We start from the raw sequence: 144,179 nt of genomic DNA, 5'->3' as shown, positions 1-144,179 counted from the left end.
TATAATATATATCCTATGTTATTTTTTCTCAACTAATTGAATTATGTACTGCACTGTTAAGTTGAAGATTAAGCTTCCATTATTTATATTCTGTGGCAATGCATTTTTATGGTTGGCTGGTTAAAGAATTTTTTACAGAAAGTGTAGAGTGATTGGATTTTCAACTTCCTATTTCAGGGAGCTTTTTTTTTTACATAAATTTTCTGTTCATTTTTCCAGTTCCCATGCAAACTGTTCCTTTTTACATACCTTCTCTGTTGTATTAGTACTTTTTTTGTTTTGTTTTGTTTTGTTTGTTTTTTTGGGTTTTTTTACAGAGACAGAGAGTCAGAGAGAGGGATAGATAGGGACAGACAGACAGGAACGGAGAGAGATGAGAAGCATCAATCATCAGTTTTTCGTTGCAATACCTTAGTTGTTCATTGATTGCTTTCTCATATGTGCCTTCAGCAGACCGAGGACCCCTTGCTCAAGCCAGCGATCTTGGGTCCAAGCTGGTGAGCTTTTTTTTTTTTTTGCTCAAGCCAGATGAGCCCATGCTCAAGCTGGCCACCTCGGGGTCTTGATCCTGGGGCCTCCGTGTCCCAGTCCGACGCTCTATCCACTGCGCCACCGCCTGGTCAGGCTGTATTAGTACTTTGAGTCTAGTAAGATGACAGTTCACTTAAAACTTGAGAGGGCGATTCAGAATTGCCTATTGTTTTTTACTTCTCAAATCTGTGTGACACACAGATTAGTAACCTTTATGTCTTTGGTGAATCTGTCTTTGCTGTTTCTCTTCCTTCTCAAGGAAATATATTGTCTTTATATCTTAAGAAAAAAGAGCAAAGAAGAATATCTTCCTTATCTTCATATTCTTTAAGTTGGAAACAAACAAAAAAAAGGACTCCAATTAGAGGATAGACAGTTACATAGATTAATAATAGAGAAAGTTTAAGAGTTTCCAAATATTAGTTTTTGTTTTAGAACCAATTAAGAGACTGCTCCTTGTACTGGAGTTACTAGCATATGTTTGTAATGTTAACTTAAAATTACCTTCTTTTTAAAGCCCACAAAGAGATTAAATTCTTTTAAAAGTGGGGCTCCTATCATAGATGTTTCCATCAGCCATGTTGATGCATTATAAATGGCATCCTTATCTACTTATGTTAATGCTTAAATTTTTATTTAAAAAACTTTATTTAGAAAACCACCAAAATGCAGTGGTGTCAGCCTTGCCATGTACCAGTTTCGCTTGAAATTTGACACCATTTACAGTGGTTTGGGGTGTAGAAAGAGGTACTGGAAAGCAAACAGATAAGGATATCTTTTTCTATTTGCAACAGTATCTACGGGGGATGAGTTACTATTCAGAGGAAGGCAGCTTAAGTGGGTGATGTTTTATATATCATTGAAAATTTTCCTTACAACACTTGTTAAAGATTGTGTAATTGTTAAATACCCAGTTTTGCTCTGTATTTGCCTGAAGTTTTTGTATTCATTTTCTAGATGGACTTCTGAAAACCAAACTACTACTTGGGGGGTGGGAGGGTGGGGTAGATGTGTATGTTTCCAAGCTTGGTGTGTGAGTGGTTTTGCTTGCTTTTTGGTTGTATTTTCCTCCAGAGGTTTGGAAGTTTAATCAATAATTGTATGTGTTATTTAAAGAAGAAAAGTGGCTTTGGTTTTTTTCTCAAGTAAAATGGTGAACGTATTTGCTTTTCAAGGGCAGGGCATCAGTTCTAGAGACTGAGGAGTATTGTAGACTGTACTATGTGCCTTCTTGATGTGTTTCTGGACACATTTTTTTCAACAACTTGAAAACTAAAAAGGGACATTTGGTTAGGTTATATACTGTATATCAATCTATGCATAAATGGCAGCTTGTTTTCTTGAGCCACTGTCTAAATTTTTTTCTGTTTTTTATAGAAATTTTTATACTGATTAGTTCATAGCTGGTCAGTTTTATACACAGACTAAACAATACAGCACTTTGCCAAAAATAAGTGTAACATTGCTTAAAAATTGTGTATTAACACCAGTTCTTTGTAATTGGGTTCAATGGTGCATTTTGCACCACCTGGAGTTACGGTTTTTAATCTGTCAGTAAATAAAATGTCCTTTAACTTCATATTTGTCACATTCTCTTAGTTTTTCTTTATGGTCATTAGTTTTAAAACTAGGTACACCTCTATTTAAAATACTTGCTGTTCAGTTTTACTCATTCAAAAGATGCCTTTAATATACATTTAAAATATGTACTGTTTTTAAAAACGGGTAAAATTATTATATTGAAATCGTATAATTGAATATGAATTTGAAGGTAACTCCCAGCCAGTACTTTTTCCCTCCTGTGAATCTGTGTTAAAAAAAAATTAGCCTGACCAGGCGGTGGCGCAGTGGACAGAGCATCGGACTGGGATGCCGAGGACCCAGGTTCGAGACCCCAAGGTCGCCAGCTTGAGCGCAGGTTCATCTGGTTTGAGCAAGGCTCACCAGCTTGGACCTAAGGTCGCTGGCTCGAGCAAGGGGGTTACTCAGTCTGCTGAAGGCCCACGGTCAAGGCACATATGAGAAAGCAATCAATGAACAACTAAGGTGTCGCTACGAAGATTGATGATTGATGCTTCTCATCTCTCTCCGTTCCATCCCTCTCTTTCACTCTCTCTCCCTGTAAAAAAAAAAAAAGTATATGTATATGTATATGTATATGTATATGTATATGTATATGTATATGTATATGTACATGTATATGTGTGTGTGGGGAGGCCTGGATGGGGAGGCCTGGATGGTTGGTTCAGTGAGTGTCAGTCCAGTGTGTGGATGTCCTGGGTTCAATCCCAGTTAGGGCACACATGAGAAGCAACCATCTGCTTCTCGTCCCTTCCTTCTCCATCTTCTCTCTCTCTTCCCTTCTCACAGCCAGTAGCTCGAGCAGTGGCCCCAGGTGCTGAGGATAGCTTGGTTGGTCCAAGCGTCGGCCTTAGCTGCTGAGGATAGCTCAGTTGATTTGAGCATCAGCTTCAGATGGGAGTTGTCGGGTGGATCCCAGTTAGGGCACTGGAATCTGTCTGCTATTTCCCCTCCTTTCATTAAAAAAAAAAAAAATATATATATATATATAGATAGATAGATATAGATATATCTATATCATTATAGATATATCTATATACATATTAAATGACATGTATGTATGTCATTTAATACATGGGTTCTTAGACTTTTTAAAGCTAACTTATGAATTCTCATTAGCTGTTTTCCCACATAAATGCAAACACAATCTTTCATAACATTTTAGAATAGTGCAGGTATCCCCCATGTCCATTAATGCCCCTTTTTGTGGAGCTCTAGTTTAAGGAGGCCAGTAAACTTTCAGAATGCTTGAATAGGAAACTCAAAGAAGTTAAAGAATCCTTGGGGAAGATCAGCATTCTAGAACTAGGACCTATTTCAAGACAAATTTTTATCATCTCTCAGACTCTTAGCTGAGATGACAATGCATAGGGCAGAGGTGAGGAGGGGTCACCCTGAAGATGAAAAGGTCACGAAAGTTGACCTGGGAAGGAGCAGCTTGAAATAGAAGAACCTTCCCTGGAATGGCAGGTGAGTGGTTGCTCTGAGAGGCCTGCTTACACAGTGACCGGAGTGGCCAAGGAATCTAGCAACTCAGTCATGTTCCAAGGGCAATGACTGCATGCAGTCTAAAGGTGAGTCAGAACCGAAGGTGGTCTGTGGGGATGGTCATGTCACAGTCTCACAGTTTGACATGTGACCTAACATTAGCTCCTTGGTTATTCATTGCAGCATTATCTGTAAATGCAAAATATTAGAAACAACCTACATGATTATACACAGGAGAAAGGTTGAAAATATTATGGCACATCCACACAATGGAAGTCTATGCACATCAACCCAAAATCAAAAAATCATGAGGATATGCTCTATGCATTGATTTGGAGAGATTTCTGAGACTTTTTTTTTTTTTTTAACAGAAAGAGGGATAGATAGGGACAGACAGGAATGGAGAGAGATGAGAAGCATCAATCAGTTTTTCATTGCAACACCTTAGTTGTTCATTGGTTGCTTTCTCATATGTGCCTTGACCATGGGCCTTCAGCAGACCAAGTAACCCCTTGCTCAAACCTTGGGTCCAAGCTGGTAAGCTTTGCTCAAACCAGATCAGCCCGCGCTCAAACTGGCGACCTCAGGGTCTTGAACCGGGTCCTCCGCATCCCAGTCTGACGCTCTATCCACTGCGCCACCGACTGGTCAGGCTGAGACTCTAAATGAAAAAAAAATCAAAGTGTAAAGAATATCTGTAGTAAGCTACCATCATGTAAGCCAGAAGGGAACATAAGAAAACACATTTATTGCCTGACCAGGAGGTGGTACAATGGATAGAACGCTGGACTGGGACACGGAGGACAAGGTTCGGAACCCCAAGGTTGCCTGCTTGAGTGCGTGCTCACTGGCCTTGAGCATGGGATCCTAGACATGACCCCATGGTCACTGGCTTGAGCCCAGAGGTCACTGCATTGAAGCCTAAGGTTGCTGGCTTGAGCCCAAGGTCACTGGCTTGAGCAAGAGGTCACTCAGTCTGCTGTAGCCCCTGGTCAGGGCACATAATGAGAAAGCAATCAATGAACAACTAAGATGCTGCAACGAAGAATCGATGCTTCTCATCTCTCTTCCTGCCTGTCTGTCCCTCTCTCTGTCTCTCTGTCACAAAACAAACAAAAAACACATTTATGTGCTTATTTGTGTAAAATACAGTAAAAATAAACCAGAAACCATAAAAAGAAAGGTTACTTACAGAGGATGGGTAAGCGAGACTTGGGAAGGAGAGAATTGGAGCAGGTTCATGAGGATTAGGAGGAAGTAACATTTCTCCGAGCATCCTTTTTTGTGTGTAGCTTTGGCTTTTAGAACCATATTAGTGCTTCCAACACCCCCCAAAATAATAAAAATCAACCAGGTTGGGTGGTGAGGAGGGATCCAATACAGGAAGCAAACAATAACAACTGAATACAACTTACAAATGAATACATAAGTACACTGGAAGGAAAGGGGAAAAAATAACCCAAGTAACTGGAAATCAGTATTTGACTGGTTAAGACAAAAAAAAAAAAAAAAAAACACATTGCTCAAATACATGAATTAGTAAATCTGTTTCTCACAGAGGTATGAGTTAGCAATTCTGTCATTTTATGTGTACAGTAGGACTAAATAAATGACTGCATGGTAGAGATTGAGAGCCAGGTTTCATAGATAGTGGCAGACACATGCTAAGGTGGCCTCTAATGATTCACAGCTTCTCTCATCCCTTCCACTACAGTGAAGGCTACTGACCCTGTGACTGCTTCTAACTAATAGAATACGGCAAAGGTGATTAGGTAACATTGGAAGAGTAATGTGGGGATTTCGCATATGTAATTAAAGGTCCTATTCAGCTGACTTTAAGATCAAAAAAAGATTCTCCTGGATGGGACTGACCAATCAGGCAAACCCTTTGAAAGAGTCTAGAGCCATGGCCTTGAAGCAGTAGAGACTCTCTTTCCATTGCCAGAATTGAAAAAGAAAGCTGCTGTGAATTCACAGTCCCTTGAAAATGAATCTGCCCAAACCCAAGGGAGCATGGCAGCACATCCTCCTCAGTAAAACTCCAGATGAGACGACAGCAGAGAACCAACTGTGCTGTGCAGACTGACTACAGAACCGGGAGAAATTTCCGTGGGCGTCCTCCAAGCCACTCCCTGCGTGGTAACTTACATAGCCTGGAAAACGAATTAGACTGTCAAAGAAGTTACAATTAAGGAAATGGGGAAGACTAGAATGAGTTTTGTGATACTAAAATTGAATGTATTGGGATGAACATAACTTTAATATATGTACAGATAGATGTAGAAATAAATACAGATGTATGCATATGCATTAGTTTGCATACACTTCATTGAGAGGACCTATGAGAGCAGTGATGATAACCCTCGTGCTCAGATCTAATTCCTAAATACCATTTCCCCAGTAAGAGGACCAGAGCTCCATAGTCCATTCCAGGGTTATGCAAGAATATATAAAGAGATCTTTTTTCCCCCTTCTTTTCCAAGTGAGTGGAGCGGAGATAGAATCCTGCATGTACCCCCACTGGGATCCTCCCAGCAACCCCTGTCTTGGGCCAATGGTCTACCCATCTGGGGCCATGCTGGCAACCCAGACATTTTTAACACCTGAGGCGGAAGCTCCACGGAGCCATCTCAGCACCTGAGGCCAGTGCGCTGAAATCAATCCAGCCATGGCTGTGGGAAGGGAAGAGAGAGAGAGAAAGGGGAAGGGAGTTGTGGAGAAGCAGCCCCTTTGTGCCCTGACGGGGAATTGAACCCTGGATATCCACATGCCAGGCCAATGTTCTACCACTGAGCCAGCTGGCCTATATAAGGTGATCTTGAAACATCTTGTGGAGTCAGAAAATAAAGAAGTACTTGAAAAAGCATAGGGCATGTCAAAAAGACACAGGAGCCAACTGATGCAGTGCTAAAGGTGAAGAGCTGGAATAATTTGAAAAAAGGATAGTACTGAATTACTATTACTCATAGAATGAAATTAATATCCATGACTCTATATTGATATAAATAAATATACATGAGGGAGAAGCATGAACCCTTCTTTACAGAAGAATTCCAGTTAATAAGTAGAGCAATGGAAATACAAAATCACCTTTAGGCAAACACCACAGTACTAATTGTCAAAAACATATTGTGGGTAGAAAGTTGAAGAGACAAGCGGCATCATAGTCTCAAAACATCTCCTTTAACAAATTTATCAATTACAAAGGTAAAAATAGTAACTTGATAGTGGAGAAACCCAGCAGATAACCTCATTAACCCAGTGATCAAGGCTAATATTACCAGTACTAAGACACTGATACCATGTGCCATTTAATATGATACACTGAGGACATATCACTTCTGTGGCAGTCTTGTCAAAATACCTAAACTTGATCCGTGAGAAAACATCAGACAAACCCAAAATGAGGGACATTTTGCAAAATACCTGACCAGTACTTCTGAGTGTCAAGGTCATGGAAAATGATTGTGATAATTGTCCTGTGGTTATAAAAGTTGTTAATATTAGGGGAAGCTAGATGAAGGGAATTATTTTTGCAACTTTTCTGTAAGTCTGAAATTATTCCAAAATAAGAAAGTTTCCAATGAATGAAGAGTAAGCCACAGTGAGAGAAGATGTTCACAACATATAATCTAGTATACAAAATATATAAGGAAATCTTACAAAATAGTAAAAAAGTTCAAATCTATAATAGAAAAATGGGGAAAAGCCTTGAACGCGCACCTTAAAATAAAGGAAACTCAAATAGTCAATTAATATTTGAAAAAAAATGCTAAACCTCATTACTAATCACAAAAATGCAGATTAAAATAATAATGAAATACCATTCTATATTTACTTGATTGACAAAAATTAAAGATTGACAATACCAAGTGTAGATGTTCTACTGTTGATATGTACCTCCTATAACCTAGCAATTCCATTCCAGGTATACAGCATGTAGAAATGTGTGCTTCTATGCACATTCTCAAGTACAAAAACTATCATTACAGCATACATTTGTTTTCGATAGCCAGAGGATGGAAACAAACCAAATGTGCACCAATGGTAGACTGGACTAACTGTGATACATTCACAGAGTAGACTGCTTTTTCATAACAATGAAAGTGAACAACCTATAGCCCTACACATCAATATCTATACTTCTTAAAATGTGTAAAAGAAAATTCACAGAATATTTGCTACATGATTGCAACTATATCACATTTAAAATTTTTTAGATATAAAACTTTTTTATATAAAAGTAGGGTGAGCTACTTGGTAGAGCATACATAGCTGTGGAAATATGAAAAGCAAGGGTTATCACCCCAGTTAAGATGGTGGTTACCAGGTTGGGAAGAAGAGGCACAGTCCAAGGCAGGGCTCCTAATGTCATGGTCCCGTCTACTTTTTTTAGCCTAGGTGTTGGTCACCTGAGAGTCACATTATACTTACTTTTTAGGCTGTAAATATGTTTTATACATGCATATATATGAACAGATGGATATTTCACATTTCTTAAAAGATATACACATACACTTATGTATTTAACACCTCTCAAAAAACAGACATTAATCTTCCTCTAGAGAAAAATGGGGTCTAGGAGCTAGAAATGAAAAGAAACCCACTTTTTCACTGTACAAATGAACCCACTGTACAAAGACCCCTTTTGTATTTAGTACAACTTAAATAAAACTAAATAAATTTATTTCTCTTGGTCAAATAAGTTTGCAAATATGATGTGTATGTTTGCTCGCTTATAGTTTGCATTGGGTATGGGAGATAGGCTGTAAGCTCTCAAGGTCCTTTATAGCCTAAGGCTTAGTTTAAGACTAAGTTTTTCCTGCCCTTTTAATACTGAGATCTTTTCAACATCCTTCTAATACTAAGATCTTCTCAAAACTAAGCTTTTCCCCACAACCTTGACTGTTGTATGATGTGGGGTGGTGCACTCTTATGAGGAATCCCATTTATGCCTCAGATAAGTGGCTTTGTATCAGAGACTTCCTTATTTGTATATTGGCTTAAAGGCTTTAATTTCTACACTATAAAATGAGGCAGACTGGGTGCTCTCTCTCTCAGATCCTGTCATCAGCATTGCAGAGGAGAGGCAGCCAAGATAGCAGAGTGCTGAAGGAGAAGCCAGTTTGTGCAGAGGGAAGGAGATGGGAAACAGATGAATAAGGCTGGTGAGGTAGAAACCTTTGATTCTAGGAATACTCGGATAAGTCAGTGGCTTTGGGAGCCCTGAATGGAAAGGGAAGCGTTTTCCCACTGTGTGCATTTCTCGCCCACAGAGTGCAAGCTAGGATTAAAGGTAATGGCCCACCAGTTCTTGGCTCCATTGTTTCATTACCGTCTGCCCGAATCAAATGCGAACCAGGCGGCTGTGATCGTGGCCGCAGCTACTGGCCTTATGATTTCCAATTCCTCAGTTCTATTACATACCTACTGAATCAGAATGTCAGAGGATGGCATGGGAACCTGGCTTCTGCAACAAGCTCCAGGGTGCTTTCTAGACAGCTAATGTTAAGAATCCCTGGTGTCTGGGCAGGTGTCAGAGGGTGATGTCAGGAGGCAATACTGTTAGGAATTCTATTGAACAGAACCCGGTCTTCTTTCTCCTTCCCTGGAAGTGGAGAACCCTAAAATGCAGTTCCTCAATCATACTAGTCATACCTTTTTTTCCCCAAGAACAATTTTTACTAAGACCACTATTAGTGAAATACAGAGTCTTTTAAAAATATCCCAGAATCGACTATGAGAAGCAAGTGCTAGAGATTAAACACCAAGGTATAAAAGCATGTAATGCTCTCATGTGTATGTTAAACAACTCTTCATTTGTTTCATTAAAGCCAGCTTTTCTGTAGGGAATCACCCATGTAACCTTGAACCCTCTATGACTTGGATTGGGGAACTTTAGTTAAAAGCCCCGAGTGAATGTCTCTTGGATGCAAACACCAAGAAGCTGTGTGAGTGAGTGACCTTTGTGCAGACACAGAGAAATGCATGTGAACTGGCTTTATAAAATTAGCCTAGAGCAGGGGTCCCCAAACTGCGGCCCCCTGAGGCCATTTATCCGACCCCTGCTGCACTTCCGGAAGGGGCACCTCTTTCGTTGGTGGTCAGTGAGGGGCCACAAAGCGCAGTCTCGCTCACGCACGCGTCACGGCTCCGGAAGCATGTCATATCACTTGTTATGGCTAGCAGTGACAAATATGGAACCGGACATTGACCATCTCATTAGCCAGAAGCAGGCCCATAGTTCCCATTGAAATACTGGTCAGTTTGTTGATTTAAATTTACTTGTTCTTTATTTTAAATATTGTATTTGTTCCCGTTTTGTTTTTTTACTTTAAAATAAGATATGTGCAGTGTGCATAGGGATTTGTTCATAGTTTTTTTTTATAGTCCGGCCCTCCAACGGTCTGAGGGACAATGAACTAGCCCCCTGTGTAAAAAGTTTGGGGACCCCTGGCCTATAGGTTCTAGATTGCCCCTTGCTTCATGCTTGTTAATTAGCAAAAGAAAAAGAATGTACTGACCCAAATTAGCCCTTTCTCCATGTCAGCAAAATGGCCATTAGTCATTCTTTCCCCTTATCACCTGATCTCCCTCCCTTGTAATCCTGTTTCCTCTGTTCTGTTTCTGATCAATAACAGCTAAGAGAGAAGGAAATTCAGGAGATCTTCTTTGCCTCCCTTGGTAGACCTCCCCCTCTTCCTCTTTTTCTTTTTTTTCTTTTTTCTTTTTTTTTTTGTATTTTTCTGAAGTTGGAAACAGGAAGGCAGTCAGACAGACTCCCGTATGCGCCCGACCAGGATCCACCTGGCATGCTCACCACAGGGCAATGCTCTGCCCATCTGGGGCATTGTTCTGTTGCAACCAGAGCCATTCTAGCGCCTGAGGCAGAGTCCATAGAGCCATCCCCAGCGCCCGGGCCAACTTTGCTCCAATGAAGCCTTGGCTGCAGGAGGGGAAGAGAAAGACAGAGAGGAAGGAGAGGGGGAGGGGTGGAGAAGGAGATGGGCGCTTCTCCTGTGTGCCCTGGCCGGGAATCGAACCCGGGACTTCTGCATGCCAGGCCGACACTCTACCACTGAGCCAACCGGCCAGGGCCCCTCTTCCTCTTAATATAAGTTTGTGTCTTCAGTAGGTTTTTTCCACACAACACTGGTAGCTCTCAGCGGGCTGGCATACTACACTATTCTCCAATTTTGAAAACAGTTATAGCAAAAAACAACATTTGTCATATGAATGGCTCATAAAATGGGAGTGGCCATGCTTTCAAATTTTGTTCATGTAAACTTCTGGGCACATTATATTAATACCTAGATATCCTGGTTTTGCTCCCTAAGAGGTCACCAGTTGATGGTTCCAATTTTACAAAAGAAACAGACATGGAAACCTTGTCCTTGTAACTAGTTTTGTCATTAACAGAAGCATGACTTAGTCATAAGCTGAATGGGCTATAGAAAAACAGCATATCATGTATTAATTAAAAGAGAGGGAAAAAATGCCCTGACCAGGCAGTGGCGCAGTGAATAGAGCATCGGACCAGGACACAGAGGACTCAGGTTCAAAACCCTAAGTTCGCCAACTTGAGTGCGAGGTCGCTGGCTTGAGCATGGGATCATAAACATGACCCCATGGTTGCTGCCTTGAAGCCCAAGGTCACTGGCTTGAACCCAAGGTCGCTGGCTTGAGGAAGGGGTCACTCATTCTTCTGTAGCTCCCCAGTCAAAGCACATATGAGAAAGCCATCAATGAAGGTGCCACAATGAAGGTTTGATGCTTCTCATCTCTCTCCCTTCCTCTCTGTACCTACCTGTCCCTCTTTCTGTCTGTCACAAAAAATAAATAAAAAATAAAACAATAAGATAAACATACATTATAATGAATTTTAAATCTGACTTTTTTTTTTTTTTGTAAATACGATTGTGAAAATGAAGTTATAGACTCATTCTTTTAAAAAATTCTCCCAACAGCCCTGGCCGTTTGGCTCAGTGGTAGAGCATCAGCCTGGCATGCAGGAGTCCCGGGTTCGATTCCCGGCCAGGGCACACAGGAGAAGTGCCCATCTGTTTCTCCACCCCTCCCCCTCTCCTTCCTCTCTCTCTCTCTCTTCCCCTCCTGCAGCCGAGGCTCCATTGGAGCAAAGATGGCCCGGGTGCTGAGGATGGCTCTGTGGCCTCTGCCTCAGGCACTAGAATGGCTCTGGATGCAACAGAGCGATGCCCCAGAGGGGCAGAGCATTGCCCCCTGGTGGGCATGCCGGGTGGATCCAGGTCAGGCGCATGCAGGAGTCTGTCTGACTGCTTCCCCGTTTCCAGCTTCGGAAAAATAAAAATAAAAAAATTCTCCCAACATACACCTCTCTCTGATCTTGGTCACAACAATCTAGCACACAAAGCAGCAACATCCGGGAACATTATCTCCCCCATTTTCAGTTCAATTTGAAATTTTAATGTCAAAATAAGGTCTTACAATAATCCTTTCACAAAAATAAGGCAGCTTTATGTGCAAAACATTAGTTTTTTTTCAAAGGTTATGTTCTTCCATCCTCATTTGCTGTACCACCTGTCAGCACCTTCTTTAAAAATCTTTCTTTTTTTTTTTTTGTAGTGACACCTACACGTGGCTCCTTGGCAGTTCAGGTATGGTTTTCAGCCTAAACGTACATATAACCTGTCAAACAAGAGCTCTACTGTTGCTGCACAGCCTGAACGTGCTAATTCTCTTCTGCACCTCTTGGCAGAGCTTGGAGAGGCACTACAACTTCTCATCACCGTCATCCTCGTTTCAGCCACAGGTTTCATAGCACCTGTCGTGGTGGTTGGAGCACTCTGTCTGAGAAGGGATGCCAATATTACAATAACACCAAACAGTATAGACCCACTTCCATTGGGCGGGGAGGGTTTATATCCATAACGTAGAAAAGGCTTAGAGTGACGTCAGAGAAATGGCGCCATAAGGAGTGATACCGATAAATCTCCCCCAAAATTCAACAAGATCTTCAACCAGAGACAGAAAAATCTATCCTTGGAGCCTCCAGAAGTTCCACACTAAATGCGAAGGTATGATCGAGTGAAAAATTGACTAAATATATAATCAACCCTGAAGGAAATAAGGAGGAAGAAACACTCCACCTTCCTCACTAACCTAAATAAGGGCTGCTTTCACTGGGAACTGAGAGTATAGGACCTAAGGCGGGCATAGGGTATGAATAGAACCAGACTGCGGCACAAACGTCCAAGCTGGGGAAAAACTGTGCTTGTGGCAATCCAGTTAACACAAGCTAACACTTGTGCCAAATCCAGACAAAGAGAGGCACTTGGGACAGACATCCACCCCGATCTCCTGGTCGGCGTGCGCAGAAAGTGGGCGAGAGATTCCTCTTAGAGCCACGGGAGTGGGCACCCGTGTTCCCGGACAGAGGGGCAGAGTCAGAGGCCTTTCTGTGGGCTGAAACCATAGTCTTGAGTTTGCCCCTGCGCCCCGAAAAACAGCGTGCAGGGAGGGAGCAGGAGCGAAATTTCCTACGCTTGAAGTTTTCCGTGTGGGCGGGGTGCCTCACCGGGAGTTAGAGGCAGCTGGCCGGATATCCTGGTCGGCGAGCGCGGAGAGTAGGCGAGAGATTCCCCTGGGAGTGGGCGCCAGACAGAGGGGCAGAGTCAGAGGTCTTTGTGTGGGCCGAAGCCCCGCCTGATTATACTAGTGGCTCTGACTGATTGAGCCTTACCCAGAGCCCTGTGCTGAGTGGGAATAGAGTGGGGAATTGCCAGCTCTTTGAGCCTCTTATTCTCCAGGCAGAGGCAGCAGCAACCCCATAGCTGGATCATCAGGCTACTAATTCAGGAAGGAAAAACTAGGAGAGAGGCTCTGGGAACACGGACTCTCTCATTAGCAGAGCCTGCAAATGCTAATGAGCCTTGACTGCCAACGAGACTGAAGCCCAATATATGACATTGCCATAGAGACTTATCAACTGCAAATCTCTACCTAAGTGTGCCAAAGGAGCAGAACCCGGGGTACAGAGTCACCGACCAGGAAGAGGGACAAAAAAGAAAAAGCAAGAAGATAACCTCTCAAAATCAAGAATAATCCACAGACTTTATAACCTATCCCATTTTATTATATTTGTTCATTTCTCTTATCTTCTTGTCTTGATTATTTTCTTCCTCTCCCAATTTGGTCGTTTAATTCTCTGCTGGTCTTACTCTCTCCTCTCCTTGAACTACACTACCCATAAGTGTTACATCTCCCATTATCTTTTCTTTCTTCTTCCTTTCTCTCTATGAGGGTTGCACTCCAAAACCCTTAACTCTCTCTCTCTTTATCTCCTTTTATTCTTTTTTCTTCTTTTTGTGTTTTCCTCTTTCTTTTTTTTTTCTCTCCCTCTATATTAGTTTCTTCTTTTCTCCTTTACTTTTCCTCTCATTCAATCCTGAGTCATGAACAAATTATTTTATCTGGGCCTGACCTGTGGTGGCACAGTGGATAAAGCATCGACCTGGAAATGCTGAGGTCGCCGGTTCGAAACCCTGGGCTTGCCTGGTCAAGGCACATATGGGAGTTGATGCTTCCTGCTCCTCCCCCTTTCTCTCTCTCTGTCTCTCTCTCTCTCTCTCCCTCTCTCTCTCCTTTCTAAAAAAAAAAAAATTATTTTATCTAGGACTCAAATTTTTCTTTGTGGCGCTTTGGGGGTTTTTTACTTCGCTTTTTTAACTCACTAGCAGTGCTCCCAACCCTGGCTCTCCATTTTATCTAGTTCTTGCTCCACTAAATACAATAGTAATTTTTTTATTTTTTTTCCCCTTTTTTCTGTTTCCCTCTTATTCCTCTCATCATATCTCTTAGTCAACCATCACCTAAAAGCAAATCATTTTATTCTTGACCCAAATTTTTTCCTTTTTTGCATTTTGTGGGTCCATACCCCCTTTTTTGCCCCTTTATCACTTCTCCCCAACTCAGGCCCTCCATTATAGGTAGTTTTTGTTCTATTTAGCACAATATAATTCACAGTTCACCACAAGATTTTCTCAAGAAGGAGAGGAGAGGAAAGGAGAGGAAAAAAAGGGGGGGATAATAATTTTTTTATTCTTTTTTATTTTTATTTTTTTAACTTTTTATTCTTTATTAATTCTCATTAATACTATCAACAAAACCACCCTCAGATGCCATTAAGGAAAAGGAAATCGAATATCATGGATACAAAAGACAGAGAGGTAGCACAGCTAGATGAGGGAAAATCTATGGAGAAAAAATTTAATATATTGAAAACCTTGGAGCTAAATGACAGAGAATTTAAAATAGAAATCCTAAAAATACTCAGAGATATACAAGAAAACACAGAAAGGCAATTTAGGGAGCTCAGAAAACAACTCAATGAACACAAAGAATATATTACCAAGGAAATTGAAACTATAAAAACAAATCAAACAGAGATGAAAAACTCAATTCACGAGCTGAAAAACGAGGCAACAAGCTTAGCTAATAGAACAGGCCAGATAGAAGGTAGGATTAGTGAAATAGAAGACAAGCAACTTGAGGCACAACAGAGAGAAGAAGAAAGAGACTCAAAAATTTAAAAAAATCAGAAAGCCCTACAGGAATTGTCTGACTCCATCAAAAAGAATAACATAAGAATAATAGGTATATCAGAGTGAGAAGAGAGAGAAAATGGAATGGAGAACATATTCAAACAAATAATAGATGAGAACTTCCCAAGCCTTTAGAAAGAACTAAAGCCTCAAATTCAAGAAGCAAACAGAACTCCGAGTTTTCTTAACCCCAACAAACCTACTCCAAGGCACATCATAATGAAATTGACACAAACCACCGACAAAGAAAAAATTCTCAAGGCAGCCAGGGAAAAGAAGAATACAACATATAAAGGAAGGCCCATTAGATTATCATCAGTGAAGGCAAAGATAAATGAATGGGACTACATCAGACTAAGAAGTTTTTGCTCAGCAAGAGAAACTGACAACAAAATAAACAGAAAGCCAACTAAATGGGAAATGATATTTTCAAACAACAGCTCAGATAAGGGCCTAATATCCAAAATATACAAAGAACTCATAAAACTTAACAACAAACAAACAAACAATCCAATAAAAAAATAGGAAGAGGACATGAACAGACACTTCTCTCAGGAAGAAATACAAATGGCCAACAGATATATGAAAAGATGTTCATCTTCATCAGTTATTAGAGAAATGCAAATCAAAACTGCAATGAGATACCACCTCACACCTGTTAGATTAGCTATTATTAACAAGGCAGGTAATAGCAAATGTTGGAGAGGCTGTGGAGAAAAAGAAACCCTCATTCACTGTTGGTGAGAATGTAAAGTAGTACAACCATTATGGAAGAAAGTACGGTGGTTCCTCAAAAAACTGAAAATAGAACTACCTTATGACCCAGCAATCCCTCTACTGGGTATATACCCCCAAAACTCAGAAACATTGATACGTAAAGACACATGCAGCCCCATGTTCATTGCAGCATTGTTCACAGTGGCCAAGACATTGAAACAACTAAAAAGCCCTTCAATAGAAGACTGGATAAAGAATATGTGGCACATATATACTATGGAATACTACTCAGCCATATGATGGCATCGGATCATTTACAGCAAAATGGTGGGATCTTGATAACATTATACAAAGTGAAATAAGTAAATCAGAAAAAAACAAGAACTGCATTATTCCATATGTAGGTGGGACATAAAAACAAGACTAAGAGACATTGATAAGAGTGTGGTAGTTGGGGGGGGAGGGAGAGGAAAAGGGGGAGGGGGAGGGGCACAAAGAAAACTAGATAGAAGGTGACTGAGGACAATCTGACTTTGGGTGATGGGTATGCAACATAATGGATTGACAAGATAACCTGGACATGTTTTCTTTGAACATATGTACCCTGATTTATTGATGTCACCCTAGTAAAATTAATTAAAAAGAAAAAAGAAATAAATATTGTAAAGATCTATAAATAGAAACTAGCTAAAGAAATTATGGTATAGGTCCTGGCCAGTTGGCTCAGTGGTAGAGTGTTAGCCCAGTGTGTGGAAGTCCTGGGTTTGATTCCTGGTCAGGGACACGGAAGTGACCATCTGCTTCTTCCCCGTTCCCTCTTTCCTTTCTCCCTATATCTCTCTTCCCCTCCCGCAGCCAAGGCTCCATTGGAGCAAAGTTGGCCCGGGCGCTGAGGATGGCACCATGGCCTCCACCTCAGGCGCTAGAATGGCTCGGGTGCAACAAAGCAACACCCCAGATGGGCAGAGCATTGCGCCCTAGTGGGCTTCCCAGGTGGATCCCGGTTGGGCGCATGCAGAAGTCTGCCTTTGCCTTTCTGCCTCCCTGCTTCTCTCTTCAGAAAAATACGAAGAAAAAAAAAAAGAAAGAAAGATATTATGGTTTATTCATATAATGGAATACCGTGCAATCGTAAAAACCTAGAAATCTCTTTATGAACTGATAGAAAAAATAAAAATATGTAAAACAGTGAAAAACAAAAAAGAAAAGGCTTAGATCTGTCACTGAACTTATCCTGGCAGAACCCATCCCAGGATGTCTAAGGAGGCCTTCAGGTACGTGCTGATGTTCCACGTGGTCCTCAGGGTGGTCCTGCTGTCAGTGGGCTAGACTTGCTCCTGGCACTTGAGTGCGGCTTTCAGGAAAGGAGAAACACAGCAGGCATCAGTCCCGCGAGCATGCCTAGCTCGCACAATACCCAGTCGCGTGGGGACCCACGGGTCCTGGGGCCTCACGACAGGCTCACCCACAGAGCCCCCTCTGCGCTTGAGTGTGGAGATCGCTTCACACCCAACCCTCCTTACCTGTAGGAAGCAAGCCCTTGGCGTCCCTTGGCTTCTGGGAGACAGCCATACTAGTCATATTTCAAGTGCTCAATAGCCAAATGTGGCTAGGTGCAGATATAGAACATTTCCATAATGGCAAGTTCTTTTGGACAGTTTTCTGTAGACCTGTCAGCAGTTCCACAGTTCCTATGTTGTAGTCTCAGACCATTACTCTGCCATCTAGCTTTTTCTTCCACTTTATTTGCTTCAAGTTATTAGGGATATTCAGGCTGTCACCCTCTTTATCCATGGCCACCCTCCTTTCTATCCAGCCTAGACACCATTCGGCACCATTTTTTGGCCACTTTCATGATCTTTTATCTTTCTGACACGCCTGCTCTGCTAACCCCAACCACATGTCAGTGTGAATTCGGGGCTTTGTTTCTACTCTGGAGCTGCCTAAGAGCTACTGGACGAAATCACACAATTGTGGGATCAGGGCCATGAGATACTTAGGGAATACAAATTCTAGTGCCACCAGCCAACTCTGTACTCTCTTGCAGAGCCCTAATCTAGTGCTATCAAACTTTAATGTGCAAATGAGTCATTTGGGAGACCTTATTAAGAATGTAGATCCGGAGGAGAAGACAAGATGGTGCTGGAGTAGGCGGACGTACCAACATCTACCTCCCAGAACCAAAGTGGATTACAAACTAATTTTAAGAACTATCATCTGGAAAAACCAACTTTGGACTAAACTAAGAGGACTCTTCAACCAAAGAACACTGAAGAAGCCACACCGAGACTGGCAGAGGAGAACTGAAGCTCCATATCCACGCATGCTGCAGATGGCTTTTCCAGTCTACCTGAATCATTACTAGCTAGAAGCAGTGGTCATTGGGACTTGGACGTGAGCTCCAAAGTATAGAATTGTGACAACAATTCCAGTGCCATGCGGACTTATCCTGGATGTGGACTTTTCCTGGACTCCTGCTCCTTGTGACAGCTCCTAACAGACTGAACTGGGGTTGGGTTGCATTTTTCAGGGATTTGGCATGGTATTGGGGCCAACTTGGACTTGGTGAACATGTTAAGGACACTACTCTTTTATGGATTCTTGCTGTACTGGCCAAGAGTTTGCTTAAAGGCTTTAATCACTGTAAAAAAAAAAAATAGAAGACTAGATAAAGAAGATGTGGCACATATACACCATGGTATACTATTCAGCCATAAGAAATGATGACATCGGATCACTTACAACAAAATGGTGGGATCCTGATAACATTATACGGAGTAAAATAAGTAAATCAGAAAAAAACAAGAACTATAGGATTCCATACATTGGTGGGACATAAAAAGAAGACTAAGAGACATGGACAAGAGTGTGGTGGTTACGGGGGGCAGGAGGGAGGGAAGGAGGGAGAAGGGGAGGGGTCGGGGAGGGGGACAAAGAAAACTAGATAGAAGGTGACGGAGGACAATCTCTCTTTGGGTGATGGGTATGCAACAGAATTGAATGACAAGATAACCTGGACATGTTTTCTTTGAATATATGTACCCTGATTTATTGATGTCACCCCATTAAAATAAAAAATTTATTAAAAAAAAAAAAGAATGCAGATCCTGGCCCTGGCTGGTTGGCTCAGTTGATAGAGCATCGCCCCAGCATATGGATGTATGAGTCCCAGTCAGGGTACACAAGAGAAGTGACCATCTGCTTCTCTCCTCCTCCTTCTCCCCCTTCTCTCTCTCTCCCCCTCCCACAGCCAGTGGTTCATTGGCAAAGCATTGCCTGGGCGCTGAGGGCAATGAGGTTGGTCCCAGTGGGTCAGCCTCAGACACTGAAAATAGCTTGGTTGATTCCAGCACCAATATCAGGCAGGGATTGCCCACTGGATCCATGTTGGGGCGCCTGCAGGAGTCTGTCTCACTATCTCCCCTCTCAAAAAAGAACGCAGATCCTAGCATGAGGCCAGAGTTTTTGCATTTCTAACAAGCTGCCAAGTGTTGCCCATGCTGCTAGCTCTTTGGCCACAACTAGCCACTCTTCGAGCAGAGGTTTTCAAACTTTAGTATGCCTCAGAATTACCTACCTGGAGGGCTTGTTAAAACACAGGTTGTTGGGCTCCACCTCCAAAGTTTCTAATTCAGTTAACTCTGGAATGGGGCCTGAGAATGTGTATTTCTAATGTGTTCCCCGGTGTTGCTGCTGCTGTTGGTCCCCCAGCTGGGGGATTCCACCCATTTACCTAATATAGGTGCCTGATAGCACCTGGCAGTGTACTTACCACGACGACCCTGGGAGATGGGCAGCATTATTGTGCCTTTCTATAATGCGGGACTGCAGAGGGGTTGATACTTGCTCAGACCAGGTTCACACAACTAGACACAATGTTTGTGTCCTGACTTGAACCTCAGAGCTGGGTTTTGCTACATGGTGTTATGTCTTTACAGAGCCTTGGTAAGGCTCTTGCAATCTGTGACCAAACCATACTGAGTTCTAAACAGATGGTTCTTCTTATACAGTGTTATCACCACATACACAGTGTTATTCTGTGTGTGTGTGTGTCATTTATGAAGTGTTAAAGGCTGGGCACTGGCCTTTACCCCTCAGACTAGTGCACAACGGCTCTATTAAGGAAGTTTCTCGCTATTGGGTGGAACTGATCCCACAGAACAAGGGCCTGTCTTTGCCTCTGTGTTGTCACGTTTGGACCACCTCAGATTCAGTGTTGAATTGCTATTGAGAAACAACAGAGGGAAAAAGCATTGCATCAGGCTCTAAGAAACTGCACAGAGGCTTTATTTCCTCTCTGTTCTCTACCATCTTACTACTTCCCTCAGCTACTCAACAATCTTCAAACTTGCCACACTTATCCTCACTGCCTGAGCTATACACACCATTTCTGCTTACAGTCCACTGGCTAGAATTCAGTAGTGGCCTCTCCTAGCTGCAAAGAAGAATGGGAAATTGAGTCTTTATTTCAGCTAAATTAGGAGATCTGCTACAGATGAGGAGGGAAAGCACAGATAGCTAGGGATCTCTCGCAATCTCTTCCAACCACCCACTAAAAGTCCACTCATCTTACAAAGTCTGGTACAGGCATCCCTTACTGTTAGGTCATCCTGTTTCTTCCCTAATTCTTCCAGGACAGATGCTTAATCATCCATTCCTCTTAAGCTGCACTTTTACTTCTTGCTTTCTGCCTTTTGAGTACATGTTCTGTGCACCTATTCAGCCCTCATTCTAAATTGTAAGACTGGAACCATGGACATCTAAGGCTCGCCTTTGTATATGTAGAGCCATGTGTTATTCACTTATATACTGTTAAGGACTGTATTTACTTTTGTATGCAGAACTTGGGACATATGTGGCAGTTTGCCGCCTAAGATACTTGGACTTGTGGTAAAACTAACAAAAGGACTCTGTGCCATTTTCAAGATATATTTACAGTATACATTAAGCTAATGCTTTTATGCATAACCTTAATTGGTAAACAAGTCAAGATCTTTGTTGTTTCTATGAATGACATCATTTCAGGGTGGTTAAGTTAGATATCCATTCCAATCAGAACCTGTTTGGCAGTTGTATATACACACCTTCAAGGCTAAAGGGGTCTCTAGTTTAAAAAAGTAAAATAAAACAGAGGCAGTGGTCACTGTCCCAGATGTTCAGGAAACATTTCCTAATGAATGTTTCAGGGAACTGATACTTCTTTCATTATATAAAAACCTTCTTCTAAAAAATTGGGTCCACTTTTCTTATTTGCACTTCTGAAGTCTGGAAGCTCTTAAAGCCAAAAGTTATTCCATATGTTTTGCTATTTTGCAAAGAAAACATTGCTTGAATTGGCAAAAAACTCAGCTGTGTCACAGTAGTCCTCCCCAAATATCTGCTGTGTGCTTTCTTTGTTGTTCTTTTGTAACCATAAAAACATCAAATAGATTCAAAGATACCCTCTGGTAATAGTGGGAAGATAAAAAGAAAAGAAGCATCTCTCATTAACAATAGCACAGAGTAAAGTTATTACAGAAACTAGATTCTGCTGTTTGTGAGGCATTTTAAGGTTATAAAGTTATATAACCTTAGGTTATAAAGGTTATAAAGTCAAATCACTATTATATATGACTTAAATAGAGGTTGTATGAATTTTATTGTGATAAAAAAAATAGAACATTGCAGAGGGCAAAAAAATTCAGCTCTTGACTATGTTTTGGTTGCATGAATACAACAAAAAGTGAATGTATGCTTGACTGTTGGTGATACAGTGGGTACAGATGCTAAGGTCACCAGTTGGAAACCCTGAGGTCGCTGGCTCTGAGCACTAGCTTGTAAGTGTGGGGAATCATCCACTCAATCTCACAACTCACCAGCTTGAACCCAAAAGGTCACTGGCATGAAAAGCCCAAGGTCACTGGCTTGAGTCCAGGTCAAGGCACATATGAGAAGCAATCAATGCACAACTAAAGTGAAAGCAATTTCAAATCGATGCTTCTCACCCTCTCTCTCTTCCTGTCTGTCTCTCTCTCCTCTCTCTCTTTCTCTCTCTCTCAAAAAGTTAATGTATAACTATAATAGAGCTATAATATACCATGAAGAACAGAACCTTGAAGGTGTGAGTGAACATTCATTAGTTTGGCTATAGAAACTGGAGAAGTGTCATTGTGCAAAATAATCTGAAAGTCAAGTGGAAAAAGAAACTTCTAATGATCAGGATGCATCAGAAAATTATATTGATATATTTGAAAAAAACTTATTATTGAGAAAATTGACAATGCTGATGAAACAGTTCTTCCTGAAGCTACATTCCTGGAGAAGTGTCAACAGTGCCAATCGAGCATGCCTAAGTTTGGGTGTGTAGGGTGTGGCCACATTAAATAAAATCGGCAGTGATCAGAAAGAGCAACATCTAAGATGTTTGAAAAGTATTCATAATTTGCCTGGACTCTAGTATGCCTACAAAACATGGGTAGCCAAAGAAATACTCTGCTGGTTGAAGAGGGTTTCATCATAGCAGTGGGAGTAAACAACAGGCAGGCTGGTCAACTAGCACAATGAGAGTTCCCTGTTCCTCAAGAAATGCTCCACGCACACCTATCCTGAACTTCTAGTGAGGCCCATTTGTAATTTTACGCTTTAAGAAGAACAAGTAAAAGCACCTGAAAAATAGAACAAAACTTGTTCTAGGTGCTTGCTTGCTACACAGTTAGTTCATGAGGGCCTCAGAACCAAAGACTTCCTCGGAAAAGTTCAGTCTTCGGGATGCGACTAATACAGTTGCAAAGGTTTGAAATGATGTCCATAAATCAATATTAAAAATGCTTGGGCCTTGGTGGGCAGAGCGCCGCCCCATGGTGGGCGTGCCGGGTGGATCCCGGTCGGGCGCATGTGGGAGTCTGTCTGACTGTCTCTCCCTGTTTCCAGCTTCAGAAAAATGAAAAAAAAAAAAAAAAAAAAAAAAAATGCTTGGGCCTGGCCTGTGGTGGCACAGTGGATAGAGCACTGACTTGGAATGTTGAGATCACCAGTTTGAAACCCTGACCTTGCCACGTCAAGGCACATTCAACAAGCAATCAAGGAACAACTAAAAGTGAAGCAACTATGAGTTGATACTTCTTATCCCCCCCCACCCCATAAAATCAATAAATAAAATCTATAAAAAAGTGTTTGGCATTGATATGATGCAGAACCATACACTAATCATGAGAAAACCCAGATAAACTCAAATTGAGGGACAGGTATTTTGTAAAAATACCTGACCTCAAAAGTGTTTTTTTTTTAAGATTTTATTTATTCATTTTAGAGAGAGTAGAGAGAGAAAGAAGGAGGGAGGAACAGGAAGCATCAACTCCCATATGTGCCTTGACCAGGCAAGCCCAGGGTCTCGAACCGGTGACCTCAGCGTTCCATCCGGGTCAACGCTTTATCCACTGTGCCACCACAGGTCAGGCTCAAAAGTTTCAAGGTCAAGAAAAATAAGGAAAGACTGAGTAACTTCTGAAAACTAAGGACAAAGGATAATTAAATGCAATAGAGTGTCCTGGGTTGGATCCTAAAACTGAAAAAAAGGCCCTTAGTGGGAAAACTGGTGAAATCTAATAAAGTGTGAACTTTAGTTAATAGTATACATGTTTGTTAATGTCTTAGTTTTGACAAATGTACCACGGTTATTTAACATTAATGGAAGATGAGTGGAGGATATATGAGAACTCTGTACTATCTTTGCAACTTTTCTGTAAATCTAAGATTATTTCAAAATTAAAAGTTTACTTTTTTTTTTTTAATATTTTATTTATTGATTTTTAGAGAGAGAGGAGTGAGAGAGAAAGGAAGAGAGAGAGAGAGAAGGGGGAGGAGCAGGAAGCATCAACTCCCATATATGCCTTGACCATGGTTTCGAACCGGCGACCTCAGTGTTCCAGGTCAACGCTTTATCCCACTGCGCCACCACAGGTCAGGCTAAAAGTTTACTTTTAAAAATGCTTAGCTTCGGCCCTGGCCGGTTGGCTCAGTGGTAGAGCGTCGGCCTGGCGTGCAGGAGTCCCGGGTTTGATTCCTGGCCAGGGAACATAGGAGAAGCGCCCATCTGCTTCTCCACCCCTCCCCCCCTCCTTCCTCTCTCTCTCTCTTCCCCTCCCGCAGCCGAGGCTCCATTGGAGCAAAGATGGCCCGGGCACTGGGGATGGCTCTGTGGCCTCTGCCTCAGGTGCTAGGATGGCTCTGGATGCAACAGAGCGACGCCCCAGATGGGCAGAGCATCACCCCCTGGTGGGCATGCCAGGTGGATCCCGGTCAGGCGCATGCGGGAGTCTGTCTGCCTGCCTCCCCGTTTCCAGCTTCGGAAAAATGCAAAAATGCAAAAAATGCAAAAAAAAAAAAAAATGCTTGGCTTGGACTCTGGCTTATAGTGATGTTTGAAACTGAATCTACTAATAAAGATTGAAGGACTTCAGATCACTAATGAGAAGACCACCTTATGCCAAAAGTTTATTGGCCCTGGCCGGTTGGCTCAGCGGTAGAGCGTCGGCCTGGCGTGCGGGGGACCCGGGTTCGATTCCCAGCCAGGGCACATAGGAGAAGCGCCCATTTGCTTCTCCACCTCCCCCCTCCTTCCTCTCTGTCTCTCTCTTCCCCTCCCACAGCCAAGGTTCCATTGGAGCAAAGATGGCCCGGGCGCTGGGGATGGCTCCTTGGCCTCTGCCCCAGGCGCTAGAGTGGCTCTGGTCGCGGCAGAGCGACGCCCCGGAGGGGCAGAGCATCCTGGTCGGGCGCATGCAGGAGTCTGTCTGACTGTCTCTCCCCGTTTCCAGCTTCAGAAAAATACAAAAAAAAAAAAAAAGTTTATTGGATAAAAGTATAAAGCTGACATTAAAGGAATATTCTACCTAGACATTAATGCTCTTGTGTTATGTCTTGAGTGGGGAAATTTATGAAGTGGGGTTTTTTTAAAGATTTTGTGTGGATAAATTTTTTAAATTAGAGTAACATACACAACAAAAATTTACTATCAAAACCATTTTTAGGTATATACTTCAGTGGTATTAAAATACATTCATACTGCCCTGGCCAGATAGCTCGGTTGGTTAGAGCATCTTCCTGAAGTTCAGAGGTTTCTGGTTCAATCCTTGGTCAGGGCACATGCTGGAATTGTTATATTACATACACTATGTATACATACCACCTTTTAAGAAATCTGAAAAGGTCTGAATTCCAAAGCTCACCAGGACCCAAGGATTTTGGATTATTGGTTGTTGACTTTATTTTAGTCCAAAATCAAATAATGTACTTGTAGAAAATCATTCTACTTTGTTCCACGCTACAATCCTTTTGGAACAATTTCTAATGTCTATCATACTTGGCTATGCAGATTTCTAACTATAGGCAGCTACTCTATCTTTCCCTACTAGGATAAATATCTCTGTTATATTCTGGCACTAAATCAAAAATAAAACTCACTCTTTCAGCAGCAAAACTGAATAACTTAATTATCTCTGGTTAATTAAGTTCTATAAGCTAAAATGGTATCCTGCCACTTCTTTCTCCATATCATAATCATAGATGCACACATGTAAAGATTTTCTGAATTATATCACACTCTAACTAGGGACCTTGTAAAGATTATATGAAGCATGAATTAGTATCCCTGTAATAACTGTCATTATGAAGATCAGTTCATCATTGTGAAAACGGGCCCTCGCCCCAGCCATCTGACTTCCTGAATGCTGTGTCCAGGCTGTCCGTCGTGGCTGCTTTCAGGGGGCCTGCCATAGCATCCTCTCTAACGTGCCTGGGCTGGAAAAGCTCGTTTGGTTTGTCTAAATAACAATCAATAACCTGGCAAAAGTGGGAACTTCAGACCTCTATTGTGGCTATTCAGACATGCTCTTCCTTCCTTCCTACTTTTCATTTGGGTTACTTATGACTGAGGTACAAGGTAACCCCCAGAGGGCCAAGGCAACACTGTATATCAATTCTTACTTTGTCTCTATAAGGATTAAGCTGGAAACACAGATTACTCCTGGGTTTTCTTTGGGTTTTTTTCTGGAAAGACTCTAATCCACCTCTTTGATAGACCAGTGCCAAATTGAGAATATCAGGGTAATTTAACACACACCATCAGCAGAGCCAACACATTTTGAGTGTGTTTTAATATTCTACTCCAAATTGCTTGTGTGGAAGGAAATAATACTAAACATTTATAGAAGGATTACACAGTGCTACACACTTTGTATACTCCACTTCCTTTAATCAAACACCCTGAAGTAGATATTTCCCCTTTTACAGATGAAGACAGAGCTTAAGTAATTTACCAAACCTCTTACAACTATTAAAGGATAGAAACTAGATTATAACCCATTTGTCCATCTCTCAAACCCATTCTCTCAAAAATTTTTCACTTAAAAAAATCACACTATCGCCTGACCTGTGGTGGCGCAGTGGATAAAGCGTCGACCTGGAAATGCTGAGGTCGCCGGTTTGAAACCCTGGGCTTGCCTGGTCAAGACACATATGGGAGTTGATGCTTCCAGCTCCTCCCCCCTTCTCTCTCTCTGTCTCTCCCTCCTCTCTCTCTCCCTCTCTCTCTCCTCTCTAAAAATGAATAAATAAAATTAAAAAAAAAAAGTAACAAAAAAAAAATCACACTATCAATGCATGCTTATTGTGAGAGGTCACACAACATAGATGTGTTCATGTCTCCTTCTCCATCCCAATCCTACTCTCCAGGTGACAAGTTCTATAAGCTAAAATGGCATCCTGCCACTGCTTTCTCCACAGTCATAATCAGACATACACACATATAAAGATTTCCTTATTTTTCTCAAAAGTAAAATCATTCCATCAATATTACTCTGCAACTTTTGTCGCTATATTCACAGGATATATTCAGACAGCTTTCCAAGTCCATACATGTAATCTTAACTAATTTTTTATTGCACAACATATCCTGTATTACAAACCATAATTTATTCAACACTTCCTCATAGAAATTCAAATTGTTTTTAGGATTTTGCAATTATAATAAAGCTGTAGTAAACTTGCTTGAACATATAACCTATAGATTGGGATTTCTTCAGGATAAATGAACAAAGATGACATTACTGAATGTAATCTCCATATTTTTCATTTTAATAGCCAGGAGGCTGCATTCCCAGAATGTACAATGTAAATATGAATTTACAGCAGCAATGTACAAATGCTCATTTTCTCACCCTCTTGCCAGCACAAAACATTATAATTTTTTGCCTATTTGATGGTTGAAAAAATGGCTTTTCATTGCACTTCTTTTTTTTTTAATACTTTTTTAAAAATTTTTTATTTATTCATTTTTTTTTTTTTTAGAGAGGAGAGGGAGAGACAGACAGAGAGAGAGAGAGAGGAGAGACAGAGAGAGACGAGGGGAGGAGCTGGAAGCATCAACTCCCATATGTGCCTTGACCAGGCAAGCCCAGGGTTTCGAACCGGCAACCTCAGCATTTCCAGGTCGACACTTTATCCACTGCGCCACCACAGGTCAGGCTCATTGCACTTCTTGATTGCTGGTAGGATTGTGTTCTTCTGTTGTCAGGGCTAGTCCTGACAAAATAAACTTCATAGGGTTGTTGCAAGATTCAAGTGAGGAGGTATTTGTGAGAGCACTTTTACAAACACTAAAGGTGTTAAAGCAAATATAGCATAGCATTCTTACTAAATCTCATTTCCATTTGTTTGCTCAACTTAAACTTAACTAATCATTACTCAATAACTATTGGCAGTGTCTAGTGTTTTAAGAACTAGAGATAAAATCCCTAGCCCTCTGGAGCTTACACTCTATCAGACAGAGTGAATCAATCAGTCTTCTACTAATTACATACGGAAGCCACAGACAGCCGAAGAAGTGTGAGGCTGATGTGAGAGGTATAAAATATAGTTTGGGACCCAGAGCTTCTGGCCTTTTCTCTTGACAACACTCAAGTTCTCCCTTATCAGGACCAGAGATATTATAAACTCTGATTTGTCCTCCTCGTGCCTTATTTCTCCCATGCCTTATTTCTCATTCCAGTTATTCAGTTTGGATAAGTTAACAGCCTTTACCAAGTAATAAGATGTTTGGACACAGGAGATAATACAGCTATTTCTCAGCTGTGGTCAGTTGTTTTGGCTTAATTAGATTTTGAAAAAGCAGTCAGCCTGACCAGGTGGTGGTGCAGTGGATAGAGCGTCGGACTGGGATGCAGAGGACCCAGGTTCGAAACCCCAATGTTATCAGCCTGAGCAGGGGCTCATGCGGCTTGAGTGCGGGCTCACCAGCTTGAGCCCAAGGTCACTGGCTTGAGCACACAGTCACTGGCTTGAGCATGGGATCATAGACATGACCCCATGGTCACTGGCTTGAAACCCAAGGTTGCTGGCTTGAGCCCAAGGTCACTGTCTTGAGCAAGGGGTCACTCATTCTGCTATAGCCCGCTGATCAAGGCACATATGAGAAAGCAATCAATGAACAACTAAGGTGCCGCAACGAAGGCTTGATGATTCTCATCTTTCTCCCTTCCTGTCTGTCCCTATCTGTCCTTACCTCTGTCTCTGTCACAAAACAACAAAAACAAACATTCTGCAAAGGTGTGATTCAGCATTTTTCAGGGTCCTATCAATCCCATAACTCACTTAATATAAGGACTCCCAAAACCAATAATGAACTGCCCATCTCCATCTCATCTCTAAAGTATTAGTCACTGCATATCCAGCTGTTCGTTCAACAACTGCAGATTCTTTTGTATGAGGCACTGTGCTAGGTCCTTGCTTCACTTACAATCAAATTTGTAAACTAAAAAGAGAAATACAAATACTCTAAGATAAGACAATATGAGTAGATGCCATTTGATTAAATAAAAGTAACTAGGGCCAAGAAAAGGGCAGCTCTGATGACAGCCTGCTTTGTGCCAAACACAGTCCTAGACACTGTACACAGCTTCTCTCATGTGATGTGGAAGGCTTCATGAAGGTCTTGGGGCCTAAGACCATCAGTGATGGGAAGAGTTAGGAAAAGCAGAAATGTAGTTTCAACTGAGTATTTATTGACTAATACTGGCCAGGCACAATGCTAGGTACCCACTGGTGAAGCAGTGTGGGTCCTGCAGTAAAGGGCTTTCAGTGGGGGATACAGAAAAATACGTAGGAAATTACAATCACCATATAGTATGATACATGTTACAATACTCTGTTGTACATGACAAAATTGACTCAGTTTCTTGAGCTAAACTATGATGGACTGGCTTATGTTACTAGGAACCTAGGGTGAATCCAGGGCTTAAACGAGGAACCTCGCTCCCTCTCTTCTGTGTGTTGCCATATCCTTTTCCAGGTGGGGTGTTCCTCCAAATGAACATTCTTTGACATGGTGACCACAAAGGAAAGAGGCAGACTTCTGAGCTAGCTCTAGTGGAAGGAAGACTTGGGGAGGAACTCGGACCCTGCTTGAACCACTTAGCTTTCCCTGAAACTGGGGCCAGAGAAGAGGCACTGTGATTGACAAGCTAGGTTGTAAATACCTACTCCTGTTGGTGGGCGGTGGGTAGGTTCTGATACCAGAAGAGAGGGTGTGGAAGAGGAAGAAATATATGTTGGATGACTAGAAACAGGACTTCCATACAGAGGCCTCTGACGGGGGCGCTGCTGTTGTGGGAAACAGCAGGGACACAGAGAAGGAATGTGCATGATGAGTTCCGGGATGGTGGTAGATTAGTTTGGCTGGAGCAGTGGTCACACCTAAGAGAAGGAAGTAAAACCAGGTCCAGATTGTAGAAGGCTCTGAATGCCTTGCTAAGGACTTGTAGGGAAAACAGCAAGCTTGCTGGCTTGTTTTCCAGCTGCAAGCACTTTGCATAATTAATTAGTACATGAGCACATGGCACAAAGCCACACATGTGTCGCCTATATACAGCCATGGGTACTTTCCCTCTGCACGGATCTCTGGCCGCCATCACGAGGGGTGGTTTTCCTGACCACTGGCCTGCTGCCATGAGAAGAGGTTTTCCCCTGCCTGTTTGCTCCCGAGCTGGCCGTTGGCAGACTCTAATAAACGGGAATGACCCGTCGCTTTCTGGCTCCACAACTCCTCTACCGTTTGCCCAAATCCAATGTAAACGTGTTTGGCCTCAGCCACCAGCATTACAACATCCTATTTTAAATTTTTTAAAATATTATGAGGCAGTGACAGCTGTGCAGGAAGTTGACAAAGCAGAAATAAAGAACTCAAGTAAAAGATGATCAGGCAGCAAAAGGTGACAACAGGACACAGAACAACTGGGTGGATGTACAATAGAAAATAAGTATAAGAAAATACAGAAACATTTCAGAAAATAAATTACAAGAAACACAAGAGAGAGGAGACACCACTGTAAGGGATTCTGGAAGACATAAAGAATAGAAATAAAAGTGAGGAAGATAAAACAGCAATTAATAAAAATCATTAGAGAAGGAGTGATAAGCGATATAGAAGATAAGAAAAAGAAAACTGCACAACTGTAAAGTTAGTGTCCCTGAAGAAAAAACCCCAAAATGGAACAGAACACATTTTTAAATACAGCTCAATTTGAAGAGCGGTTTAGAACTGGTATTTAAGGGAGAACCTGATGCAGATCACAGACCGAAGTTTAGGAACTAGGTGGGGAAGAAGGCTGGAAAGCCATCTGCCAGGCTGCACTGACCCGAGCAGGTCCGAGGGGCTATCTCCCCGACTTCCTCCGTGGGGTGTCTAAGGAGCCTCTTCGGAACTGTGGCAGCCACCAGAGTGAGTCTGAGAAGAGGAGGTTCAGCACAGTCTCAATTACCTACAAAAGTGGGAGGCAGGTGCAAAGTGAGTAAATGAAATAACTACTTCAGAAGCTCCTTCAACCAGTTTGCAATCAGAGAACCAAAAACTTGAGCGATTAATATAATGAACATGTAACCACCACCCAACTTTATAGAACCTTAACATTTTACTCTATTTGTTTCAGATGCTTTTTTTTTTTTTCCTGAAGTTGGAAACGGGGAGGCAGTCAGACAGACTCCCACATGCGCCCGATCCCCAACCGGGATCTACCCGGCATGCCCACCAGGGGGGCGATGCTCCGCCCATCTGGGGCACCTCTCTGCTGCAACCAGAGCCATTCTAGTGCCTGAGGCAGAGGACATGGAGCCATCCTCAGCACCCAGGGCCAACTTTGCTCCAGTGGAGCCTTGGCTATGGGAGGGGAAGAGAGAGACAGAGAGGAAGGAGAGGGGGAGGGGTAGAGAAGCAGATGGGCGCTTCTCCTGTGTGCCCTGACCGGGAATCGAACCTGGGACTCCTGCACACCAGGCTGACGCTCTACCATTGAGCAAACCGGCCAGGGCTTGTTTCAATGCTTTTAAGGAAATACAACCTTATCCATAAAGTTGAAGCCAATTACGAATCCTCAAGTCCCATTCATCTCCTCTTCCCTCACCCTAAGATACCATGATCTTGAAATTGATTATTTTTGCAAAGCATACTTTTATGCTGTTACTACATAAGTATCCATAACTATGTGTAATATGTGCTTCACATGCTTTCAAACTTTATATAAATTATATCATACTGAATTTATTGATCTAAAATTTGTTTTCTCCCCTCTAAACATTGTCTCTGAAATTTATTCATGTTGATATACATGGCTCCACTTCATTTTACCTACAGCACAGTACTCCATAACACGACTATACCACAATGTATTTACCTATTCTTTTGTTGGTGGACCTATACCTAGTCTATGGCCCAGCAAGTCCACTCCTTGGTTTATACTCAAAAGAAATGAATATGTTTGTGGACGTACAAGAATGTTTAGAACCTTTACTTACAAAAGTTAAAAAGTAACAAACTATGTCATAATTATACAATAAAATACTACTCAAAAATGAAAAGGAACAAAGTACCACTACATGCAACAGCATCAGTGAAAATCAAAAACATTATATTAAGTGAAAGCTAGACTCAAAAGCGTATATATATATATGATTTCATATATCACATATACATATAGAATCTATGTATATTAATTCTCTAGTATAGAACTAGTAAAATCAATCTATAGTGAGAAAAAGTCAAAACAGTGGTTGCCTCCAGGAAGGTAGAAGTGGGGATTAACAGGGAAAGAAAACTTTCAGGGAGTGATATAATATTCTACAACTTGACAGGAGTTTGCGTTACACCGTATATCCATTAATAATGTGTATTTAACACATATTTTTCATTATAAATTTTACCCCCAAAGAAAAATATCTAAACAAATATTGAAGTCTGTTAATGCTAATGGATGATAAAGTATTTAGGGGTAAGTGTACTAATATCTCCAAATATATTTGGGAATGCATCAAAAAATAGGATGGAAGAGGAATGGATATATAGGGAGATCTGTGATAGAGTAAGCACAGCAAAATGTCGATGGAGTTAGGTAGTAGGTATATGTGTGTTTATTATAAGTTCCTTCCATTTGCTGAACATTTTAAGTTTTCACAATAAAACATAGGGAGGATACTTTAATATCTGACCTCTCCATAAACAACTTGATTTTATGCTGCTCTAAAGCCAATCCTCCCTCACCCATTTTAGTGACAACCCTTCATCGAGTTGCTCATCTTTGAGTTCTCTGTTCCATACATCTAATCCACCAGCACATACTTTCAGTTCTAACTTCAACATATATCTTTTTTTTCCTGCTCCAATGACTGTTTTATTTACTTATTTTTTATTAATTTTACTAGGGTGACATCAATAAATCAGGGTACATATGTTCAAAGAAAGCATGTCCAGGTTATCTTGTCGATCAATTATGTTGCATACCTATCACCCAAAGTCAGATTGTCCTCTGTCACCTTCTATCTAGTTTTCTTTGTGCCCCTTCCCCTCTCCCAGCCTACTCCCCCTCCCCTCGTAACCACCACACTCTTGTCAATGTCTCTTAGTCTCGTTTTTATGTCCCACCTACGTATGGAATAATGCAGTTCTTGGTTTTTTCTGATTTATTTCACTCCATATAATTCAACATATATCTTGAATGCAGCCACTTCTCATCAACCCTGGCACCCCACCCTGTTCCAGGCCACCATTATCTTTCACCTCGATCGCACTAGTCTAGTAACCGCTCTCCCTGCTGGACTATGTTCTCCATACTGCCAACACAATGCTCATTTAAGACACTCCCTCCTGCTCCTCTCCTCCTACTCTCTCCCTTGTTCACTACATTCCAGCTATACTGATGTTCTTGTTGTTCATTAAATATGCCAAGGTCCTCTGGACTTACTGTTCCCCTGCCTGGAATGTTCTTCCTCTCTATCTGCGTGGCTTGTTCTCCCACTGCACCGTTCTCTGCTTGCACATCACACCGGAGAACTCCGATCTAGGACAAGGAACCCCTAACTAGGACAGCACTGCCCATCACATCTCTATGCTGCTTTTATTTTTCCTCTTCCTTCTTATTACTGAAATACATTTATTTGTTTTTTATGCCCCTCCCACTAGAATTAAGCTCTGTGGGGACAGGAATTTTTTTTTTTTTTTAACTTTTATTTTTCTGAAGCTGGAAACGGGGAGAGACAGTCAGACAGACTCCCGCATGCGCCCGACCGGGATCCACCCGGCACGCCCACCAGGGGCGAAGTTCTCCCCACCAGGGGGCGATGCTCTGCCCCGAGGGCGTCGCTCTGCTGCGACCAGAGCCACTCTAGCGCCTGGGGCAGAGGCCAAGGAGCCATCCCCAGCGCCCGGGCCATCTTTGCTCCAATGGAGCCTTGGCTGCGGGAGGGAAAGAGAGAGACAGAGAGGAAGGAGGGGGGGGGGTGGAGAAGCAAATGGGCGCTTCCCCTATGTGCCCTGGCCGGGAATCGAACCCGGGTCCCCCGCACGCCAGGCCGACGCTCTACCGCTGAGCCAACCGGCCAGGGCCAGGGGACAGGAATTTTTATTTGCTTCAATACTGTGTCCTAGTGTGTGACAGATTACTAAATGAACTATACAGAAAAAATGTCAGCTCCTCTGAGTCCTTCCCAGATCCCTCCCTACCCTAGTGCTAAAGTAGTCCCCTCTATCAAATTATCTTATTTTACCTTTTCCATAGTGTTTAATGACAGTTATTTGTTACACGTTTATTCTCTGTCCTCTACCTCAATAGAATGTAAGGTCTTGTAAACAGGGCCCATTTCTTGTTCACTGCCATATCCCCCAGTTAAAAAGCACAGTGCCTGGCCCAGAGCAGGCTGATCCACATGTACCTTCCTACCTTTTCAACCTCTACCCAGAGCTTCTGGCTTTCCGTTAACTGCCCGGTTTATCCCTGTTCTTTCTCCGCACTGTGTTGTATCACAAACCCTCAGGGAACTGGACCAACCATGTCTAGTGTATGCTCTAGTTCTCACATCTAAGATGCCTTCCTTCTGAAGCCACCACCCCTACCTTTCCTGCAATGGTGGCCATGAGCAGCTCTAGCAGAGCCAGGCCCTCTCTGCCTAGACTCCTTGAGTTCCAGAGGCCAGGAACTGCTCTGATCCTAGACGGAGGCACTCAGCTGTGGCCCTGCTGGGTTTTCCAATGGGCCAGCTACAAAGCTCTTTCAAGGAAGTGTTCCCCAAAGTCTGGTTATAAGGGCCACTCCCAGTTAGCACACCTCTGCTCATGCTCCATTCATCCCACAGAGCTCTGGCCAGCCAGGTTCCAGCCAGCAATGAAAGAGAGAGCCCAGCCCTTGAAGCTCCCCGTAGCCTGGTAAAGGCACCCATGGTGGGGAGAGGGGAGCAGCAGGGGAAGTAGGAGCATAAAGAAGAGACCTATCTCAGGGCAGGGCAGCTTTCTAGAGACAGTGGTGTTTATTTGAGTATTAATGGCTATATGGGAGTTAGCTAGGGGCAGAATGAGAGATGCAGGTACAAGGTATAAGTGAGTAGGACAGGTGTGTAGAAAACTACATCCAGTTGGACTTCCTGGGTACATGAGCCTTTGTGTGTTACGGGTTTTGGCCTTTAACCCAAGGTGATCCATAGCAAGGCAGTGGCAGTGTGGGAGATCTGTGCTTTAGAATTTCTACAGAGCTTTGACAAAACACTAGAAGGCAGATTAGAGAGGGCAACACATGTCAGGAAAACCAGTTAGGAGATTACTGCACTCATGGAAAAAAGATTGGAGTCCTAAACTAAGGCAGAGGAAAAACCAGAGGATTCATCTGGAAATGATGTGGTAATGGGAGACAGCACAGCACAGGGGTGCCGCAGTCAGACTCCACTATGAATCTTGGGCATATTATATTTGTGCCTCAGCTTCCTTAACTGTAAAGGAGGAATGACAGTAATAGCACCTACCTCATAGTATTGGTGGAGGATTATAGGAATTCATACAATGTAAAGGCTTAGAGTAGAGCTTAGCACATCATCTTACTCAGCAAGTAAGATGGAGCTCAGAAAATAGAAGAAAGGAATGACTAAATGACTTCCAGCATTCTAGTTTGGAAACTAGCTCTGCAGTTCTCAATATGTGGACCTCCGGGGATCCCAAAGACTCTTTCAGGAGTACCAAAAGGTCAAAACTATTTTCACAATAAAACTAAGACAGTTGGCTTTCTACAATGGACAAATATGACAAACACTACCAGGTGATCAAGGTCAACACCAACAGTTATAAACCATGTTGATAGTATATATAACCTTGACATTAAGTGATAAAAATGGCAATTTACCTCTGTGATCTTCTTCCTCCCAACCCATAACCTCAGTATAACCATGAAAAAAACATCAGACAAATTCCAATAGAAAGGCATCCTACAAAATATTTGACCAGCACCTCACAAAACTGTCACGGACATCAAAAATAAAGTCTGAGAAACTGACACAGCCAAGAGGAGCCTAACGGAGACATGACTTCTAAGTGTGATGTTTGGATCCTGTAGCAATAAAAAGACATTGAGGTAAAACTAAGAAAATGTGAATAAAGTATGGACTTTAGTTAATAATGCATTAACATTGGCTCACATGATAAAAAAGGCAGCACAGTAATGTAACGTGTCACTAGTAGGGGAAAGTGTGTGAGGTGGCATGTTGGGTAGAGTAGATGAAAGCTCTGTTCTACCTGCTCAATTTTTCTGTAAATCTAACATTTTTCTAAAAAACAGTTTATTAATTTTAAAAACCCTAATATTAATTCTACCATTCATCATTCTAACCATAGAGAATGAAAAGTTTCATAATGGGATATCCTATGCATCCTTTAATTTAGTATTTGCCGAGGTCCTACTATGTGTGCCTCTGAACTGCTCGGTCCTGGCTATGAAAAGATGAAAACAAGGTCCAAGGCCTAGTGGAAAATAAAAGATATTTTAATAGATAATTATTGTCCTGTGAGGTGAGCATAACTACAGAGGAAGGGGCCTGGGAAGGCTTCACAGAAGAGGTAAAAATGCAGAGAGCAAGAAATAAGTTGGCTGGGCCTAATCTTTTAAAAACCTGGGCCCCTAAGTATATTCTAGGTTTTTCTCCCCTTCTCTTCTGAAAATAAAAGCACTGTAAAGGCCAATAGTTTATTTAAGATGGTGTTTTGATTTTGCATGTACATGGGGGATAATGTAATTTAAAAAATGCCCAAATTCATGAAATTATTACAAGTATACAGCAATTTCATACATTTCAAAATAAGTGAATTTTAAAGCTGGGATGAGTGGTAAAAAAAAGGGAACTAAAAATAAACATATAAAAATATGAAACAAAAATAACATTGAATAATGATGCCTAAAATAGATACACTACATGATGACTACATGAACAAAATTATTCTGGGAACAGCAATTTTATAACTCAACTTTCTGTTTTATTCAGGATCCTTAAAATTAATTTCTATGGGTATAAACTAGTTATAGGGGGGTGGACAGTAGAGCCAAGAGCTAGTAGCACTGAACATCTGCTCTGTTACAGGTGCAAGATGGTCTCAATATACATGATCAAATGTAATCTTTAAAACACCCTTGAAATAAATGTGTTGTTTTATCTTTTCTAGAGGACACCCATGCTCAGAAAAATCCCATAGCTGGCAGCAAGGCAGAATTGTAACCTCAGTCCAACTGACAGGCAAGCCCATGTTCTGTTTAGTCTCACTTGACCAATGACCAGGTATATGTAATATGGCAGAGTCATTTGTTAGGAGTGTTTTTAATTCCTCCTTTACTATGATTGCACTCTCTTCACTTCATAGTCAAGGGCATTGACCAAAGTACATTTTAAATTCCAGAGTCTTGTTTTCAAGTAATTTACTAGTTAGCCTAGCTGTGGGCATACAGTACTCCAAGGTTGATCCTAAAATGTTAATCGACATCCCTGGTATTTTGATTATCAAATTCACTCATTCTGGTATCCAGTTCTACTTCGTTAGATTTCTAAGTTTCACAATAAACAGCGTTTTGAGGGGGCTGTAAAAGGGAGGCAACTCCTCCCTTAAGGACAGAGCCCTCGTAAGCATTACAACTGGTATGAAGTTTCTAAGGACTGACAAAATCCTGGTCTCTTCTGAGTCTGTCATCTTGGGCAAGACTCTATTTCCTCATGCGTAAATTTGGGAGAGAAACAATTACTTAGCGTCACGAGACAGTTTTAAGAAGCGAAAGAGAAAGTGGAAAAAAGGACTCTGCTGGTCCCAAAGCCCAAAAAGCACTCGTTATTTCTAGGCTCCAAGGTCCATATGGAACACGCAGCACAAAAGAGGGGAGTGGACCCTGGGTGGGTCCCAGCCGCCGCCTCCTGGTGCAACTCGGAAGGGCTCTGGCCTCCGCCGCGAAGCCAGGCGCCCCCAGGGACCAATCTGCCCGGCCCTCTCCCGCGGCTCACTCGCGGGCAGGTCAGAGAGACGAAGCCGGCCGGCCGGCCAGGGTCTGGCCGGAGCTGCCTGGGTTCACGGTAACCCAGGCACAGCTCTTGCACCCCGGGAGTCTTTGTTCCTGTAGGCAGCTCCTGCCACCTATTCCGCCACAAAACCTGTTCGCGAAGTATCACCGGCATGTCCTCCTTGGAGATGTCCAGTCTTGGGGCGTGCTGGGGCGAGGGCGTTAATGGAGTGAGGGAACCCAAGTTTAGATACGGGGGCCAAGGGAAGGAAATGCGTCGAGCCCGCCTCCTCCCGCTGTAGCTCGGAGGCGGGCGGCCGCCTCCCGCGCGGGCTCCGCTGGGCGCGCCGGTGGCGGCGGGCGGGGCCCGGGGCCTGCACTTCGTGGGACGGCGCTCCCGCCCGGCCCGGCCCGGGCCCGCCCTGGGAGAGGAACCGCGCTCACGGGGAAAGTGTATCACCCCCGCCCCTCCGGAGCAGTATACCCTTGGGGGCCCGGAACTGGAGGCTGGAAGCAGAGGAAGGAACGGCGGGACACGGCCTGAACGTTTCCTGCGCAGGGACTACAGTATAGGAAGCCGCCGAGCAGGAGCAGGGTGCAGAGGAACCCACCCACGGGGAGGGTTAGTCGGTCGGCAGAGCGGAGAGCGGGAAAACAGGGTTGATCCGAACCTCGGTCGGGAGCAAAGTGCAAGACAGGCATCCGCGAGCGTGGCGCCCTCCTGGGTGGCCCCTGACAGCCCCTGGCGGGTCCTGGGGCCAAATGCGGGACGCGCGAAGATACACGTGGGCCGTCGCGCGCCCGGCTGTGTTTACATTCTGCAGCCGCTCCACGTTGTGCAGCCGTCCCCGCCTCCCATTGGCCAGCTCGCCAGCCCAAGTGGCGCTCCTCCCGCAGGGGCGGGCCGCTTGGTCTCGCGCCTCGAAGGAAGACCCAGTTTCCATTTGGCCTTGGCGGGACGGCGGGGTGCACCACAGATGGCCACTTCCTAGCCACTCGATGTTTGCCTGAGCGTCCTCCGCTTGGTTGTACTCCGGGGCTGAGCCGCGGCCTGACACGCTCAGGATCCGGGAGTTGAAAGCGGGAGGGAAGAACACATTGGCGGGAGGTGCGGGAGCCGACCGGCAGGGAGCCGGGTCGCGGAGGAGGAGCTTTTGAAAGACTCCCTCCCGCCGGCGGGCCGCGCAGGCAGGTGAAGTAGAGCGCGGGCGGCAGCCGCCTGAGGGGCTGAGAGGGGCCCTCATCCCCTAGAGGAGAGCCGATGCCACTGAGGCAGGGCGCGCGCCTGCGGGGTGGCCGCGCGGGCGCACTGGGGAAGGGAGCGCGCTGACTGGAGGTGTCAGTCCGAGGCGCATGCGTGCGGGGCGTGCCCGGCCCGGCCTATATATTGGGTTGGCGCCGGCGCCAGCTGAGAGCAGAGCGGTAGCGGGTTTGGCGGTGAGGAGGCGCGGTGTGTAAGGCGGGATGCGGGAGGAAAGAAAGCCCCCCTCTCCCGGCGAAGCCCCTAGGCTGTTCCATTCCGCGGGCGGGAGCCTGAGGGAGGAAACGTGGAAGAGCTCAATTCTAGGCGGCTGGTGGGCTGGGTCCTGTCAAGACCCTTGGCAGGGGGTCGGGGCCGCGACGGGGAAGGTAGGGGTGCCCCTCAGTGCCGGACCCACCGGAAAGCCCTTCATCCTGCGGTCTTCTCTCGCCCACCCGAACTTGGGGAGGTATCCCGCGGGAGAGGGTGGGTGTCTGGGTCCTCTTCACGGGGAGAAAAGCTCCCCGACCAGCAGTTTCCCCGTCTTTCAATGAACCCGCGTTCTTTCGCTGACACCCCCATCAGGAGCCGGGGTCCCGGCGCCCCGTCTAGACGACGAGCAGGGCCCGGTGGGGCTGGGAAGGAGGAAAAGGAGACTGAAGGACGTGACACAAGTCTCAGCTCCCTCCGCCCCCTGCTTCCCCGCCACTGCGGCTCCAAATTGGCGCGGAACCGGCTTCTCCACAGCGTTTGGCCGCCACAGCCCCCTCCGAGGCTCGTGCAGGACGGAGTGGGGTCGCTGTCGCTGCCCCGCTCGTGGTGCACCGGGGAGAGGGTGGAGGATGGGGAGAAGACCCATCTGGGGGAGACCTCCCTCCCTGCGCATTCGGGTGCTGGGGCGTGCTTTGTAATTATTTGGAGTTTTGCGTTCTAGCTGTACAACAAGTTGAGGAAATGCAGACATGTGCCCAAAATTAATACCATGAGCTAACTGGTACGGTGCCGGCCAGCATGGTAGAATGGCTCAGGCCGTCTCCTGCGGGGCTCCGGCCGTAACCTCTGAGTCAGCGTCTGATTCGGCACTTGGAGAATATAGAGGGCGGTGTGTTTGACTCCGGTTTCCTTTCTCCCCTCTAGAGGTTTCGTACATCTGAAGAGAATGTCAAGACGCAGGTAACATTATTTGTCTTGGAGATATGTTTCAATGTTAGCTGCTGCCTTTGAAACACATGACTAATTAAACGTTTTTGTTTTGTTTTTAACTTACAACAGTAGCCGTTTACAAGCTAAGCAGCAGCCCCAGTCCAGCCAGACTGATTCCCCCCAAGAAACCCAGATAATTCAGCCCAAGAAGAGGAAAACAGCACAGGTGAGTTAGGGGGAGAGAGGAAGGCGGGAGAGGAACTTGCTTGTCGGGACCTTAGTTTAACAGTAGTTTTTTCTATTTTTAGGATGTCAAAAAAAGAAAAGAGGAAAAGGTCGCCAGGAAACATCAGTATGAGATTAGGGTAATGCAGAATTGGGCTGGGTTGGTTTGGGGGAAAGGGGAGCGTGGAGAAAACAAACGCAGGACGAGTGAGACTAGGGTTGGCTTTGCAGTAGAAAGATGCTTCTGACACTTCTACTTTTGATGCCCCTAGAGAGTCAGCAGGAGGGCACTTATCTTAAGGGTGGTTTATATGTTCCTGAATCCTACTTACAGCTGCAGTGTAAGTTTGCCTTGAAGCAGCTGGTTCCTCTTTGTATTTCGCTCCCTCTTGGAGCTAGCTGCCTAGTGCACCAGGGCCCGCCTAATCTGTCCCAATGTACTGCTCTTTGTTCCTCTCCGACTGTAGTGGAGGATACTAATAGCTGCTTCTTGGGGCATAAATAGGACGTGAGGTCACTAACCACCAGACTGGCACCTAGCCCTTTGCTACCTATTCCTGTGTTGTAAAGAAAACACTTCAGAGACAGTGGTTCTTTTTGAAACCAGAACTGATTGGGGAAAGTATCCTCAAGTAGTATATAAGTAATTGATTCCATTTGCTTCCATTTTTAAGGTTTTACCTGCAAGTAATTTAAAGTATCAGACAAAGCAGGATTAACTGGACTGGGGGCGGGGAGGGGTAGTTTCACAAAACAGGGTGCCCTTGCCACTACTGATGAATACAAATGGAGGAAGAACTTCAGTTTTATAATTATGAAAGTTATTAGTGTCTGACTACAAATGCTCCCCCAATATCTAATGTCTTGTATTTCCAGAATTGAATTTTGTTGTCTAGAACAGTGTTTTTCAGTGGCGGTCTGCAAAAGATTTAACCACCCTGCTGTTGTATGAAGATTATAGACCCAAGTGATTTTAGTCGAATTCACTTATGCTCAGGGTGATTTCTGCCTTAGTGGTCCCCGAAATAATTCTATTTTCACTGGTTCTCAAGTGTAAAAGGTTGAAAACTACTGGTCTAGAACATCCTGTTAATCTTTATGAACTGCTATTAGTTATGTGGCTTATTTATAAAAATATGTCAACTTGTTTAACTACACTGTCAGCATGTTAGCTAACGATGGTATTTGGGGAAAACTAGACTATTTAGAAATATTAGCTTACATTTGTGAAAGATCTCAGACAAAAAGTTGGTTTCCTGTTGCACAAATAGATATTCTTTTTTTTTAATGACAGAATTGTTGGCCACCTATATTGTCTGGAGGGGTTAGTCCTTGCATTATCATTGAAACACCCCACAAAGAAATAGGAACAAGTGACTTCTCCAGATTTACAAATTACAGATTTAAAAATCTTTTTATTAACCCTTCACCTTTGCCTGATTTAAGGTAAGAAAAATTTCAGTAATTTAATGTCAGCAGTTAAAATTGTACTGATTTTATATATGGCACTACTTTATTTTATTTTTTTACTTCATGTTGATAGACATAAAAATTGATTTTCTTTACTAATATTTGAGCATATTTAATCTGAATAGTGCTATTTGCAAATGGTAGGGAAATTAAACTATATAAATGATTCCTGAAAGTATAGTCTTTGATAGGGAAATTTAAAACATTGATTCTGTAAAGTTATTTTCATTTGCCTGAGTACTCTAAGCCTTATCAGAAAAGAACTGAATCATTTTTCCAATGGAGTTTAAATTATTTGAATTGTTAGGTTGGAAGCATTTTAACATGTACAGCATTATCATTAGATATATCGACCCTATTTATTTCTTACAAAGCTTAGTAACTAAGGTCTATAATTCTTTTTTCTAGTTAATGACTAGGACTAGGATGTACAGCTTATACAAAACATCTAGTGTAGTCATTTATATTTTACTTTAATAAGGAAATTAATGGACTCATTTAAACTTACCAATCCTTCCCTTCCCCCATACTCTATCCCACCTTACCCCCACTATAAGTGACTACTATTGGTGACCTATTTGGAGGTGATTGAGACTTGTCTCTACTGGGATCATATGCTTTAAATATTTACCTCTTTAGTATTGCATTTGAAAAAGCATGGTAATCTTAAACAGGAACCTTATAAATTATAAATAAATGGGGACTAGAAAACACTCGAAACCTACAAATTTAGATGATCATAATCCAAGTTTTTGCTGTATAATTTCAGGCTTTTCATGCTAAAGAAATAGTTTCTAAAACTTAAGGTAGCAGCTTTTTCCTAATTTAAGAGTTTCTCCCTTCCAAGTTCTAATTGAAAATTGGATTTCAGTATCTTAAAGTTGAGTTTTTACAGATAGCTTATATATTATGTAGATCACACAAATTATTTCTTTTCACCCCCTTTCCATAGCTGGGCATGTTCAAATGATGTCTGGCTAAACATGTTAAAGAAAGAGACCCGATACATTCATGACAAACATTTTGAAGTTCTGCACTCTGACTTGGAACCACAAATGAGGTCAATACTACTAGATTGGCTTTTAGAGGTATGTTCCAGCAATACAAATTTCCTGTCTCTGTGTAACATAAATGTACCTTCATTGTGCCCTTATATTATACTGTATTATCCATTGCCAGCAGCCATCTTGAGGACGGAGGTACTTTCTGTATGTAGTTGATGGTATCAAAATGGAAAATTACTGTCTATAAGAGTAAAATCATGAGAACATAGCTACTACATCCCATATAACCCCAACCCAATTTAGAATTGGTACCTGGGTATTGCTGTGTACAGGCAGCATTCTAGGTACTGAGGATATTCAAGATGAATAGTCTAGTTAACAAGATGTTTTGTTTTGTTTTTTTACAGAGATAGAGTCAGAGAGAGGGATAGATAGGGACAGACAGGAACAAAGAGAGATGAGAAGCATCAATCATCAGTTTTTCGTTGCAACACCTTAGTTGTTCACTGATTGCTTTCTCATATGTGCCTTGACCATGGGCCTTCAGCAGACTGAGAAACCCCTTGCTCAAGCCAGCGACCTTGGTTCCAAGCTGGTGAGCCTTGCTGAAACCAGATGAGCCCGTGCAAAAGCTGGCGACCTCAGGGTCTCGAACCTGGATCCTCCACATCCCAGTCCAAAGCTCTATCCACTGTGCCACCGCCTGGTCAGGCTAGTTAACAAGGTTTTGAATTCTGCTATGCAACGTGAAAAAACCAGGACTAGGCTTCAGGGCCTTCAGAAGTCCTTTTCTGAATCACCAAAATCAAATTATGATTTGTAATCTTGATTTCTATGTCCTAAACAATGAGGTTTTGAATATCCAGAAGCCCTACACCCTCTAGGCTTCATGTAGCTTCCCTATATTATAAACCTCTATTTCTTTCAGAAATGCACTGTACCATTAATCTAAAGGAATAATAGTGATCCTGAAGTCCTTAGAGATGTGTGCCAGAACTTTCTTGTTTATAAAACCCATTCCCTTTCTCTGGATAATTCGAGAATAATTATTCTATTAGGATAAATATAATTCTATTTAGAATAATCTTTTAGAATAATATTCTAAGAACAATTCTAAAATAATTACCATTGAGTAAATAATTACTTGCGTTGAAGACAAACTGATTTTCGCTCTTAGTTTCCCTATCTCTAAGGTAGAGAGAGATGATGTATTCTAAGGGAGAAAAACTACATGCTTTTTGGTGGAGTAACAACATGGTAGAGCAGATCTGTCACAAGCTATTCAGAAAACATTTTTAAAACTACAAAGTGTCCTTCTCAGTCAGATCATCTTAATTCCTTATTCTGACTAGAAAAGAAAATTGTTTTTTAATCATGTGAGTACAGGAAGATTTTTTTATTTTTCCCTAAGTGTTTAATGATCATGGAAACAATTTAAGCACAATTATGTTGATTTTATTTTTAACATTAATTTTTATCCAGTGGTTGTCTATCAAATTTATTCTTATTTTTCATTAAATATACTACTCACAAAAATTAGGAGATATTTTATAGCTTCGTATTTATTTTGAAATATCCCGATCTTTGTGAGCAGGATATATGATTATATATGCAAAACTATCGAATGTAATATATCAGTGTTAAACTCTACTTTGTCTTAGTATACAGGATTGGGAAAAAGGATTATAGTTGTTCAGATGGAAAATAACCACTGTCATTTTTTTAAATATCTACCTAAAATGATGAGAATCAATTGGAACTATTAGAATAAGACTATAAATTAAGCATGAAAACCTAGCCATTTGTCAGCAATAAACAATTAGGAAATTAATAGGAAAAAGTTCTCATTCATAGTCAGTTCAAGTATAAATATAACTAGGAATAAATGCACTAAGTTCATGTGGGGAAAAGAACTGAAAGAGTAAGTGAGGGTGGTAATAGATTTATCTTCTTAGTGCATGTTATCTACCCCAAACCCCTCAGCATAGCTTTGGTACCCTAAAAAGCAAAGCTGGGCTTAGGAAAAGTATTATAAAGCCTAGTATGCTAAGATATAACTTTCTAATTTGGAGAAATTCATGGAATATTTAAATCTTTTGGATTTTTGTCTAGGTATGTGAAGTATACACACTTCATAGGGAAACATTTTATCTTGCACAAGACTTTTTTGACAGATTTATGTTGACGCAAAAGGATATAAATAAAAATATGCTTCAGCTCATTGGAATTACAACATTATTCATTGCTTCCAAACTTGAGGTAAGTTCTGAGTTCACCCAGAGACATATTTATCCACCCAGTTTTTAAAATCAACACATAAATTCCAGAATATATTACTGTAGTACTTTGATATTAACTCCTTAGGAAAGATGGTGGTTTTTTAAAAAATGCATTCTCTGAATATTATGATTTGGATACAAGGATGAATATCATAGTTCCTTTTCAGTATCTAAACTTCTGTTTTGATTCTGGAATTAGCATCTAAGTGAAATGTTCCACGTCTCATTCTGCCAAACAAAATATGCTGATTATGTGGTGGTGGTGCAAGAAGGCAACTCCTTTCCTGAGATTTTCCTTCACACCTCAGTATACTTTTCTTAATGCATGATGAATATCCTGGCCAGGTAACTCAGTTGGTTAGAGCATCATGCCAATATACCAAAGTTACAGGTTCACTCCCTAGTCAGGGCACATACAAGAACCAACCAATGAATGTATAAATAAGTGGAGCAACAAATCAGTGTTTCTCTACCTTCCTCTCCCTCTAAAATCAATAAATTTTCTAACGTGCTGAAGATCATTATGAATACCATTAATACCTTCCTCTGAAATTTTTGAAGCATATGTTATTTGGAGGGCAGGAGGACTAAATAAATCATGCATTAATTTCCTTGAATTTTTCTTTTTCTCCCATATTTGCCTTTTGAGTTTTAAGAACTATCTCCAAATTCTGCCAAATTTGGTGAAAGTTTGCTTTTAGTCTGTTCTTATAAAATCATACTTTGTTTCAGGTATCTTTCTAGACTGAAATTTTGATCTTTAGTCTGTTCTCATCTGTGGCAGGCATCTCTTCTGCTCTTTTGATCATTCTAGTTCTCTGGACTGTTAAAGCAGACCTGTCATCAGCCAAACTGTATTTTTTGATAAACCATACTTTTGTATCAGGGTAAAGGAAATGTTTTCAGTTGCAGGAACTTTGTTGAATATTTTGTTTTGTTCAGACCAACAGGCAATCTTTAAACAAGTTTGACATTTTTTTATTGAAATAACTGGTTAAAATACTGTTTTTTATTAAGTAGAATTCAAGATCAATTCTATGAAAATAAGTCTCAGTCACTATAGTTGGCTAATTTAGACCTACGTATGAAAAATGTCTTTAAACGTAAAGTTGCTTTGGCTATTGTAGAATTATTTTACAAAAATTTGTAATCACTTTGTGAAGCTGTCTTTAAAAATGAAGCCTATAGGTGATTTATATATATATATATAATTCTTTTATTTTAAACTCAGTCCCAACTATGCTTAATGTTAATTTTAAAGGAAATCTACGCTCCTAAACTCCAAGAGTTTGCTTATGTCACGGATGGTGCTTGCAGTGAAGAAGATATCCTAAGGATGGAACTCATTATATTAAAGGTAAGTAGTAATTATATCTTTATTAGTTCTAGTTTCAATTTAATAACAGTAATTATTACTGGATTTCAAAGACTACAATGTAATTAATCAACACTGAGGTGTTAGTATTAGGATCCAGTTCTAAGAGGCTAATGCAAAATACTGACAATGGTATAAATTGGAGAACTTACTTAACCTGTAAACTATTTTTCTGTATCATTCAAGTTTCCATATTGCAAAGATACTACTTTCTTAATTTACATGGTTAAAAACAACACTTTCAAAATGTAGGTAGTAGTTAGCATTATCATATATATATATGAATTCCAAAAATGATTCTTAAATCTTATTTTCCCCTTCTTACAGCACAGAATGAGTTATTTCACTGAATGTTTTCTATATGCAGAAAAAGGGCTATTATTAGGAAAGTGGAGGAAAGAAGCATAAAAGTATTTAATCAAGCCTTCAATTAGATTAAAGAATGAATGTGGCCCTGGCTGGTTAGCTCAGTGGATGGAGCATTGGCCCTGCATGCAGACACCCTGGGTTTGATCCCTGGTCAGGGCACACATGAGAAGCAACCATCTGCTTCTATTCCCCGCACTCTCTCCCTTCTCTCTCTCTTCCCCTCTTGCAAGCCAGTGGCTTGATTGGTTCAAGCACTGGCCCCAGGCACTGAGGATGACTTGGCTGATCCAAGCATCGACCTCAGGCACTGATTAACTCAGTTGATTCGAGCATCAGCCCCAGATGGGGGTTGCTGGGTGGGTCCCGGATGGGGCACATGCGGAAGTCTATCTCCCCTCCTCTCACTTAAAAAAAAAAAAGAGTAAATATAAACTACTATAAAGTATGTCACTAAGTTTGGACATCATAGGTTTATTAATAGTAAACACAAGAAAACCCAATTAATATGACTTCCATATACACATAATATAAATCATAAATTTGTTTACAAACTGTTAACATTCAGATAACTTCGTTGGGGTCTTGTTGGCATGTTGATACTGTTTTAATAACAAAATTATCCAGTAGTATAGTATAAGGAGGATGTAAAGGGACAATGGCATTTTCTGGGCAGTTTTACAGGTGTTAAAACCCTCTTTTCTCTCCTAATAATTTTGGACTTCTTAAAAATGGTAAAGTCCCAGGGCTTCATGGAGAAAAAGATATAAATTAGTGTTTGTTTATTTTTAAACTTTTATATTTGTCCAGAAGTCATTGGAGATCAACAAAAAGAAAGAAAAAGTCTAGAATCAGTTCTTGAAAGATCTGAATGGAATTAGTTGTGGATCACTGAATACAATTAAAAAGGTAGTTTTAATAAAGTAGGGAACAGATGTGGAAGATCATGAGCTGCAAGAAATGAAAAAGGTAGGAATGAATAACAGGCCGAATGAACTGTGTAAATAAAGACAACTAAAGAATAAAGGGGTCTATGTCCTAATGGACTATAAAACACAAGCAACTTTAGATTATGAGATATCTGTATCTTGAATAAAAATGCGATCAGAATAATAAAACTCCTAGGGAGAAATAAGCCTAAAAGCAGAAAGTTTCTTAAATGACTAGCTAAGAAAGTAGTCATATACTGTGATATTTATGTACCTACATTTATTAACAAACATTTTAATTTCATTAACAGGCTTTAAAATGGGAACTTTGTCCTGTAACAATCATCTCCTGGCTAAATCTCTTCCTCCAAGTTGATGCTGTTAAAGATGCCCCTCAAGTTCTCCTACCTCAGTATTCTCAGGAAAAGTTCATTCAGATAGCTCAGGTATTGACGTTGTTACTGACTATATGGTAATGTTATTGTTAATTACAGGTTTTGTTTGTGTATGTTTAGTCTTAAATTGGCTATACAACAAACTGGCAGCTTACTGAATTAAATTCACTCCTTAATTGATTAGAACAAAACTTCTGGTGCATAAAATTCTGTCCCCAGTATTTGTTGCTTAATTTTAGGAAACAAGTTTTTAAACTGAGTGTAAATATATACATTATGAGTACTTTTCATTCCTTAAGAGCCCAAATTAGAGAAATACCTCTTTTTAATATAAAGTGGGGGAAAAGGTATTTTTAAGCCAGTTGTCTCCAGGCTTTATAATAGTATGAAGTTATTCTATATGTCTATCCTACTTTTCTTATATTTGAATACAGAGTATATATTTCACATATTAGAATTAAAATCATCTTATTTAGTTACATTTTTTTAAATTTAAGTTCAAATTAAATTTTCCTAAGCCCGCATATAACAGATAGCCTAACAAAGTAACTAAGTAAAGGAGGGTACCGTGCTTTCCTGTCTACTTCTCATAGTATCTGAGGCTGCTGTAACTGCCGTATATAAGGGAAGAAAATCTACATTCTCACTTTAAGATGTTAAAATCTAGTAAACGTATTTTGAACACTAAAACTGGACAACCAGTAAATATACTGTAATTGGCTCATTTTATAAAACTTTTTACTGAAGGCTTATTTCTCAACCCCCAGTACCCCAAATTATCATAAGCAATATATACCCTTATGATAGAGTTTTGATAGATAAACAATATAGAAACCATTTCTAGAGGTGTGTATTTCATTTCCAACTCTTCTCATTTTTCTACCTTCCAGTCCAGGGAGGGCAAACATAAATTTAAGTTTTATTCTACTGGACAGCTATCACTATGGGTCTCTGAAATCTAGCCCTTTTACAACTCTTACTGTCTGGATTATACTGCCTCAACCAATCTAACTGGTTAGGAACATTTTCTTCTTCTGTATCTGCTTCACCGTAGTCTAACAGATGGTTCTTAAAACTATCCTGACTTGTCTGACCTGTGGTAGCACAGTGGATAAAGCATTGACCTGGAGCGCTGAGGTCGCCAGTTTGAAACCTTGGGTTTGCCTAGTCAAGGCACATATGGGAGTTGATGCTTCCTGCTCCTCCCCCCTTGTCTCTCCTCTCTGAAATAAATTTTTAAAAAATTAAAAAAACTATCCTGACTTAAAAATCTAGTAATTTTCAATAATCAAAACACTAAATCTGACTTTTAAAAACCCTGTATGTTCTAACCTAGGTTGTGCTTCTGCAGGTACACCCACCCTTTTTAAAATACAGAATGAAGGTGCTCATTATTTAATATAGATGATCTGAATTACTTGAATTCCCAGGGAAATACTTTCTCGTTTACCTTTGAAACTTTTTCTATTCCTAGAACACTCTCTAGTTCAAGTCTTCCTGGCTGCCTTGTCTAAGATTCCTTTAAGCCACAGAAGTCTTGTCTTCCCCACTCTGATCAGATGCCTTTCCTACCCCTAACATCATTGTGCAGTAGTCCTGTTCACTTTTTGACCTCCCATCCCCAGACTAGACTTCCTTCAGGATAGTGGCTTATTTATCTTTGGATCCCTTTAATTAGAGCAGTGTTGGCATGTGGTCTGTATCAGACACTCTGAAATGTTAGCTGATATTTAGTAGTGATGTCTAGTACTTATCCTTTTCCTCCTAAATACTTGTACTTTTGCTTTTTCCTTTGTTAGCTTTTAGATCTGTGTATTCTAACCATTGATTCATTAGAGTTCCAGTACAGAATACTGGCTGCTGCTGCCTTGTGCCATTTTACCTCCATTGAAGTCGTTAAGAAAGCCTCCGGTAAGACGTTTTACCTTCTTACCTGTTCACAACTTGTAAAGAGACTATTAATTTATGAAATTTAGTATAGTTATAAACAGGAATTTAAATTTTTAATGGAAAACATTGAGCAGTGTAGTGATTACCTTCCTTTCTGTTTTTTTCTAATCCTCAGTGTGTACCCAAAAATAAGATAAGTTCAAATGGAATTTAAATCCATTGGAAGTTAAACATGATTATAGCTGTAAGAGTTCTTTGAGTTTTGACAATTTTGATTTCATGTATAGAAGGTACTGGTTAAGTTCTTTTTTTCTTCCTCAAAATAGTGACATTATAAATAGTTTGAGAGTCATCTGTTTTGACTTGCTAAAACTTGATTTTGGGTTTTTTTTAATGTTTTAAAATATCCTTAAATTTGGAAGCAGGAACAAATTCATTAGGCATACATACGTTAGGTACTTTCTAATGTAACCTTCACATTCTTTTCTCTATCTAGGTTTGGAATGGGACAGCATTTCTGAATGTGTAGATTGGATGGTGCCTTTTGTCAGTGTAGTAAAACGTACTAGTGCAGTGAAGCTGAAGATGTTTAAGAAGATTTCTATGGAAGACAGACACAATATCCAGACACATACAAATTATCTGGCTATGCTGGTATGTTTCTTGTGGGGTTTTCTGGGCTTACTATCTAGTCACTGAAACTGACAGTAAGCATGCCAGGGAGTAATACTTCAGGCAGTTCTATAAGATAGTAAGAGGATAGAAAGCTCTAATGGGCACAATGATTTCAAAATGTAGAAAAGTTAGTAACTTTGAAGTCAAAGCAAAATTTTAAGTTTAAGACCAAGGTTGAGGGCCCTGGCCGGTTGGCTCTGGGTAGAGCGTCAGCCCGGTGTGTGGAAGTCACGGGCTGGATTCCCAGCCAGGGTACACACAGAAGCGCCCATCTGCTTCTCCACCCTTCCCCCGTCTCTTCCTTTCTCTTTCTCTTCCCCTCTTGCAGCCAAGGCTCTTTTGGAGCAAAGCTGGCCCGGGCACTGAGGACAGCTCCATGGCCTCCGCCTCAGGTGCTAGAATGGCTCCAGTTGCAGTGGAGCAATGCCCCAGATGGGCAGAGCATCGCCCCCTGGTGGGCATGCCGGGTGGATCCTGGTCTGGTGCATGGAAGAGTCTGTCACACCCCCTCCCAGCTTCTCACTTGGGGTGGGGGAAGATCAAGGTTGTTTTAAAAAATAGCTATTTTAAAAAATAGCTATTTACAGCAGTTCAAATTGCTGAACCTCTAGAATATGACTAGTCAAAGTTGCAAAGACATAAAAGACACCACTTATATTAAGCCTATGTAGCCTCAAATTAATTTCCCAAAGTCTGTTTTTATTTGTCAATGCTTTATCTTAGCAGTTAATCTCTGCATGATTTCTTCACATGTGTAGGATGAAGTAAATTACATAAACACCTTCAGGAAAGGGGGACAGCTGTCACCAGTGTGCAGTGGAGGCATTATGACACCACCGAAGAGCACTGAAAAACCACCAGGAAAACACTAAAGAAGTTAATCAGACAAGTATTCAAGTACTAGGTGGAATTTCATAAAAATGAACTTAAAATTTTATAGGAAAATAGTGCTATGACTGTCCTAGCCACTTCAGAAGTTTCACTGCCATTCTTTGATTTAAAAAAAACACTTAAAATTGGCACTAAAGGAAGAAATTTATCATTCCTATGTTAGCTGTGTAAAGAAACAGCAGGACTTGTTTACAAAGATTAATTCATTCCCAAGGTGACTGGAATAGAAGTCAGCCAGGACTTATGCCATAAAAAAATTTTTGATCCAGTGTTAACTATGTTTACCTTGATGAACCAGGAATTTTATCATTAAAGTTTTAGATTAGAAAGTGCTACATTAGAGGGTACATTAAGTGATACAGTTCTCTGAATCTAGTTTTTAGATTCTCAAAATTCACTCTTGCTTTAGTGCAATTTGGTTCTTGAAAATAAAATTTAAACTTGTTTACAAAGGTTTAGTTTTGTAATAAGGTGACTAATTTATATACAGCTTCTGTAGCAAGCTATTATAAAACTTGAATTTTTTACAAATGGTGAACTTTAATCTGTTTTAACTACATACTTTCTTTGCCTTGCCATAACATTTTTAACCAGTAAGGCTTAGAACATGGTGTTTAAACTGCTCTAAACAGTGGGAATACCAAAGAAATACAAGCAAGATAAGTGCTGTGGCTCCTACTTGGGGCTTTGACATACAGCTTGTTTTATATAACTTTCTTGTACATCATAATTTGAGTGAAAAAACTTAAGTACCCTTTCAAACTATTTATGAGTCACTTTACTCTGAAGGATCAAGGATTTAAAACAAATTTTAGTGTGATTAAGGCTCTATTTATTTTGTGAAACTGTTAAGGATCCTTCTTAAGTTTAGACATGAGGCCATGGCAGGATGGCTCAGAGGATAGAGCATTGACCCAATGTATGGATGTCCTGGGTTCGATTCCTGGGTAGGGCACACAGGAGACACGACCATCTGCTTTTCCCACCTCCCTCTTCCCCTCCTGCAGTCAGTGGCTCAACTGGTTTGAGCATCAGCCGTGGGCACTGATGACAGCTCAGTTGGTCTAAAGCCATCAGCCTCAGGGGCTAAATAGCTTGGTTGCAAGCACTGGCCCCAGACAGGGCTGCCAGGTGAATCCCAGTTGGGGTGCGTACAGGAGTTTGTCTATCTCCCCTCCTCTCACCTAAAAAAAAAGAATTTCTACATGAGTTAAGGACAGTGTCAAAGTGATAAAGCTTAACACCTGACCTAAACTTCTATTAAGGCATAAAAGTATTAAATGTATACTAACTCCCAGCAATCTATTTATTTAAAAATCAAAAACAATTTACATAAGAACTTGATATATATATATATACTAGCTAATTTACATATTTTTAAATGAGATTTCAGCCTCAGAAGTGGATTTAATTAGAAAACTATACTAGATTGTTAGTTTATTGTTACTAGATATAAATTTCTCTGGAGAAATTATAAATTTATTATGGCATGAAGTCTTCTGTATAGTTTTTGTTTATAAGCTTTTCAATGTTTTTCTGGAAAAAAAAACTACCACTAAATGTGTACATATGTACTATATATAAACATCTTTTAATACTGTTTTCTATTTAGCCTATTGTTTAAAAAATAAAAGTTAAAAACTTTTAACTGCTTAAAAGTAAAGTTTTGCCATTGCTTGTAGAAACTTCTTTTTCCTTCTTTGCGCTGCCAGCTGTAACACTTCTTCTGGGTTGCTTGCATTCAGTTCTGTCTGGCCAATGGCTTTGATCTTCCAAAACAGAAAAGTCATGTTATTAGAGGTCAGGTACAAAAATAAAGCCTTGCTACAAAATATAAAACTATGTACACACAAACTGTAATTGTAAATGCTAAGAAATGTGGAAGAAATTAACAAAGACTAACTGCAACCACCTTAAAGAAAAGATTAGTTACTGACATAGTTTATGGAATTATCTCAGCAACATTAAGTAAATAAGTTTATTTGAGTAACATACCAGTAAATAAACTACAATGACATTTTTGCTATTAAGCCGTCTAGAAAATAGTTTGGGGAAAAAATAAAAATTCATGTTTCAGGGATTCATTTTTAATAGGTGGGTAGTTGCTAGTGCTGTATCATTTAGTGACTCATTTCTCCCATGATTAGAAATACCCCAGCCTACCAAAAATCTATAGTATTCTTCCACAGATTGTTTTATGACACCATTTTTAGGACCCTGGAATTAATTACCTTTAGATTAAAAGGGAGTCTACCTCTAGGTTTAAAAAAAAAAAGTACTTTAAATAACAGACTGTTCTGACATGTAGCTTGAAGGGAGGTATGATTATTCAGAAATGATCTTCAATTAGGTTAGGGAGTAGGAAAAATTACTGGATGTATTCCTTCGTAATGAATGACATGGGAAAAACTGGTAGTGGCATATAACGAGTTATTTCTAGCAAAACATCCTGAAGATGATTAGCTATAAAAGTCTGACATCTAAAACAAGAAGAGAAGCCAAATATTTTAAAGAAATGATACATACTATACTATATAAGTAATCAAAACCATAAGTGAATGAGATTACTTGTAGGGCAATGAGAAAATAACCCAAGGACTTGGGAAAACCAATTTTAAGGGGTAGACAGAGGAGACAAAAAGTATTTACTTTTATTAACATAAGAGAAAATATCTAAGGTAATACTGGTGTAGCAAGTGTTAGGCAAGTAAAAATAGCCATTAATATTTATAATGTTTTGGTTTATAAGTCAAATTTAAATAAATAATTCATCTATTCAGTAACAATTAACACTTATTACGGGCGAGGCAGGCACCATTCTAGGTATCAGTTATGACAAACCAAGTCCCTGCCCTCGAGAAATAGCCAATAAATAAGTATATACAAGGGTGAGCAAATGTACCTTTGCAGTTGTTCATATGGAAAATAATACAATAAATAATAATACAAGAACAAACTGTTTCATGTACTCACAAATACAAATCTACTTTTGTCCACCTGTGATACGTCAGATGTAGATAAGTTCTATGCAGAAAATTTTTTAAAGGGAAATGAGAATAGGAGTATTGAAGAAAAACGGGAGAGAGACATTGCTATTTTATAAGATGGTCAGGAAAAGGATTACTACTAAGAAGGTGACATTGAAGGAAAGACCTGAGGGAATGTTCCTAGAAGACAAAATCTCAGAAGCCCTTCAGCGGTGAATGTTGTGGCATTTCCAAAGAACAGTAGGGGTTATTAGTATAGCAGAAGTTAGCAAGGGGGAGTCAGATGGGCAAATCATATCTGCCCTTACGGGTTGTTGTATGGACTTGTGACATTGTGTGAGATGGGAAACCACCTAATCTGGAGTGGAGATGACACAATCTAACATTTTACTATACAATAAACTAGATGTAAAAGCTTGTATCATCAAAATAGGATCTTTAAAAAAAGTAATCACTAATAATCAATTTTTGGTGCTAACTAGGCACACAAAATCTTTCCTGGTCCAATTCATAACAATGGTTTTGATATTAAGGAAATTAAGTCTATTACTGAAGCAAGGCACAAAGTAACTTACCGCAATTTGTCTTTTATCTGTTTCTCCTCTTTTATGATGAAGATCTAAATGAATCAGTTAAGAATGAATCTAATACTATTAAATGTCTTTAATGTACAGAAATGAACTGTTCCAATATCACATTACATTAGATGAAAGGATACAAGTCAAGTACTCCAAAATGGTAACATCCCATATGTACTCATAGTAGGAGTCCATAGCATCGTGACTGAAAAACAATTCAGTTACTACTTCTTTTTTAAGCAAAAAAATTGCAACTTTCTTTTATTTTAAAAAGCATTCATGGCCCTGGCCGGTTGGCTCAGTGGTAGAGCGTTGGCCTGGAGTGCAGGAGTCCCGGGTTCGATTCCTGGCCAGGGCACACAGGAGAAGCGCCCATCTGCTTCTCCACCCCTCCCCCTCTCCTTCCTCTCTATCTCTTCCCCTCCCGCAGCCAAGGCTCCATTGGAGCAAAGTTGGCCCAGGCACTGAGGATGGCTCTGTGGCCTCTGCCTCAAGTGCTAGAGTGGCTCTGGTCGCAAAAGAGCGACGCACCGGATGGGCAGAGCATCGCCCCTGGTGGCTGTGCCAGGTGGATCCCGGTTGGGCGCATGCGGGAGTCTGTCTAACTGCCTCCCCGTTTCTGGCTTCAGAAAAATACAAAAAAGTAAAAAATAAAATAAAAAGGTAAAAAGCATTCATACCTGTTTTGTTCCTGTAGTGATTTAAAAGCTGTTTTGTAGTCAATTTCTCTAAGGAACTGACATAAAATTGCCACCTACATAAACAAATAAAGATTTTAAAATGGTTTCACGTAACTAGTGTCATCAATGACTACTGGTTTTGAAGGGGAAATTTTTAACGATTCTTAATATCAAGACTATATCATTTCAGAAGCCCTGCAGATCAACCTGAGTGGATCAGCTCGTATTGATGGATTCCATCCAATTTTAATTGCAAAGGCCTTTACACAAATGTCTGTCCCATATTTTCTTTATCAGTGAACTAAAGTTGTTAAAGCTTTGTTCATTTGAATGAGAAGCTGGCTTTTCCTGAACTGAAAGTTCAGAAAACTGAAGGGAATGGGAAACGGCCAAGCAAAAGCATCATGACATTCAAGGACATACAGGACATACCGTATTTTTTGCTCCACAGGACATCCTCCTCTTCTCCAAAAAGCGGAGGGGAAATTGCCCGTGTGTCTTTTTTTTTTTTTTCCTTTTATTTATTTATTTATTCATTTTATTTTATTTATTCATTTTAGAGAGGAGAGGGAGAGACAGAGAGAGAAAGAGATGAGAGACAGAGAGAGAGAAGGGGGGAGGAGATGGAAGCATCAACTCCCATATGTGCCTTGACCAGGCAAGCCCAGGGTTTTGAACCGGCGACCTCAGCACTTCCAGGTTGACGCTTTATCCCACTGTGCCACCACAGGTCAGGCCTATTTATTCATTTTAGAGAGGATAGAGAGGGAGAGAGAGAGAGAGAGAGAGAGAGAGAGAGAGAGAAGGGGGGAGGAGCAGGAAGCATCAACTCCCATATGTGCCTTGACCAGGCAGGTCCAGGGTTTCGAACCGGCCACCTCAGTGTTTCCAGGTCGACGCTTTATCCACTGTGCCACCACAGGTCAGGCCCCGTGTGTCTTATGGATAGAAAAATACGGTATTTTATTAAATATTTTAACACACCATTTGGTTGAGAATATTTTTTTTCTTATTTTCCTCCTTAAAACCCTAGGTGTGTCTTATGGTCAGGTGCGTCTTATGAAGCGAAAAATACGGTAAACCTTTCACAGCTGGCAAATACAGAAGCTCATTTTGGCAAAACTGAAGCCAGTCTGCTTAACATAGAAAGCAGATCCATTACAAACAGGTATATAAGGTCATTATCCTTTTTTAAAAAATATTTTTAATTTTTAAAAATATAATTCATAAAATTCACCCTTTTAGAGTACACAATTCAGTGGTTTTAGTATATTCACAAAGTTGTGCAACAATCACCATAATCAAATTCCAAAATATTTTCATCCTTCCCTTCCACTCGCCTGGCAAAAAGTCTGTACCCATTAACAGTCATGCTCCATTCCTCCTCCACCCAGTATCTGGCAACCACTAATCTACATTCTGAATCTATACTTTTTGCCTATGCTGGACATTTCATATTAACAGAATCATACTCAACATAATACTTTAAAGATTCATCACGCCTGACCAGGCGGTGGCACAGTGGATAGAGCATAGGACTGGGATGCAGAAGACCCAGGTTCGAGACCCCAAGGTCGCCAGCTTGAGCGTGGGCTCATCTTGTGTGAGCAAAGCTCACCAGCTTGGACGCAAGGTCGCTGACTTGAGCAAGGGGTTACTTGGTCTGCTGAGGGTCCACACTCAAGGCACATATGAGAAAGCAATCAATGAACAACGAAGGTGTCGCATTGAAAAACTGATGATTGATGCTTCTCATCTCTCTGCGTTCCTGTCTGTCTGTCCCTATCTATCCCTCTCTCTGACTCTCGCTCTCTGTAAAAAAAAAAAAAAAAAGATTCATCCCTGTTTTAGCAACTATCAGTACTCCATTCCTTATTATGGCTGAATAATGCTCCATTGTACAGACATCAAATTTTGTTTATGATGAACACTGGGTTGTTTCCAACTTTCAGGCTATTATGAATAATGTTGCTGTGAACACTGGTGTACAAATTTTCCTATGGACACGTTTTCTATTTTCTTGATTATATACCTAGAAGTAGAATTGCTGGGTCAAATGGTAAATCTGTTTAAGGAAAAACTTTTGCCAAACTATTTTCCCAAAAGGTTGCCCCACTTTATATTCCTACCAGCATAATTTCTCCACATCTTTACCAACACTTGTTTCTTTCTAGCTTTGAATTACAGCCATCCTAGTGAGTGTGAAGTGGTATTGTACTGTGGTGTTGATCTGCATTTTCCAAATAATGTAAATATCTGCCCTTAAATATAAGAAAACATACTTGAGAATGCTTCTTTTCTACTTAGAAGGTTTAAAGACAAATGTTTTCTAATTCATACCTTCATTTTAGTTAAAATTCTATAAAGAATTTTATAAAACTGCCTGACCAAGTGGTGGCGTGGACAGCGCATTGGCCTGGGATGCAGAGGACCCAGGTTCAAAACCCCGAGGTTGCTGGCTTGAGCACAGGCTCATGAGACTTGAGCGCAGGGCTGCCGGTTTGAGCATGGGATCATAGACATGACCCCATGATTACTGGCTTGCGCAAGGAGTCATTGGCTCGGCTGGAGCCTCCTGGTCAAGGCACATATGAGAAAGCAATCAATGAATAACTAAGGTGCCACAATGAAGAACTGATGCTTCTCATCTCTCTCCCTTTCTGTCTGTCCCTCTCTGTCTCTCTGGCTTTAAAAAATAAATAAATTTTATAAAACATATACAATATGCCAAATTCTTAAATACCATAAAAACTTAAGCAATTATATGGAAAATAAAAGCTACTTCACAGTCCAATGCTTTATGTATATTATAAACTCTAATATACAGAAAAATAAACGAACATCAAAATATAATAAACTAACCTGTGTGTGGCAATTCAGTAAAGAACAACACTTTATCATTCTTTTTATTACCTATAAAAACAATTGATTTTAAGAAACTAATTAACATCAATTTTAACAAATGTAGCCTTTGGTTATGGGATGACAACAGAGGGAGACTATCTGTGTGAGGGTTGTGTACATTTTTAAAATCCTCCTCCCAACCCCGCAGAATACAATTTACTGAAGTACACGTGGAATGCTTACTAAAATATACCATAGTTGTTACAAAGTGGGTATATGAGAACTTTAATTTTTTGTTCAATTTTGCTATGCATCTAAAACTGTTCTAAAAAAATAGACTTTATTAATTTAAAGTTACTAAAGACTTTAAATCTTATTTCAAAAGCCATTTATTGTAAGTACTGAAAAATACCACTTATTTTAAGTTATGATATTAATGGACTAAACCAGAGGAAAGAACAAAGCACATCAACTGAAAATTAACAAAATTCATGATCAGGAGACAGAATTAACATGCCTTGAAGGCTGATTTGCTGTTAGTGGGAGGGTCACTCAAGAAAACAACATGACACTCAGGATTTGGGCTCAGTTAACTAAAATACAATAGTCAAGGTATTTGGTATTTTGATGTTTTGTTTCACTTTGTTTTTGAGGCTGCATCACTGGGCAGGGATACTGGTAAAATAAAAGGTTAAAATCAGTTTTGGACAAGTTACGTTTGAGGTGTTGGGGAAATCAAAGTATTGATGGACTAGGGGGACCTGGAAATATGGCAAGCAATCCGGTCTAAAGCAATCAATTTGGAAGTTACCACCACAAACATAGATATGAAAACTCACCCAAAAGGGACCCAAGAAGAACAGTTAAAGACAGACAAGAAGAAAAAAGGCCAATAAAAACTTACTTGGTCTGTATACACATCAGGGGGTACAGCCTTATTAAAGAAATCAGAACACACAGCTCCCGCCTGGAGGTAATAGTGAAGAGCGGCCGAATACTGATTTGTTGCTGCAGTAGAAAATGGAGACCAAAAAATACCTATCATTAGATGTATCAGTTGGAAAAACAGGGCCTCTTTTGTGAAGAGTCAGGTATTACTTCATAAGTCAACAAAATAAGATTCAAACCATAGACCTAGGGATAACACTTATCCAGAACAACACTGAAAAAAATTGCCTTTGTTTTTAAAACTACTTTAGAGAAATAACATAACAGATTCTTTGCCTTCTAAAATTGATTACACAAAAATTTAATTCAGATTTCTTGTCAAACTTACTAGTAGAATTTTGTATTTAAAGGTATTATTTTCCCAAATGTCCATACTAGAAACAAATCTTAATTTTCTAAGGTAGTTTAGAGACAGTAACTCTATTCTGAATAGATTAATAAATTAATTCTTTTAAGGGGTGGGATGAAAATAAGCATTAAAATTTGCAACTATTTGCTTCAAAAATAATTTGGAAGCCTGACCAGGCAGTAGTGCAGTAAACAGAGCGTCGGACTGGGATGCAGAGGACCCAGGTTCAAGACCCTGAGGTTGCCAGCTTGAGCGCTGGCTCATCTGGTTTGAGCAAAGCTCACCAGCTTGGACCCAAGGTCGCTGGCTCAAGCAAGGGGTTACTTGGTCTGCTGAGGGTCCACAGTCAAGGCACATATGAGAAAGCAATCAATGAACAACTAAGATGTCGCAACGAAAAACTGATGATTGATGCTTCTCATCTCTCTCGTTCCTGTCTGTCTGTCCCTATCTATCCCTCTCTCTGACTCTGTCTCTGTAATAAATAAATAAATAAATAAATAAATAAATAATTTGGGAGAAGCAAAATAATGTAGGTGAGGGTACAGAGAAAATGAAACTGCGTTAATTACTGTTAAGAGGTGGCATATGTGGGTTCATTATACTATTCTCTCTAGTCGTATATTTGGAACTTTCTCTTTAAAAATAATAAAGTCCTAAATAACTAATCATTAAATAATGCCAGTCAGGAATTTTATTTAACCTGTATAGTAACAGAAATATTCTTATCAAGCTGAAAAAAACCTACCACATAAAGTAGAAGGATTATCAATATACTCCCAAAAATACAAATAATTATCAAGAGTGTCTGGACAGCCTGACCGGTGGTGGTGCAGGATAGAGAATTGATGTGGGATTCTGAGGTCCCGGCTTCAAAAACCTGAGGTCACTGGCTTGAGTACAGGTAAGCCAGCTTCAGTGCAGGATTGCTGGCTAGAGCCCCCCAGTCAAAGCACATATGAGAAGCAATCAATGAACAACTAAAGTGATGCAACTATGAATTGATGCTTCTCATCTCTCTCCCTCTTAAAAAAAAGTGCCTGGACAGATTTTAGAAACTTTAAATAGAAATTCTGCAAACTAACATAAATGTCTTTCCTTAAAACTATTTTACCAACTTACTAGATAAATACTCATTATTAAAAAACAAAACAAGCCTGACCAGGCGGTGGTGCAGTGGATGGAGCGTCGGACTGGGACACAGAGGACCCAGGTTCAAAACCCCGAGGTCGCCAGCTTGGGCGTGGGCTCATCTGGTTTGAGCAAGGCTCACCAGCTTGAGCCCACGGTCGCTGGCTTGAGCAAGGGGTCATTCGCTCTGCTGTAGCCCCCTGGTCAAGGCACATATGAGAAAGCAATCAATGAACAACTAAGGTGCCACAACAAAGAACTGATGCTTATCTCTCTCCCTTCCCGTCTGTCTGTCCCTATCTGTCCCTCTCTCTGTCTCTGTCACACACACAAAACAACAACAGAAAAACAGTAGTCAACACAAAATGAAAACATCTGAACCAAAGGCTCTCCCCAGCAAAACGCATACACATGAAAATTATAGTTTTACTCTCTTAATTTCATCTAGGAAGAAGAGAGATACATATGTCAAAAGAAAAACAAATTTGATAAAGTCTTACAATAAAATGTGTAATATAGTTATTTTCATTTCTGAAAGTCCTATAAAAACAAAACACAATGGAACCATACATCTCACTTACCAAAATAAATGTCTGCCTGAATAATTAACCAGGAGTGGTTGTTTGGATTTATACTGCGGGCATACCGAACCAGCTCTTTCACTGTGATTGCCACAGCTTCAAAGTCCACTGACTGGAGGCTAAAGGAAAGACAATGAACATTAATCTCCATTTTAAGAAACAACTTCAAATTCCATACACACGCTGTAATTTTGTTTGTAGCAAAGAAAAAAGGGGAGGGAAGCAGGGACAGACAGATAGGAAGGGACAGAGATGAGGAACATCAACTCATAGTTGTGGCACCATAGTTGTTCATTGATTGCTTTCTCTTATGTGCCTTGACCCAGGAAACTCCAGCTGAGCCAGTGACCCCTGGTTCAATCCAGCAACCTTGGGCTCAAGCCAGTGTGACCTTGGGCTTCAAGCCAGTGACTTTGGGCTTCAAACCAGCAACCTCTGGGCTCAAGCCAGCAACTATGGGGTCATGTCTATAATCCCACACTCAATCTAGTGAGCCAGTGCCCAAGCAAGATGAGCTTGTGCTCAAGCCAGGGACCCCAGGGTTTCAAACATGGGTCCTCAGAGTCCCAGGCCAAAACTCTATATACTGCACCACCACCTGGTCAGGCCATAAACACATTTACTAAAATCAAAAAGACTTAGCCAAAATTTAGGTGACCATAAACATGCTAAATATTACTAGGAGTAAATATATAAAAACTAACAAAACATCTAAATTTGATAATCTAACTTTTTAGAAGAGGTTGAAAACAATCTGATTTTTGTTTCCTTTTCCCCACCAAAATGTAGACCACTCTAAAAAAGTATCTTTAAATAGTTTACCATATAAAGCATATCAAAGTGGTAGGATACACATCTAGCTCCACTTTTTAGGCACAATTTACAGGCAACAAAATTAAAGAGGCTCATAAAATTTCCCCAAATGATTTTTTCTTTCTTTTTTTTTGTGACAGAGAGACAGAGAGAGGGACAGATAGGGACAGACAGACAGGAAGGGAGATGAGAAGCATCAATTCTTTGTTGCAGCACCTTAGTTGTTCATTGACTGCTTTCTCATATGTGCCTTGACTGGGGGGCTACAGCAGAGCGAGCGACCCCTTGCTTAAGCCAGTGACTGTGGGCTTCAAGCCAGTGACCTTTGGGCTCAAGCCAGCAACCTTTGGGCTCAAGCTAGCGACCATGGGGTCATGTCTATGATCCCACACTCAAGCCAGATGAGCCCACACTGCAGCTGGTGAGCCCGTACTCAAGCCAGATGAGCCCACGCTGCAGCTGGTGAGCCCGTACTCAAGCCAGATGAGCCCGTGCTCAAGCCAGAGATCTCAGGGTTTCAAACCTGGATCCTCTGCATCCCAGTACGACGTTTGTTCTATCCACTGGGCCACCACCTGGTCAGGCCCCAAATGATTTTTAAGTTCTGTTATCTAGAAGCCACAAAAACCAAAAACTCAAACACTAACAAACTGGCCTTACATCCACCTTGTGGCTACCTGTAAGAGTAACTCCCCTGGATCAGTTGTTTCACTGGCCGTCAAAGCTCGGTCTAGATGTGGCAAGTGCTCCACTTCAATGCATATGGTCGGAATAGGAAATCAGAAGAAGGGTAGGGAATCGGACCAGCTGCTCTGAGCCTAGTTAAACCAAACCTGGAGGTCTTCAGATACAACTGTGAGGATAAAAGCCAGGCCAGCACCCAAATAGAACAGATCATAGCTCCTATCTCCCTAAAGCAATAAAGCACAACAATTTTATTTTGTCTGGGTCAATTTATATTAATTTTATCATAAAGATAATAGTTAAGCCTACTATGTGCCCATCCTTATTTTAACATTTATCATAAAATACATATTAACTCACTTAATACAATTCTGAGGGAGATACTATTCATATGTCCATTTTACAGATGGGGAAACCGGCACAGAAAGCAACTTCCCCAAGTGGCCTTACCCAACATGACTATTCCTGATGGAAGTGGAGTGGCTAGGACTCCAATCCTAGGAACCTCACTCAGAGCTTCTAGGTACCATTCTTTTTGTTCAGCCTGTAGTGATGCAGTGAATAGAATATCAACATGGGACACTGAGGTCCCAGATTCAAAACCCTGAGGTCGCCTGCTTGAGCACGGGCTCATCTAGCTTGAAAGCAGGCTCACCAGCCTGAGCATGGGGTCTCAGGCTTGAGTGTGGGATCATCAACATGATCCATGGTCACTGGCCTGAAGCCCAAGGTCACTGGCTCATCTGGAGCCCCACCCCCCACAATGAACAAAGTCATGCAACTATGAGTTGATGCTTCTCATCTCTCTCCCTTCCTGTCTCTGTCTCTCTCTCTCTCTCCTCTCTCACTAAAAACAAAGCCAAAAAAACCCCATTCTTTTTATTCATTTATCATAAACAAACACTAAATATCAATCATTAGTTTACACTCTAAAATTAGGCCAGCCTGACCAGGCAGTGGCGCAGTAAATAGAGCATCAGACTGGGATGCAGAGGACCCAGGTTTGAGACCCCGAAGTTGCCAGCTTAAGCGCGGGCTCATCTGGCTTGAGCAAGGCTCACCAGCTTGGACCCAAGGTCGCTGGCTTGAGCAAGGGGTTACTCAGTCTGCTGAAGGTCCGTGGTCAAGGCACATATGAGAAAGCAATCAATGAACAACTAAGGTGTCGTATCGAAAAACTGATGATTGATGCTTCTCATCTCTCTCCGTTCCTGTCCGTCTGTCCCTATCTATCCCTCTCTCTGACTCTGTCTCTGTAAAAAACAAAACAAAACAAAAAACGGGGAATAAAATTTTTTTAATTAGGCCAAAGTAACACCAAAAGAGGTGTGACAACCATCAATTAACAAGGTAAAATGATCTCCACCTGATTCTTGGATTGCTATCTAAAAACTAATTTTATATAAAAATCTGCAGTTAGAAAGCTGCGGAGCACGCCCGTTTGTTTCACAAAATATGGTGCTCCTTTGGGAAACAAGCTTCAGTAAATGGAGGGAGGGGTCACTAACACACTTTTGACTCTAATCTCCACAGGAGAAATAAACCTGCTTCCAGTCTCAAAGACTGAGGTGGAAGCACATTACTCTCATTCTACTGCCTGCTTCCTTACCTACAAAATCTTTTCTTCTTCATAGATGCCACTAAGAGCAATAAAATAAGGCCTAGGACCTACCCATCAGGCACAAAGGAAGAAGACTGGGGGGAAGGGAGGGGAGGAAAGTAACTTTTGTAAGAAAATAAACATGTACTTTCCTGAATGAAAAGTTGCTAAGTGTGGGAAGAGAAAAATGTAAATGATTTCTTCTTCCAGAAAAAGAATACTACTTCTCCCCTAAAAATATTCCATCATCTCACTGTGGTTCTCAGGTGGTAAAAGTAAGGGGGAAGATTTCTTAAAGTAATGAAAGAGCTCTTTAAGGCAACTAAAAGGGGTTGAAAGTATTAAAACAAAAACCACCAAAAAAAAATACATTTTCAAGTAGATAATTGTAAAAGAGATAATAAGATGCTGGAAACCTGATAGAAAGTCATTCTTTTTAGTCTCAATTTTCTTTTCTTTAATGTTTATTTATTGATTTTAGCGAGAGAAAGAGAGAGAGAAGGAGGGAGAGAGAGAGAGAGAGAGAAAGGAAAGAGAGACAGGAACATCTGTTCCTGTGTGTGCCCTGGGGAATCCAACTGCCGACCTCTGTGCTTTCGTACAATGCTCTAACTAACCAAGCTATCTGGCCAGGGCTTTCCCTCGATTTTCTAAGTCTCCCCACTAACAAGGAATCAGGACTACGTACAGATCTGCTCTACCTAAGCCGGGTATACCTCAGCCGAGTTATACCTTATCTATAATTTTTAGTAAGATCATTATTATAATAGAGAAAAACCAAGAATCCTAACATTGTAGCCTTTTAATAAAATTATTCAAAATTATTTGTACCAGTCAGGATGGTTCTAAATACATGAATAACTTAATAAAACGTAAACTATAATACTTCTTACTTGGGGATGGAGGATGGCCAGATAGAAATGTGTTCAGCTGTAACATCATTCACAATGTCTTCCTAAAAAAAAAATTTGTGATTTAAAAGACAATTTCTTTCAAAGGTTTTTAAAAAATGTAATTATGAAATACTGACCCGAACATTGTGAAGTTTCACAAAGAGTGATAAAATAATAGTCAAAACCAATGGTTCCTGTGAGAAAAAAAATACAGCATCCTTAAATAGTATATATATTTTATTATTTCTCCCATCAACCTCAGGGACACCAAGTATTCTCTTTCAAAAGATTCCTACTCTTTTGAAATTTACCATTTACTTTAGTTTAAAACACACTAAAGGTCAACTTTATTTTTAATGTCATGGAAGAAATTACAGCACACAAATTTACACAAAAGTTATCATATTTAGGTATCTGGTTTACAATGCTTAAATTCTCCTCACATGACTTCTGAAACTGTAAACAGATCTCTTTCCAGCTAGTACTTCAAGCTATCTCAAAATAATTTACTTGTAATCCTTAAAACAGTAAAGGATGGAATCTAGGTTATGTCCAGTAAATAAACCTGACATTAATCTTATCAACCAAAAATTAAAGCTAGACTTCACACATTTAGCCCTATTATAACGATTTCTTTACAATTTAAAAAATATCTGTTTGTAGTCACTAAAACACGGTTGGGTAAATGCAGCAAAAACCTTTCCATTCAGACTATCACATCCTCAACACTGAAGTGCACATTAACAAATCACCTAAATAATCATTTAAGCACTCAATATTTTTAAAGTCTATAAAAATCAGTAATAGTAATTAATTAGATCAACTTTTAATAACACGTACCCGTAATTTTTTGATAAAAGAAAGTAGTTCACTCCTAAAAAAAAAAATTTGTATGTACATTTAATATCAGAAATTAAAAATAAAATCGAAAAAGGAAATTATAGGTGAAGATTTATTCCTAACTCTCTGATTCTGCATGTATAAAATATATTCTATTGCTATAATAATGTAATTAAATTTCTTCTCTGTTTTAATCCTATGTGACATCTTCAGTACTATCCAACTGGAAAAATTTCACTGATTACATTAAATGATTGGTAGTCTCTTCAAATAAAAAGGTTATTTCCAAAGGTGGTCATGTCAGACAAGTCCATCAGATATCAGCAACAGAGAATTCTTACATTGTCCATCTTAATGATATATAAGGATTAACGGGAGATGTTCTTGAAATAGTACAAATAGTATAAATAATAAAGTAACTCAAAACATAAACTGATCGAAACATACCGATACATTATACCTAATGTAGATTCCCTCTGCTTTATTAAACTAACTCTGCCATCATTTCCTCGTTTGTGCTGACTGGACACACTACAGATCTGAACAACAACTTCCCAAAGGTCTTTAGCAGTCCGTCTACTTTCTTTAGGGCCTGGGAGTTCTTTGATTGTAGCCGCTAAAAGCTGTCCAAGCTATAACACGAAAAACAAACAAAAAATACACAAGAGATGATCTGTAATGTCATACATGCTGTTCTATTATTAAGGCACATTTAAAGAAAAATGGGTAATTGCCCAAATACACCAAGCACAGTTATTTTATGCTGAGCCTTCTTTCTATCCAACAACTGAGGAATTTAGAGCTCACTGTCTACTGACAAATCTGAATCTGCTCAAGGAAGAGAATTCTCTAACCATATTATAAACCTTGTTGTTTCTAAACAATCACAGTCTAATGACAACAACAACAAAGTCAAGTCTAATGAGAACAAATTGAGACAATGCAGAGGCATTATGTGATTTATTAAGTGGGGGGAAAAATCAAGCTGCCAGATATACATATATGAGCCTGCTCTGTTAGAAAGGTGATGAGGCAGTAGACTGATGACTGCTGGGAGGAGGGAGGGGGAGGGTAAGGGGGAGATGGTGCAGGACAAGAAAAACAGGTGTGCAATGGAATGCACACCCCCCGATGTTAACCGTGGTAAAAGCCTGGAGATGAAATTAAAATAGTGTTTAAATTTCACACACACATTTTTTAATCATTAAAAAAATTCTTAATGAAAAAATGAGGGAAAAAATATGGAAACTGAAGTTGACAGGAGGAGGAGACAAGCTTCAGAGTAACTTTTCTCTAAGAAAAAGTAGCAGCTGGGGATGGAGCTACTGCTCATGTTTAAGGAAATAGATCGAAAGAAGGAGAGAGTAAAGTGGCTGATCTGAATCAAGGCAGTTCAAGGACCAAAGATGGAGGAAGGACCCAAGTATAATAAAGAACAGAAGGGCTGAAAGCAAAAGGCAGAGAAAAGACAGGCCCAAACTATAGAATAAAAATCAGGCTTATACCAAATTCAGCATTTCTTTCCCTCTATATTTTTAAAGCAAGAGAGAGTCCCTCTATACCTTGTTCTTATTAAATCTTACACATCACTGAGGATGATGTAGCAAAGATAATTCAAGTCCATCAGGAAACCGTAGGTCCCTAAATGGACCTTAAAATTGTTAATCGTGTGGTCCCCTGCTTAAAGTAGCTTCTTTAAGGAAGCAGTATTATAACAAAGATGAAAATTGATGCTTTTCCCCTAAAGTTTTGTTATAAAACAAATCAAGAGAATTATTCAATAAATGCCTGTATTCAAAATATTGTGAATATTTTGCCACGTTTGCTTTATATAGCTATCTATATAAATTGTTTGTTAAACTTTATTAAAATATCTTGCAGACATGACATTTCACTTCTAAATACTTCAAGGATATTTCCTACATGACACAACTCCATGATCACACCTAAGAAAACTTGTTAGAGGTGCTTATTAAAGCTAATGAAAATGATGCAAAAACCCTGGCTATGCTACGTGACTGGAAATCAAGGGTCCACGGTCTAATAGAACATTTCATCCTTCAGACTCACTGAACACTCTTCTCTGACAGAGGATTACCATACATGCAGCTATTCGCCGCAGTGCAATGCAAAGCTTCTGTAGCTCCTGGTCCCACTCATTTTCTGTTGTCAGGGACCCCATGTTTAGTTGAAGATCACTACCTGAAGTAAGTTTACTTAAAAGAAAGAATCATATCAATTCGATTGACTTAGGCCCCAAGTCAACTAATTCCACAAACATTCCTGAGCATCTACCATGTGCTGAATATCAAGTAAAGGACTGAAAATGTAAAAATTAACTGGTCTATAGGAAAGACAAATGAACAAATAATTTATTATACAGTATAACAAAGGAAATAAGTCCACAGTACAACAGTAGCAGGACCAGTACAACAGTACAAAGGTAACAAGAAGAGAAAATGGTTGGTTGGTTGGTTTGTAGAAAAAGGAATATGGGAAAGCTTCAAAGAAACAATACAAAAAGGCAAAAAAGCAGGAAGGGAATCCACCTAAGTAAACAAACAGCACCTGTGTGAGTGCAGAAACGAGAGAAAGCGTGGTGTGCACAAGGACCTGACCGCGTACTCTGGCAGTGCCGGCTCAGAGCTGGCGTGACGAGGAGCAGGGGAGAGGAAACGGGTCCTAACAGGCCTTATAAGCCACATTAAAAACTGGTCTTTGCCTGACCAGGCAGTGGTGCAGTGGATAGAGCATCGGACTGGAATGCGGAGGACCCAGGATCAAGACCCCGAGGTCACCAGCTTGAGCACGGGCTCATTTGGTTTGAGCAAAGCTCACCAGCTTGGACCCAAGGTCGCTGGCTCGAGCAAGGGGTTACTAGGTCTGCTGCAGGCCCTTGGTCAAGGCACATATGAGAAGGCAATCAATGAACAACTAAGGTATTGCAATGAAAAACTGATGATTTATGCTTCTCATCTCTCTCCATTCCTGTCTGTCTGTCCCTATCTATCCCTCTCTCTGACTCTCTGTCTCTGTAAACAAACAAAAACTGGTCTTTCTTATATTATTACTACTATCACCACCAACCCTTTTTTCCCCTTACTAGCTAGTCTTTCACATGCTTAAGATTTTTCCTTTCTTTTTTTGTGATTATATAATGTTTAAATAAATAAAAAATATGTAACAGAATGGAAATAAAGTTGATTAAAATCAGCTAATATTCCACTACCCAGAGATAACTGTTAATATCCTTCCAGACTTTCTCCTACACACTGAATTAAGTTTATTAAGTGCTACATTATTTTGAAAACTCAATCCCTTACTCTAGACTTCTGACTCCTTTTTCTTGATATTAACAAGAGAGCAAGGGTCCAAATAGGGAAGAGAACACACAAAACCTTAACCCAGACAACATGTTGATCTACCTCAGAGAACTGACTTTTCAGCAAGATCACCACATATACTTTCTCTTCCTGGGCCAGATGAAGACGGCCCAAAGGAAGCAGTGAGATAATCTAGCCCAAGGTCAGACAACCTACAGCACAATATCCTGTGCCCTTGCACATTATAGGCCCTCAAGCATGTGCCCATCTCTCCTGGCACACAGCTCCATCGAATTCACTAAGAGAAGAGAAAAGGTACTGTGCTGCTTTAGTAACAATGAGCAACAAGCTACCGTTCCGTTTTCTGTTTGTCTCTTTAGTGAGAGAGAGAGAGACAGGAAGAGAGATGCGGAGCATCAATTTGTAGTTACGTCTCTTAGTTGTTCACTGACTGCTTCTCATACATGCCTTGACCGGGGGGCTCCAGTCAAGCCAATGACCCCTTGCTCAAGCCAGCGACCTTGGGCTCAATCCAACAACCATGGGATCATGTCGACTGATTCCATGTTCAAGCCAGCAATTCTGCGCTCAAGCCAGATGAGCCTGTGCTCAAGCGAGTGACCTTGGGGTTTCAAACCTGGGACCTTAAGTGTCCCAGGTCGACGCTCTATCCACTCTGCCACCACTGGTCAGGCAACAATTCTAAATGGAAATTATGACCAGGAACAAAACAGTTCTCTCATTTGAGAGTTTACTCAAGACTAAGAAAGAAGGTTAGGAATAACCCTACATATTAGGAACTACGTATCTCAAGAAGTTCGCTAGAAAAACAGATATAATCCAATGTCTAAAATTCCAAAGAGAAGAATGATTTAAGTATGATGATAAATTTTAATGAACAACTATAAAGACAAAAAGGATGGAAAAAAATCAATAAGGGTTGAAATGAAATGAGCTCAGTTTTTTAAAGGACCTGAAATAATAAGAAACAAATAACCAAAGATAAAAGTAAAAATGTGGTCCAGTCTTGCATGAATTCCCAAGTGACCAACCAATCAAGGGACTATGTACTAGAGATGAGATAAGGAAAAATGAAGAGAATAAAAAAATGTAATACAAACAATAAAAAAAAAAAAAGGAAATCTGAATAACCAAATGTACACCAAAAACTGTTACATCACTAAATGTTTTGTTTTTTTTAACTACAAAACTAGAAAGGGAGAAAAACTCACTCCCTTTTCAGGGTATACATAATATCAACACATGAAAGAAAGAATCTCAGGGAAAACCTCTAGTGTCTATTTTTGATGTTTTCTTCACCCAAAGCATTTTCAGTTGCACAGAAAAGATAATTAAGAAAGGAGAATAAACAAACTTACATCAATTCAGTGAACTCTGTCTTTTACCTGGGTATAACTACTCATAACAAACATGTACTCTAATAAGAAGCAGGCAAATCAAACTTAGAGAAGTAAATAGACTCCAAAGAAGGGTGAGGTGCTATACATGGAAAATGAGTAGAAGTATACCCCTTACAGCACCACCAGTTCTCACCCAGGTATACCTGTGTATTCCAGAACTTAAAACTGAAGTTTGATTTTATCATTCAAAGCAAGAAAAGCTGACTCACCTCTCACTAGCTTAATATTATACCAAAACTTTATCTGTTAACTACATAATTTTTGCTTCCATTCTCATTAAACTATAGGCTTTTAAAAAATATTAGAGAAGTCACCTGACCAGGCAGTGGTGCAGTAGATAGAGTGTCGGATGGGGACACAGAGGACCCAGGTTTGAAACCCTAAGATCGCCAGCTTGAGCACGGGCTCATCTGGTGGGAGCACAGCTCACCAGCTTGAGCCCAAGGTCGCTGGTTTGAGCAAGGGGTCACTTGGTCTGCTGTAGCCCCCCCCCCCCACCATCAAGGCACATATTAGAAAGCAATCAATGAACAACTAAGGTGCCACAACAAAGAATTGATGCTTCTCATCTCTCTCCCTCCTTCCTGTTGGTCTGTCCCTGTCTGTCCCTCTCTCTGTCTGTCACCCCCCCCCCAAAAAAAAATTAGAGAAGTCAAACTCAAGTGCCTGAATTATCAGAAACTATACTTTTAACTACAAAACAACAAGCATTTCTCCAATCTGGAAATAGAAATTGAACAAGTTCCCTAAGTAGTATAGAACTAAATGGGAAAAAAAGTACAATTATTCTATTCTAATAATCTTTTATTCAGATTAAACATGAATTACCTTTACATATGGATTATTCTGAAGCAGAAAGGCAGGAACTTGAAGAGTAAGGTACTCATTTTCCTTCCAGTTTAACATAAAAGCAACACACTCCTCCGCAACAACTTGACGAAGAGGAATATCTAAAAAGCAAAGAAGAAAATAGTTGGAACTATCATAACATTAAAATAAGACAAAGAAAAATTTGCTCAGATTTCAGTTAAACTTTTTTTTTTTAAGTGAGAGGAAGGGAGATAGACAGACTCCCACATGTGTCAGGACCACGATACACCCAGCAACCTAGTCTGGGGTTGATGCTCGAGTCAACCCGACTATTTTTAGTGCCTGAAGCTGACATGCTCAGATCAACCAAGCTATCCTCAGTGCTGGGGCCAATGCTCAAACCAATCAAGCCACTGGCTCCAGGAGGAGAAGAGGAAAAGAGGGGGAAGAGGGAGGAGGGAGAAGCAGATGGTCACTTCCCTTGTGTGCCTTGACCAGGAATTGAACCTGGGATATCCATACGCCAAGCTGATGCTCCACTGAGCCCCCAGCCAAGGCTGAGTTAAACATATTAAAAACAACAGTTCCAGATGAAAAATAGAAAAATACTAACATTTCATACTTTGCTCTAGAAAGTTTATGGTTTCCCAATGATAGGTTGCCATGATCCCCACTATAAATCAACAAAAGTATGCAGTTAAGAACAATTTAGGTGCTCAACACTCTGCTGTGAAAATCTGTCATTCAAATGAGCAGCAGAGAATGAACACACAAACGAAATTAAGTACAAATGGTATGGTATAAACTTTTAATACTTTTAGAGAACATAAGTAGCTAAATCATATAATAAAACTGTAACAAATCTGAGTTACTATGGCATGTTTAATAATTCTTTCTAATTAAAATGTAAAAAATATTCCTAAGAGACAAGTCATTCATACTTTCAAAAAATATTACTGTACCAGAAACAGCTGTTTTGGACATTATTTCCTTTGAAAAATTATTTTAAAAACCTTAATATTAAATATGCTGTGAATTTTTATAATTCAAGGTATAGAATATTCAGATTTTAATGTACTGCAGCAAAAAGGTGGCCCTGGTGGTTGGCTCAGCGGTAGAGCGTCGGCCCGGCATGTGGAAGTCCCGGGTTTGATTCCCAGCCAGGGCACACAGAAGAAGCGCCCATCTGCTTCTCCATCCTTTCCTCTCTCTATTCTCTCTGACTCTCTCTTCCCCTCCCACAGCCAAAGCTCCATGGGAGCAAAGTTGGCCTGCGCGCTAAGGAAGATTCCATGGCCTCCGCCTCAGGTGATACAATGGCTTTGACTGCAGCGGAGCAATGCCCCAGATGGGCAGAGCATTGCCCCCTGGTGGGCATGCCAGGTGGATCCCGGTCAGGCACATGCAGGAGTCTGGCTGCTGCTCCCCGCTTCTCACTTCGGAAAAATACAAAAAATAAAAAATAAAAAATAAAGAAGCCCCAATGAATGCTACAGAGTAAATGTTATGACTTTAAATAGAAAGAACTACATATTAAACTTAGGTAACTATATTTTTCAATCTTTTTAAAGACTGTGCCTGTGGCTATTTAATCTGTTTGTATCTCATCTTATTCCAAAAAAGGACAGGAAATGACAAAAAGCATAGAAACAGCAAAATAAAAACATATAATTTGAATTATCTTCTTAAAGAAGAAATGAAGACAAAAGTGTAATTAGTATCCTAAATACATGCGTGTCATTGAGTGCTGGACAGTCTGCCAATGGAAGGTTATACAGCAACTGGTTCCAGTGTTCGTTTGTTTAGCGGGCACTCCCCATTAGTAATATAGCCATGGCTCTTAAAGATGAACCAGAACTAGAGAGTGGGGTACTGACACAGCTTGAGAGGCAGTGATTTGGAGATTAAACTTCCCTTTAAGCACCTGCAATACAATTACTCATTATCAAAAAGTACAGTCATATGCTATAACAGGCAGCCAGGAGGCCTAACATTCAATTTTGTTGAACTCCAAGGAACGTAACAAGAACACGAGTTTCAACAGAAAGCTACTTTTTAATACAAAGGTATTAAAAGTTGGGAGACTCTCTCCCAAAAGAGAGGGTATTAGAATATTTCATCTGTAGGTCTTACTTCTACTATGACTGAAAGGCTGGATCTGTTGTCAGTTAAAATCACTTCTTATTCCTGACAGAAAAGGTAGCTCAACCCATGTAAACAAGAACTTCTCTGTGTTCCACAGATGGTATGCACCTAACTTACTCAAAATTGCCCAATATCACCAGGGAAAAGTTTTTTTCCTCAAAAAGGAGGGAGGAGGCGTTCTCAAGAAGCAGGAGTAGCCAAGCAGCCCAGCTTCCAAAGGCTCCCAGTGCGCCAAGCAAGAGGCACCTGGCACGTGCCTGCCTTCCTGCCAAGACGCCCAAGAGGCAAGTCAGTTCCTCTGAGGGGAGAGGAAGGAGCCCCAGAGATCTGCGAGGCTGCTGGCTAAACCTGCTCCTGCCAAAGTGCAAACATCAAAAAATGCGGTAAAGGAAAAATCGGCAGACAAAAAAATTGCAAACGAAAGGGAAAAGAGAAAACAGGAAACTAAAGAAAATCTAGAAAATGGAGAAACTGAAGACAAGGCAACAGTCTCAGATAAAGCAGGAGAGAAAGAAGCCAAGTCTGATTAGTATCATATACCACACCTTATAAGTGCTCCATCTTCCTTCTTGTACAATCAAAAGGAATATTTTTAACAACTATTTTATAAATGCCAGTTTTTTAGCTTTAGAAACATACTTAAGGAAGTAATTCCACCTCATCCCATTTTTTAGTGTAAATGCTTTCTTTTTAGAGGCGAACTCATTTGCTGGTTATTTCTGAGAACCAGACATAACAGGATATTAAGTATAGGAAGCTCTGACTGTCTTGGGTGTCAGCTTCACATTCCATTAATGGAGGTGGTTTTTATAGCACACAAAACAGAGCATAATAAATGGCAATTTGTAAGAACTCTGTACACTCTGTAATATTTCTGGTGTGGTCGTCCAGCTACCTCAGTACCTCTGTTAATGTGCTATGAAAGATCGAAAATTTGATTATGAAGTGTATTTGATATTAAATTGTGAATTAGTGGGACTTGGATGTAACAGTGTATCAACAATTAAAGATATTGGTACTTGATACTCTATTAAGAAAAATTAGCCTCCAAATTTTAAGCTGTAAAAGTCACTGGAATAACTTTAAAAAAGAATCACAACTACATGACTTAGGTCTTTGGTATGTACATTCAAACTGTGTACAAACTGAAATGCCTGTGTACTTATTCTCAAAACAACCAATAAAATCTCAATTATGGTGGGGAGAAACAGGTAGCAGAAGACACCTCTTTACACGTCTCCCCCAATTCTGACCCATGAAAAGATCATCCTACTAACTGCACCTTCACCGCAGTACCGGAATGCAGGGCTGCACGAGCCTCAGAGATAGGAGTTTATGCTAAACTAAGGTCACTTACTCTATAATTGAGGCTCAAAGTCAAAGACAAGTAACTGTGCCTGTGAGGAAAAAATTGTTTTCTTATATCTCCTAACAGTACTTTTCTTTCTCATTTTTAAATGTTCATAGCACAAGCTATGTGACAAACAGCTAGGGATTTACAACTTATGTGCAGAGCTTAGACCAATTATGTGTGAGTCTCAGACCAAAAAATGGTGGAAAAAGTGAATATGAATTCCAAAACACTTAAATGCCAGAAAGTATATTTAAACGCCAAATAAACTATAATTATTTAAATCCAGCTTGAGTTGGACTGATGAATTCAAATCACAGTTGTTTCTTACCACATGATTCTGGCCAAATTCTTTATCCTCTCTGTACCTCAGTTTCTTGATTTATAAAATGTGGATAATTAAATAAGTAGCTAGTTCACAGAGTTGCCATAAGAGCTAACTGAGTTATGCACCGAAAGCTCTTAGAATGGTACCTGACATGTAGTTAGCACTCAATAAATGTTAGGGTTTTCAACTCTTTTTGAATTTTAGAGAATCCATGTACAAAAACCCAATCTTCTACATTTATTTTTAATCTTTTTAATTGTTAAATGAGATAAGGGGAGACAGTGAGGCAGACTCCCACACGTGCCCCAACCGGGATCCACCCTGCAACACCCCCCCCATGTGAGGCCAATGCTCCAGTACCAAGCTATTTTTAGCACCTGAGCCTAACATACGCAGATCAACTGAGCTATGCTCAGCACCTGGGGCCACGCTTGAACCAATCAAGCTGGCTGCAGGAGTGGAAGAGGGAGAAGAAGGAGAGGGGGAAGGGGTAAAGAAGCAATGGTCACTTCTCCTGTGTGCCCTGACTGGAAATCGAACCCAGGATGTCCATATGCCAGGCTGACGCTCTAATCACTGAGCAACCACCCAGGGCCACCTTCCCGGTTGGCTCAGTGGTAGAGCGTCAGCCTGGAGTATGGAAATCCCAGGTTTGATTCCCAGCCAGGGCACACAGGAGAAGTGCCCATCTGCTTCTCCACCCTTCCCCCTCTCCTTCTTCTCTATTCTCTCTCTTCCTCTCCTACAGCCAGGGCTCCACTGGAGCAAAGTTGGCCCGGGCACTGAGGATGGCTGCATGGCCTCCACCTCAGGCACTAGAGTGGCTCTGGCTGCAACGGAGCAACACCAGAGATGGGCAGAGCATCGCCCCCTGGTGGGCTTGCCGGGTGGATGCCAGTTGGGCACATGCGGGAGTCTGTCTCTCTGCCTCCCTGCTTTTCACTTCAGAAAAATACAAAAATAAATAAATAAATAAAATAAAGGAAGAGGCTCCTTTAAAAAAGAAAAGAACATATATATACACAGTAGCATGTCAGTCAACGGTTAGTGCCAGCATATTAAATCAATTATTATGATTAAATGAGCATTAGAGCTCCAAGGTATTCTATCTACAGAGTGCTAAAATGTTGTAATTTCTGCTAGAAATCAAAATGCAGTAACAATTAAATGCATTCAAAAGACCCCAGAGGGCCGCAGCCATTTGTTTTGACACATTATTAGCACCTTCCTTCACACTTTAACTTTACTGTTTACAACATTAAATGTGCACAGTATGATTTAATTGTTCTAAAGACTCTATTATTAAAATGTGAAATTAAGAAACTGCTTTAACTAAGCAACATTTAGATATGCAGATGATAATTTATAGGACAAGCTCCTTTTCATATTAGATATTTACCTTTAGATTTGGACACATGAGGTCTGTTCCTAAAGTGGCCACAAGTGCATTCCTGACCTAGAGGCAATCATTTTGAGGGCATTCTATGATTGTAACGAGGAAATAAATCTTCAACATGTACATTTAAGGACAATGACTGTTTTAACAGAGTAGCTTCAAATCTTAATATAGTTTCTGTAGTGTAATGTCCCCTCACTACCCGAAACCTCAGAATGTGAGCTGACTTAGAGATAGGGTCTTTGCAGATGTACTTAGTTAAGGTGAGGTCATACTAAATTAGAGCAGAACCTAAATCCAGTGATTGGTGCCTTGTAAGAAGAAAGGACACACACACACATACAAGAATGCCATATAAAGATAAAGAAAAAATGAAAAATAAAAAAAAAAAGGAAGAAAAGGGAGAGACAAAGACTGGAGTGATCTAAGAAGAGGCAAAGAAGTATTCTTCCTTGCCTCTTTTTGAAGGTATAGAACCTTCAAAAGGAGTATGGTCCAACAGACAACTTTATTTCAGACATCTAGTCTTTAAATTATGAGAGAATAAATTTCTGTAGTTTCAAATTATCTGTCTGTAGTACTCTGCTATAATAATCTTAGAAAATAAATAGTTTCCTACATTTTCCTCAGTGGTCTCATGTGAAGTCCACATGTGAATTGTTTCAGGAGAGAAATAACTTTTTTATATATAGTAAAAAAAAGTCAAGTCAATGTTCTTTTAGACTCTCCTCACAATTACTTGAGTAATGAATTTCTGAAATGTAGCTTTGTGAAAGTCTTACCAGGAAGCCTCATTTCCAGATATCCTCGCACCCTACTAATAAGATCAGAAGGAGGTCTCTCTCCTGATTGCCCCGTTCCAGCTTCGTGTGTATAAATATCCAAAAGCAGCATTTCATTCAGCATGACCTGACGAAGTTTGGGTGAGAACTCTGTTACCAACTCCAAACAAGCAGCAAATAGCTGTTTAGCATGGGAAAAGTCCTACAAAAAGAAATAACAAACAGCCCTTGAGTCAAAAAATACGTATGAGTACAGAGCAATGAGAAATATTCATTTAAATGACTGACTTTTATCTCAGAGAATGAGGCTAAATTCTTAAAGTGTTTATCACCTCTGTATTGTTGACTTATTCTAATACTTTTTATATTTTTTAAAAACATCCAATAATCAATATAAAATACACGCCATAGCACTAAACAAGTTTTACATAAATTAGAAAACAAAAAAGTTTTTACATAAATTATACATATTGTGTATATATTATACAGGTGTAAAATTCCATGATAAGCATGCATCTCTATCCACCTAGATATTCAGAATTAGACCTTAAATTCTTCAACAAAGTTACACATTTCAAAATCTTTACACACACTATTAATCTACATTTGACTAATGAATCAAATAAATCAAATCAACTACAATGCAAGCCCTTTCCTACACATCTCCTAATTTTCCCACAGAACAGTCTTCCCCATTACTCTCCCTCCACAGGCCTTTCAGGTCTACAATGTGGCTTCTACCCTCCATCCCCCATCATAATGAAGAAACAGCTCATTAAACAAAGATCTCTAATTGTCCAATCTACTGAACACTTTCCAATTACCTTACTGAACTTTTCCAGACATTCCCTATTATGACTCTACGTGTACCTGGTCCTCACACCCATCACACCACTCTTTCTTGGACCCAATGCTGCACCCCCAGGCTCTGTACAGTCTCCCTAGATGATTTCTGATGACTCCCAAATCTGTATCTCCAGCCCAGACCACTCTCCAACCTTCAGGTTCATGTGTCTAATCGTAGGCCCAAAGTAAACCCTGTAAAAATGAACTAATAATGTGCCTTTCAAAAATGTCTTTCTCTGCGCAATCACTTGTTGGGACTCCCATCTGTTCTTTGACACTCAAATGAGAAACCACAGTATAATCCTCAATCCTTTCTCCCTCCTGCCTTCCACAGCAAATGAGTTAGCAATCAATTATCAATTCTAGTTTTACATCTTAAAGATTTCTCTACTATGTTCGCTTCTGTCCTTTCTACCATCTGTGCCACTTACTAGCTGTGTGACCTTGGACAATTTAGTTATCTTGGAGTCTCTAATTTCTCTCTTATAAAACGGAGATAACACTTCCAGTCAGGACGGTGATATAGGGAAATGTGGAACTCGCCTCTTTCCACAACTACACCAAATGACAACTGAACTACAAAACCACCACCATGGAAAACCACCTGAAATCCGCCTGAACAGAAGTTCTTTAACTAGGGAATTAAAGAAAAAGCCATGTGGTGACTGGTAAGAGGAATGGATGGGCTGGTCCTACATCCGCATGTGGCTGACAAAAATCTGAAGGGATCTCAGCTGCAGGGGTTCCCCCCAATGAGTGAGGGGTCCCTGCCCAACACCAGAAACCCAGCCCAGGGTTCCAGTGCAGATGGCTTTGTAGCTCAGGCCAGGTGGCCCTGGGCACAACACAGGCGGCGGCTGACCTTAGCCTGCACCTCTAGAAACAGTACACCCTGTGGACAGTTTCAGACCATGCTGAAGCACCACCACCCAACCACCTCCACAAGAAACACACCAAAGGGGCAGCCTCAGCAGGCACCAGAGCCCCACTGAAGTAAGCCCAGCTCTGTGGGCACAGCTGATCCTCCACCATGGTCCGAAGTCTGGTAGTCACAGCCAGTCCTTGTAGGTGATCGGCCTGTGGGTAAAACCCTCCTACAACATGCCAACAACCACCAAAGCTCAACTACAACAGAAAAGTACACACAGCCCACAAGGGGAGCACACCTCGGACGCCCATCTTGGGTGACAGGAAAGGCTGTTCCAGCGAACCCCACAGAAAACTACTACATTAGACCACTCTACCAACCCTGGGAGACTAGCAGCTCCACCTAATACAAAGAAGTGCACACAGCGATGTGGCCAAAATGAGGAGAAAAATACCTGCCTCAAACGAAAGGACAGAACAAAACTCCAGAAAAAGAACTAAACAAAATGGAGACAAGCAATCTACTAGATGCAGAGTTCAAACCACTGCTGATAAGGATGATCAATTAACATAGTGAGAACTTCAACAGCATAAAAAAGGACCAGTCAGAAATTAAGGAAACACTAACCAAAATGAAGAATAATTTATAGGGAATCAATAGTAGAGCAGATGAAGCTGAGAAGCAAAAACACCCAATCAGAACAGAAAAAAGAAAAAAGAACCCTCCTAAAAATGGAGATAGTGTAAGAAGCCTCTAGGATAACTTCAAGAATACTATCACATCATGGGGATGCCAGAAGGTAAAAAAAAGAGAGCAAGAATTGAAAACCAAATGGAAAAAAATGACAGAAAATGTTCCTAACTTGATGAAGGAAATAGAAATACATGTCTGGGAAGGGCAGAATCCCAAACAAGAGGCCCACACCAAGACACATCATAATTAAAATGCAAAAGGCTGAAGACAAAGAAAGCAGCAAGAGAAAAACCATTTGTAACCTACAAGGGAGTGCCCATAAGACTGACAGCTGACTTCTTAGCAGAAACTTTGCAGGTCAAAAGGGAGTGGCAAGAAATATTCAAGGTGATGAAAAGCAAGAACCTAACAAGATTACTCTACCCAACAAAGCTGTCATTTAGAATCGAAGGACAGATAAAGAGCTTCCCAGACAAGAAAAAGCTAAAGGAGTTCATCATCACCAAACCAGCATTATATAAAATGTCAAAGGTTCTTTAAGAAGGAAAAAGAAAATCAAACATATGAGCAAAATGGCAATAAATACATATTTACCACAACTGAATCTAAAAACAACAAATAAATAAACAAGAAAAGCAGAAACAGATTCATACATACAGGGAACATTCGGATAGTTGCCAGATTGGGGGAGGGGGGGTATTGGGAGAACAGATGAAAAGGCAAAGGGATTAAATACAATTTGATTACAGAATAGCCATGGTGATGTAAAGTACCACACAAGGTAGGCAGTCATTAATATTCTAAAACTTATGTATGGTTTCAGATGAGTGCAAGATTTATTGGAATGATCACTTAGTTATGCAATGTCTAATCACTGGGGTGTGTACCTGAAACTAATATAATAATGTATATCAATTTAACTGAAAAATTTTTTAAATGATTTAAAAAATGACAACACTTTCTGCAGTCTTTTCTTTCTTTTTTTTTTGAAGAAAAATGTATATGAATATTGCAGAATATTCTCTGAGCCCAGTAAATGGTATTTTAGGAGTGGAAGGAGAAAAGTTCCCTAAGACATGCCCCTTATTATAAACTTTTCAGTCACATAAACAACTGTCTAGAGCAGGCATCCCCAAACTATGGCCCGCGGGCCGCATGCAGCCCCGAGGCCAGTTATCCGGCCCCCACTGCACTTCTGGAAGGGGCACCTCTTTCATTGGTGGTCAGTGAGAGGAGCATAGTTCCCATTGAAATACTGGTCAGTTTGTTGATTTAAATTTACTTGTTCTTTATTTTAAATATTGTATTTGTTCCTGTTTTGTTTTTGTTTTTTTACTTTAGAATAAGATATATGCAGTGTGCATAGGGATTTGATCATAGTTTTTTTTATAGTCCGGCCCTCCAACGGTCTGAGGGACAGTGAACTGGCCCCCTGTGTAAAAAGTTTGGGGACCCCTGGTCTAGAGCTTTGTTGTGCAACATAGTAGCCACTAGCTATGCGTGGCTATTGAGCATGTGAATTGTGACCAGTCCAAACTGGGAAGTGCTGTAAGTATAAAACACTCACTGGATTTTGAGTGAAAACGTAAGTGCACAATAAAACAATATTTTTAAAAAGCAAAATATATCAATTTTTATATTGTTGATATTTTGTGATGACAAGTTTAAATCTATTAGGTTAAAATACATTAATAAAATCAATTTCACCTTTTTTGTACTTCTAAAAATGTGACTACTAGAAAAGTATAAATTATACATCTAGTTTGCATGGTATTTTCATTTGGGCACTATTGATCTAGAACAGCAGTTCTCAGTTTCCGATTCCAGTTCCATAGATCTAAGATGGGACCCAACAACTTGCATTTCTAACAAGTTCCCAAATGTTGCCAAAACTGTTGACACAAAGACTGTACTTTGAGAATCACTGGTTTAGAGCACTACCTTCAAAAGTGTTTTTGCTCATTGTCCTCTTAGAACCATTTACATAAAGTATTCACTTCCCTGTACAAATTTTTAAGTTGAGAAGTTTAACTTTTCCTAAGACAAGTTTAAAGAGTTACAAAGTTTAAGATGCTAAAGTATATGTAAATCCTGAGTTTCTGAATATTGAATTACACTTTATTTCTATTTTAAAACATATAGGCATTTAGAAATAAATCCGATAAAATATGTGCAATATTTGTGTGCTGAAAATTAAAAAATGCTGAAGAGATAAATGAATAAATAAAGAGATATACTGTGGTCATAGACTGAAAGACTCAATATTGTCAGCTATCAGTTATTCCCAAATTGATTTATAGATTTATTTCGGTCTGAATCAAAATTCCAGCAGGCCTTTTTTTTAATAAGAAACTGAAAAGATGATTCTAAAATTTGTATGAAAAAGCAAAGGACCTAAAATAGCCAAAATTATTTTGAAATAAAGTAGGTCCTCAAATAACATCCTTTCATTATAATGTTGAAGGGGGAAAAGCATAACTCCCAGCTGGGGCTACTATCTGTGTGGAGTCTGCATGTTGCCCCCTGTCTATGTGGGTTTTCTCTGGTACTGTGTTTCCTTTCCTATCTCAAAAATGTGCAGGAGAGGTAAACTGGCAAGGCTCCAGTGTCCCAGGCTCAGTAAACACAGGGGGGGTGTGAGGAACACCCTGGGACGGAAGGGCACCCTGTCCAGGTCTGGTTCCTGCCTTATGCTCTGAGCTGCTGAGGGAGACTTTGGCCACCCATGATCCTGAACTGGAACAAGCCAGTCTTACTTGCTTTTATTAACTTTATTAAATGTATATATAGCTCACATTTATTTCAATGTTTAATATTAGTAGTGTCTGGGGTCTTTATTTAGAAGTTTGGTTATCATTTTGTGACCGTATGCCATAAGAAAACTTAACTTTTTTTTTTTCTTTTCCAAGTAAGGATGGGAGATACAGTGACAAACTCCCACATGAGCCCTGAGTGGGATCCACCCAGCAACCCCCATCTGGGGCTGATGCTCTGCCCATCTAGGGCCATGCTCACAACCAGAGCTATTTTTAGTGCCTAAGGTGGAGGCTCCAAAGAGCCATCCTCAGCGCCCAGACAGATGAGCTCAAACCAATCAAGCCATGGCTCCAGGAGGTGAAGAGGCAGAGAAAGAGAGAGAGAGAGAGAGAGAAAGGAGAAGGGGAGGGGTGGAGATGCAGATGGCCGCTTCTCCTGTGTGCCTTGATCAGGTATTGAACCCAGAACATCCATATAATGGGCTGACGCTCTACCACTGAGCCAACCGGCCTGGGCCTTAACTCTTGTTCATATCTACAATTAGCCTATAATAAAACTGGTTTTATTACAGGTTGTTTCACTTAAAATCAGTTTCTGAGAACCTATCAACAATGTCAACAAAACTGGAGGTCTTACAGCAGTTGGTTTCAAAACTTACTATCAAGCTAGAGTATGGCTTTTCCCCCTACCCATCTATTTTTAAGTAAGCTGGAAAGGGACAATTATGAAAAAGGGAATAGAATGATAATGAAGAAACAATATGATATGTGAACTATAAATATTTTCAGGCAGATCAATTTCAGGAAAGAGAAGTTGAAAAGCTGGAAACTGCTTCTTTTAAAACTATGATGTCTCAAATCTTAAAGACTTCCAGCTGGTAGAACATCAGTCTGGAAAAACCAACTACCCTACCTTAACCAAAGCTCACAGGGGTCTTTACAGGCTCCCATTTAGTCTCATCATCTGTCTCACCTCACATAACAAATGAGTATTTGCATACTGCTTTTAGTCTACTTGTATACCATCCTATTTTTTATCATTGAGCTTTCTTCATGGCATCAACCTCTTCACCTAGCTAACTTATTAAACCTCAGGTACAGCACAGGATTTTCACCTTCCAACTACTATCTTCAACCTCCCTAACAAATTTACTATCAGTTGAACACTTATATCATTTAATCTCACTTATGTCTCAAATTTGCAAACTCCTAATGTAAAATAAGCTATAAAAATAATTTCAAGGGATTTTGTTTTGTTTTTATAGTCTGGAACACAATCTTTACTAAATGAATCCTAAAGGATACAAATAACTTTTCATGTTCTCTAAATATTGAAAAAAGGAATAGACCAGTATCCCTATAGATAGTTTGGTATAGATACAAGGGTAAAGGAGAAAAAAAAACCAAAACACTTTTTCAAGTATTCTTTTAGGGATATGATTATCTTTTTTTTTTCCTCCTTTTTTCTGAAGCTGGAAATGGGGAGGCAGTCAGACAAACTCCCGCATGCACCCGACCGGGATCCAGCAGCCATGCCCACCAGGGGGCGATGCTCTGCCCATCTGGGGCGTTGCTCTGCCACAACCAGAACCATTCTAGCATCTGAGGCAGAGGCCACAGAGCCATCCTCAGCGCCCGGGCCAACCTTGCTCCAATGGAGCCTTGGCTGTGGGAGGGGAAGAGAGAGACAGAGAGGAAGGAGAGGAGGAGGGGTAGAGAAGCAGATGGGCATTTCTCCTGTGTGCCCTGGCCGGGAATCGAACCCGGGACTCCGGCATGCCAGGCCAACGCTCTACCACTGAGCCAACCAGCCAGGGCCAGATTATCATTTTAAGATCAGGAAAATATAACAGATTCTGTTTTCTGCCTTTCATGCTAAAATTAATAAAGCATATTCTTAACCAATAATTGATGTACACTTTACTCACCATAACAGTACTGCAGTGTAAACCTTTGGCCATTAGAATGTACACCAAATCCCTTGTTAAACTGTCCTTGATTCCCAGGATAACACCACTATAGACAGAAGGTACTTCCCACTAGAAGAAATAAAAATATATAAATATACACAATTAGAGAAAGCCAAGTCTAGATAAAAGTCTTTCAATTGTCTTTGATCACATTTAAAAAATCATTCAGGGGCCTTTTTGTTTTTTTAGTGAGAGAAAGAGAGAGAGACAGACAGACAGACAAACAGGAAGGGAGAGAGATGAGAAGCATCAATTCTTCAGTGCAGCACCTTAGTTGTTCATTGATTGCTTTCTCATATGTGCCTTGACCAGCGGGCTACAGCCAAGCCCAAGTGACTCCCTGCTTAAGCCAGCAACCTTAGGCTTTAAGCCAGTGAACCTGGGGTTTGAACCTGGATCCTCTGCCTCCCAGGCCAACACTCTATCTACTGCACCACTAACTGGTCAGGCTCAGAGGTCATTTTTTAATTTTTTTTTTTTTTTTTTTTTAATCTTTCTGAAGCTAGAAACGGGGAAAGACAGTCAGACAGACTCCTGCATGCGCCCGACCGGGATCCACCCAGCACGCCCACCAGGGGCGACGCTCTGCCGCAACCAGAGCCACTCTAGCGCCTGGGGCAGAGGCCAAGGAGCCATCCCCAGCGCCTGGGCCATCTTTGCTCCAATGGAGCCTCGGCTGCGGGAGGGGAAGAGAGAGACAGAGAGGAAGGAGGGGGGGGTGGAGAAGCAAATGGGCGCTTCTCCTATGTGCCCTGGCCGGGAATCGAACCCGGGTCCCCCACACGCCAGGCCGACGCTCTACTGCTGAGCCAACCGGCCAGGGCCCAGAGGTCATTTTTTAAAAAGAAAATGACAGCAAACAGCCTGACCTGTGGTGGCAGTGTGTATGTAGACTGTCAACCTGGAAGGCTAAGGTCGCTAGTTCGAAACCCCAGCTTGCCCCATCAAGGCTCACAGGAGAAGCAACCAATGAATAACTTAAGTAAAGCAACTAGAATCTTGCTCCCTCTCTCTCTCACTCCCCCTCTCTCTAAAATTAATAGAATCTTTAAAAAATAAATTGTTAAAAAAAGAAAAAAAAATGACATCCACAATGAAATGCTAATCAAAATGAACATATTTACTATAGTGAGTCAGTAATAAATAATTAAACTGACTGAAACTTTCTGAAGGATACAAAAAAAAAAAAAAAATGAAAACAGCCCTGGCCAGTTGGCTCAGTGGAACAGCATCAGCCTGGCACATGGATGTCCCAGGTTTGATTGCTAGTCAGAGCACACAGGAGAAGCAACCATCCACTTCTCCACCCCCCCTTTTCTCTCCTTCTCTCTCTCTCACCCTCTCCCACAGCCATGACTTGATTGGTTCCACTACATCAGCCCCAGACACTGAGGATGGCTCTGTGGGGCTTCCACCTCAGGTGCTAAAAATAACTCTGGTTGCGAACATGGACCCAGAGAGGCAGAGCATCTCTCCCAGACAGGGTGGATCCTGGTCAGGGCACATGTGGAAGTCTATCTCCCCTTCTCTAACTTGGAAAAGAAGAAAATATATTAAAATAAAAAGTAAAAAAACAAAGGAGTATATGTATTAACTTATGTAATCCTCACTACAAAACTATGAAGTAGTTATCTCCCTTTTATAGATGAGAAAACTGAGGCAGACAGATGTTAAATAACTTAAGATTATACAGCTAGTAAGTAAAAAACTGGAATTTAAATTCAGACAGTATCAGAATTCCCTCTCTTAAATATTATGCTATACTTATCTATGAAAATGAACAGTAATGACAATGTCCACACTTATGAAGCCCACTAATGTTCATAGCAATTTTCCATTTCACTTCACTCAATGTTTAAGTGTCATAAATACACATGAATTTCTGACAGCTTTTCTACTGTTTTCAAAAGAGGAATATACAGTTAACAGAAGCACTGCCATATTACTTAATTTCTCCTGTATCATGGGCTATTTCCCTTGTATCTCTAGCTAAAATGATGTTTTAAAAGCTATTTTCATTTGCACCTCCATGCAGGGAAACTTTGAATAGATAACCTCAGAATCAGATAAAACATTAGCTGGGTATTTGGGTTCTTTTTTTAAATCCAAGATTAATTTAATTTTAAAAACAAATACAAGCTATGACCTCTTCTCAACTTAACTGGACAACCTACCCATGGCATACCTGTCAGGTAAAAACATACATCTTTACAACTTAGTGGTCCAAGGTTTTTTTGAATATCCATTTCACAGAAAGGAAAGAAATAATAAGGCAAAACTGTAAGGGGAAAGGAATATGTAGCTCTGATTTAACTCAAGAAACTCAGAGGAGACTGGTCTGCAGAGGAAAACGTGCGCCTGGGAAGTCGGGGTGAAGGTCTGGAGTAGGATTCCCAGGACCTGTATCTCCCGATTCCTGAACAACAGCGACGTCTTCCAACACTTACACTTCATGGCTCAGACCTCACCTCACTTGGCTCTATTCCTTCCTTACTTCTAGCCTTTATTTAAATAAAGTTGAGGCACAGTACAATGAAGGAAAATAAAGTAGGCCCACATAATATTCCCTTTGCAGTGGCTACTTTAGATCTTTGTTACTAGAAAATTCCTCGGCCCTGGCCGTTTGGCTCAGCGGTAGAGCTAGAGCGTCGGCCTGGCGTGCGGGGGACCCGGGTTCGATTCCCGGCCAGGGCACATAGGAGAAGCGCCTATTTGCTTCTCCACCCCCCCCCCTCCTTCCTCTCTGTCTCTCTCTTCCCCTCCCGCAGCCAAGGCTCCATTGGAGCAAAGATGGCCCGGGCGCTGGGGATGGCTCCTTGGCCTCTGCCCCAGGCGCTGGAGTGGCTCTGGTCGCAGCAGAGCGATGCCCCGGAGGGGCAGAGCATCGCCCCCTGGTGGGCAGAGCGTCACCCCTGGTGGATCCCGGTCGAGCGCATGCGGGAGTCTGTCTGACTGTCTCTCCCCGTTTCCAGCTTCAGAAAAAAGAAAAAAAAAAAAGAAAGAAAGAAAATTCCTCAATAAAATTTAAATGTAAGTCTTTGGCTTTGCTAAATTAAGTCCCCAGTTAATATTTAGAAAACACTCAGTTTGGGCTAACAGCATAGTTGATGGTGTCTATTATAGAGGGATAGCTGAACAAAACCTGTCTCTCAAAACCAGTGTTAAATCGATCTCAGGGTTGACGGAAAAAAGGGACTCTAAAACCACAAGTCTATGTATCTAAGATCCCTGTCCTTCTGGATCCACACTTCCTCAGGGTCTGCATCATTACAAATGTTCTCTGACATTTGCCACACCTGTCTGATGTTGTCTTCTGACACAGAAAAGATCACTGAAGGTTCACTAGGATTCCAGGAGAAATCAGGTATTTTGGCAGTGTGACCACCACGAATAAACAGCAACTCCAGCGGCCAATCTTCTGCACCTTCCAGGGGTTGTTCCACTACAATTTTACTTAACTCCCAGATGCTCAGTCTGCGATCAATACCACTGAAAGCCCAAACTAGTCTCACTGTGAGGCAACCACTGAATCTGGAATATTTCATCCTTATGTGATTGAAAGGCATGCAACTTAAGTTTCAGATTTCTCAGCTCTCACAAGACAACAGTCCTATCAGCTAATTCTGTGGCAAGAATAAACTCACCATAAGGATTCAAAGAAAGGCAGTTTCCTTCAGCAGTGGTGAGCATCAACTGAGTGGCTCAGTCTAGAAGTACTGTTTAAAACAAGTATTCCAGATCATAAGTTTCTGATCATCAGGAAATAACCCAAACAGAGATTCATGAAGCAGATGCCAGGAAACATCTCCTAATACTGCTATGTCCTGTAAAGATGATCTTTGCATCCACTGCTTCCTTCGCAACAGCACTGATATCCCCTAGGGAGATGGTGTGGTCATCGGAAACACTAAGTAAGTACCCACTGAGTTTTGGCTTCCAAGAAAGCCCACAGCCTTCATTCTGACGTCCACAAAGACTCAAGTCTGAGCTGCACTCCCCAGAAGGATCTGGCTTAGAAGGATGTTTTACAGAGTTAAAAACAAGAACAGCAGCATCCGTGTCAGCCATGACAGGCAGGCAGGCAAGTCAGAGGAATCTCCGGTCAAGCATTGTGGGAGTGGCGGAGAGGATGAGGGCATTTGCGCTGCCTAGCTGGGTGTTTCTAAATTAATATCTACAGCCAAAAACATCTATAAAGAAGTTTTAATAAACTGTTTCAAAGCTATAGGTTTTAGACCTAAAAAGGTATTATAAAACAAAACTAAAAATACTCTATTAAGCACGTAGCGATTATTAGCTACAGACTGCATAAATGATATACCTTATACATAAAATTATAGCAAAATGTAAAGTGTATGTAGATACTTTAATAATAAGTGGAATATAAACTCATTGTTAGAGGTTACAGACTTAATAGTATCTTTTTTTTTTTTTTTTTTTAGGGGGGGGGGAGAGAGAGAGAGAGAGAAAGAGAAGGGGGAGGAGCAGGAAGCATCAACTCCCATATGTGCCTTGACCAGGCAAGCCAGGGTTTTGAACCGGCAACCTCAGTGTTTCCAGGTTGACGCTTTATCCACTGCGCCACCACAGGTCAGGCATAGTATCCTTTTTGACACTTTTTATTTCTTTGTCAATTGATATTCAAGGTGCAATTATTGTTGTGTGAAGGTCCTAAAATTGTTGACAAATAAGAGGACCTTATTCTCAAAAGGTGAAGCAACAACTCTTCTATTAAATTATACCAGAAGACAGGGTAATTTTATCTGTTTTGTTTTTTACAGAGAGAAGGAAGGGAGGGAGGGAGGGAAGGAAACGGAAGTGGGGTAGGAAGTCTACTCGTAGCAGTAGTTGCTTCTTCTATGTGCCTGACTGGACAAGTCCAAGGTTTTGAACTGGCTACCTCAGCAGTCCAGGTCAGTGCTTTATACACTGTACCACCACAGGTCAGGCTATTTTATCTGTTCTTGACAGATGGTTTCTTACCTTATTAGACACAGTCCAGAATTGGCGCTCTGATGTCATACCATGTAATTCAATTAAAATCTGTCTAATCCTCCAGGGATCCACTGACAATATCAGCTGATGCTCCAACTGGCCAATGTTGACACTTGCTGAGGCTAAGAAAGAAGAGATTTTTGTTTAAATAATGATTTGATTCAAAGGTACATATAATCCTAAAAGTATGATAATTTATTGAAATTATGTACATTTATAATTATTTCTATGGCAAAAACAGCTCTCATCTTGAGAACTAACTCATCAATATAATGTAATTTACACATTAACTTTATCCTCATAGAAAACCTATCACAATTTGTATTATGTCTATAGTTAATAAATGCATTTGATAAATAAAGATGATGAAAATATAAACAAAGGTAAAAATCAAGAACTATTTCTTGGAAATAACTATGGTAAATACGGAAAAAAATAGCTATGTAGACAGTCTTCTACTTTTGAACATGTGTTAACAAAAACATGTATAAGTAAAATAAATGTTAATTTTCAGTAATAAATATTTAGAATGTGTGGTTTTTGAAGGAAGAGAAAAAGGAGAAAGAAAAGGTATTACCTTCCCAAAGAAACAAGAAATGATCATTAAAATCCCAAATTACAACTCAGCTTTCAGATAGTCTTCAATAATCCATTTCCAGCATTTTATGTTAATCTTTTTCTTTACAACTGAACAGGCAACGTTTAAATCTAGTGAGCTTCAGAGGAGCTAAAATTTTGTCTTTTTGTTAAATCAACTGAATTGTTTCCACCTATATTAACTTTTGAAATTTATGACTTTAAATTAACAGCACTGTATTTTCTTACATTTATAAAATAAGAGAAAAAAATGGAAGAAAATTAGATAAGGCAAAAATGCAATACTGCCAAAGCTAAATGTTTAGCCAATAGGTAGTATCAAAGTGATACAGGCTGAACTGCATGAAAGCCTGTACTTCTTTATGGTCTTAGCATACTCTACCAATCCTACCTCACCTCTTACTGGTACCTCCCAAGAACATATCAGCAACAGTAACCTCGGTAGGCCTAATTCTCCAATTAACTTCTTAAATAGAAATATAATTATGAAATACAGGTGAACTTTTATTAATTACCATCATAAATGTAAATTAAAACAATTAAGGGGGCACCCTCAAATATACTGAGGGACACACAGAGGGGCAAAGTGTGCCAACATTTTAGCAGACTAGAGAGCTAACCTGGGATATCATAAAATGAAGTCACAGGTTTAATGCACAGATTTACTCTAGGGGATCTTTTCCTCATCTGATCAACAAGTAGCTTTCGTTCTTCATCTTTCAACAATGTAATGAAAAGCTCATGTGAAGAAATCATGAAAACATACTGCAGATCTTCCAACCCCAGACACACATTCCTAGATCAGTAAGAAATATGGTAAAACAAAAAGTATATTATTTAGTTTGGCGAAAAACAATAATATTATCCAATTTTTATTAAACCATTTAACAAATCACCATTTCATAAACCGTATAACAATATTTTGAAATATTAAAAATTTCAGCCCTGGCCTGACCTGTGGTGGCGCAGTGGATAAAGCGTCGACCTGGAAATGCTGAGATCGCCGGTTCGAAACCCTGGGCTTGCCTGGTCAAGGCACATATGGGAGTTGATGCTTCCAGCTCTTCCCCCCCCTCTGTCTCTCCTCTCTCTCTCTCTCTCCCTCTCCTCTCTAAAATGAATAAATAAATAAAAATTTTTAAACAAATAAAAATTTCAGCCCTGGCCAGTGGCTCAGTGGACAGAGTGTTAGCCAGCATATGGACATCCTGGGTTCAATTTCCAGTCAGGGCACAGAAGAGATACAACCACCTACTTCCCTTCCCCTGCCCCTTCCCCTTCTTCTTTCTCTCACTCTCTATCCTCCCACAGCCATGGCTCAATTGATTTGAGAGCACGGGCCCCAGGCGCTGAGGATGGCTCCAGCTCCATGCAGCCTCCACCTTGGTGCTAAAAATAGCTTGGTTGCAAGCATCAGCCCAAGATGGGCAGAACATCTGCCCCAGTCGGAGGTTGCTGGGTGGATCCCAGTCAGGGTACATGCAGGCTCTGTTTTTCTTTTTTTTTTTTTTTTTTTAATATTTTATTGATTTTTTTAGAGAGAGAGGAGTGAGAGAGACAGAGAGAGAGAGAGAAGGGGGAGGAGCAGGAAGCTTCGACTCCCATATGTGCCTTGACCGGGCAAGCCCAAGGTTTCGAACCGGTGACCTCAGTGTTCCAGGTCGACGCTTTATCCCACTGCGCCACCACAGGTCAGGCCACAGGCTCTGTTTTTCTGTCTTCCCTCCTCTCAAAAAAAAAAAAAAAAAATTCATTTGGTCCTTATTTAAAATTGTGATGTCAGTGACACAATATAATGATAAATTTTGTGAGGCTACACTAATCTCAACTTAACCTAAACTGGTTCTCATATATTAGTTACTGCCTATCATGGAGTTCAAATATATTGTAAAAAGTAATAAAAGAAGCTTTCTTCATAGGACTAAGTTAAAAGTTAAGGGGGGAAAAAAAGAAAGAAAGATACTTACTTTAGAAAAGCAGCCATGTTTCCCTTCAAAGAATCTGAAGGTTTTTCTAAATTTATTGATCTTGAACATACCTAGAAATTTTGAGTAATTTTTATTTGAGTATGAGCACTTTAAAAAATATACACTACAGTATAAAAAATTACAATTTAAAAACAACTGAATTTTTTGGCCATATTGTCAATCATAGATTTGATTAAGTAATTTAAAAAATGATACCAAAAACCTAAATTCCATTATTAGGAAAGGAGCAAAATCTGATCATTTCAATGACCGCACATATTAATAAAAATAATCTATTTAGCATGGTATATAGTTCTCCCAGAACTTATAAATCATATTATCAACTATATGTAGTGATAAACTATAAGAATCAGTACTACTGTCAGAAAAGTAAAAAGACTCAGCTTAGCTGCAAAGGAGCATCAGTAACAGCTAATGTATATACAACCAATGGTTAAGAAATTAACCAAGGTCTAGAATATAAACTGACATATAAAGAGTAACAAAAACTAGTTATAGAAATATAACTTATCTACAAATATTCTAATATTATTATTCTGAGTTTATTCACTACATTAAGATTCCTCCCATACATTATTTACAAACCAAAATAAAATACAAAAGTCCCTAACCTCAAGAAACGGTCAATTAGTCTCTAATAAAATAAATTATAGAATGTTTAAAAAAAGAAACCCCAAAATTTAAAAAAAATGTTTGTAGCTGGATTGGTTTATAATATCTGGTCTACCAGAAAGTTCTGTCCGTTTTCGGAATAAAACAAAATACAAATTTTTCTTACCGTCAATAAACTTTATTAAATAATATAATTGCATTATTAATGATTTCTTGCCAGCGTGAGGGCAATTTGTATATCTCATTTTTGAAAAATGTTTTATCTTTTGATGTGAGAAACTGAACCAGTGCTTGTTTTATATCTTCTTCATTTTTGAAATTTTTGCCCTTCAAAAAATTTTGTAAGGACAAAAACAAGAGATAGTCGGAGGGTGCTAAGTCCAGGGAATATGGTGGATGCAACAGAATTTCCCAGCCTAGTTCTGCAATTTTTTGACAAGTCCCCAAAGCAGCATGTGGCCTGGCATTATCATGATGCAGTATGATGTTCTTCCTATTGAACATCGCCGGCCTCTTTTCTTGGACTGCTGTCTTTAAATTATCCAGTTGCTGACAATACTTCTCCGAACTGACCTTTTCGTTCGGTTTTAAAAGCTCATAATGTATTGGTCCTCGAATGTCCCACCATATACACAACATTCTCTTATTCGGAGTCAAATTTGCTTTAGAGGTGGAAGGGTTAGGTTTTCCGGGTTCACAATATGCCCTTTCCCTTACGATGTTTTCGTAGGTAATCCACTTTTCACCCCCAGTTCAAGAAGGGCTCGATTTTGTTCCGAGCAAGCAGAGATGTGCATATGACAACTCGATCATCCAAATTCTTCTGACTTACATGTGGCACCCATCTTGAATATTTCCACACCAATCCTATCTTCCAAATATGGTCTGAAATGGTTTGCTGAGCTTAATTAAACCTTTCTGCGATCTCCGATGTTGTCAGAAAAGGATCTTGCTCCAATATGGTCTTAACAACATCGTCATCAATCAAAGATGGTCGCCCAGAACGTGGCTTATCAGAAAGGTCAAAATCACCTGTTTCGAATTTTTTCTTTTTTTTTTCTGAAGCTGGAAACGGGGAGAGCCAGTCAGACAGACTCCTGTGTGCACCCGACCGGGATCCACCCGGCATGCCCACCAGGGGGCGACGCTCTGCCCACCAGGGGGCGATGCTCTGCCCCTCCGGGGCGTCGCTCTGTTGTGACCAGAGCCACTCTAGCGCCTGGGGCAGAGGCCAAGGAGTCATCCCCAGCGCCTGGGCCATCTTTGCTCCAATGGAGCCTCGGCTGCGGGAGGGGAAGAGAGAGAGAGGAAGGAGAGGGGGAGGGGTGGAGCAGATGGGCGCTCCTCCTGTGTGCCCTGGCCGGGAATCAAACCCGGGACTTCTGCACGCCAGGCCGACGCTCTACCACTGAGCCAACTGGCCAGGGCCTGTTTTGAATTTTTAGAACCATCTTCTGCATGTCCTATCAGAAACTGTACCTTCACCAAACACTTTCAGTAAATTTCTACATGCTTCTGTAGCATTTCTTCCTTGTTAAAATTCGTAGAGGCCCTGGCCGGTTGGCTCAGCGGTAGAGCGTTGGCCTAGCGTGCGGAGGACCTGGGTTCGATTCCCAGCCAGGGCACACAGGAGAAGCGCCCATTTGCTTCTCCACCCCTCCGCCGCGCCTTCCTCTCTGTCTCTCTCTTCCCCTCCCGCAGCCAAGGCTCCATTGGAGCAAAGATGGCCCGGGCGCTGGGATGGCTCTGTGGCCTCTGCCTCAGGCGCTAGAGTGGCTCTGGTGGCAACATGGCGACGCCCAGGATGGGCAGAGCATCGCCCCCTGGTGGGCAGAGCGTCGCCCCATGGTGGGCGTGCCGGGTGGATCCCGGTCGGGCACATGCAGGAGTCTGTCTGACTGTCTCTCCCCGTTTCCAGCTTCAGAAAAATGCAAAAATAAATAAATAAAATAAAATTCGTATAAAATACAGTGGCGTAAATGAACTTTATCAGTAGCCATGGGTACACTATCGCTTCACACATAAGACTAACGTGAATCAACTTTGTTTTAGTTAATTTGCTACGTCAGTATGTATACATTAAGTGATAAAAATAGAGAAGCACACATGCACCAAATAAACATGTGCTTATGTGTCGAAACTTGTTGTGATAGAAACGGACAGAACTTTCTGGTAGACCTGATATATAGTAAAAAAGTGGAAACAACCCTAAAGTCTATCAACTGATGAAGGGACATATAAAATGGACCTTGTATAGCACACCCAGATGATTGGACACACAAAAGACACTGAATAATATACCCATTCAATGGACTATTATTCAGTCATAAAAGGGAATGAAATACTAATACATGCTATAACATGAATATACATTGAAAACATTAAGTGAAAGAAGCCAGTTATAAAGAACAATATATTTTTATTTCATTCATATGCAATAACCAGAATATGCAAATCTATAGAGACAAATTAGTAGTTACCTGGGGTTGAAGGAAAATGAAAGATGACTGCTAACAGATAAAAGGTTTTGTTGCAGGGTCAAAATGTGTGGGGGTGCAATAAAAACATTCTAAATTTGATTGAAATGATGGCTGTATGACTCGGTGAGCGTACTAAAAATCATTGAACTGTACACTTTAAATGGGTAAACAGCCTGACTGGTGAAGGCGCAGTGGACAGACCATCAACCTGGGATGCTGAGGCCTAGGTTTGAAACCACAAGGTTGCAGGCTTGAGTGTGGGTTCACCAGCTTGCGTGCAGGATCATCAACATGATCCCATGGTCTCTGGCTTGTAGCCCAAGGTCAGCTGGAGTCCCCGATTAAAGGCACATATGAGAAAGCCATCAATGAACAACTAAAGTGACGCAACTATGAGTTGATGCTTCTCATCTTTCTCCCTTCCTGTCTCTCTCTTGTGCATGTATGTGCTAAAAAATTAAAAAATAAAAATAAATGGGTAAACAGTATAGCATGTAAACTATATTTGATGCAGCTGTTATTAAAAGATTAAAAAAATAACAGTATCTTTAAAATACTATGCGCCATGGCCCTGACAAGTAGGTTCAGTCGGTTAGAGCATCATCCCAAAACAACAAGGTCGTGGGTTTGATCCCTGGTCAAAGGATATACAGGAAGTAACCAATGAATGCACAACTAAGTGGAGCAACAAATGAATGCTTCTCTGGGCAAGAGAGAAGACACCCCAATTTATTTATAAGGCAAGCAGGACCATGAAACCAAAATCAAAGGCAGGACAAAACAAAAACAAAAAACAGGTGCATCAATCTCACACATGAATGTAAAAAATTCTTAAAGTATTAACTAACCAAATCCAGCAATATATATATTTAAAATATCACAACATATACCTAAAACAAATACAATTATGTGTTAATCATGGCAACTAAGATAAAAAAGATCATGACCTAACTGGGTTTATTCCAGTTAAGTAAAGATATTTTTTTAAGCAAAGATATTTTAACAATTAATATACTTCACCACATTTATACAGATTAGAAAAAAATATTAAATTATAACATTGTAATAGACATAGAGAATAAGCACTTGATAAAAATCTAAAAATCATTCATGATGAAAAAAAAAGATCCCGTGGTGAACTAAGAATAGATGAAAACTTCCTCAATTATATAAGGAGTAGCTACAAGAAAAACATAAACATCATTCCAAATGGTGAGACAGTGCAACCTTTTCCTCTCAACTGAGAATAAGACCAGGAAATGTTCCAGAGCCCCTTATACTGAATATTGTACTGGAGGTCATAGCACAATAAGAACAATTAAAAAGAAATTAAAATGAAAAAATTAGAAAAGGAAAAAAACCAAAATGCATTATTTACAGATGAAAACTGTTTATTAAAAAAATAAACTTACAGATAAATATAATTTTTAAGAGATTAGCAATGTAGTGGAAATGAAATCATTATACAAAGTTCAACTCTACCTCTATACCAATGCATAAACTATTTTAAAGCGTGCAGTAAAACGAAACAAAATAAAAAAAACAAGACCTCTATGGAAAAATTATAAAGCTTGGAAAGACATTTTAAAAACATCTAAATTAGTCAAGAGCTGTACCAATCAAGGATTAGAATACTCAGTACTATAAAGAGATTAATTCTTCTCAAATGGGTTTTTCAATGTAATGTAACTACAAACAAGAACACATCAAGGCCTATTGGTGGAACTTGACAATCTGAATCTACGGCTTACAGCAAAATGCAAAGGGTCACGCATACCAATACACCTCTGAAAACTGTGCCTCAGAAGTCAAGACACAGGAACACTGACGTATAAATTGACAAATGGAAAAGTATCACAGAATAGAGCCCAGAAATAGGCCACACACACTTGGCATTCAACAAAAGTAGCACTGGAGATTGACAGAAAAAAGATGTACCATTCAGTAAATGACAGGAAAACAAATGGACAGTCAATGGGGGGGGAATAGTCTGATGCTATTCCCCCCACTTCACATGACACCGAAAAAAGCAACTGTAAGTGGATTAAAGACCTAAATGTGAAAGGTAGGCTGTTATATAGCTTTTAGAAGATAAACTGTCAGACTATCTTCATGACCACAGGATAGGAAAAGCTTTCTTCAATAAGATACAGAAATCATGAATCTTTTCCTTTATAAATGTTTTATTAAAATTAAGAGCTTTTAAAACAATAAAAATAAAGTTAAAACAAAAGTCAAACTCAAAGGAGATCCCACAAGATATAAAATTGGTAAAGCACAGAAGATATAAAGAACTACCAAAAAAAAATTCTGCAAAAACACCCCCAAAAAATGCAATAGAAAAATGAGGCATACCCCTTGGAACAGATACCTCAAAAAACAAAATCTGTATGAGCAAACATAAGTGAAAAGCTAGTAAATTCCTTAGTAATTGGGAAATGGAAATTTAAAACTCAATGAGATACAGTACCATTATACAATGACCTGACAGGCAAATCTGAAAATACCAAGTCTGGTAAGAATGCTGACCAGTGAGAGTTCTCATGCATACTAGTGCCAAACACACTTTAATATTATAATGTAATACACTTTCTCTACATGTTCCAAGACAGACGTGTGTGTGTGTGTATCCATGTCTGTTTCAAGCAGCACAATAGCCAGAAACTATAAAAATAAATGCCCTTCACCATAAGAATAAACTGTGCCATGGTCAGGCACCTTAGAGGTCCCTGGCCAGTTGACTCAGTGGGGAGAGAACAGGCCCGGCATGCGGATATTCCAGGTTTGCTTTCCAGTCAGGATACACGTGAGAAGTAACCATTTGCTTCTCTTCCCCTCTCTCTTTCCCCTCGCAGCCAGTGGCTCAACTGGTTCCAGTTTCAGTCCCAGACACTGAGGATAACTTGGCCAGTCCAAAAATTAGCCTCAGGCGCTGAGGATAGCTCAGTTGATTCAAGCATTAGCCCCAGACAAGGGTTGCCAGGGAGAGCCCAGTAGAGGTGCATGTGAGAGACTGTCTCACTATCTCCCCTCCTCACTTAAAATACAGATTTAAAATTAATTCCACCTAAAAAAAAAACCCACCTTACAGCAATGTGAAAAAAACTGAATCTGCATTAAACTACTTGGAAAAAAACCTCACAAATGTTTAGTGAAAGAAAATGAGTAATTTTGTATGATTTCATTTATATAAAGTTCAAAACAGGAAAATTAAAGAATATTTTTAAAGGTGTATACAAAGGTGATACAACTGTAAAGAAAAGCGAGGAAATGATTATGATTCTAAGGCAGGACAGGGGCCTCCTCATGGGAGGCAGAAGGGGTTTCGTGAGAAGCCTAAGGACTTTTAGAGTGTTGACAATGTTGCACTTTGGAACTAAGTGGTATTAATTATGCTTTATGTACTTCTCTCAATCAATGTCTATTACATTAAAACTATTAAAGAAAGAGGCTGAAAGATCCAGTAAAAACTCAGACTCTAGAACAGGGGTCCCCAAACTACGGCCCGCGGGCCGCATGCGGCTGCCTGAGGCCATTTATCCGACCCCCGCCGCACTTCCGGAAGGGGGCACCTCTTTTATTGGTGGTCAGTGAGAGGAGCATAGTTCCCATTGAAATACTGGTCCGTTTGTTGATTTAAATTTACTTGTTCTTTATTTTAAATATTGTATTTGTTCCTGTTTTGTTTTTTTACTTTAAAATAAGATATGTGCAGTGTGCATAGGGATTTGTTCCTAGTTTTTTTTATAGTCCAGCCCTCCAACGGTCTGAGGGACAGTGAACTGGCCCCCTGTGTAAAAAGTTTGGGGACGCCTGCTCTAGAACTCATGAGAGGCCAGAGGTATGATTTGAGGATTTTTTGGTTTTTGGGGTTTTTTTTTGTATTTTTCTGAAGCTGGAAACGGGGAGAGACAGACAGACTCCCGCATGCGCCCCACCGGGATCCACCCGGCACGCCCACCAGGGGGCGTAGCTCTGTTGCGACCAGAGCCACTCTAGCACCTGGGGCAGAGACCAAGGAGCCATCCCCAGCGCCCGGGCCATCTTTGCTCCAATAGAGCCTCGCTGTGGGAGGGGAAGAGAGAGACAGAGGGGTGGAGAAGCAGATGGGCGCTTCTCCTGTGTGCCCTGGCCAGGAATCGAACCTGGGACTCCCGCACGCCAGGCCGACGCTCTACCACTGAGCCAACTGGCCAGGGCCTTGATTTGAGCTTTTAATAAACAAGTGATAGAATAGGTGACTGACATTTTGGATAAGAATAAAAAATTACCGGAGAAAATGAGAGAGCCAAGGACAAAAATTTTGTAAATAAAAACACTTTAAAGGGAGAGTAAAACAGAAGTCAATGAAGAACTAAGGAAAATTCATTATCAGAGGAGAAGTAGAAAAGAGACAAGCTAGGCAGGCAGCTCAAATGAAAACAGAAAAGACGGCACTGGATTTGGCAACTAACAGTTTACTGGTAACTTAAAGCAAAAGTATACGTTAAAAGGGGAAATAATGTCTTACCTCAAGAAGAAAGTCTATTTTCTCTTTATTAGGTCTAAGAAATAGCTGGTTAAATTGAACACTAATCGTTCTACCTTCCAATATATCACGAACTGTGTTACAGGCACAGATTTTAAAACAGATTTCATCTAAAGCTTCATTTCTGTAGAATACAAAAACAGATCCATTAATGTTTTTTAAATAAAAAAGGTATATATTACAAAACAAAATTCACAAGAAATGAGCCATTTATTCTTGAGAGGTTAAGATTTTGGGATATTCAGGCACACTAGTAAATACCAAAGTTGGGGGAAACACAGAGCAAAAGTTTTGAATTTATCAAGGGACAATTTAGTTATATAGATTATGTAGATTACATAATAAAATCGAATTCTGTTACTATAATTTTTTTCCCCAAGCTCTGTAAAATAGATTAGAAGAACACTGCAGTGGCTCCTCTAACTACGTTAATTTCCATATACTAATAAAAGTGGAAGTGTTGTCACAGACTTACAGGTGGTTTGGAGGTATGATTTTAATAGACCCAAAATGCACACTTGCTCCTTTATTCAAATATAAAAAAGTAACACTTTGCTTTACTTACTTACCCCTGTTGAGCTTTCTGAAAGAGTTCTCTTAGTACTGACTGTCGGAATTGGACAGGTAAACTGAAGGTTAAGTTATCTTCAATGAAAATATTTACTACTTCCTAGAACACAGACATAAAATTATATCCATTTCAAAAATCATGGCAAAGCTTCTCTATTTTAAAGAAGTCTTTCTCCCCAAAATATTAAAATAAACTTAAAAATAAATTTTTAAAAGTTATCTTTCTATAACAAAAATACACACTAAAGAAAAACCACAAAGCCTGACCGGTAGTGGCAGAGTGGATAGAGCATCGGCCTGGGACACTGAGGACCCAGGTTCAAAACCCCAAGGTTGCCAGCTTGAGCGCAGGGATGCTGGTTTGAGCATGGGATCAAAGACATGAGCCCATCATCGCTGGCTTGAGCCCAAGGTTGCTGTCTTGAGCAAGGGGTCACTGGCTCAGCTGCAGCCCCCCCCCACACACACACACACACAGTCAAGGCACATATGAGAAAGCAATCAATGAACAGCTAAGGTGCCACAATGAAGAACTGATGGTTCTCATCTCTTTCCCTGTCTGTCCCTATCTGTCCCTGTGTGTGTGTGTGTGTGTGTGTGTGTGTGTGTCTGTCTCTCTCTCTCACACACACACACATCTTACTAGAAGAATCCTCCTAAAATTTTACAATTAGATTAAGGATAAAAATAATTTCCTCTTTTATACATTTACATTTTTAAACTTATTTATTAACGAATGAGACTTTGTATCAGTTATTTGAGCCAACAAATGACACAAGCCTTGGAGCAAGATCTCAGATGCTCCACTATTTTAAAATGAAAGATCATGGATCAAAAATGAGATGTGAGAGATTCCATTAATTAGTAAGAGGTAGTGCAGCTACATTAGAAGTTTGAAAAAATTGTTCTTGGCCCTGGCTCAGTGAATAGTGTCGGCCCAGCATATGAACATCACAGCTTCAATTCCTGGTCAGGGCACACAATAGAAGCAACCATCTGCCCTGGCCGGTTGGCTCAGCGGTAGAGCGTCGGCCTAGCGTGTGGAGGACCCGGGTTCGATTCCCGGCCAGGGCACACAGGAGAAGCGCCCATTTGCTTCTCCACCCCTCCGCCGCGCTTTCCTCTCTGTCTCTCTCTTCCCCTCCCGCAGCCAAGGCTCCATTGGAGCAAAGATGGCCCGGGCGCTGGGCATGGCTCTGTGGCCTCTGCCTCAGGCGCTAGAGTGGCTCTGGTCGCAACATGGCGACGCCCAGGATGGGCAGAGCATCGCCCCCTGGTGGGCAGAGCGTCGCCCCTGGTGGGCGTGCCGGGTGGATCCCGGTCGGGCGCATGCGGGAGTCTGTCTGACTGTCTCTCCCTGTTTCCGGCTTCAGAAAAATGAAAAAAAAAAAAAAAAAAAAAAAAAAGAAGCAACCATCTGTTTCTCTCCCTCTTCACCCCCCAGCCAGTGGTTTGATGGGTTCAAGTGTTGGCCACAGGCGCTGAGGATAGCTTGGCTAGTCCCTGATCATTAGCCTCAGGTGCTAAAAATAGCTCAATTGATTCAAGCATCTTCTCAAGACAGGGTTGCTGGGTGGATACTGGCAGGGGCAATGTGGGAGTCTGTCTCACTATCTCCCCTTCACTCACTTAAAAAAAAAATTCTTCTCGTTCATTTTAAACACAAGCTCATACACAAACTTTTTAAAATATTAAAACATAATAAAGATGGAAAAAAACACGCTAAAAACTATCCTAATAAATTTGAATGGTTTAAAATATAAATATATTATTTAGTGAATTACAGAAAATGCATGGATTGTTACATGCAGACTTTCTCAGCTCTTTACCAAGCAATGGAAGAGGAAAGAAAGAAGGGATGAAGGAATGACAGTGTGAGGAGATAGGGAAGAGAATTTTAAAATTAAAGTTGACCAGCCGTTACCAAATAACTGACAAAAGTGGTTTCAAAACTATAGGGCTGGGTGCCTGACCAGGGTGGCTCAGTAGATGAAGCGTCAACCAGGGACACTGCGGTCCCAGGTTCAAAACCCTGAGGTGGCAGCTTGAGCACAGACTCACCAGCTTGAGTGTGGGATCATCAACATAATCCCATGGTCACCAGCTTGAGCCTAAAGGGTCGCTGGCTTGAAGCCCAAGGTCACTGGCTTGAGCTCAAGGTCTCTGGTCAAGGCACACATGAGAAGCAATCAATGAGCAATTCAGTGACATAACACAAGTTGATGCTTCTCATCTCTCTCCCTTCCTGTCTCTCTCTTTCGCTAATGCAACAACAAAAAAAACTTAAGGCAACCACTGCTTCACCTCCGCAGCCAAACATGAGCAAGGGAAGGATACACAGGGCAAAATATCCCTTGCCAAAAGTAAAAAGATTTGTTATAGTTGGTTCAACAACTGCTTGACCAGCACATTTGTTATTGCTGGTTCAACAACTGCTTGATCAGCACAAAACAAAAACCAGGCAGCTCATATGGAGAATCCTATTCCAATACTAAATAGCTAAATATGATTTCTAAGATACTCCTGCATAAATAACTAATGATAAACTTCATAGTTACAACAAAATCACTATTTTCCTCTTCCTAGCTACCCAATTACACTACCTTCTGATTCACACATTTTGGCACCTTGTTAAACTCACAGTAACATGGGCCTCTCTGTGAGTAATATTTCTAAGATCTTATTTGCACAGGTACAACTCCAGGGATCTTCTTAAAGATTCTATATCTTAACTATAATTGATCCTACCCTCTATAAGCCTCACTAGGAATACGCAACTGAAAGATCTCCAGTCTTTAATAAATTCATTTGCATCTGTCGTCCATCCACAAGAAAACCTGTATTTTTTCGAAAGGGCTCCAGGGTGGGGGGAGAAAGTACTAGCCCCTCTCTTCTATTTTCTGTGGGAAAAGTAACTCTAGTTGAGAACAGTGAACTAAAAAACCAGGCTTTAGCTCCAGTAGTTTTTGGAGACAGAAAACTAAAGGTATGCTAAAGCTCTTTCACTTCATGATTCCTGTCTTTTTCTGTGTGTGTGTGGAATAATAAAAGGCTTTATTGAGTGCAGAGCACGCATCCTGACCGGTGAGGTTCCCTGGCCCCGAGGAAAGGTGGAGGCCAGGGAAGTCCTCATGATTCCTGTCTTGAATTAAATAATATGAGGCACTGTTCATTTTCTAAAATAAAGGCTTTCCAATAAAGATTTTAAAAGTACAAATTCTAATTCCCATTGACTTTCATTACCAAAGTAAAGATACATAACCACAGGGGCAACAAAAACCTCAATAGACCATTAAGCCCTTTTCATGAGTAAAACTAAAATCAGTACCAGGCTCGTTGGCACAGTGGGCTCGGTAACACAGCCTCCAAACCTACCAAAACGGCTTCGCTCCCTTTCTCCTTCAGTCTTAATATGTGCGTGCAGTGGTTAATACGGCTGGGCTTACAAGACTACACTTTCAAACCAGACACAAAACTCGAGTCTCCATATAGAGGGCATTGTGCTAAGTGTAGTAAGTCAGACAGAGACAGACAAATACCTTATGATTTCACTTTCACGTGGAATCTAAATACAAAATAAATAAGCAAGCAAAACATAAGCAAACTCACAGAAGCAAAGAACAAATTGACGGTTGCCAGATGGGAGGGGAGCTGGGGGTCTGGGTGATAGGTGAGAGATTAAGACGTACAAATTGATAGTTACAGAACAGTCACAGGGATGTAAAGTACAGCTTAAGAAATATAGTCAATAATATCATAATAGCTATACATGGTGTCAAGTAGGTGTAATATTTATTGGGGAAATAACTTTTTAAGTTATATAAATATATAACTACTGTGCTGTACAGCTGAAACTAATAATGTCAACTATAACTGAAAAATAAAAAAACTTTAGGCTCCATTAAACAAAGTTCTCTACATATAATTTTAAAAGTTAAAAGAAGCCCTGGCTGGTGGCTCAGTGGATAGAGCATCAGCCCAGCGTATGGACATTCCTAGTCAGGGCACACAGAAGCTACCATCTGCTTTTCCTCCCTCCTTTCTCCCCCTTCTTGTCCTCTTCCCCTCCCGCAGCCAGTGGCTTGACCAGTTCAAGCATGGCCCTGGGCACTGAGGATATCTCCACTGGAATGCATTAGTCTCAGGCACTAAAAATAGCTCAGTACTTGAGCACTGGGCCCCAGGTGGGGTTGCCAAGTGGATCCCAGTCAGGGTGCATGCAGGAGTCTGCCTCACTAAAAGTTACAAAAAAAAGGGAGGGTGGAGGTAGGGAGAGGAGGACAAAGGGGGGGGGGGATGGGGATGGACTTTCCATGGGGCAGAGAGTGCACAATGCAGTGTGTAGATGGTGTTACATTGAATTGTACACTTAAAACCTATATGGTTTGGCAAACCATGTCACCCCACTCCCCCAATTTTCTTTTTAATCAAGTGAGAGGCAGGGAGGTGGAGAAACCGACTCCCGTATGTGCCCCAACCAGAATCTACCCAGCAACCCGTCTGGGGCTGATATTCTGCCTATCTGGGGCTGGCTGCTGCTCCGTTCCTGGCATCCAAGCTATTTTAGTGCTTGTGGTGAGGCCATGCAGCCATCCTCAGCACCCAGGACCAACCTGCTCATTTGAGCCATAACTTCAGCAGACGAAGGGGCAGTGGAGAAGCAGATGGTCATTTCTCCTGTGTGCCCTGACCAAGAATAGAACCTCGGACTTCCACATGCTGAGCCGATGCTCTACCACTGAGCCAACCAGACAGGGCCATAATTTTTTTTAAAGTTAAAAGTTTTTATTTTGTTTTTGTGTGTGTGTGTGACAGAGAGAGGGACATATAGAAACAGACAGGCAGGTAGGTAGGGAGAGAGATGAGAAGTATCAATTCTTCATTCCTTCTCCTTAGTTGTTTTCATATGTGCCTTGACCGGGATGCTACAGCAGAGCAAGTGACCCCTTGCTCAAGCCAGCAACCTTGGGCTCAAGCCAGCGACCACGGAGTCATGTCTATGACCCCATGCTCAAGCCAGTGACCCCACGCTCAAGCCGGTGAGCCCACACTCAAGCTGGATGAGCCCGCGCTCAAGCCAGTGACCTCAGGGTTTTGAACCTGGGTCCTCTGCATCCCAGTCTGACGCTTTATCCACTGCACCACCGCCTAGTCAGGCTAAAAGTTCTGACTATAAAGTTTCTTACAGAATGTACTTCAAATAGACAAACTATACCTTCAAGAAAGGATAGTATGAATAACAACAAAGAGTCAACACCTATGTAGTGCTTTGCCTTAGAGTTTATAAACTGTAACTTCTCACTTGATTTTCATAAGAAGCTTATGAAATAGGGTAATTATTATTACTATTTTATAGACCAATCTCACAGTCTGACTCACCACAAATCACACAACTGGTAAATGATAGTGCCAAAATGATACTGCCAGTATTTAAACTCAGTTCTGTCTGGCTTCCAAATCTTTCCAACTACACTACTGCATCCCCATTGTAAGTCTTACCTGATAGTTACCAGATCTCAAACAAATATGGACTTGACTATAAGGAGTTGACTGTTGAGATGTCCTATCAGAAGAAGGTACAAGAACATCACATGCTTGACAATAGCCAGCTAACCGCTTCTCATCTATGGTACAATGAAGAGATAATGAACCTATCTGTAAAGTAAGAGGTATATATATCATTATCCATCAGTGAAACAGAAACAGTAGTCTAACACCCACTTAGTGCATTTGAACAGTACAAGAAAATGCTAAAGAAAAACTCAGGGATAGAGGAAACATAAAAAATATAAAGGTTTAAGGTTTAGAGGAGGCATCGGCAAAACTACTGCTCACAAGACAAATCTAGCCTGCAGCCTGTTTTTGTACAATCCTTGAGCTAAAAACGAGTCTTAGGGTTATAAAAAGGGGGGTGGGAACAACAAATGAGAATACACAACAAAAACGGTATAAGGTCAACAAAACTAATAAATCAATATCTGCTAACTGGCTGGCCCTTTACAAAAATGTTTGATGACTACTGGTTTAGTTTTCAGATCAACGTAGGTATGACAATTAAGAAATTGACTAATAAAAAATGAACAACATTAAAAACAAGCTGAAAATATTTAAAAATACATATACTTGGCAGAGATTTACAGGGGAAGAGCAAATAAACTCAAGCTTCACATGCTCAAAAAGATTAGGAATGCTTCTACCAAAACAGAAAAATTGTTTTAAAGACACAAATCTAAGTTTTAAATTGGTATACTTGAAATGTCATAAAATTAGAAATCTGATGAGTTCCCCCGGCAAGTAAAATGAGGTTTCCCGACCCGTCAAGCATAGATTTAAATAAATCTCAAGTGCATTTTCTTCTTCCAATGAGGAAAGGACACTGAAGTGGGACTTTTTCTGGGCATCAGGCATACAACAACCTAGTTATATACTTCAAATTTCAGTCATTTGAATCGTAAAAGAAAATTGCAAATGATAAGCACTGAATAAAGCTTCTCCTTAAGGAAACGCAAGACTTTAGATGTCCCCTCAACCAGGGATCGAACATGCAACCTTAGTGGACTGGGATAATGTTCCAACCGACACCACCTGGTCAGGGCTAAGACAACACAAAATTTTTAAAGATACTATATTTCACCCATCAAACTAGCAACTAAATAAAAACAACTCACTGCTGATTCCTCTCAGAGAAAGGTACCTGGCAAAGCAACTGGTTTGGAGACTTTAAAAAATTAATAAGCACTGAAAATGGCAATTCTACCTGCAGGAATTCACTTGGAAGTATCTAAAATTCCAACAAAATGTATGCTTAGAGCTATAAATATTGTAACTTTACAATAAATAAAACCAGTAGACAACCAAAATGGCCAAACATGAGGGAAATGAGACAAATCACAAAATAGAATACATTTTAAATGTCTAATCAAAGATTTAATTAAGCAAGATACAAAATAGTATATATTGAGAATGAGCTTAACTATATAAAAACATTTAGAAAAAAATAAAAACCAGAAAAATATACTATAAGTGAAAATGGCAAAACAGGTTATTTCCAGGCAATAGTAATATAGATTTTTTTTTAAATGTTTTTAGCCCTGGCTGGTTAGTTCAGTCAGTCAGAGCGTTGTCCCGAAACTTCAAGGTTGCAGGTTTGATCCCCAGTCAGGGCACACATGGGAACGACCCGTGAATGTACAACTAAGTGAAACAACAAATGAATGCTTTTCCCCCACCACTCTGTCTCGCTAAAAGTCCAAAATAAGTGTTTTCATTACTTTATGAACTTTGCAGCATTACTACAATAAACACCTATGGTTTATCAAAAAAACTGAAGTGAAAAAATGTACAGATGTTATAAAGGATTGAATAGTATGTGCATGTTATGACCATATTTACCTCTGCAATTAGTTCTTTGGTTCTAAAAAATTTTTCTCTGGCATTTTCATAGACAGCTGAGTTTGTAGAGCCTTGCTGGAAGTATGCTGCACCCAAATCATAACACACCTAAAATGGTAGTGAACACCAATGTGCTTAATAATTTTTCATGTAGTTAAAAATTGACAATCCCAAAATTATTTTTATCTCAGCAAAACACAGGTACATATATATGTAGGAAAAAAGAAAATATTTCAATAAGCAGTGAAATAATCAATGATCTTAGTCACAAGAAAGAAAAACCAACCCTGATGAAGCAGAAAATAGATTTACTGGTAAGATTTCCGGTGCCCTACAGAATTATTGGTAAGGTCAAAGAATCAGGCTTGAAAAACAAAAAGGGGCAAGGGGGGACAAGCAGTCAGGATAAGCCACAGCTTGTCTACTGAGACACCACTGTAGCAGCCATCTCAACATTAGACTCCGCAGCTCGTATCGTACATACACCTTAGTAGTGCTGCCCTTGGAAACTGGATTTTACTGTTGCTTTTGCTGCTACTCATCAGCACAATGGACTCTCTATCATCACCACTTCACTGACTTACCAGCTCTTATTAAACAGTCTAAACTAAATGTATATGTCTGTCACACCTATGTGACCTGATTGCCCTCAAGCAGGGTAAGAATATTTGGAGTTTTCAGTTCTATTACAGAAGACAAGCTCCACCTCCACCAAGTCTCAGAAGGTAGAGAGTTCTTCTAAAATAGAAGAGGGGAACAGATACTGGGGAATCTCTCCAAAAGTCGGGTGAAGGGAAGGAGCATGTCTTCTAAAACAGCACAGGACAGAATAAAACACTGAGAAATTTGAATGACTATAAAATGATAGTATAGTTCCAGCTGTCTCTTTTCTAAATAGAATCTGTATATTTTTCCAAAAACTTTCTTAAACTGGTGCCTAGATTCACTGAGTACAGAACTCAAAGACTCAGATTGTTCAACTTTGCCATTTTACAGACAAGAACACTAAGGCCCAGTAAGTGACATGTCTGCTTAAAAGCATATAAGTACTGGTAGACCCAAGACTTGAACCCAGATCCCTAGGTTCCCATTATCCTACCTCAACTTTATTCTACACATGGTGGACAGATCAGTCTTCTTGATCTTTCCTAAGAAGTCTTCAAATTATTCCAAGTAGGAGGAAGTTCAGATCCCTTGGCCTGATTTTCAAGGATCTCACAAACTGGACTAATTTCTCTGTTGCAATCACATTTCAATCATGCCAATCTCCTCAATTCCCCCCTCATATCAGATGCTAGAAATAAACTTCATTCCACACCCTTTATTTCTATCTACACCAAATCAACCTTAGCCAACAAATATCCCTCATTCAAATTCCTAAGCTATATATAGTCTGTGGTACTCATAATGCTTGATATGCATTATAGGGATTCTTCTGTCCTGTTCAACGCATTAGACTTAATGCTTCTCAGTCTCCAGAGTACTTCTTTGTACTATTTAGTCCACACTAAATGTTTGTCTGATTTTCAGTCTAGAAAGCTTCAACCCATCTACAGTAAAGGAGTGCTAAAAGAAAAAAAACAACACACATATATGAGCTTTATACACACACACGCACGCACACACATACATATACACATACATTCATATTATAGCTACATATAATTCCCCTTTCAAGGCCACCAGGCAGACAGAGCAGTGAGTGACCCCTTGCTCAAGCCAGCGACCTTGAGCTTCAAGCCAGTGACCATGGGGTCGTGTCTAAATATATTTCAAAATATATTTTCAAGTATTACTATACTAGCTAGCTAGCTATTAAAATGAGTTTAAATTCTGTAGTTAAGAGGTAATCAATAGGTTAAAAAAAACTGATAATGAAGCTGCTCTCAAAACAGTTATACTTTTGATTTTACTGGGGAAAAAACTTAAGATATTTTTTTGAGTTAGGCAAATTTTAGTAATGTAAAGAATGCACTTAAATAGTAACATGCCAGGAAGTATTACTACTAATTTGCCATTCAAAAAACAGAAATTATGACTGTTATGTAATTAAAGAATACTGGATATATTTTACTTAGCACATCTCAATGTTTTTATGAATTTTATTTTTTTTCAGGTTATATCATTCACTATATTGTGAAAATCAGAAGTGTTACCAATAATATATTTTTACCAATAACTTTTAAACAGACTCTCAGTGATTATAAGATACTACAGTACCAAGTCCTGGCCGGTTTGCTCAGTGGTAGAGCATCAGCCTGGCATGCAGAAGTCCCGGGTTCGATTCCCGGCCAGGGCACACAGGAGAGGCGCCCATCTGCCTCTCCACCCCTCCCCCTCTCCTTCCTCTCTGTCTCTCTCTTCCCCTCCCGCAGAGAGGCTCCATTGGAGCAAAGATGGCCGGGGCGCTGGGGATGGCTCCTTGGCCTCTGCCCCAGGCGCTAGAGTGGCTCTAGTCGCGACAGAGCGACGCCCGGAGGGGCAGAGCATCGCCCCTGGTGGGCGTGCCGGGTGGATCCCGGTTGGGCGCATGCGGGAGTCTGTCTGACTGTCTCTCCCCGTTTCCAGCTTCAGAAAAATACAAAAAAAAAAAAAAAAAAAAAAAAAAGATACTACAGTACCAGAAACCTTCCTATATGAAAGTTTCATTAATAATTTAACAAAATTGCCTGACCTCTGGTGGTGCAGTGGATAAAGCGTCGACCTGGGAACACTGAGGTTGCTGGTTCAAAACCCTGCACTAGTCTGGTCAAGGCATATATGGGAGTTGATGCTTCCTGCTCTTCCCTCCTTTCTCTCTCTCTCTCTCTCTCTCTCTCTCTCTCTCTCTCTCTCTCCCCTCTCCTCTAAAATGAATAAATAAAATAAAAAATTAAAATTAAAAAAAATAATAATAATTTAACAAAATCACCAATTGTTTATGCCCTATTACTCCTATTTCTACTGTAAGCTCCATCTTGTCAGATCTTAAAAATATTATTACCTTCAATCCTATAACCACTAATATGAAAAGGCACCTCTCAACACAGTTGTAGCTACTGAATGGGAAACAGTGATTAAAGAAGTCATGCCGGCCTGACCAGGCGGTGGCACAGTGGATACAGCATTGGACTGGGATACAGAGGACCCAGGTTCAAGACCCCGAGGTCGCCAGCTTGAGTGCGGGCTCATCTGGTTTGAGCAAAGCTCACCAACTTGGACCCAAGGTCGCTGGCTCCAGCAAGGGGTTACTCGGTCTGCTGTAGCCCCACAGTCAAGGCACATATGAGAAAGCAATCAATGAACTAAGGTGTAGCAACGAAAAACTGATGATTAATGCTTCTCATCTCTCTCCATTTTTGTCTGTCTGTTCCTATCTATCCCTCTCTCTGACTCTCTGTCTCTGAAAAAAATTTTAAAAAGTCATGCCACCTGACTAGGCAGTGGCACAGTGTATAGAGCGTTGGACTGGAACGCAGAGGATCCAGGTTCAAAACCCCGAGCTCACCAGCTTGAGCATGGGGTTGCTGGCTTGAGCATGGGATCACAGACATGACCCCATGGTCACTGGCTTGAAGCCCAAGGTCGCTGGCTTGAGCAAGGGGTCACTCACTCTGCTGAAGGCCCACGGTCAAGGCACATATGAGAAAGCAATCAATGAACAACTAAGGTGTAGCAATAAAAAACTGATGATTAATGCTTCTCATCTCTCTCCTTTCTGTCTGTCTGTCCCTATTTGTCCCTCCCTCTGTCCCTTTCTCTGTCTCTGTCACAAAAAAAAGGGCAACTCAAATGAGAGTCAAAAATATATAGAAAATAAAAGACACCATCCTACTGACTCTTTAAGCAATCAACAAATATTTTTAAATTTCTATTATACTCAAAGTACTGTGCTAAAAAAAAAGGGAGATGAAAAAGATATTTAAAAAGAAACTTCAAACTGTTTACAATCCAACAAGAAACAAGCATGAATAAATAAAATAACATTTTAACATCAACTGAAAACTGAAGAAATAGGGCCCAGGATTACGGAAAGCAGGTAACCTTACAATCCTTGAAACACTAGGTATTTTCTTCAGAGGACTGCACTTTTTAGTCTAGCACAATCAGTTGGGCTTTTATTTTTTTTTTTTGGGGGGGGGGTTTGAATAGATTTCTAGTAATATGAATGAACTGTATACCAGTTGTGTATTTACTGCATTCTCAGGACTTACACTGTCTCCTAAATACAACTGGGAAACTATTTCAGAGACAAAAGATCAAACAAAATTTCTGTTCCATTCCTTTTAGAAAAATCTCAAGTGAAGTCTTACAGAATCGACAAATACAATGCAAAGTTTTAACAGCATCTTTAGTAAAAGCAGAAGTGACAAAAGGAGAAATATGGTAAATTCTAATTAAAAATACTAGGATCATCTCATATAAGATTTTCCAAAACTTGCCATGCATTGATTAAATATTGAAATAAATACCTGACACTGCATCTCCTGGGTTTTGATTTTCAAACCAGCAGTAGAACTCTCAGTTTCTCCATTTACCATGCCTGGCTCCACAGCCAATAAATCTAGTGTTCTCATTGTATGGACATAAAGGTCCTTGTTTAATTTAAGGGCTGCCTCTAGTACCAAAATAGAATCAGAAGCTTGTTCTTTTAGCTAGAAAAATGAAATAAACAAGTTAATAAAATAGAAAAATGGCAGCAATGGACTACATCAATCAAAATACATTTCTAGGATACTTAGTAGCTTAATGTACTAAGCTATTTAAAAAAAAAAAAAATTTAATACCGTAGGAGTGCAATTAAGTTTGTTGAAATAGGCCCTGGCCGGTTGGCTCAGCGGTAGAGCGTCGGCCTGGCGTGCGGGGGACCCAGGTTCGATTCCCGGCCAGGGCACATAGGAGAAGCGCCCATTTGCTTCTCCACCCCCACCCCCTCCTTCCTCTCTGTCTCTCTCTTCCCCTCCCGCAGCCGAGGCTCCATTGGAGCAAAGATGGCCCGGGCGCTGGGGATGGCTCCTTGGCCTCTGCCCCAGGCGCTAGAGTGGCTCTGGTCGCGGCAGAGCGACGCCCCCAGAGGGGCAGAGCATCGCCCCCTGGTGGGCAGAGCGTCGCCCCTGGTGGGCGTGCCGGGTGGATCCCGGTCGGGCGCATGCGGGAGTCTGACTGTCTCTCCCTGTTTCCAGCTTCAGAAAAAATACAAAAAAAAAAAAAAAAAAAAAAAGTTTGTTGAAATACAGTTAACTTAAAAAAATACAGTAAATTTCCCTTGTGAAAGTAGAAAACACAAATTGGAAAAGAATCACCTTTTTTCAACAGAAAAGTTAATAAAGTGCTTTTAAGATTTGCTATTCCACTGACTTATTCAAAAAATGTTTCTAAGCCTGACCAGTGGTGGAGCAGAGTATGGAGCATCAATCTGGGACGCTTGAGGTCCCCAGGTTCAAAACCCTGAGGTCACCAAGTTTGAGCACAGACTTATCAGCTTAAGAGCGGGGTGGAAGACATGAGTGTAGGATCACCAACATGATCCCAGAGTTGCTGACTTGAGACCAAAGGTCGCTGGCTTGAGCAAGGGGTCACTGGCTGGGCTGGAGCCCCCAGTCAAGGCACATAAGAGAAAGTAATCTAAGGTGCTGTAACTACAAGGTAATGCTTCTCATCTCTGTCCTCTCTCACTAAAAAAATAGATAAATAAAAATGTTAAAATGTTTGTATGCTTCAATATGCCAGCCATTTTAATGGGTAGATAGATAACAAAAATAAAATACAGATTTTTTTGCATCCACATTCAAAATACTATAGCATATCTGTGTGACAAAGATGGGGATTGTTTCTTATCCGCCCTCTTCTCTCCCAGCCCTGCACATTACATGGTATCTCTGGCACACTGTAGGTATTAAATACAGAATTAAAGAGATTATTTTTAATTATGGAAACTCCCATGTTTCTATTTTTATATTAACTAGACCAATTAAAAAGTAACTGCTATACTTTTCTGACCACAAAAGTTAAAAATATAAGCAGTTATTGTAAAATTTTTGGAAAATATAAAAGAATCTAAAGGTATCCCCCACAAGAGTGATTTCTCATATCTGCTAAATTATTGTGAAAAATTCAACTACAGGATAGGTAGTAAAGCACTCTATCATTAATACGGAAAATCTGTACAAGTGATAATATTAGCAAGTTATGTTCTAACAGTGAAACCTAAATGTCATTGCATGTAGACCTTGCCAACTCTTGTATACCTAACGTTTGAAGACGCATCTAAACATGCTCTAAATGTGTTCCAGAAATATTCAAGTATAACTGATGCCAATACTCACCACTTTCAAAATATTGTCTGTCAACTCTTTCTCCTGCTGCATTTGATTCATACTAAAAGAGAAATGATTGCAGAGTATCAAATGTTACTAAAAAAACTGGAAATTCAAAACTTAAAAGCATATTCTTGAAAACAAAGTTGAACTGAATAAAAGTGTTTTTAATGCTACTTCTTTTCATGCTTAAAAAAACAAAAACTCGGCCTTGGCCAGTTGGCTCAATGGTGGAGCATCGGCCTGGCATGCTGGAGTCCTGGGTTTGATTCTCGGCCAGGGCACACAGGAGAAGCGCCCATCTGCTTCTCCACCCCTCCTCCTCTCCTTCCTCTCTGTCTCTCTCTTCCCCTCCCGCAGCCAGGGCTCCAGGGCTCAAGGTTGGCCCAGGTGCTGAGGATGGCTCCATAGCCTCTGCCTCAGGTGCTAGAATGGACCTGGTTGCAATGGAGCAACGCCCCAGATGGGCAGAGCATCGCCCCCTGGTGGGCATGACGAGTGGATCCCAGTCAGGCACATGTGGGAGTCTGACTGCCTCCCCGTTTCCAACTTCAGAAAAATACAAAAAAAAAAACAAAAAAAAAACCCCCTCAATTTAAATGATGTTCATCTAGGCCCGGCCATGTATCTCATTGGGTTAAAGCATCATCCCAATATGCTAAGGTTGCAGGTTCAATCCCTGGTCAGGGTATATACAGGAATCAACCAATGAATACATAAAGAAGTGGGACAACAAGTAGATATCCCTCCTTCTCTCTCCCTTTCTTTCTCTACTTTCAAAAAAAAAAAAGCAAGCATTCAGTAAAACTTTTTTTAAAAAGTTCATTTATTACTATTTTCCCATTGACTCTGCATTTTTAAAAAAGCCTCAATTTAGTAATAAAACGTATTGGCGGCCCTGGCCAGTTGGCTCAGCGGTAGAGCGTCGGCCTGGCGTGCGGGGTACCCGGGTTCGATTCCCGGCCAGGGCACATAGGAGAAGCGCCCATTTGCTTCTCCACCCCCACCCCCTCCTTCCTCTCTGTCTCTCTCTTCCCCTCCCGCAGCCGAGGCTCCATTGGAGCAAGGATGGCCCGGGCGCTTGGGGATGGCTCCTTGGCCTCTGCCGCAGGCGCTAGAGTGGCTCTGGTCGTGGCAGAGCGACGTCCCGGAGGGGCAGAGCATCGCCCCCTGGTGGGCAGAGCATCGCCCCTGGTGGGTGTGCCGGGTGGATTCCGGTCGGGCACATGCGGGAGTCTGTCTGACTGTCTCTCCCTGTTTCCAGCTTCAGAAAAATACAAAAAAAAAACAAAAAAAAAACATATTGGTAGCAAAAGCTCATTTATTAAAAGTTAGAAACTATGCTAATTCTAAATTTGGTTAAGCTACTACCTGAAATTTAAGAATTAAGTTCCAGGCCCTGGCCGGTTGGCTCAGCGGTAGAGTGTCGGCCTGGCATGCAGGAGTCCCGGGTTCGATTCCCAGCCAGGGCACACAGGAGACGCGCCCATCTGCTTCTCCACCCCTCCCCCTCTCCTTCCTCTCTCTCTCTTCTCCTCCCGCAGCCGAGGCTCCATTGGAGCAAAAGATGGCCTGGGTGCTGGGGATGGCTCCTTGGCCTCTGCCCCAGGCGCTAGAATGGCTCTGGATGCAACAGAGCAACACCCCAGAGGGGCAGAGCATCGCCCCCTGGTGGGCATGCCGGGTGGATCCCAGGCGGGCGCATGCAGGAGTCTGTCTGACTGCCTCCCCATTTCCAGCTTCGGAAAAATGAAAAAAAAAAAAAAGAAGAAGAAAGAATTAAGTTCCAAACTCCAGGTATAATCAAACTTTTGTAATAACTTTTGTGTACTAAAATAACACATGTATTAAAGTAATTTCCCCCCTATACAGAACAAATACATGTTCAAGTAAATTTAATTAAATGAAGGCCCTGGCCAGTTGGCTCAGCAGTAGAGCGGTGGCCCAGTGTGTGAATATCCTGGGTTCGATTCCCGGCCAGGGCACACAGGATAAGTGCCAATCTGCTTCTTCACCCCTCCCCATCTCCTTCCTCTCTTTCTCTCTCTCTTCCCCTCCTGCAGCCAAAGCTCCTCTGGAGCAAAGTTGGGCCAGGTGCTGAGGATGGCTCCATGGCCTCCGCCTCAGGTGCCAGAATGGCTCCCTCTGCAGTGGAGCAATGGCCCAGATGGGCAGATCATCGCCCCCCTGGTGAGCATGCCGAGGTGGATCCCGGTCTGGTGCATGCGGGACTCTGTCTGCCTCCCCCCTTCTAACTTCAGAAAAATACAACCCCCCAAAAAAAACCTTTTAATTAAATGATAAAAAACTTAATATCTTGAAGGTCAGCTAATACTTATTCAAATGAAAGGCATAATTCACAAAGCACTCCCCTTCTATTTTAGAGTTCTCCAAATATCCAGAACATTACCTGAGTCTCTCACCCTCTAACTCCTCCAAACCCAGCTTCTAAGAAAGGCCTTCTGCCCTCCAAGTTTTGCTCTACTCCTTCTATACCTAGAAGTTATTAAAAACTTGCAATTTCTTTTTAAAATCCAATGAAAATAAGTTCCAAGTCAGAATCATATGAAAAAAAGTGCCAGGTGGCCCTGGCCAGATGGCTCAATGAATACATAGAGGTTGCAGGTTCAATCCCCAGTCAGGCACATATAAAAAGCAACCAATGAGTGCAGAACTAAATGGAACAACTAAGTGACAAGTTGATGCTTCTCTCTCCCCCCCTTTTCTCCCCCCACCTTTTCTTCTCTCTCTCAATTCAGTAGGAAAAAAATTTTTTTAAAGTGCCAGGTAAAGGTCATATATGCAAACTTACACACTTAACTGAGGAGGTCCAGGTTTTGCCTGTTTGACAGGAAAACTACTTTGAACAATTGTCCTAATTGCCCTGAAGAAAACACAACAAAAAGAAAATTAATACATTATGTCATTTATTTTTTCAAGTATTCCTTACACAATTCGTATTATAAATTACCTGCGGTTTGAATTAACGTATAATAAAAACTTTCTAAAACATCCACAATTTTTTTTATCAGACTGCTTTTCAAGTCTATGCAGTTACAAGTTTTCTCCATTAGACTCACAGTTCCCAAGAACCCCTGAGAGAGCTCTGGAGTATATGGAGTCCCTCAAAAGCATACCTCTGAAAGTCAGAGTGCAATTAATAGAGGTGCCCACCACATTTTGGATTTATGAAAAAATTTACCATCTATTGTAGAGAAGTATAGCCATGGCAGTGGTCGGAGGTAAGGTGGCCAGATCCATGTCAATATGCTTTGTCCCAGGAGGAACTTTGCTGATGCAGAGCAGTTCATTCAACAGCATATTCAATACTGGGACAGACAAACTTAAAAGGAAGAAGTAAAAGTTACATGTCTGCAGGTTAGCTGTGTAAGAAGCATGAAATGTACAATTCAATATCTTCATTGAAAATAATCATTGTTAAAGAACTAAATCTAGAGCCATTTTATTAATCTCTCAATATACATGAAAATATCAAATTATAAAATTTCAAAAACTTTTATGAAAACTATTTAAACATACAAAAGAATATATGAGCCCCACGTGCCCATCATCCAGCTTCAACAATTATCAGCTGATGGCCAGTCATTTATTTCAGCTCTACCCTAACCCTCTTCCTTCCTTCCCATATTATTGCAAAGCAAATTTCCATTATTAAATTATTTCTTCCTTAAGTATTTCAGAACAGAGCTCTGAAAAGTTAACTTTTAACAGTCACAATATTAATTTCACATCTAAAAATTTTCAATTGCTTATCATCATCAAATATCCCGTCAATGGTCAATTTTCCAACTGTACCATAGATATACGTTTTTGTACAGGTTGCTCTATTGCTATGCCTCTTAAATCTATTAATAGGTTTCAGACTTAAGAATCAAAATGTTGGCCCTGGCTGGTTGGGTCAGCGGTAGAGCGTCGGCCTGGCGTGCGGGAGACCCGGGTTCGATTCCCGGCCAGGGCACACAGGAGACGCGCCCATCTGCTTCTCCACCCCCCCCTCCTTCCTCTCTCTCTCTTTCCCTCCTGCAGCCAAGGCTCCATTGGAGCAAAGATGGCCCAGGCGCTGGGGATGGCTCCTTGGCCTCTGCCCCAGGCACTAGTGGCTCTGGTCGCGGCAGAGCGACGCCCCGGAGGGGCAGAGCATCGCCTCCTGGTGGACAGAACGTCGCCCCTGGTGGGCGTGCCAGTGGATCCCGGTTGGGTGCATGCGGGAGTCTGTCTGACTGTCTCCTCCCGACTCCAGCTTCAGAAAAATACAAAAAAAAAAAAGAATCAAAATGTTTTTAACTTTAATGCTGGAGAATGTATGGTGAAAAAAGTGTTTAAATACTACTACTGAGTTATAACGTAGTACAACTCTCTTGGAATGCAATCTGGCAATCTGTAACATGTGCCTTAAAAATATTTACACTGCCTGACTAGGCTGTGGCACAGTGGATAGAGAGTCGGACTCGGATAAGGAAGAACCCAGGTTTGAGACCCCGAGGTCGCCAGCTTCAGCGCGGGCTCATCTGGCTTGAGCAAAAAAAAGCTCACCAGCTTGGGCCCAAGGTCACTAGCTCAAGCAAGGGGTTACTTGGTCTGCTGAAGGCCCGTGGTCAAGGCATATATGAGAAAGCAATGAACTAAGGCGCTACAACGAAAAACTGATGATTGATGCTTCTCATCTCTCTCCATTCCTGTCTGTCTGTCCCTATCTATCACTCTCTCTGACTCTCTCTCTGTTCCTGTAAAAAAAATAATAAATAAAGTAAAATAATTTTTAAAAATATATTTACACTACCTGACCCAGGACTTCACAATACAAACTAGGAATGTAACTAAAAAATCCAGATAAAATTAAGGACAAATATATTTAAGGCTTTGTGATTTATAAAAGTGAAAAACTAAAAAATAAAATAACTCAATGAAGAAACAGTTAATAAATTATTCATACAATGAAATTATCCTCAAAATACATAAAGTGGGGAAATGTTCATGATATTCTGTTCTGCAAAGGAAAACAGTATATAAGCTATCGTCACACTTTGTTTAAAAATAAAAAACAAGCCTGACCAGGCGGTGGCGCAGTGGATAGAGCGTTGGACTGGGATGCAGAGCACCCAGGTTCAAGACCCCGAGGTCGCCAGCTTGAGCTCATCTGGTTTGAGCAAAAGCCCACCAACTTGAACCCAAGGTCGCTGGCTCCAGCAAGGGGTTACTCAGTCTGCTGAAGGCCCACAGTCAAGGCACATATGAGAAAGCAATCAATGAACAACTAAGTTGTTGCAATGCACAATGAAAAACTAATGATTGATGCTTCTCATCTCTCTCGTTCCTGTCTGTCTGTCCCTGTCTATTCCTCTCTCTGACTCACTCTCTGTCTCTGTAAAAAATAAATAAATAAATTTAAAAAAAAATAAAAAATAAAAAATAAAAAATAAAAAACAAAAACTACACAAAAATGTTAAAAATGCTTCTGTCCCTTCTGTTATTCCTATTTTCCGAATTTTTCCAAATTTTCTATAACGAATTTCTTTTTAAATTGTGAGAAGGGGATTAAAATAAATCATTTTTAAAGCATAGCCTTGAAAGTATATATTTGTAAACAAATAAGCACTCATTCTAATAAGGTATTTTAATAGTTTTGGAGATAGTGATTGATTATGACCATAAAATTAATTGAATTATTATTCAATAGCAAGTCATTCATATATTATGTAATACCTATTATTAATTTTCATCCATTTTCTTCAGATATAAAGGTAAACTGAAACATTTAGGTGTTTGGGTGAGGATTTTCTCTAGTCACCGTACCAAATCACCATCATCAACTGCTTTAATATTGATAACATCAAGTATTTACTTTAAAAGGTGATTGAAATTCACATAACATTCAAATACTTTCTTATACCTTTTGAAAAATACTTGCACATTTTCCAAGAATATACAGAAAGATAAATTTTCATTTTAAAGGTTGGCATCACAAAAGCCTATATAGAAGTACACCAATATATCTAAATAGTATTTCAAAATATATTTTATTTTCATTTTTTATAACTTTTTGGACCACACTGCCTTATTGAAGGCCTTTGGGTGAGGGTTGAATGCTGGGAAGACAAACAACACCTAGGCCCGGCCAGGATCTCCCAAGCTTCACAGCTGCCAAAAGCAATCAATACCTTTTCTCTAAGATGTCCAAGTCCCACTTCAAATGTGCAGCAACTTTCAGAGCAAGTAGTTTTAAAATACGATTTCGCTTGTTATCAGGTGGAGGTTGAACTTGGTTTTGTTCATTAACTGAAGGTTTGGAAGCCTGTTCCAAAAACTGAACTATAAGTTGAACTGGTGCAGGATCTAGAATTGAAAAGAAAATAAACTCTTAAGTTTAAGTTTTAATTATGAAGATGCAACAGGATTCACTGCACTGGTATATGGCAACAAAAGGAACCCAAACAACTGTGGTCGTTATAATGGCTAAGAAACACGGTTTAGAAGAAGTGTGCTTAGGGGGAAAGGGGAAGATCGGGAAGGATAGCAAGGAGGAAGGGATAACGGATGCCTGCAGAAGAGAGCACTTGACAGATTAAGAACAGAATTGATAGAGATTTCCAGTTAGCAAATAACCAAGGTCAATTAATGGAAAGAGATGCAACAATTAAAACTTGTTTTAAAACTTAATTGATGGGACTTGCATCAACTTACCTCTCTACACCTATTTCAGTCAATGCACAATGGAGATGATACCACTTCACAGGATTACTGTGAAGACTGAATTAAATGGGATAACGTGAAGTATTAAGCACGATGCCTGGCACCCAGAAAGCACTTAACAAATGTTTGTCAAAAACAATAAATTAAAAGAATATAAAACAGTTGGTAAAACCGCCGCAGTAAAGTACATTGCCTTCTCACAGTAGTTTCCATCAGTTAATGCCAGTCTGTTAGACTGAACAAGCCACATCTGGGTTAGAAATTTACCAGCAAATTCCTATTCAAGGCACTTACCGCCTCACGCTAGTACCTTTCCAGAAATGCCTGGCAATTTTCCTTCCGTAATAGCACGGGCTAACTGGGATATTAATCATTATCATCATTATACAATACTCATCTTGCATCTCTATAGCATTTCCAGTTTTCAAAGATTTCCTCATTTTAATTTATAGCGCCTAAATAGCTCGTTTCTCTCCAACTCCCCAAACTGATCCCAGCTGGGGCTCTGTAAAGAGGAGTGTTCATTCGAGCCTGCCTGCCCAACCCAAACCATCTCGGAAGACCATCTCACAGGTGCTAAAACCCCAAACAGTAAAAGCATTAAAAAGTGGAGGCCGAAGGGCCCGTTTTGCTCTTTTCTTCGGCCCGCCACGGCGGTGCCCCGCACTGGGACGCTTAACGCTGAGCGAGGGCTCGGGTGCGCGGTTCCTGGGCGCAGCGCGGCATCTGAAAAGGCGCGGGGTCCTGGAAGCCCGGCAGGCAGCAGGCGCCGCGCTCACCCGGGCAGGGCTTGCGTAGATGCTTCTCCAGCAGCGACTCCTCCAGCAGGAACTCGAACCAGCTGGTCTGCGGCGGGGTGCAGGGCCGGCTGGAGGTGGCCGCCTCCCGGTCTGCCGCCTCCGCGCTCATCCTGCCCCCGCCGCCACTACCCGCAGGGACGCTTCCTTGCTCCAACCTGACACTCGGACGCGGGCCGGGACCTGTGATCCACGAAACCACTGGGAACCAGGCTACACTCCGAAGTTCCGGAAACCCAGGAAACCCAAAATGGCCGCGAGGCCCCGCCGGCGTTGCAGCTCTTAGCTCCACCTCCCTGCGCCGTCGCTTCTGCGCCGATTGGTTGGACTTGGAGAGAAAGAAGGCGGGACCAATCCACATACCACGCCTCCTCCCAGTTACCATGGGAGATGATTGCGAGAAGCTGAGTCCCAGCTTGCTTTTCTGTTTTTCCAAGAACTTAATCTAGGGTTACAAGGAGCCTCAATGTCTTTGTAGAAGACAGTCAACGTCACAGGTTCAACTGTTAGCCAGGACATCTTTTCCATGCAGCAGTGGTAGCAGCTGCTCTGAGTTTCACTATACCCCCCAAGAACAAGAAGAAAGATGCTGAAAGACAAAAGACCTAGTGAAAAAATCTGGGGCAAGGCCAAAAGAAGTAATCTGTTGGTAAAACACCTGTTAGGCTTGCTCCCTTGTACTTTGCATAATTAGTGCCTGAGCACGTGGCAGAGCCACAAGTGCATAGCCTATGTAAAGCTATGGGGTGGTTGGAGTCAGGGCAGATTGCAGATTGCCTGCCTGCAACTGGGAGGAGTTGTTTTGCTGTTCATTTGCCTGCTGCTGTGAGAAGTGATTTTCCCCTGCCTGTTTGCTCCCTCTGCCACTGCAAGACTCGAATCAACAGGAATGGCCCACCGCTTTCCAATTCCACAGTTCCTCTACTAAATGCCTGAATTCAGTGTGGACCTGACTGGCCTCGGCCGCCGGCATTACATCTGGTGTAGTGGGCAGGATTCGGATCAGATGGGTATAGAGCCGCCAACACCCTTGAAGGGTGAGATAGAGGAGTGGCCATTGTTCTCCAGCATATGGTTCCCTATGGCTTTCCTTTTGGGGGTTAGAGGCTGGGTGTTTTTACAGCCCTGTGAGGAGACACCCAAAGCTCTGTACGAAAAGCTGAGCAAGGTCACAAGCTCCAGGATGTACTGCACACTCAGCACTAATGACGGCTTGACCTGCAACAGTTGTTGAAGAAGGAGACTGATCACCGGGAGAAATAGGGAGAATTTAGATGGCAGGTCTAAGAGAGTCCTGTTAGAGCTTTGGCAGCAGCTTAAGCCACAACAGAGGTTCCAGTAGTTGAAAAAGCAGGGTAAGGAGGCGGTCCCAGCAGCTGCCAAAACAATGGCTGGTGTTCAGGTTGCATGCAAGATTATTTGTTGGAGACAGATAAGGGAAAGGAGGACCTCCAAAACCCATTGTTCCAGTTTGAATAGGAGCAAGGCTGTGAGACCCACCTCACAGAGATGGGCAGGGGGGGGGGGGGGACCAGAGGCCCCATGTGGATTTGGCAATCCATCGGTCCCCTTTTAATGTGCAGCAGGTGTTGGCCTTAGAACATCATAGGCACTTTTTTTTTTTTTCAGCATCTAAGAGAGCTGTCAATGTGGCACAAGCCTTGAATGTGTTTGACCCTGCCAGGCCCTAAGAGCTTGGACCTCTGAGGGGTTTGTATGGGGCTCGTGGCAAAGGACAGAGCGCTTATGGAAAGGTGCTGAGGTCCGTTATTAAAGAGCTGTATGGGTAGTTGCCTGTAATGGAGTTGCCTGTAATGGACCTTGACCTTTGGTGATTTGTACAGACAGCTGCACTATCATGGACTGATCTCTGAGCAATATAATGAACTGCGACAAGCGGGAAACACTGGCTTCATCCCTGGATGGACATGCCGCTTGTGGACAGGACGAGAGACCCTGATAGGGGGCCGTGGCACCTGTGGAGGCCCTTCTGAACCAAGAAGCTGCTCTCACCCAGTTGCAGTTATGCACCAAGGACACTACAACTTCAATGGACATAGGCCTGGACTATACAGGCCCTCCCACCTACTATGTGGTAGGGGCTAATTGGGCCTCCAGTTAACTCCTTGGGCAGAGTGCTCAAGGAGACATTGTGAAGGTCACCTTTGTAATTACTGTAATTTTTGGTATAGCTTGTGCTTTTGTAATTCTGTTGCGGGAGTCTGTGATGTAATATACTTCACTCCTCGCACCATAGCGAAGATACCTGTCACATTCAGTGTGAGGGGAGCACACCTAATGGAGTGGATTGTTGGTTAAAAGCTGTGTTAGGCTTGCTCACTTGCACACTGCATGATTAGTGTGTGAGCACGTGGTAGAGTCAAGTGTGCATAGCCTAGGTAAGGCTACAGGTGGTTGGGCTCAGGGCAGATTGCAAATTGCCTGCCCACCACTGGGTGGGGCTGTTTTGCTGTTCATTTGCCTGCTGCCATGAGAAGCAGTTTTCCCTGCCTGTTTGCTCGTCTTTTGTGAGGATCTATTAAACTGGAAACTCTTTCTGGCTCTGCAGTTTCTCTCTGCCTGAGTCCAATGTGAACCTGCCTGGCTTTGGTCACTGGCATTACATGGTCCAAAGGCAAAGATTGGGACTACTAGCTCAATAGCCTAGCCTTGTATGACAAAGCAACATATGACAAGTTAGGTAAGGAAGTTCCCAACTACAAGTTTATAACCCTAGTTGTAGTCTCTGAGAGACTGAAGAGTCCCACTCCTTGGCCAGGGAAGCCCTTTAGGAACTTCTTAGTAAAGGACTTATTAGACTAGTTTCAAAGCACAAAGCTCAAGTAATTTTCACCAGAAATACTAAATGTGGGGATGCCCTAGCTGTTGGTAAAGATGCATGGGCAACAGCTCCCACCAACTGCACATTTTTGAAAAATAAAACTATTAAATTAAAAAAAAATTATGAGCCTGGCAAAGTTTGTCTTCAGTGTTTTCAGTTTTCCCATTTCCATTTCTGAGACTTCCTCCCACCTATATCCTCTGGACAGAGTTGGGCACAGTCTTTCTGTTACTTAGTACCTAATTAAGCTTTTGATATCCCCACTATTGTTAACCCTATTTCACATTTAGCTCCATTTAGTAATAATCTTTTTTTTTTTTTTTAACAGAGACAGAGAGTCAGAGAGAGGGACAGATAGGGACAGACAGGCAAGAACGGAGAGAGATGAGAAGCATCAATCATCAGTTTTTCGTTGCAACACCTTAGTTGTTGTTCATTGATTGCTTTCTCATATGTGCCTTGACCATGGGCCTTGAGCAGACCGAGTAACCCCTTGCTCGAACCAGCGACTTTGGGTCCAAGCTGGTGAGCTCCCTGCTCAAACCAGATGAGCCCGTGCTCAAGCTGGCGACTTCGGGGTCTCAAACCTGGTCTTCCGCATCCCAGTCCGACGCTCCATCCACTGCGCCACCACCTGGTCAGGCCAGTAATAATCTTGTAGTGCTTTTTTAAATTATCAAACGATTAAAATGGAAAAAAGCATATTCATAGATCATGTACACACACTAGTGCAAACTCTAGATTAAGCTACTTAACCTCTACGAACCTTAGTTTTCACATTTGTAAAACAGGAATAATAATAGTACCTAATCTTAGGATTGGTAAGAGAATTAAAGATGAAAGTTGAAATAATACAGGTAAAAGAGATAACACAGATAAGCTTTTTAAAAAAAATACTTTATTTATTCATTTTAGAGAGGAGAGAAGGGGTAGGAGCAGGAAGCATCAACTCCCATATGTGCCCCAACCAAGCAAGCCCAGGGTTTTGAACCGGCAACCCCCGCGCTCCAGGTCGACGCTCCATCCACTGCGCCACCACAGGTCAGGCAACAGATAAGCTTTTTAACGAGCTGACACCTGGAAACAATAATTGGAAGCTAACATCATACAGCACCTTTCAATTTGCAAATTATTTTCATATACATGATTCTAATTTTTTCCTGTAAACAACCTTGTTATACACCTTTTAACCAATGAAGAATGAAAGGTTACAGAGTTATGATTTGCCCAAGGTTTCCTAACAAACAAGGGACTGAGTCAGGGCTTCGGTGATCTTTCCACTGTACCCAGGTTGCTCCCAACATTGGATAGAGAGAAGACTGATGGCTATGGCCTTTTCCAGAATGAAGAGGAAAGCCTTAGAAAAGTTATAGGAAAAATAAATGTGTGAAATTAATACATAAAAGTAAACTGAATGCTTCAACAGCAACCATTGCCTCATTCTTCTCTTTCTGCAGTCATTCCTCTGGGCTGTGCACTCCCTCTCCCCACTCGTCCACTTTGGTGTTCCATGGGGTCCTGTTCTTAGTCTTCTTCTCAATGTAAAAACCACACTGGTCACCCCCACACACACTTACAATTCTAGGTTTTGAGAACACCTATTCTCCAAACACTCAGTGTCCACTGGACATGTCCTTTTTGAACCTCACAGGTGGTGGTGCATACTTGGCATTTTCGACATGAATTTCAAACATGTCCCTTAGCTATGCTCTATCAGCTATGCTGATAGAGGGCAGAGACACAGGTCATCTACCCCTGTCACTGGGGTCAAAACATGGAAACCATCTTTTCTCCCCCTTTTTAATGCCTAACTGGTGAAAAAGCATGTCAAGTCTTTCACAAAATTAATGATTTAATCTCCCTATTGATATTTATTAGTTAGGCCCCCATGTTTCTATTAGTATTGTTGTATCGGATCAGTGAGAAACAGACATCCTGCCACACAATCAAGAAGCCAAATTAAGAAATTAAGGAGTCTTTATTAGCCAGCTGTGAAACCACATGGAGACCTAAGCCTTTCTAATCATGTGGTCCCAACTATAGTCTGGGACTAGCTTTTAAAGACAAAATTACATACTGATTGAGGAATGGGGAGGAGAGGAAGCCTAGCAGTAAAACAGAGCAGTGAAACAAGCTCTCTTACAATGTTTATCTATAGGGTTAATTCAAGGAGAAACATTCTGAGAACACCTGCAACCTTGCAAAGCTAGCCCAAGGCCACGGTGTGGGGACCAGCCTCAAGGCCAGGAATAGGGAGTCTTTTTAGAAAAAGTAAGTTCTGCTAAAAGTCTCTTTATTTTAGAGAAAGTTCTGCCCAAAATTATTCATGCTAACAGCCTTTCTTTTCTATATTTCAGTATAATGCATGATTTCGAAACCATGTTCTTTAAAGTCCAAAGGTATCCTTGGAGCCCCTTTACTGGAGAACAAAAGTCTGTAGGGTGTGTGTGTGTGTGTGTGTGTGTGTGTGTGTGTATGTGTGCAAGTGCGCACGCATCCGTGCATATAGCACTCTGAGCCAAGTACCCATATTTCAACCATAACTTACCTATTTTACCATATTGGTGATTAAAAGAACACATTAATCAACAAATGTTTAGAATGGCTACCCTAGATGCTGAAGACACAATGGTAAAATAAGAGAGCCATTATGGTCCCTGTCCTTGTGGAGTCACAGTGTAATGGGAAAGCCAGTCATTAAATATAAATCCCAAAGTTGGTAAATCCGAAAAAAGGGGAAGCACCAGATATTATGGTTAGCAAGAAGATAGCCTAGTTTGAGTAGCAAAGAAATGTGAAAATGATGAGTGTGGACATGTTAAGCGAAAATCTGAAAAATGAGTAGAATTTATGTAAAGTGTTAGGGCAGGAAATACTGCTGGGGTCAGAATGTGAAGGGCGACCGTACACAGAAGAATTTATGACATTTGTTCTGAGGTAGGAGAAAGACTGACATGTTAGAAGAATCAAAATAATTCTAATACAGCCAGACCATGAAGAGAAAGGAATAGAATGGTATGGGGAAAGAATGGAAAGGTCGGTAGGGGCTGAACTGTCTAATGCCAAATAGGCCATGTTAAGATTTTGGACTTGTTTTTTCTGGTCCATTATGGCTTCAAAATAGAGAACAGGTCAGGGAAGGGAAATAGTAAAAAGCGTCCCACAAGTTCCAGAAACAGATAGGAGACCAGTATACTGGAGCCCAATTAGTCAAGGAGAGAGAAGACAAAAAAAGATAGGAGAGGGATTAATTCTGCAGAGCTTATACATCATGGTAAGAATTTGGAATTTTATTCTGAAGGAAATAGGAAGCCATTGGGAGATTTTTAAAAGGGGCATGACAGGATTGGTTTGATATTTTAAACAAATTACTGTCCATGTTAAGATTAAAGGAAGAGTTCAGGGGAATTTTTTTACATCATTTTCTCATTTTTTTTCTAGTTTTTTTTTTTTTTTTTTTTTTTAATTTTTCTGGAGCTGGAAACAGGGAGAGACAGTCAGACAGACTCCAGCATGCGCCCAACCAGGATCCACCCGGCACGCCCACCATGGGGCCATGCTCTGCCCACCAGGGGGCGATGCTCTGCCCATCCTGGGCGTCGCCATGTTGCTACCAGAGCCACTCTAGCGCCTGAGGCAGAGGCCACAGAGCCATCCCCAGCGCCCGGGCCATCTTTGCTCCAATGGAGCCTTGGCTGCAGGAGGGGAAGAGAGAGACAGAGAGGAAAGCGCAGCGGAGGGGTGGAGAAGCAAATGGGCGCTTCTCCTGTGTGCCCTGGCCGGGAATCGAATCCGGGTCCTCCGCACGCTAGGCCGACGCTCTACCACTGAGCCAACCGGCCAGGGCTTTTTCTAGTTTTTTTAAGTGAGAGGCAGAGAGAAAGACTCCCACATGCATCCCAACCAGGATCTACCTGGAAAGACCCCTACCAGGCAATTTTCTGCTCATCTTCAGCCATTGCTCCATTGCTCAGCAATCGAGCTATTTTAGTGCCTGAGGTGAGGTCATGCCATCCTCAGTGCTCTGGGCCAACTTGCTCTAACCGAGCCATGGTTGTGGGAAGAGAAGAGAGAGAGATAGAGAAGGGAAGTGGTGGAGAAGCAGATGGTCGCTTCTTCTTTGTGCCCTGACCAGAAATTGAATCTGGGTCATCTACATGCTGGGCTGAACACTACCACTGAGCAAACCGGCCAGGGCTACATTTTTATTGTTTAATAGGAAAGATCCAAATATGTTTAGGTTTTTTGTTTTTTAGTAGAGCTAGATGTATGCTTGTTTGTTTGTTTGTTTTGAAATAGAGTGAAAGGCATCAACTCATGGTTCCTTCACTTTAATTGTGCATTGATTATTTCTCATATGTGCCTTGACTAGAAATCAGACCTTGAGATCAAGGTGAGGCAGCGACCCTTTTCCAAGCCAGTGACCTTTGGGCTCAAGCTAGTGACCTTGAGCTTTTTCAAACAAGAGACCCTGCACTCAAACTGGAGAGCTTGGGGTTTCAAACCAGTGACCTCAATGTTCTGGGAACACGATCTATCCACTGCACCACCACTGGTCAGGCAAATATGTTTGGCTATTGATGGTAAAAGTGCAATAGAGAGGGGAAAGTCAAAGACACAAGAGTGTGAGGAGATCATCTATGAAGGCAGGATGCCTAAGACACGCACTGATGTAGGACTGACTACTGATAAGAAAGACATATCTTCCACTGGAATGAGAAGAAAGAAAGGAGGCAGTGAGATTCAGGGGAGTTTTCAGCTTTGCTGTTGGGTAGTTGAAGGTTGCCTTCAGATGGCTTCTATTTTCTCTGAGATAACTCCTCTTTGTCTAGAACCCCACAGCCTATTCCTGCATTCCTTGGCCATGACATTTTGACTAGAGCCATGAATTATCTCCCCTTCTAGAGAATAGTAACTTTTTTTTTTTTTTCTTTTTTTTTTTTTTTCTTCATTTTTCTCAAGCTGGAAACGGGGAGAGACAGTCAGACAGACTCCCGCATGCGCCCGACCGGGATCCACCCAGCACGCCCACCAGGGGCGACGCTCTGCCCACCAGGGGGCGATGCTCTGCCCATCCTGGGCGTCGCCATATTGCGACCAGAGCCACTCTAGCGCCTGAGGCAGAGGCCACAGAGCCATCCCCAGCGCCCGGGCCATCTTTGCTCCAATGGAGCCTTGGCTGCGGGAGGGGAAGAGAGAGACAGAGAGGAAAGCGCGGCGGAGGGGTGGAGAAGCAAATGGGCGCTTCTCCTGTGTGCCCTGGCCGGGAATCGAACCCGGGTCCTCCACATGCTAGGCCGACGCTCTACCGCTGAGCCAACCAGCCAGGGCGAGAATAGTAACTTTTTTTTTTTTTTTTTTTTTTTTTTTTTTTGTATTTTTCTGAAGCTGGAAACGGGGAGAGACAGTCAGACAGACTCCCGCATGCGCCAGACCGGGATCCACCCGGCACGCCCACCAGGGGCGATGCTCTGCCCACCAGGGGGTGATGCTCTGCCCCTCCCGGGTGTCGCTCTGCTGCGACCAGAGCCACTCTAGCGCCTGGGGCAGAGGCCAAGGAGCCATCCCCAGCGCCCGGGCCATCTTTTGCTCCAATGGAGCCTTGGCTGGGGGAGGGGAAGAGAGAGACAGAGAGGAAGGAGGGGGTGGGGGTGGAGAAGCAGATGGGTGCTTCTCCTATGTGCCCTGGCCGGGAATCGAACCCGGGTCCCCCGCACGCCAGGCCGACGCTCTACCGCTGAGCCAACCGGCCAGGGCCAAGAGAATAGTAACTTTAATTCATCTCTAAAACAGAAAAGAATAACAAAATTGAAAGAAGAAAACAGGAAAGGAAAGAATGTATGACAATTGTAAAAGTCTTTCTCTCCAAATCTTCAGATAGAGGCTTACTAACAAAGTGTGAGCTAAAACAGGAGCAACCCAAAATGTGCTCACATAAACACTAGTTAGGAGAGCTTCCTTATATTAGTTAAGATAGCTAGCAAATATTAGAATTTTTAAAATTCTGCCCACTTATAACAAGAAGAAGAAGTCACAAAGTCAACTAAAATATCAGAATACATAAAGTTCATGGCCATCCACTGTGGTCCATACAAATAAATATGTTCAAAAGATTATAATAATCCTGTATGTCATTAAGGTTTAAGAAATCAGTACAGATATCTTTTGGCTCTATGAGCAGCACACTGATGGTCAGCAAGACCAAGTACCTTAAGAGTGGTGGCAAAAAGGGAGCCAGGAATAAAGTGGATGATCCATTTTCTAAGAAAGATTGGTATGATATGTAAGCACTATAGCAGGGATTGGGAACCTTTCTGGCTGAGAGAGCCATGAACGCCACATATTTTAAAATGTAATTCCGGGCCTGACCTGTGGTGGCCCAGTGGATAAAGCGTTGACCTGGAAATACTGAGGTCGCAGGTTCGAAACTCTGGGCTTGCCTGGTCAAGGCACATATGGGAGTTGATGCTTCCAGCTCCTCCCCCTTCTCTCTCTCTGTCTCTCCTCTCTCTCTCTCTCTCTCTCTCCCTCTCCTCTCTAAAAAATTGAATAAATAAAAAGTAAATAAAAATTTTTAAAAAATGTAATTCCGCCTGACCAGGCGGTGGCGCAGTGGATAGAGCGTCAGACTGGGATGCAGAGGGCCCAGGTTCGAGACCCCGAGGTCTCCAGCTTGAGTGCGGGCTCATCTGGTTTGAGCAAAAATTCCACCAGCTTGAGCCCAAGGTCGCTGGCTCCAGCAAGGGGTTACTCGGTCTGCTGAAGGCCCGCGGTCAAGGCACATATGAGAAAGCAATCAATGAACAACTAAGGTGTTACAACGCGCAATGAAAAACTAATGATTGATGCTTCTCATCTCTCTGTTCCTGTCTGTCTGTCCCTGTCTATCCCTCTCTCTGTCTCTGTAAAAAATAAATTAAAAAAAAAATGTAATTCCGTGAGAGCCATACAATATGTTTAACACTAAATACAAGTAAATGTGTGCATTTTATATAAGACCAACACTTTTAAAGTACAATAAGTCTCTGAATTCTTTTTAATAACATTGTTATGCTGTTGCTAACCAATGATGAATAAAGTACTTCTTAACACCAACGCGGCTTCTGGTGCTGCATGATTTTGCTGATGGCTTTGTAATCTGGTTGATACGTGGTGAGGTTAAGCTTCATGCAGGCGTTGAGACTTCTATCCGTTAAACGTGATCGTAGGTTGGTCTTAATGTTCTTTAGATGTGAGAAAGACTGCTCACATGCATACGTAGAGCCAAACATTGTCAGTACAGCAATACTCACACGCTGCAGTGTGTGGTATGTGACGGGAAGCGCATTCCAAGTTTTGAAAATCAGCTGGTCCGCGGGTTGAAGTTTTTTCATTTCTCCTCACTTGTGTTTGCTCACCAAATCTGCTTGCTGTCGTGCAAATCTTTCCAAATCTTCATTCAGTGACTTGAACTTCTTCACCCACATGTCTGAGACCTTCGGGTCAGCAGCTTGTAGCTCAGAAGCTCTGACGGAGACACCAGGGATGTAACTCAAGTCAGCGCTGTCCACTGCACACTCGTGTGGATAGATGATGAACTTAAAAAGACGAGTGTGCTTATGAAATTCTCCAAAGCACGCTTTGAATGACTGCAGGAGATTAGATGTGAAGCCCGCTAGCTGCTGGAGATCAAGATGTTGAGCTGGGTCACTTGCTGTGCATGCATCTTTAAACTCTCCCAGTTTTTCAAAGTGTAGTAAATGACCTGTTTCAATGTCGGTGATGAAGAGTTCCAGCTTGTTTTCAAATGCAAACACTGCTGTTGAAGGGATAAGACTGTATTTCCAACACCTTGCATTTTCACATTGAGCTGGTTCAGATGTTCAGTCATGTCCATGAGATAGAGAACTTGAGGAGCCACTCAGTGTTAGCTAACTCAGGATGCTTGATGTTTTTCATTTCAAGAAAAGTCCAGAATTAGAACTGATTTAGTGGAGTGATGAGGGTGCTAGACTAATTTTATACATAGTAAGAGAGAACGGAAAGAGGAATTGTAGACATCTAGTACAGATGACTTCTGTGGTTTGTCAGCAAAACAGAAGAAGAAAACTAAGAACTTTAATCCACCAACGCATAGAAATTGGGAAAGTAATTACTTTGGAATGTCCCTCCAGGATCTGGTTACAGCTGAGAAGCCCATACCACTATTTGTTGAAAAATGCGTAGAATTCATTGAAGATACAGGATTATGTACTGAAGGACTCTACCGTGTTAGTGGGAACAAAACTGATCAAGACAATATTCAAAAGCAGTTTGATCAAGATCATAATATCAGTCTGTTATCAATGGAAGTAACAGTAAATGCTGTAGCTGGAGCTCTTAAAGCTTTCTTTGTAGATCTGTCAGATCCTTTAATTCCATATTCTCTTCATCCAGAGCTATTGGAAGCAGCAAAAATTCCAGATAAAACAGAACGTCTTCATGCATTGAAAGAAATTGTTAAGAAGTTTCATCCTGTAAACTATGATGTATTCAGATACATAATAACACATCTATACAGGGTTAGTCAGCAAAATAAAATCAACCTAATGACAGCAGACAATTTATCCATCTGTTTTTGGCCAACCTTGATGAGACCTGATTTTGAAAAACGAGAATTTCTGTCTACCACTAAGATCCATCAATCTGTTGTTGAAACATTCATTCAACAGTGTCAGTTTTTCTTTTACAATGGAGAGATTGTAGAAATGATGAATAGTGTGGCTCCTCCACCACCTTCAAACCCAGGACAGTTGGTGGAACCAATGGTACCTCTTCAGTTACCACCACCATTGCAGCCTCAGCTAATACAACCAGTTACAGAGGGATCCTCTTGGGATTATATGAATAGGAAGTAATTGCAAACAGCCTGAAAATGGACAAAAAGAAAATCTAGATATGCATGTTTCAGGGTTCAGTATTCACATTCAAAATGATGAGACACTTTCTCTTTGAACTGTATGGTATTCCTTTTTCATTTACATTATAAATCTAAGACCATGTGATAAGCATGACTGAAGAGGTTTAATTTTTATAAACAAAAATAGCTATAAAATACAAAACTGGCCTGACCAGGCAGTGGCGCAGTGGATAGAGCGTCGGACTGGGATGCGGAAGACCCAGGTTCGAGACCCGGAGATCACCAGCTTGAGCGTGATCTCATCTGGTTTGAGCAAAAATTCACCAGCTTGGACCCAAGGTCGCTGGCTCAAGCAAGGGGTTACTCGGTCTGCTGAAGGCCCATGGTCAAAAGCACATATGAGAAAGCAATCAATGAACAACTAAGGTGTCGTAATGCGCAACGAAAAACTAATGATTGATGCTTCTCATCTCTCCATTCCTGTCTGTTTGTCCCTGTCTATCCCTCACTCTGACTCTGTCTCTGTAAAAAATACAAAAAAAAAAGAAAAAAAAATACAAAACTGCTGTTGCATGCAACCTTATTGCAATCAGTATATCATTCCTGTGGCATTTTCTGTCACATTATATTGTGAATAAAATTTTTCTATAGAAAAAAAAAAAGAAAAAAGAAAAGTCCGGGCCCTGGCCAGTTGGCTCAGTGGTAGAGCATCGGCCTGGCATGCAGGAGTCCCAGGTTCGATTCCCAGCCAGGGCACACAGGAGAAGCACCCATCTGCTTCTCCACCTACCCCTCTCCTTCCTCTCTGTCTCTCTCTTCCCCTCCTGCAGCCCCGGCTCCACTGGAACAAAGTTGCCCTGGGTGCTGAGGATGGCTCCATGGCCTCTGCCTCAGGTGCTAGAATGGCTCTGGTCACAACAGAGCATCGCCCCCTGGTGGGCATGCTGGGTGGATCCCGGTCGGGCACATGTAGGAGTCTGTCTGACTGCCTCTCTGTTTCCAACTTCAGAAAAAAAAGCAAAAAAAAAGCACATATTTCACTCAGACAAGCTGCAAAAGGGCTGAGCACCTTCCCTCTTGACAACCAACGCACATTGCTGTGCAGAAGCAGACCAGAATAATTATTCCCAACTTCATCCAGCAGTGTTTTAAACTGGCGATCATTTAAAGCTCGGGCAACAATAAAGTTGACCACCTGAATGACCAGTGACATCACCTCACCAAGCTGCTTGCCACACATCTGAGCACAAAGGGCCTCCTGATGTAGGATGCAGTGAAAACTTAGGATGGGTATCTTTTCATGTTCATGAAGAAGCGCTACAAATCCTGTTTTCCCCACCATGCTTGGAGCACCATCAGTACACACTGTAATAAGTTTATCCATTTGTAGATTTTTTCTTTAGCGAACTCAGTGAAAGACTTGAATAAATTCTCCCTCTTGTTGTCTCTTTCATAGGCAAAACAGCAAGACTTTCCTCACATAGTGTGTCACCGACAGCATACCTTGCAATCACGCTGAACTGGGATAAATGGCTTACGTCTGTTGACTCATCCAAAGCGAGAGAAAAGAATGGTGCTGCATTTATGTCCTTCACCTGTGTTGCCTCAATTTGATTTGCCATCATAATGGTACGATCATGAACAGTTATTGCTGACAGAGGCATGTCTTTTATTCATTTGATTATCTTGTCTTTATCCAAAAAGTCATCAAAAAGTTCATTGGCAACATCAAGCATGAATGTTTTGGCATACTGCCCATCTGTGAATGGCTTTCTGTTTCTCACAATTGCTAAAGCACCAGCAAAGCTAGCTGAATTCCAGTCACCTTGTTGGGTCTGTAAACACGGAGTTGCTGCTGACTAGCTTGTACTCTGCACAGTAGCTCTTGACATGCTTTCTTCCTGCTGTCCCCCACTGGATATTTCTATGCAAATGTAATATGGCGTGTGTCGAAGTGCCGCTTTATATTTGACCGTTTCATCGATGCAATTTTATCATTGCATATTAGACACACTACAGAACCTGCTCTCTCCACAAAGGTGAATTCCTCTGTCCATTCCTGCTGAAAAGAACGATACTCCTCATCTTTTTTCTCTTAGCCATCTTCTTTGTCAAAAAGGTTTTTGCAATTAGCTAGCTGACTACTTGATTAAAAGGAGGGAAGTTTACTTTCTGACCTCACAATGACCCGTGTACCTTACGCATTATCCAATAAAAATTTGGTGTTGTTTGCCCTGACTGGATAACTTGGTTGGTTAGAGCATCAATGCTGAAGCACAGAGGTTGTCAGTTTGATCCCTGGTCAGGGCACATACAGGAACAGATCAATGTTCCTGTCTCTCTCTCTCTCTCCTCTCTAAAATCAATAAAATAAACTTTAAAAAAAAATTTGGTGTTGTCCCATTGTCCCAAAGAACAGCTGTGATTGGCTCTAGCCACTCGCAACCATGAACATAAGCAGTAGGAAATGAATGGATTGTAATACATGAGAATGTTTTATATTTTTAACATTATTTTTTTATTAAAGATTTCTCTGTGAGCCAGATGCAGCCATCAAAAGAGCCACATCTGGCTCGTGAGCCATAGGTTCCTGACCCCTGCACTATAGCTACGTCCAATATAAGAAATATGTACTGGGAAAACACTAGTTACAAGAACTCAAGGAACTCAAATCACATCTGATGATCTCAAGGGTTGTGTTTTTGAAGTAAGCCTAGCTGATCTGCAGAATGATGAAGTTTCATTTAGAAAATTCAAGCCAATTACTGAGGATGTGCAGGCGAAAACAGGCATGCCTGACTAATTTCCATGACCTAAATTTTATCAGTAACAAAATGTTATCCATGGTTAAAAAATAGCAGACTATGATAGAAGCTCATGTTGATGTCAAGACTATGATGGTTATTTGCTTCATCTATTCTGTATTGGTTTTACTAAAAAAAGTAACAATCAGATTCAGAAACCTCTTATTCTCATCATCAACAGGTACATCAAATCCAGAAAAAAAGATGATGGAAATCATAACCCTAGAAGAGCAGAAAATTGACTTTAAAGAAGTGGTCTATAGGCCCTGGCCGGTTGGCTCAGCGGTAGAGCGTTGGCCTGGCATGCGGGGGACCCGGGTTTGATTCCCGGCCAGGGCACATAGGAGAAGCGCCCATTTGCTTCTCCACCCCCTCCCCTCCTTCCTCTCTGTCTCTCTCTTCCCCTCCTGCAGCCAAGGCTCCATTGGAGCAAAGATGGCCTGAGCGCTGGGGATGGCTCCTTGGCCTCTGCCCCAGGCGCTAGAGTGGCTCTGGTCGCGGCAGAGCGACGCCCCGGAGGGGCAGAGCATCGCCCCCTGGTGGGCAGAGCGTTGCCCCTGGTGGGCATGCCGGGTGGATCCCAGTCGGGCGCATGTGGGAGTCTGTCTGACTGTCTCTCCCGTTTCCAGCTTCAGAAAGTAAAAAAAAAAAAAAAAAAAAAAAAAAAAGAAGTGGTCTATAAATCGATTCTGGATAGCATTGGGAAAGACATAGAAAAGGCTTGCCAATTTATTTATCTGACCCTGATGTCTATTTTAGAAAGTCAGAATGCTGAAGAAGCCCAAGTTTGAATTGGGAAACTTGTGGAACTTCACGATAAAGGTGGCAGTCCTGGCCTGACAAGGCAGTGGCGCAGTGGATAGAGCGTCGGACTGGGATGCAGAGGACCCGGGTTCGAGACCTCAAGGTCGCCAGCTTGAGTGCGGGCTCATCTGGTTTGAGGAAAAGCTCACCAGCTTGAACCCAAGGTCGCTGGCTCCAGCAAGGGGTTACTCGGTCTGCTGAAGGCCCGCGGTCAAGGAACATATGAGAGAGAAATCAATGAACAACTAAGGTGTTGCAACACGCAATGAAAAACTAATGATTGATGCTTCTCGTCTCTCTCCGTTCCTGTCTGTCTGTCCCTGTCTGTCCCTCTCTCTGACTCACTCTCTAGAAAATTAAAAAAAATAATAATTAAATAAAAAAAAAGGTGGCAGTCCTGGGAAAGCTAGTGGGGATGAGGCAGGTGATAAAGTTGAACAAGCTCAGTAGAAATGAGCCCTCACTGACCTGTGGTGGAGCAGTGGATAAGCGTCGACCTGGAAATGCTGAGGTCGCCGGTTCGAAACCCTGGGCTTGCCTGGTCAAGGCACATATGGGAGTTGATGCTTCCAGCTCCTCCCCCCTTCTCTCTCTCTGTCTCTCCTCTCTCTCTGTCTCTCTCTCTCTCTCTCTCCCTCTCCTCTCTAAAAAAAAAAAGAAAGAAAAGAAATGAGCCCTCAGTCCAAGAATTTGTTTAAAATACGGATTTTTAATGCTGACAAATAAAAAAACCTATTTTTGATATTTTAAAAAGCAGAATCAGGACAGGTTAACTTTACATTTTGACATAAATATTTACGTTACATAAAAAAATGTGTTTTTTTAAAACTAAAGAAGAGTTCAAATGAAGAATAAAGATGATTTTGCTACCATCTATCACAATACCATTATACAGTTTCAATAAACCTCTAGGTCAGCGGTTCTCAACCTGTGGGTCGCGACCCCGGTGGGGTCGCCTAAAGCCATTGGAAAATACATAATGCATATCAGGTATTTACATTCCGAATCATAACTGTAGCAAAATTACAGTTATGAAGTAGCCACCAAAATTATTTTTTGGTTTGGGGTCACCGTAACATGAGGAACTGTATTGTGGGGTCACGGCATTAGAAAGGTTGAGAACCACTGCTCTAGGTACTTTATTAGGATAAGAAATGTCCCATGCCTGACTTGTGGTGGCGCAGTGGATAAAGCTGTCACCCGGTGTATGACATCTCGGATTTGATTCCTGGTCAAGGCACAAAGGCGAAGGAATCATCTGCTTCTCCCACCACTCCCCCTTTTTCTCCTTTTTACTTCCTGCAGCCAGTGGCTCAACTGGTTCACGCGTGGCCCTGGACACTGAGGAAAGCTCCATTGGAGCACATCAGCCTCAGGTAATCAAAATGGCTGGTTTGACTATTGGCCCCAGATGGGGCTGCTGGGTGGATCCTGGTAGGGGCACATGTGGGAGTCTGCCTCGCTATCCTGGCTCTCACCTAAAAAAAAAGAGGAGGAGGGAATCTCCTAGGCCTACAGGAAATATACTGATCTAGATCCACAAGCCCCTGAAAATATTTGAATGATAAATATGACCTTTATCTCGAAGAGAACTTTTATAATGCCTTTGGTACCTACTCTAGACTTGTCACAGTTCAACCCTGAATATTCAACCACAGACTTAGTGAAAAGTGAAAGCTAAGAGCTGGGCTTTTGATGAAGAAGGCCCTGATAGTAGACAGAGAAAGAATAATAAATGAGTTATACTTCTTCCTGAACATTTAGTGGAGCCACTCATGCAGCATGTACATGAGACCATTCCCTATGGGAGGGACTCATTACCACCTATATTAAACCATGACTCACAGACCCTGGGGAAAATAATAGCTCCATGTGTTGTATGCCAGAGGAACCACCCCAAGACAGGACCCTATCAGAAGAAAGAGGGGAAACAATACTGAGGGGAAACAATTTGAGGACTGGCAGACCAACTTTACCCAGATGCCGAGTGTCTGAGGATAGAAGTAGTTGTTAGTCTTTGGTGATACTTTTTCAGGATAGACAGAAATCTAGCTTAGCAGAACTGAGAAATCCTAGTAGTGTAAGTCCTGCTGAAGGAAGTAATTCTGCACTTCGGCCTACCTGGCAGCATCCAGAGGTATAATGGCCCTGTTTTGTTTCAGAAATTACAAGGAAAGTTAGGAAACTTACAGGAATCAAATGGAGACTCCATACAGCATGGAGACCTCCGGCTTCTGAAAGTGGGGAAAATGAATCACACCTTGAAGAATACAGCGAAGCTGTGTCAAGAAACTCATCTCCACTGAGACCAAGACTTGCCTATGGCCCTGCTCAGGATAAGGGTGACTCTTCAAAGTAGGATAGAGTCCTTATGAATTGTGTCCAGATGGCCATTTCAGGGTACAATTGGGGTAGGAGACATGTATTGAGACCAAAAAATAAAGGTAATTAACTGTATACTTAAGTCAGACCTTAGCTATAATTAATGACCTTGCTTATGTTAGAGATCACCCCCAACCCACAGTTTTGCTATATTCCTTTAAGCCTGGAGATAAGGTGTCACTCAAGACTTAGAAGACAGAATTCCCAGAGAGCCAACTAGAAGAAAAGTGAACTGGACCTTGGGATGTACTCCTCACCACCCAACTGCAGTGGAACTGGCAGGAATAAGACCTTGCATTCATCACACCAGAGTAAAGAAAGAACTGGACAAACAATGGACCACCAAACCATGAGAGCTGAAAGTCATTTTTCAAAAACAATGACTTATATTCTTTAAATTACATTTTGTTTAACCCCATGTTGTGGAGGGCTTATTCCTTTCAAATGGGATGAAAATAATCTGGGTCTAAATATTTCTGACCTTTGTCTTACAGAAGGAACCTATGTTGAATAAACTTTGACTCCATTTCTTGTAGGTGTTTAGTATTCCCTTAGAAAGTCTTTTGAAATACATTGTTTCACCATGTCAATAAGACCTACTCTGGTATTTAACTGTGGTAACTCTAAGGGATGGGAAATGTTCTCTTTAAACATGTTCAGCAGTAAAATGATTACCTCTATAGCAAATTAATCTCACAGAAAAGAGACAGTTTATAACTAACAGTGGGGAATGATATGGAGTACTAGAATTAAAATTTTGGCTTAAGTAGTGGTGACTTTGGTTGTGGTCAGTGGGCTTAATGTTTAATGCAGATAGAGGCTTTGTTCCAGGATGTGGGATGCCTGAGTGGGCCTACATGACTTAACCAAGATCTGCAAGTAATACACCTTTGTGCCCCAGGAGATTGGAGAGACCCACCTTTGTGACCCAGGGGTCTACACAACTTTTGTGCTAATCATTGGCTGGGGATTGAGATGACTTGGAACATAACTCTTGTCTCCTCAGATCATTGGCCATCTGAATAAAGTGTCCATAAAATATTCAATCCCTGTCACTACTTATTTGACTGAATTGGTGACAGGCAGCATGAACTCTAGTATTTCTGGTTTCCTTATTTCTTTTTATTATTGATTTGAGAGAGGAGAGAGTGAGACGCAGGGGGTGGGGAGAGGAGCAGGAAGCATCAACCCATAGCTGCTTCCCATATGTGCCTTGTTCTGGCAACCAGGGGCCTCAAACCAGCGACATCAGCACTCCAGCCCAATGCCCCATCCACTGCGCCGCCACCACAGGTCAGGCCAGTATTTCTGGTTTCAAATATTATCCTCATTTTATTTTACTTTGTCACTATGATTATGAAGTCCACTAAATAGTATTATACGTGAATATTTGCAGCAAACACTTGAGTCTGTTTTTATTTTTATGAAACATTTAATTTATCAGGCTGACAGCCATTCCCTCATTCAATAGGTAAAGTCACAATTTTTCAGGTAAGCAGTAACTATTAATTCTATTTCCTTACGAATGATATTACCAAGAGAAGACAGTTGCTATAAACAGAAAATATCAATAAACAGGTATTATTTTTTTTTTAAAAAAGAACCAAATGGAAATTTTGAAATTGAAAAGTACAACCGAAATAAAAATGTGGGTCACTATTAAGCACATCGACATATGTGCAATATAGGAATACAAGAACTCCAAGTTTGATTTTTAAGAAATTCTTAAGGAATATAACCAAGAATCTCAACCAACTCCAAATAGGATACATGCAAGTAGATCTACTTCAAACACATCATAGTAACAAAGCTTTATCAGTATCATCAAGTGTGAGTAACAATGCAATAAAAACTATAAACAGTTGTGCTTCAAAGGACATTATCAAGGAAGTGGAGCAAACCCGCTTGATGGGCAAAGAATGTGAATGAACATTACTTCAAAGAAGATATACAAATGACTCCAAAGAAGATACATAATAATAAGCTCCAGGGGATAGAGTTTCAGGCACACAAAAAGATTCTCAACATCATTAGTCATGATTGAAATGTGGATTAAAACCACAATGATATACCACTTCACACTCTCCTGGATGCCTATAATCAAAGAGAAAGATAAGAGCAAGCATTGGTGAGACTGTGAAGAAACTGGAAACCTCATACCTGTTGGAGGGGTTGTAAAGTGGTACGGTAACTTTAAAAACCAGCCCAAAAGTTTCTCAAATAGTTACTACAGCTATCATATACCCAAAAATTCTACTCCTAGACATATACCCAAGAAGAATAAAAGCAAATGTCCACCCCAAAAACTTATTTATTTATTTTTATTTATTCATTTTAGAGAAGAGAGACAGAGAGAGAGAGAAGGGAGGAGGAGCAGGAAGCATCAACTCCCACATGTGCCTTGACCATGCAAGCCCAGGGTTTTGAACCAGCGACCTCAGCATTCCAGGTCGACGCTTGATCCACTGCGCCACCACAGGTCAGCACCCAAAAAACTTATACAAGAATGTTCACAGAAGCAGTATAGCAGGATAATAGCCAAAAAGTAGAAACAAACCAAGAATAAACAAAATGATATATCCATAAGATGCAATATTATTTGGCAATAAAAGGGATACATGCAACATGAATCTTTGAAAACATGCTAAATTAAAGAAACCAGTCACAAAAGACCAAATATACATATATTGTATAATTCTATTTATGTGAAATGTCCAGTAAATGGCCAATAGTCACAGTCATCACAGCTAGGCACATGCAGGTTTCCATTAGATTCGGACAGATGGTAGAGAAACAGCAGAGCCAAAAACTGGTCGGTCATTCCTTTATTTCAGCCTCGCAACCGGTCGGCGAGTAAAAACACACAGGGCACCAAAACCCACTCACATCTTCTCTGGTTCCACAACCAGGAGAATCTTTTCTGGTTTTTCCTAGAATCAAAGACCCCCACTAGTCTAAGTTACCTCTGGTTCCCCATCTGCACACCTTATCCCTTCTTATCTCTGCACAAACTGGCTGCTTCTTCAGTGCCCTGCCATCTTGGCTGCTGCTTCCCCTCAGCACACTACCTTCCTGCTCTCACTTTGCAAAAATATGGCTTCCTTCTTCTTCTCCTTTCTTCTTAAAAACTTTTTCACGTGAAACTCCTCCTCCAGCACACATTAGCATAACAAAACCTCTTCCCAAGCAGGAAAGTAATTAGTAGTTTCACCTGGCAGTGGCCATTCACCTTGGCAGCAGCTATTTTTTTTTTTTTTTTTTTTGTATTTTTTCTGAAGTTGGAAATGGGGAGGCAGTAAGACAGACTCCCGCATGTGCCTGACCGGGACCCACCCGGCACGCCCACCAGGGGGTGATGCTCCGCCCATCTGGGGTGTTGCTCTGTTGCAACCAGAGCCATTCTAGTGCCTGAGGCAGAGGCCACAGAGCCATTCTCAGCGACTGGGCCAACTTTGCTCCAATGGAGCCTCAGCTGTGGGAGGGGAAGAGGGAGACAGAGAGGAAGGAGAGGGGGAGGGGTGGAGAAGCAGATGGGCGCTTCTCCTGTGTGCCCTGGCCGGGAATCGAACCCGGGACTCCTGCACGCCAGGCCGACGCTCTACTGCTGAGCCAACCAGCCAGGGCCAGCAGCAGCCATTTTTAATAAAAGTGAGCAAACCCTAAAAATACAGGTTTTACAAAGTCATTTACCCAACATCCAGAATGGATGACCAGGTGGTGGCGCAGTGGATAGAGCGTTGGACAGGGACGCAGAGGACCTGGGTTCAAGACCCCGAGGTCACCAGCTTGAGCGCGGGCTCATCGAGTTAGAGCAAAGCTCACCAGCTTGAGCCCAAGGTCGCTGGCTCGAGCAAGGGGTCACTTGGTCTGCTGTAGCCCCCCCCCCCACCATCAAGGCACATATGAGAAAACAATCAATGAACAACTAAGAAACTGCAACATAGAACTGATGTTTCTCATCTCTCTCTCTTCCTGTCTGTCCCTCTCTCTGACTCTACCTGTCTCAGCTGCAGAAAAAAAAATTGATTGTGGTGATAATTGGACAACTCTGTGAATATACTAAAAAATGTTGAGTTGTACACTTTAAATGGGTTAATTGTATGGTATGTGAATTATCTCATAAAGAGGTAACTAAAAAGGTTTATGTATAATTAAAAAAAATGACTACAATTATTTTTTTTTTAATTTTATTTATTTATTTATTTATTTTTACAGAGACAGAGAGTGAGTCAGAGAGAAGGATAGACAGGGACAGACAGACAGGAACGGAGAGAGATGAGAAGCATCAAT

The 144,179-nt window shown here is 41.2% G+C and overlaps 4 protein-coding genes, 1 non-coding gene and 1 pseudogene across 9 annotated transcripts in view; 2 read left to right on the top strand and 4 right to left on the bottom strand.

Annotated features, from left to right (window-relative positions):
• The window catches only part of TP53INP1 (tumor protein p53 inducible nuclear protein 1), a 124,517-nt gene extending 122,407 nt beyond the window's left edge, over nt 1-2,110 (top strand). For both annotated transcript variants that reach the window (XM_066379173.1, XM_066379172.1), the window contains exon 4: nt 1-2,110. This exon is cut by the window's left edge and continues 3,083 nt beyond it. The gene's annotated coding sequence lies outside the window, so the exon portion shown is untranslated.
• A 26,814-nt stretch (nt 2,111-28,924) lies between these two features.
• Nucleotides 28,925-38,961, bottom strand: LOC136401246 (uncharacterized). 2 transcript variants are annotated; one of them, XM_066379169.1, is made up of 4 exons: nt 38,386-38,961; nt 37,866-37,922; nt 30,569-30,691; nt 28,925-29,627 (listed from the first exon to the last, which is right to left on the bottom strand). In XM_066379169.1, the coding sequence occupies exons 1-3, from the start codon at nt 38,956-38,958 to the stop codon at nt 30,587-30,589; spliced, it is 735 nt and encodes a 244-aa protein (XP_066235266.1). In that variant the 5' UTR covers nt 38,959-38,961; the 3' UTR covers nt 28,925-29,627; nt 30,569-30,586. The 2 variants fall into 2 exon arrangements, with proteins under 2 accessions (XP_066235266.1, XP_066235267.1); XM_066379170.1 differs by lacking the exon at nt 37,866-37,922.
• A 1,130-nt stretch (nt 38,962-40,091) lies between these two features.
• Nucleotides 40,092-51,592, top strand: CCNE2 (cyclin E2). The gene is made up of 11 exons (XM_066379166.1): nt 40,092-40,127; nt 40,227-40,323; nt 40,406-40,462; nt 41,617-41,768; nt 42,745-42,880; nt 44,909-45,055; nt 46,337-46,432; nt 48,057-48,191; nt 49,940-50,051; nt 50,527-50,684; nt 51,464-51,592. Exons 1-11 carry the CDS (start codon nt 40,114-40,116, stop codon nt 51,575-51,577), a joined length of 1,218 nt encoding a protein of 405 aa, XP_066235263.1. The 5' UTR covers nt 40,092-40,113; the 3' UTR covers nt 51,578-51,592.
• An 18-nt stretch (nt 51,593-51,610) lies between these two features.
• Nucleotides 51,611-122,426, bottom strand: INTS8 (integrator complex subunit 8). Of its 3 annotated transcripts, none has more exons than XM_066379142.1 (28): nt 122,162-122,426; nt 120,851-121,025; nt 117,874-118,014; nt 117,484-117,555; nt 114,681-114,732; nt 112,827-113,009; nt 108,376-108,483; nt 106,483-106,638; nt 100,983-101,083; nt 100,396-100,537; nt 92,773-92,843; nt 91,426-91,601; nt 90,197-90,330; nt 85,172-85,282; nt 78,081-78,282; nt 72,097-72,218; nt 66,972-67,156; nt 66,525-66,558; nt 65,822-65,878; nt 65,685-65,746; nt 61,695-61,813; nt 59,590-59,693; nt 58,704-58,754; nt 55,842-55,915; nt 55,302-55,366; nt 55,159-55,202; nt 53,246-53,365; nt 51,611-52,780 (listed from the first exon to the last, which is right to left on the bottom strand). In XM_066379142.1, exons 1-27 carry the CDS (start codon nt 122,289-122,291, stop codon nt 53,249-53,251), a joined length of 2,988 nt encoding a protein of 995 aa, XP_066235239.1. In that variant the 5' UTR covers nt 122,292-122,426; the 3' UTR covers nt 51,611-52,780; nt 53,246-53,248. The 3 variants fall into 3 exon arrangements, with proteins under 3 accessions (XP_066235239.1, XP_066235238.1, XP_066235240.1); XM_066379141.1 differs by having other exon boundaries at nt 53,267-53,365; XM_066379143.1 differs by lacking the exons at nt 66,525-66,558; nt 66,972-67,156 and having other exon boundaries at nt 53,267-53,365.
• Nucleotides 84,986-85,061, bottom strand: TRNAA-GGC (transfer RNA alanine (anticodon GGC)). Its single transcript has one exon. It is a non-coding gene; the product is annotated as a tRNA-Ala (tRNA).
• LOC136397501 (histone-binding protein RBBP4 pseudogene) lies at nt 88,433-89,281 on the bottom strand (annotated as a pseudogene).
• Nucleotides 122,427-144,179: the final 21,753 nt, after the last annotated feature.

The sequence above is a fragment of the Saccopteryx leptura genome, chromosome 3, assembly GCF_036850995.1.
Source record: "Saccopteryx leptura isolate mSacLep1 chromosome 3, mSacLep1_pri_phased_curated, whole genome shotgun sequence".
NCBI lineage: Eukaryota > Metazoa > Chordata > Mammalia > Chiroptera > Emballonuridae > Saccopteryx > Saccopteryx leptura.
This window is presented reverse-complemented; position numbering and strand designations above follow the sequence as displayed.

Coding starts and splice junctions, on each gene's coding strand:
- INTS8 (XM_066379141.1), bottom strand. CDS start 122,291: ATGAGCGCGGAGGCGGCAGACCGGGAGGCGGCCACCTCCAGCCGGCCC. Junction 121,026..122,161: donor TCTACGCAAGCCCTGCCCGG/GTGAGCGCGGCG, acceptor TTTCAATTCTAG/ATCCTGCACCAGTTCAACTT. Junction 92,844..100,395: donor AAATAGACTTTCTTCTTGAG/GTAAGACATTAT, acceptor CAAAATTTCTAG/GTATGTTCAAGATCAATAAA.
- LOC136401246 (XM_066379169.1), bottom strand. CDS start 38,958: ATGAGGGCCCCTCTCAGCCCCTCAGGCGGCTGCCGCCCGCGCTCTACT. Junction 37,923..38,385: donor GCACTTTGCTCCCGACCGAG/GTTCGGATCAAC, acceptor CCCTCGCCCCAG/CACGCCCCAAGACTGGACAT. Junction 30,692..37,865: donor CGGTGATACTTCGCGAACAG/GTTTTGTGGCGG, acceptor CCACTTTTGTAG/GTAATTGAGACTGTGCTGAA.
- CCNE2 (XM_066379166.1), top strand. Junction 40,324..40,405: donor AGAAGAGGAAAACAGCACAG/GTGAGTTAGGGG, acceptor TTCTATTTTTAG/GATGTCAAAAAAAGAAAAGA. Junction 50,052..50,526: donor AGTCGTTAAGAAAGCCTCCG/GTAAGACGTTTT, acceptor TTCTCTATCTAG/GTTTGGAATGGGACAGCATT.